The following is a 144,179-nucleotide window of genomic DNA, read 5'->3' as shown; positions in this document are numbered from 1 at the left end:
TAAAAAAACTCGTTCTAACCCATAACCAAAAGTCACAAGAATTTTCCCAAACTCATCTTTACCTTTTTGTAAAATTCTTTTGATCCATCGAGACTCATTTAAATTTTGTAACCCAAAACAATTCGTTTGGATTTGTTTTGCCACCTCTAGTTATAACGAAGGGTATTGAAATATCAACCAAATTGATAATGGATGAAAATGTGAAACCAAATGTGAAGTGAGATAGTTTATAAAGTTGGAAAAACAAAACAAGTCATCAACTATCTCTATACTCCAATAACTCTGTGTGCGAGTTCTCTAGAAATGAAGGAAAATGATTATTGATAAGGGGCCAGTTACTCAAATAACTGACATATATTCGTAAGGGTGGGAATGAGAAATAAGATTGAAGAAAAGAATTAAAACAATTGTTTTTATTAAAATTTTGATTTTATTAATGTGAAACAGGATCAAATATATTTTATTCTTAACATGCAAATAGTGAAAACTAATTTGCTGTTATTATTAGGTTTATTTTTATAAGTGTTTGCTGTTATTTTTTGTTCGTATTTGCTACTTTTCGATTATGAAACGTTTATATGTATTTGCTTATTTATATTTGTTGTTATTATTAGATTTTTTCTTTTGCTGATATAAGTATTTGCTGATATTATTTTGTTCTTGATTTTGATTCTTTTGTTGTAATTTTTAGGTTGGTTTCTTTTTTATTATAAATAATTGTTTATTTAGATTGATATTGTAGCTGGTGTTGTTTCTTACATTATCAATTTTTTATACATTGGTATTATTTCCTACGTTCTTATGTTAAAACTAAAATGCACATGAACCTTTCCCTTATTAATGTTTTAATTACGATCTTTTATTTCATTGAAGTGTCTAGTTAATATGTATGCTCCTTTGACCAAACTAATTGTTTCGTTTATATGAGTGTAATGTATTACAATTATATGTAATGCTTGATAAAAACTTATGATTCCTAAATAAATTCTCTCATGTGGTTTTTATCTAAGCCTTAGTTTTCCCTTCACCCGATTTTACACAAATCATCAAATGGAGGTCAACATATTACTGCTTTTATTTAATTAATTCAGATGTAACATAAGTATACAACAAATTAAGACGTATGGCAATTTGTCACTTATTAATTTATTATACAAGGCAGCAGCGATGTCTTCAATATCCATTAGATTCTCCGGCCTCGAACTCCAAATAAATCAGCCACAACCCGCCATCCCAACTGCCATTCAAACACTCTCAAATGCCCATCCGGCATTAGTTTCATATACTGGCTGGCCGATGATGCTAGGGGCACTCGAATCACACCGTCAGGACGACTTGGCTCGGCGGAATGAATGAACAAAGCCAAACTGCCATTAAACAACCTAACATAACTTCTTTCTTTACTTCTATCAGGACCATTAACCAAATACTTGTAATAAACTCGACTTGGTTTCGATTCAACGTAACCAAACAAACCCTTATTCGTAACCTCAACCGAATACAAACCTTTCCTCCAGTTCGTCGAAGAAACACTAGCAATCAGCTTCTGTCCTTCAAACAGTTTCTGCCTTGGTACTAAGCTGTCCGTCGGATGATCAAATGATTGCCAAACAATCGTGTTACTCGAATCAAAAAGCACTAGGTTTCCAGTGTCAGTTATACTCATGCCAGCAACATGTTTTCCAGCGGTGTTGGTAGACCAAACTCGGCTACCATCGGCATCGCGGAGAACTAAATCTCCAGCTTCATTAAGACTAACTTTTGCACCAAGTTTAACAGGATGGGCCGGGTTGGCTGACCAGACAACTTGAGGGAACCCGCTAGCGGGTTGTGTTATACCTCCCCCACTGTTGGTTTGGACTATGAAGACTGCGAAGAGGTACGAGTCGCACCGTCCGTTGCAATAGAACCCACAGGCGAACCTGGGTCCATATGATCTTGAATTAAGGAGGATGGCTCGGATGGTTGAGCCATCCGTGAAGGGTATTGAGTGGGGTGCGGACTCATTGTTGGTCCATGTGGTGGAGAGTTTTGCGGTTGGGTAGTCAAAGCGCTGGGCGATTGAGTAGCGAGAAAAGATGAGAAAGAAAGCAAGGAGAAAACTAGAAATTAATGGTGTTTTCATGGCACAAAAGTAATGAATAGAACAGATAGAATTGAAGATGAATGAATGCATATCCGCATCTGTGTATATATAGGACTTCATATCTATAAAAGTCGTTTTCTTTGTTTTTTATATGGCAAGTTGTTTACTTGTTTTCTTTCTAATTAGAAGTTCCTTGATCTTGAATGTGCAAAACCACGTCCAGATCATATGTTGACTATTGAATCGATGGATTATTGGTATATTGGTTCATAATTCACTTTCAACCGAATTTGACGAAACGATGGATTCCTGACCGGCTTTTATATGTATTAATTTCGAATGTTTATCTCTCTCGATTCGGCTCTTTCGATGAAACATCTGTCGTCAGAAGAAATTAAGGATGCTGCTTGGTGTTGCTGGTACAAAAAGTTTTCTTTCAAATTCTCTTTCAAGTTGACAAACACTATTGGGAAATTTTTCTCTTCATATTTGGAGTATTATGGGAGAATTCTATGTCACCTGGAATATTATAGCCAGGAGTTATTAAGGATACTCCACATTGATTGTGTATATGTATTTACTTTCAAATATAAAAGTATTTTTGGATGGAATTGTGGTTATTATTGGTTAGCATATACCCCCCTCCTTAACATTAGCCTTATTATTCTTCTTTCCATTTGTATGCACATTGTAAAAGGTTATTTATAACCTTGTAATTATTTCAATTGAATATAGTTTTATGCGTAAAATATTACATCTCCATATGGTATCTAGAGCCTCAAGCTCCTAGGAGTAACGATCCTCATATTTTTTTGCTTTTCCGGCCACCCTTTTTCTGCCTTTTCCGATCACCACCATGGCTCCTTCCAATATTATCCAACTCACAGCCGCCACTCACTTTAACGTCACCCTTACCAGCACCAACTTCCCAATATGGCGCAAACATGTCCATTCAACCCTAATAGGTCTCGATCTTACCCACTTTATCACCGGTTCCAAAACCCCTCCACCGGAATTTACGGACGCCGAGGCCACGACACCGAACCCGGAATACCATCCTTCGTACAGGCAGGATCAAATCATCCTGGCAGCTGTGACCCCACCGTGCAGCCCTTAATCACCTCCGCTGATACCTCCCGAGAAGCTTGGGAATGTCTCATAACCAGTTACGCAAACCCGTCTCGCTCCAGAGTTATTTCTCTAAAATCGAAACTTGCTTCAAACCCGAGAGGCAGCCGTACCGTCACTGAGTATCTCTGTGACATGAAATCCATCGCCGATGAACTCGCACTCATTCAAAATCTGGTGAAAGATGAAGGCCTCATGGTTCATGTTCTCTGCCAGTTAGGTGATGATTTCAAGCCTATTGCAATACCACTTCGTCATCTTAACACAAAGATTACCTTTCCGGAACTGTTCGAGAAACTTGTTGATTTTGAACGGGAATTTAACCTCACCACAACACCAACACCTACAATTATGGCCACATCCAATTACACTTAAAGACAAGGGCGATCTGGGTTTCGATCTCAATCTGACCGCCGCAACAATCAAAACAGCTTCAACAATAAAACAGCTCGCAATCAGTGGTCTACCAATTCTCGAGCTAATGGCGGCAGATGTGAAAATCGTAATGTTAGGTCCCTTTTTGGTTATATTAGTCTTTTGTATTGATGTTTATGTAATGGGCCATTTTGTTTACTTCAGGCCCAAAAGAAATAATTTTGTAAAGCCCATAGGGCCATTGATGTGACTTACTTCTCATGCATGCTTCCCTATAAATAGGAAGCATGCCATGAGAAGTAGAAGGAGTTGAAAGTACATGTAATAGTAATTGTTGATATTCAAAGAGAAAAACCTTTTGTTATAAATCTCTTCTCATACTCTCGGCTCTCTCTCTCCTTCTCTCAAACTAATTGAAACTAACATCTCAAGATCCGAGACCGCTTAGGTGGCTTAGTGTGATTTCCGCTAGCACTAAGCTCGGTTGATCCAAAACTATTGTTAGATCCACCCACGTTGGGACCTACAATTGGTATCAGAGCTTCGGCTCACTAGTTGAGGGTTTTTGGATCACAACCTTGGGTTTTGATCTTGAGAGAAAGAAAACAAGTGTTCTTGCAAGAAAAGTTCACAAACATCACAAGAACAAGAAAAATACAAAAAGAATCGGCAAAATCTTCATAAAAATGTCTTAGAAGGTGTTCTTGGTAAAGATAGCTCGTGTTTAAGTTCTAGATCCAAAAGTTTTTGTTATAAAAGCATTAAAGTTAGTGTTTATGGGTTTGAAAAGTGTTGAAATTGACAAGTGAAAATTTTCGCTTCTCATGGCATGAAAAATCGGTGTACCAACCTTTGACCTAGAACTGACAGTTAGGTGGAACAAATCCCAAGAAAGATTACTTCTAGAAAACTAAACGTTTTCACATCAAAGAGTTTTTCGCTTCGCTTGAAACAATTTCGCTTCGCATGGGAAATTTTTTTAGCTTTGCATAGATTTTTTTGCTTCGCTTCACTGTTCACATTTCGCTTCGCATAAAACTTTTTCGCTTCGCTTGGTTTTAATTTTTCGCTTCTCTTGAAAACGTGTTTCGCGCAAAAAACTTGTCTGTGTTGAATTTCAAGCTGTTTGAAGGTTGCTAAGTGTTTGAGACTTCTGAAATCATGAAAAGCACGGATTCTGAGCTGTTGAAGGGGTATTTGTTGTTGGAAAACCAAGTGGGAACACCTACAAAGCCACTAAAGTATATGACCTTGGATGATAACTTTGCGGATTTCAAATGAGATTTATGAATTATATCTCATTGACTGAGACTGATTTGATGAGATGTTTTGAACAAGGTCCTCATGTTCCCATGACTCGCACTGATGTTGGGGAACAACTTAAGGCTCCAGAAAACTATGATCAAGCAGACGGGGACCTGTTAGCACAAGATAAGAAAGCCTATCTCATTTTGACTGTTTGCCTTTCAAATGAGATCACTAAAACTCTTCGTAAATACACAAGTGCCAAGGGTCTGTGGGAAGCACTTGTTGAGAAAGTTGAGGGAAATGCCGAAAATAAGGAAAACAAGAAGGCCCTATTAAAGGAAGAATTCAATATGTTTAATCATCATCAAGGTGAAGTCGTTTTGGACTTGGTCAAGAGATTTGAAAAGTTGATGGTAAGAATTAGGGCTGCAAGTGTCAACATTGCAAATGCTGAGGTCAATCACAAGTTGATGAATTCACTACCATACAGCTGGAGCACCAATACAATTACAATCAAAAGAACTACAAATCTGAATGCCATGACCAATAGTGATTTGATTTCCACCATCAAGTCATTTGAGATGGATGAGCAAATGAGAATGAATAATCATCTAAGTTCCATAAATCAAGCTGGAGTGAGTTCTGCTTCCTCAATGCTAACTACTTTCTTAAGCAAGACTCAACAGAATGTGTATCCTGTGACCACTCCTAAGTACTCCCCCAGTGTACCTTCACAACCAACAGCATTCATCTCAACCAGTAATCAATCAGATTCTTCCAATACAAGTTCGTTTCAAAAGGCAGTCGACAGTGCGGTTGCCCAAGCCTTAAAGGTTCAAAGGATTTCCTTATCTTCAAAACCTCAACCAAGCAAACCTTCAAGTTTCTGTGAAGCACTACCCATGTTGAATGACTACAACATCGCAATAGTTCACGCTTTTTTGTCAACCTATGAAGAGTTGATGCAAAGAAATCTATTGCCACCATAGTTTGAAGCTGGAGATTTAAGAGATATCAATCAAAAGGATCTTGAAAAGATGGATATCAAGTACCAAATGGCAATGGCGGTGCAAAGAGCTACAAACTTCATGAAGACGTACGGGAAAGATAGCTTCAATGATTCTGACAGAAAAAGGATTGGGTTTGACAAGTCGAAGCTGCGCTGTTACAATTGTGGTGAGATGGGTCATTTCTCCCGGGAATGCACAAACCCATCAAAACCTGCCAATGATATTCGTGTGACTGAGGAGACAGAGGAAGACAATAGCAAGGCTGCAAGAAAAAGGCATGAGGTGCAGAAACCAAGCAGCTCATCACAAAGAATTGGAGGTCATCCACACAAGGGAAACTCAAGCTCAAACTCAAAGGCCCTTGTCTCCCAATCGGAGGTCCAAGTTGGTGTGGATTGGGATGATCAATTCCAAGAGTTTCAGAATCCTCTCAACATGGCTGACATGGCTTTCACAAACGATGAAGCTTCTTCGTCTGCTACTACAAGTTCTGATGCGTCTCCATCTGATGAGGTAAAAAGAAATCTGTGCACTCAAGCTTGTGTGAATAAGGTTACTTATTATAGATATCTTCATGATGAAGTTTTGAAAGAAAACACAAAACTTCGTCAACTAAATGCTGAGTATGTGAAGGCTGACAAGATATATGTTGAAAAGATTAAAACACATCACGATGATGTTGCAAATCTTAAACTTAAAATCTTTCAAGAAGAGCACAATGTCATCTATTACAAAGACATAATAAATAAATTAAAAGATGAGATTGAAAAGTCAAAACTTGACCTTTCTAATAAAAAAAAAGGAAAAACAAGTTGAAAGATTTGAAGCATCATCTGAGAAGTTAGATGATCCTATTGGAGCTCAGAGAAGTGCTAAAGTTAAAACTGGGCTAGGTTATGATTATTCAGTGGTGCCTCCACCAATGAATGATAATTACACTTGCCTACCCCATTTTAGCTATGGTATTGGTAAACTACCAAAATCAGTAAAATTTGTTTCTGCTACCTCTCCATCAAAAGCTCAAATTCCATCATCTGATAAATCTAATGTCAACGTGTCTTGTGTAGTAGGTGATTTAAATGGTGATTGTGGGAATGTTAACCAGGGTTGTAAACCAAAAGGAGAGTTAGAACCCCGTTTTGAATCCTGTGTGGGTCTAACAAAAACGATTAACAATCCTGTCTGTAACAAAGTGTGTGAATCAATGATAGGAAGTTTAATGTCTAGATCAAAAGATGTATTTTGTGAATCATTTAGTGATGACAGTTGTATAAATGTTTGCAATGAAAGTGAATGCTCTTCTTCTTATTCTGAATGTTAAACTACATTTGATGAAACCGTTGAAGTCAAGGTTAATGAACAGACAAGTCAAAGCTGCTCATCAACTGATAATAAGGTTGAGAACTTAGTAAAAGAGAAAGTTAGTTTTGTGAATGAAGAACCAAGCACTTCCAGTAAATAAATACCACCTAAGAAAACTTCTTTTTCTCAAAATACAAATTATAACAATAGTTCTCAATATTATGATCAATTTGATAGTGCCTATTACTATTCTCGACAAAAACTTAGGCAATCAAATCATTTTGCAACTAAATATTCAAATGCTTACAATTATCAGTCAGATAGAGGTCATCAACATGTTAACCCAACTACATCACCTTATCCCTCATATCTTAGTGAGCAAGATGCCTATAAATGCAACCAAAGAAAATGCTGCTTTGACTGTGGAAATTCGTCTCATCTTGCAAGACATTGCAAAAACTGGCACAAACAACAAAAGGATTTAAACAGTAAGTTTGGTCAGACATTTCCTAAGAGTCATCCTAAGAAAATGTCTAATCAAACTCACTCCACTGCCAGTAAGCTGGATTTCAAGTCCAAAAGAAATGAGAAACCAAAGAAACCATTTTGGCTAACCCAAAGAGAAAGAAAAAGGTTGGCAAAGGGTTTGGAAGCTGAAAAGCCAAAGAGCCCTTCAAATGTTTTCAACAAGAAATACACCGAGGACTTTGTTGTTAAGTCCAAACCTAAGCGAAGACAATCCAGAAAACCTTTCAAAAACCGAGGAAATCATAACTCAAGTTCCTTGAGGGGTTGTTCTTCAGATTCTGATTCACCAAAGGATTACATTTTCAGAAATCATAAAATTAAACTTGGTGACTTTGTGTTTAACTTTCCCGAGACAATTGTGTCTCGGGAAACCCTCCACTAACTGGTTCTTCGTGTATGTAGGGTCAGCCTGGATGGCCTGTCAACAGTAATTGGTACTTAGACAGTGGCTGCACCCGACACATGACAGGGGACGAATCGCTGTTGTTCGAAATCAAACCATTCAACGGTGGTCACGTTTCTTTTGCCGGTGACATTGGAGGAGAGATAACGAAACAAGGGAAGGTCTCGAATGGTACTTTGACATTAGATGAAGTCAATCTGGTGGAACAGCTGAACCACAACCTACTTAGCGTCTTTCAAATATGTGATAAGAAATTCTCAACCCTTATTACTGAAAATGAGTGTCCCATTCTTAAACCAGGTTTTAAAGTCCCTGAAGAGTGGATTATGATGCGTACTCGAGGCACAACGATGCCTACATTCTGGACATGAGAAGCAATTACTCCATGCGGTCTGCTTCTTGTTTAATGTCCAAGGCCTCGGAGAATGATTAATCTTTATGGCATCGACGTTTGGGTCACGTCAACTTTAAGAACTTAAATAAGTTGGTTAAAGGTAACCATGTGAGGGGTTTACCAGTAAAATCTTTTCACTGTGCGGAAAAATGTTTATCTTGCTCTAAATGCAAACAACACAAACTCCCACATACACCCAAAACTGTCAGTTCAGTAAATTCCACTCTTCAGTTGTTGCACATGGATCTTTTCGATCCAATTCAACCAATGGCAATAGGTCAAAAAGCCTATTGTCTGGTTATTACTGATGACTTTTCGCGTTTCAGTTGGACATTTCTGTTAGGGCACAAGGACGAGACGTCACAGTTTTTGCTGAGGTTTATTTTGTTGGTTGAAAATCAAACTGATAAGAAGTAAAGTGTATCAGAAGCGAAAACGGCACAGAGTTTTGCAACAAGGTGGTGAATGAATTCTGTCACAACAAGGGAATTATTCATCAACTCAGCGCACCTTACACTCCCGAACAAAATGGGGTGGCTGAAAGAAGAAACCGTACTTTGGTGGAGGCCGCTAGAACAATGCTCTCATATTCCAAACTACCATTGATTTTCTGGGGTGAAGCTATCAACGTTGCTTGCTTTACCCAGAATCGTGTGCTTCTGAACAAAAGATTGAGCAAGACTCCGTATGAAGTCTTTTATGGAACCAAGCCAAGGGTTAACTACTTTAGAATGTTTGGATGCCCCTACACCGTGCTTCAAACAAATGTTGCCACAACCTCCAAGTTTGCTGAAAAGGCGGATTAGTGCTACTTTGTTGGTTATTCTGCTGATAAAAGTGCTTATCATGTATACAACAAGAAATCAAGAGTGATCTTGGAGTCCTTCAACATTGATTGGAAGGAATTAATCCCTACTGATGCACACAATGGTCCGGACTAGATGTTTGATTATGAAGGATTGTTCAAGCAGTTTCGTGGAATGTACATGACACCAGTTGTACCAATGGTTTCCCCTGTTGTTTCTCCACCTGTTCAACCTGCTGATGATTAGTCTATCCTGATGCATGCTATTTTGAAAGATCTTGGACATGTTGACATAGCTGCGGCTGCACCTATACTTAATGTAAAACCCTTAGCAAATCAACATGCCCCGGTTAATGAGCAGCCCTCTGTCGACACCACTGAAATGCCAGTTGTTGAAGACACGACTGATTCAGATTCTGATTCGTACGTGTCAGCCGACAACAATCATAATATTCAAGTCAATCAGACTGAGCCACCCCCTGCCGAGCCAAGTATGGTGGAATCGGTCCCCACACCTCCCTCAGAAGAGGACAATCAAGGTCCTGCAATGGAGGTTGATGCGTCAAGTGTGCAGGTTGAACCAAGTCCGAATGAGACTTCTGCTAACTCCAACACTACTTCTGTTCTAGCTGTTCCTATCCCATTCTATGACAACCTATGGGAAGGTCCCATTACTCCAGAACATTTGGTTGAACTGCAAGAAGATGAAACCGATCCGCAACTAAGTGCTTTTGTCCCTGCGACCACTGTCTTCTATCCCATAGAGAGCCTGACAATTCAACTCGAGGCAACACCAGTCGAGCATGTCGAGCAAATTCCACAGCTATCAATTCATCATCAACATCCGACTGAGAACATCATCGGAGATCCGTCCACTGGCATCCAAACACGCAGCATTTCCGGTAACATTAACAGATGTCTTTTTGCTTGTTTTATTTCACAGGTGGAACCCAAGGACTACAAAGTCGCACTGAAAGACAACTCCTGGGTAGAGGCCATGCAAGAAGAGCTGTTACAGTTTAAGAAGCTAAATGTTTGGAGGCTGGTGAAGAGTCCAGAAAATAAAAGGCCGATTAGAACAAAATGGGTGTTCAGGAATAAAAAGGATGACAAGGGGGTGAAAATTAGAAATAAAGCCCGGTTTGTTGTACAATGTTTTTGGCAACGTGAAGGTCTTGATTACGATGAAGTCTATGCACCAGTAGCTAGACTAGAAGCAATTCGCATCTTTCTAGCATACGCCTCGTACATGAACTTCAAAGTATGTTAAATGGACGTGAAGACTGCGCTCTTGTACGGGAAGGTAAAATAAGAAATCTATGTCAGTCAACCACTAGGCTTTGAAGATCCATCTCATCCTGATCATGTTTACCGTTTTGACAAAGCACTTTATGGTCTTCACCAAGCACCTCGTGCATGGTATGCCACACTGGCTGATCATTTAGTGAAGAATGGTTACAAAAGAGGAATCGTCGATCAAACTCTCTTTGCCAAGAAGGTCAGCGGTGATTTGATTTTGGTGCAAGTTTATGTTGATGACATCATCTTCGGGTCCATGAATGAGGATCTGTGCAAGGAATTCTCTAAGGTCATGTAACAACGATTTGAGATGAGTTCCTTAGGGAAGATGACTTTCTTCCTGGGCTTACAAGTTGATCAAAAGAAGTACGGGACTTTGATTCACCAAGAAAAGTACGTTCAAGACATTGTTCAGAAATTTGGTTTCAAGGACTCATCATCTTTCATGATACCAATCACCACGCGACTCGTTCTAGCTCCTGATCCATTGGGAAAACCAGTCGATCAACACCTTTACCGGTCAATGATTGGTTCCCTGATGTATCTCACTGCAAGCAAACCAGACATCATGTTCCCTATTTATCAGTGTGCCAGATATCAGTCCAACCCAAGAGAATCCCACATGAAGGCTGTCAAGCGTATTTTCAGATACTTGAAGGGTAGACCACGTTTGGGTCTTTGGTATCCAAAGGAATCTTCCTTGGAAATTCATGCTTACACCGAAAGTGACTATGGGGGATGTGACTTGGACAAAAAATCAACATCGGGTGGTTGTCAATTCCTGGGAGATCGGTTGATCTCATGGCAGTGCAAGAAACAAGTCACTGTGTCCACCTCCACAGCAGAAGCCGAGTACATGGCCGCATCCAGCTGCTGCTCTCAAGTGATTTGGATCCAGCATTAGCTGCTGGATTACGGTTTGAATTTCTATAGATCCACGATCAAAGATGATAATGAGGCGGCTGTTGCCATTGTTAAAAATCCGGTCCAGCACTCAAAGACTAAGCACATTGACATCCGAATACATTTTATTCGTGATTGTTACGATCGTAAGCTTGTCGACATAAAAAGGGTCCATACTGACTATAACTTTGCAGATCTCTTTACCAAAGCTTTTAGTCGTGCCCGATTTTTGTTTCTTGTTGAATCATTGGGCATGATTTCTTTTGAGTAAATCTTATCTTTTATGTTTTTAAAATTGTAAATATTTTTCAAATATATCACAATTTTAGAGGGAGAAAATTGAGTTAAGTTTAACTCACTAAAAAGATTTTCAATTTGCTTTCAAGAAAAACTAAAACGAGTCATTTGACTTAAAAAAAAAAAGATTTTACTCCTATTAAAGAATAATTTCAAAAATAAAAAATTGAGTTAAGTTTAACTCACCAAAAAGATTTTCAGTTTGCTTTCAAGAAAAACTAAAACGAGTCATTTGACTTAAAAAAAAAAGATTTTACTCCTATTAAAGAAAAATTTCAAAAATTCAAAATGTATTATCCCGCTTAGAGAGAGCTCCTTCGTAGAGGGGGTCGGTTATTTTAAAATTTTCAATTAAGAATTTGATCCGACCATTTGAAAAGTGATAGTACGTTGGTATGTAATGATTCTAGCACGTTAAAAGAGTAGAACAAAAGGCTACAAGATCATTCATAGATATGTAGGTAGGCTTGACAAACAAGTAAGTGTTGGGTGATATAAACTTAAATTAATGCCGTTGCCAGTGGATACACGTTTAAGAAGAGGTTGCATGACTCTGTGAAGTCATATTCATGAAGGCAAAAATGTAATTATACATGTCATACCCAAGCCTCTCTTTACCTGATCACAGTAGTCTTATGAAAATCAGTGTCAATTTTAAATTGAGTTAAGAAAAGAGTCAAGTAAAAAGCCAAGAAAAAGAAAAACAAAAGAAAAAGAGTCAGAAAAGGAGTCAGTCCTAGGAATTTTAATTTCTGCTTTATTTTTTCATTTATTTTCGACTCAAGCCTTGGACTTTCTACGTTTATAGTCATACAAGATAAGATTGTTAAGGCCCTGAGTCTTCTGCTTTGTTTTATTTTCTTTCTTTTGTTCAAGCCTTGGACTTTCTCTGCGCGATAATATGGTATTATCCGACCTGATTGGTATGGCCTGAACTTCTACTTTATTTTAATCTTTCTAGATCGAGTCAAGTGTGCAAAGCACAAAGTGTTATGTGTACAGTGTACAATAAGTCAAGTATGTAAATAAGAATACTGTGATCAATTAAGAAAGGTTTAAGTCAAGTTGAGGTGATATGTTAACACAAAGTAAGCCTGAGATATGATGGAATCAGTAACATGTCTGATTAAGTGGGGACCACATAAGTATCGTACCTAATCGAACCTCAAATGTATCACTCTAGCATCAAAACACTTGTCAAGTTAAAAAGAATGACAATATCTATAGTCAATGATGAACTTGTGTCATAATAATTTCAAAATAGAAACGCGATCTAGGGCTTTGCAAATCAATATGATTCCATGTCGTGATCATTTTTTGTAAATTAGATAAAGAATAGATCTATGTAAACTAATTCAATATTATTTTTAACCTCGAAATGCTTCAAATTTTCTTTTGTTTTAAGTTTATTTTGTTTTGTTTTTTTTCTCTAAAATATTAAGTACCAGTACAGTTCAATATTTTAAGTTTTATTTTTTTTATTTATTTTATTTTTATTTTTTATTATTTATTTTATTTTTATTTTATTTTTCTTTCTTCTTTTATTGTGTTTTTATGTTTGGTCTAAAAGATCGTTTGTGCAAAGTTTAACAAGTAACAGATCGACAAAAGAAAGTTTTAAAAAGTAAACAAGTGCTCGGATTCAAGGGGTAAATGTCTTTCGGGTTTGAAAATGCAAATATTTTTAAAGACCGAGGACTGAGAGTGTATTTCTGGTGAATACTCGCGATGTTTTGACCTTATCGCGAGATAGGCTGACCCTATATAATGGAAAACCTAAAATCTCTTTCACTATTCACCAAAGACTATTACTTTTCACTCTCTCTCTCTCTCTCTCTCTCTCTCTCTTCTCTCTCATCTTCAAAAATTCAAAACCTAAAATCTCTTAAATTCTTCAACAATCCGGCCCTCATAGTTGCAATTATGCCGTTGAATCATGAATATCCTCCCTTGGTATAACATCAAAACACCATCAATCCTATCATCTTTATGTTTCTAGGTTCACCAAGATTGAGGCGGTGGTTCATATGAACCGTCGGCTTGATCAAGAACAGATCTTCAAATATGGTGTTGATATTTGGATTATGAACTGTTATTAGGACTAGATCTTGTTTATCATCATTGTTAATTAGTTTATTTGGTTTATTGTGCAAAATTTGTAGATCTAGGTTTTTGTTCAGATTGTTCAAGGGTCCGATTGACCTAGTAAAACAGAAGGGTTTTTCTTCAAAATCTCCAGAAACTTAATTCGCGTCTAGACGACCATGTGGAAAGAAAAAGGGGATCAAAAAGGGGCTAAGTACAAGTTTTCACATGGATGGATTTTTTGCTTCGCTTGGTGATGCGAAGCGAAACATATATTTGTTTCACTTCGCTTGACCTTATGCGAAGCGAAACATATTTCTGTTTCGCTTCGTTTGATCTCGTGCGAAGCGAATTAGAGTTATGTTTCGCTTCGCTTGACCTCATGCGAAGCGAAACACATTTCTGTTTCGCTTCGCTTGACCTTATGCAAAGCGAAACATATTTCTGTTTCGCTTCGCTTGATCTCATGCGAAGCGAATTAGAGTTCTGTTTCGCTTCGCTTGACCTCATGTGAAGCGAAACATATTTCTGTTTCGCTTCGCTTGGGCTCATGCGAAGCGAATGGATTGTTTGTTTCGCTTCGCATGACTCTATGCGAAGAAAAATAAGACCTCATGAGAAAAACCAACACTTAGCAAAATTTTCAGAATTATGAACCTAAGGCTACTGGACTGTTTTTGAACAAGTGAACTGTTTGGACTCTTGGACTATCTTGGACTTAATCTTTGTACATTATGGACTAATTGATTTGTGAATATACTAAAATTAACTTATCACCTTATTAAAACTAAAATGTACTTAATTTTTATTATCTAAAATTAAATATTTAAATTATATAATATGTAAATACTTAATGCTTATGTATATATCTTATTTGTTTTGTTTATTTCTGATGATTCTCATAATCTTATGGCTTAATTTCAGGGTCATAATAACTTCTGTGCTCTCGGGTTGCCAACGGCAAAAGGGGACAAAGTGTTCGCTTCTATGATCAAGGGGCTTCAGCAATCACCCCTTGTACATGCTATTACAGCCAACCCGGCTATTTATTACAAATGGGTCTTGGACTTCTGGGCTTTTGCTGAAGTGGCTGATGATGCTCTTTCTTTCTCCACCAAAGTTGCAGGGAAGAAGTTAACCATTACCAAATCAGATATCAGAAGAGCCTTAAAGATCAAAGACTAATCGACCTATGCTTATGAAAGAGGTGATAGGACTAAGTTGGAAGATTTTGTGAGAAGTATGGGGTATGACACGGAATGGAAAAGTCTGGAGAAGAAGCACCTACCACCTTACTGGAGATTTCTCTTCCATATTGTGACTCATTGTTTTGCTGATATACGTGGGGGTTTTGACATTATGAAAGTGGATTGGGTTCATATAATGTTTGCATTGACGAGACGGGAAGAGTTCAACTATTCAAGGAGGATATTTCTGTGCATGTTTGCTAATGCTAAGAACGACTCCATGTGGCTTATGTACCCGAGATTTGTACAGATGTTGATTGATGATTTGATCCCAGAAGTTCCAAGGCCGGGGTCAAAGAAAGCCAAGGACAAGAAATCCCTTCTAGAGACCTTTCACGTCAATGAGATCAAGACTTCTATTTTCAGTGTATTGTTGAGCACCAAGACCAAGGGACATCAATATGAGGGACCACGAACAGGTCCTAAATTTGGCGGAGCCTGCTGGGGATGAGGCGTCCGTTGAAAGTGAAGAGGTTGATGAGCCAGAGGCTGAGGCGGAATAAGATTCATCTGACTAGGCAACTGAGGGCCGAACCAAGACCAAACACGATCTAAAGAGGAAGAATGCTGAAAAAGGCAAGGTAATAGAGCTTGAGGAGGAAGAGGAAGACCAACCACCCCTGAAGTAGTTTGAGGAAACTTGGGGACTCCCAGAAGTCAACCAAGTTTCTTGTCAAGACTTTCTCACAAGACAAACCACCTGACCAACAAAAATATCACCAAAGAAGCCCTGGCCCAACAAGACACTAGACGTAACTAAGATACAAATCCCCGCCTACAAGACACCAAAAACCAGAAAGTAAACCAAAGCCAAGAAAACCAAAACCCTACTCCACGACTCACCAGAATCCTCACCCGAACCTTCACCAACATACCAAACCATATCAACATTCCTACCTCAAATACCATCCTTACCACCACAACAACAAACCCAACCCGAACCTTCTCAAATCTCAACACCACCTACCCAACCAACCTCATCCATATTCACCTCATCAGTTTTCAGCTCACCAATACAAACAACAAGCTTGTGGAGCAAAACCGTTATAACTTCCCCAACCCAAACCGTCACACCATCTATAACACAACCAACACCACTCACCACTACAACTTCACCAATCATTACACAAGCCATCACCTTACCTTTGCCAACAACCTCACCACCCATCATGTCCACCACCCCACCATCCACCATTATCTCACCAAAACCCATTTCCCGAGGGATGTCTTCGACACCTCCAGTATACGCCGATCCTATCCTCGATAGGATCGTCGCACTAGAGGAATCCAACGCTAAGAGGGCGGAACGAGATATTGTGCTCCTCAAGTTCATTAAGGAGATGAAACAAAAGGCGTTGGAGGATGAGGAAGAAAAAGCGACTCTAATGGAGAGGATTAGGGTGTTGGAAGAGCAAAAAGAAGCAAGCGATGCACTTGCTGAGAATCAGAGATTATTGACCAACACCTTCCACACCCGAATCCAGAATCTGCAAGCACTAATGAACCGTGAGGCCTCTGAAAACGCTAATATGAGAGCAGACCATTCAAGACTTGGTTTTAGGTTGACTACACTAGAAAGAGACTTACCAAGTACTAGTGCTCTCAGATCTAATGTAAACAAGAAGATCGAAGATGCGATGAGAAGGTGGGATGTTGAAAATGAAGCCACAAACTCCAGAGTTACAAATTGGAGAATCGGCTTGCTTCATTCGCTTCTCTCGATACACTCAGAGCAAAAATGGAGGCGATACAAGGAAAGATAAAGGAGCAAGATCGTCTAAATGAGCTACAACTCAAGACAAATGAAGACATGGTGAGTAAGTACCAGGCGGCCTCAGACCTTATGGGCATTCAAGAAGATGAATTTCACGGTCTGGAGGATAGGCTGGATGAAGTGTTTGGGACTTGGAGAAGTTCTGGTGAGACTTCTCAAGTCGGTGGCTCACAGCCTACCGCAGGTCCATCTGTGACCATGCGAGGAGTTCAGGCTGTAGTATCTGAAGGTGAGGCGACTGTTGGTCGGTTAGTACAACAGGGCGGCCAGTCTAGCGGTTTTGGTGGCAGAAATAATGGTGATGACGAAGATGAGAAAGAGGATGATGATGAGGAAGAAGATGATGACGATGATGAAGTTCATGATAGCTTTGATGAAGATGATGATAGTGATGTTGAGGGCGGAGAAGGTGGAGATGGAGGAGCCGGGGCAGCAGGAGGCGGGGGTAGAGATAACACTCAAACACCTCCTCCAGCTCAACATGACGTCCAAGACCCTGCTGCTCACGACTCGGCCGGCAAAGTCAGGGAGCATGATACACAGATCACTGACATGTATAAAGATTTGTTTCTTGATGACTTTGCAGGTGTCATGGATGACTTTATTGAAGCAGGAATAAACTTGGAGCATCTTATTTATCAGAATACAGAGGCGAGGGTTGAAGACGACTACATCAACTACTCACCAAATCCCGACACTCCGCCTGTTCAATTTCAGGGTTCAGAAGCTCCTGGTGCCAACCCAGTCTCCATTCTAACTGACAACTTGACACAGGAACCACCAAAGAGGAAGAGAAAGAATCATATTGTGTCAAGTCGTGCATGTGCCCGCGATCTCATCTATCCTTACCACGATGTCTCACTGATTGTGTATGCAAAGTATAATAAAGAGAACGCATGTTGGGCGATCAGACGATATAGTGGTGATCTGATTTATCTCAACCACCATGAGCTGAAGTCACTACTAGAGCTTGACCTAAATTATCTTCGAAAAGCTCAGGTCATGATGCGGTTGGGAGCACTTTGGATAGTTGGATTCCCGATTATCTTCATCATCAATCGAGGGTCGATTACAAAGATATTGAGCCGAATAAGGGTCGGAAGTACAAGAACCCAAGAGAAATAGACCCAGCCACCGGAGAGCCACTAACAATGTGGAGATACAGGGCACCAGATAATTGTCATATCATCTACCATGGAGAGCCCTTTATTCTCAACATCCTCCGAGACTTCACAGGCTGGGAATTTGACAACACGACAGGGGAGGCTGTCATACGCTGCAAAGATCTGCCTGAGATTCGCGTATTTGACGAGCACGAGCTAATGGGGCTGCATATAGAAGATATCAAGAAGCTCTACAATTCACCCCTGGGAACCGTCGAGGACATCGGTCGTCAAAACTCAGACCGGATAGTGGAAGCCTTCAACAAATTTGTTAGAAGAGTTGTTGAACTTCCACTACCTGAGGACGGCTGGCTTGATTACGACACCGACGGGTTCCAATACTAAAGACTAGAGGGAGATTGTTAGGTCCCTTTTTAGTTATATTAGTCTTATGTAATGGGCCATTTTGTTTACTTCAGGCCCAAGAGAAATAATTTTGTAAAGCCCATAGGGCCTTTGATGTGACTTACTTCTCATGCATGCTTCCCTATAAATAGGAAGCATGCCATGAGAAGTAGAAGGTGTTGAAAGTGCATGTAATAGTAATTGTTGATATTCAAAGAGAAAAACCTTTTGTTATAAATCTCTTCTCATTCTCTCGGCTCTCTCTCTCTCCTTCTCTCAAACTAATTGAAAATAACATCTCAAGATCCGAGACCAATTAGGTGGCTTAGTGTGATTTCCGCTAGCACTAAGCTCGGTTGATCCAAGACTATTGTTAGATCCACCCACGTTGGGACCTACTTGTAACACCGCCTATTGTCGATTTTGTAATTTTGTAGGTCATGAAGAAAAAGATTGTAGGAAGCTTGCTCGTTTTCTTCGTGAATATCAAGTAACTATTGGAAGTTCTATGGCCCAAAATCCGGCTGCACCAACTGCTAATGTCACAACCTCTCGACCCGTTTCCTCATCATCCTATATGTTTGCTAGTGGGGCTTCCCATCATGTCACTGCCGATTGAACGTCCCTTCACTCTCTATCCGAGTATGGCGGACCGGATGAAATCGTTCTTGGAAATGGTAAAACCATCTCCATCACTCACATTGGTCAAACGCATCTTCATACGCCTGACGGTTCTATTTTATTGAAAGATGTTTTATGCGTTCCACATTTTAAAAATAAACTAATTTCCGTTGCAAAATTATGTAAAGCTAATCATGTTTCTGTGGAATTTTTTCCCACCCATTTTTTTGTCAAGGATCTTCGCACGGGGGCACGTCTAATGCGGGGGGGGGGGGGGGGTAATTACCTTGATGTCTACTAGGCAAACTTACCATCATTGCCTCAAATAAACTCGGTTTCAACCACATCGTCCCTTGATTGGCATCACAAACTCGGGCACCCTTCCATTCGAATTTTAAAGAAAATAGCCAAATGTTTAGGTTTACATTTCTCTTATATTTTGGTATATGTTGATCATGTTGTCTTGACTGGCAACAATGATGCCTTTGTTCAAAATGTTGTTTGAGTGCTATCTGAAAAATTCTCCATTAAAGATCTTGGCATGCTACACCACTTCCTTGGTATAGAAGTTATATCCACAACAACTGGTTTGTTCTTATCCCAACATGCTCACATACAAAATTTGCTCACCAAGTTCAAAATGGAGGGGGCTAAATCCGTTTCCACACCCCTTAGCTCCACCGAGTCACTCTCTCTTGTTGATGGCTCACCTACCATTGACCCTACACCATATCACCAACTGGTAGGATCTCTACAATATCTTGCATTTACTCGACCTGATGTCTCCTTCGCGTTCAACAAACTTTCCCAATACATGCATGCGCCAACTCAACTTCATTGGCAATCCTTAAAACGGGTTCTTCGATATCTAAAAAGCACAATTCATCATGGCTTGTTTTTTAACCGCGGTTCTCCCATCGAACTTACCGCCTTTACCGACTCTGATTGGGGAGGAATTGCCGATGGTGGGTGTTCTACAACTGACTATATGATCTACCTTGGTTCCAACATACTCTCATGGCGCTCGGCACGTCAAAAATCGGTCTCTCGGTCCTCAACTGAGGCTAAGTACAAGGCATTAGCAAATGGAGCAGCTGAAATATCTTGGGTCCAGAACCTACTATTGGAACTTGGTCTATCGGTAACTAAAACTCCTACATTATTTTGTGATAATGTTGGTGCTACTTATTTATGTGCTAACCCGATCTATCATTCGCGGATGAAACACGTGGCACTCGATTATCATTTTGTTCGGGAAAAGGCAGCTGATGGTTCACTACGGGTTCTATACATTCATTCTGATGATCAACTTGCTGATGTGCTCACAAAACCTCTCGGTCGGGGTCCATTTCACCGACTTCGATCCAAGATTGGAGTCTCTGACGGATCCTCCATCTTGCGGGGGGCATATTAAGGATACTCCTCGTTGATTGTGTATATGTATTTACTTTCAAATATAATATAAAAGTATTTTTGGATGGAATTTTGGCTATTATTGGTTAGCATATGACCAGCCATAATGCCCTCCTTAACATTAGCCTTATTATTCTTCTTTCCATTTGTATGCACATCGTAAAAGGTTATTTATAACCTTGTAATTATTTCAATTGAATATAGCTTTATGCATAAAATATTACATCTCCATAGGAGTTGCTTCTTTTGTATTGATTCCAAAACCCAGGACCCAATCAAGTAGACGATTATCGACCAGTTAGTTTGATCGGGTGCACATATAAAATTATCTCGACATTTTTGGCAAGAAAATCAATGTTGAGTTCCGTGATAGGCAATGTCCAAAGTGCATATTTTAGGTAGGTCTATTCTAGGTGGTCAGCCATTCTTAACGAGCTTGTTTCCTAGCTAATTGAAGTTTGTCGACAAAAATTCTATGATTTTCAAAGTAAATTTCAAGAAGGCTTTTGGTACTTTAAATTGGATGTTTATAGATTCGATAATGATGCAAATGGGATTTCCGATTTATGGCGTAAATGGATTCCATGTTGTCTTGAACTGGTTTCTTATACAATGGGACGCCTTGAAAGGAGTTTAATGTTTAGAGGCGGTTTAGGCAAGGGGGTCCCCTAGTACCAATCCTGATTATTATCGGGCGTTAAATCTGGCACTTGAGTCGGCCCGAGAGGTTATTACATGGTATTAACTAAAGCCAAATTATGTTTAAGTAGTTAGACAGTTGATGTGTGGGTGAAACAATGTCTGTTAAGTGGTTTATATCGTGTCTTTTATGTATTTATATGTATCGAACATATATAAATTGTCAGGTGCACATATAAAATTATCTCGACTAGTTAGTTTGATCGGGTGCACATATAAAATTATATGTATTTATATCTGTCGGGTGCACATATAAAATTATATGTATTTATATCTGTCGGGTGCACATATTTATATGTCTTTGGACATAAAAGACATATAAATACATAAAAAAAGCCAATTTATAAAATTATCTCGACCAGTAGTTTGATCGGGTGCACATATAAAATTATCTGTATTTATATCTGTCCGGTGCACATATTTATATGTCTTTGGACATAAAAGACATATAAATACATAAAAACAAAAAGCCAATTTATAAAATTATCTCGACCAGTTAGTTTGATCGGGTGCACTAATAAAATTATCGGTATTTATATTTGTCATGTGCACATATTTATATGTCTTTGGACATAAAAGACATAAATACATAAAAAAGCCAATTTATATGTGTTCGATACATATAAATACATAAAAGACACGATATAAACCACTTAACAGACGTTTCACCCACACATCAACTGTCTAACTACTTAAACGTAATTTGGCTTTAGTTAATACCATGTAATAACCTCTCGGGCCGACTCAAGTGCTAGATTTAACGCCCGATAATAATCAGGATTGGTGCTTGGGGATCCCCTTTCCTAAACCGCCTCTAAACTTTAAACTCCTTTAAAGGTGTCCCATTGTATGAGAAACCAGTTCAAGACAACATGGAATCCATTTACGCCATAAATCGGAAATCCCATTTGCATCATTATCGAATCTATAACATCCAGTTTAAAGTATCAAAAGCCTTCTCAAAATCTACTTTGAAAATCATAGAATTTCTGTCGACCAACTTCAATTAGCTAGGAAACAAGCTCGTTAAGAATGGCTGACCGCCTAGAATAGGCCTACCTAAAATATACGCACTTTGGACATTGCCTATCACTGAACTCAACATTGATTTGCTTGCCAAAAATGTCGAGATAATTTTATATGTGCACCCGATCAAACTAACTGGTCGATAATCGTCTACTTGATTGGGTCCTGGGTTTTGGAATCAATACAAAAGAAGTAACTCCCTGGCTATAATATTCCAGGTGACATAGAATTCTCCCATAATACTCCAAATATGAAGAGAAAAATTTCCCAATAGTGTTTGTCAACTTGAAAGAGAATTTGAAAGAAAACTTTTTGTACCAGCAACACCAAGCAGCATCCTTAATTTCTTCTGACGACAGATGTTTCATCGAAAGAGCCGAATCGAGAGAGATAAACATTCGAAATTAATACATATAAAAGCCGGTCAGGAATCCATCGTTTCGTCAAATTCGGTTGAAAGTGAATTATGAACCAATATACCAATAATCCATCGATTCAATAGTCAACATATGATCTGGACGTGGTTTTGCACATTCAAGATCAAGGAACTTCTAATTAGAAAGAAAACAAGTAAACAACTTGCCATATAAAAAACAAAGAAAACGACTTTTATAGATATGAAGTCCTATATATACACAGATGCGGATATGCATTCATTCATCTTCAATTCTATCTGTTCTATTCATTACTTTTGTGCCATGAAAACACCATTAATTTCTAGTTTTCTCCTTGCTTTCTTTCTCATCTTTTCTCGCTACTCAATCGCCCAGCGCTTTGACTACCCAACCGCAAAACTCTCCACCACATGGACCAACAATGAGTCCGCACCCCACTCAATACCCTTCACGGATGGCTCAACCATCCGAGCCATCCTCCTTAATTCAAGATCATATGGACCCAGGTTCGCCTGTGGGTTCTATTGCAACGGACGGTGCGACTCGTACCTCTTCGCAGTCTTCATAGTCCAAACCAACAGTGGGGGAGGTATAACACAACCCGCTAGCGGGTTCCCTCAAGTTGTCTGGTCAGCCAACCCGGCCCATCCTGTTAAACTTGGTGCAAAAGTTAGTCTTAATGAAGCTGGAGATTTAGTTCTCCGCGATGCCGATGGTAGCCGAGTTTGGTCTACCAACACCGCTGGAAAACATGTTGCTGGCATGAGTATAACTGACACTGGAAACCTAGTGCTTTTTGATTCGAGTAACACGATTGTTTGGCAATCATTTGATCATCCGACGGACAGCTTAGTACCCAGGCAGAAACTGTTTGAAGGACAGAAGCTGATTGCTAGTGTTTCTTCGACGAACTGGAGGAAAGGTTTGTATTCGGTTGAGGTTACGAATAAGGGTTTGTTTGGTTACGTTGAATCGAAACCACGTCGAGTTTATTACAAGTATTTGGTTAATGGTCCTGATAGAAGTAAAGAAAGAAGTTATGTTAGGTTGTTTAATGGCAGTTTGGCTTTGTTCATTCATTCCGCCGAGCCAAGTCGTCCTGACGGTGTGATTCGAGTGCCCCTAGCATCATCGGCCAGCCAGTATATGAAACTAATGCCGGATGGGCATTTGAGAGTGTTTGAATGGCAGTTGGGATGGCGGGTTGTGGCTGATTTATTTGGAGTTCGAGGCCGGAGAATCTAATGGATATTGAAGACATCGCTGCTGCCTTGTATAATAAATTAATAAGTGACAAATTGCCATACGTCTTAATTTGTTGTATACTTATGTTACATCTGAATTAATTAAATAAAAGCAGTAATATGTTGACCTCCATTTGATGATTTGTGTAAAATCGGGTGAAGGGAAAACTAAGGCTTAGATAAAAACCACATGGGAGAATTTATTTAGGAATCATAAGTTTTTATCAAGCATTACATATAATTGTAATACATTACACTCATATAAACGAAACAATTAGTTTGGTCAAAGGAGCATACATATTAACTAGACATTTCAATGAAATAAAATATCGTAATTAAAACATTAATAAGGGGAAGGTTCATGTGTATTTTAGTTTTAACATGAGAACGTAGGAAATAATACCAATTTATAAAAAAATGAGAACGTAAGAAACAATAACAGCTACAATACCAATCTAAATAAACAATTATTTATAATAAAAAAGAAAAAAACCTAAAAATTACAACAAAAGAATCAAAATCAAAAACAAAATAATATCAGCAAATACCAGCAAATTGCGTCGGAATTCCATATGCATTTCCGACACAACATTTTAATTGTATATTTTATGTCTTATAATTACACGATAACAAGGCTTGTGTCGGAAATGTGTAGGAAAATCCAACGCATTTCCGACGCAAAAGTTTAGTTTTGTAAATTTATTTTTTTAATATGTTAAATTAAATCATAATACAATGAGCATCGGAAATGTGTCGGAATTTCCGACACATTTCCGACACGAATATTTAATTTTGAAATTTTATTTTTTTTAATACGGCAAGTAAGTAGAAAATACAAATTTTGTCAGAAATGTGTCTGAATTTCCCACGCAATTCCGACACAACATTTAATTTTGTTTTTTTATTGATCATTAATAAAAACGGTAATGTAAGTTCCGACGCGTTTCTGACACAACGTTTATTTTGTGGCAAATGCGTAGCAAATGTGTAGAAAGTTACTATAAATTTGCTACGCATTTTCGACTACTAGAACTTGTTTTTGGTCTCTTGAGGCTAGAACGTTTGTTTTCTCATCTACTTCTTTGTGCAACTTTGTTATAAGGGGTTATAATTTTTCCCTAGCTCACACATTCTATATAATTGCGTACATACACATGTAGCGTCACGTTTTTTCTTATTCAATTATAAATAGCTGTTACAAGCTCTAGGGATGGCAATGGGTCGGGTTTGGGTCGGGTTTAGGTATTCCCAAACCCATACCCGGTTATAAAAGTCCATCCCAAACCCGTCCCAAACCCGTCGGGTTTTAATCGGGTAATTAACCATCGGGTTTCGGGTTTTCTATCGGGTTTTGACAAAATACTCGTCGGGTATACCTAGATCAAAACCCGTTGGGTTTCTACCGGGGTTTTGACAAAATATAACTAATCGATTACAAAGATGGTTACCATAAAGGTATCTCAAATAATTGACATAAACAAGTTTTGATAAATAATATATTTGGAATATAGTATATGTATAATATAATAAGCTATATCGGATACATCGGGTAAATAGATTTATGTTATCGGGTAATCGGGTCGGGTAATTAGGTATATTAGAAATCCCAAACCCTAACGGGTCAGGTATTACCCGTCCCATTTTTTTCGGGTTTTCCCATCGGGTTCAGGTTTCATTGTCATCCCTAACAAGCTCTAATTATACACACATATTTATTTAAATGTGTGATATAATTAAGTTTGTGAAGTAAAAGTGTTTCATTTATATTGACTTTGTGCAAAGTATGAAATAAGAATAAAACGTTTGAACTTTGAAAAACGAAAAAACAAATTAGAAATTTGAAAATGTGTAGCAAATGTGTAGTAGAAACTTGCTACACATTTGCTATGCATTTCCTACTTCTTGAATTTACTTTTAACCTTTTAGTTAAAGAAAAACAAAGACGCTAGGATTCAGTTTCGAACTCGGGCGTCCCAAATAATGTCCACATGTCTTTACCATCACACCCATGAATTTATTGCTACTAGATCGTAGAACTATATATGTACACTAGTTTGGTTAGTATTTATATCTCATACTTAGCTTTTAAAACAAAAACAAACCCTAGGTTCAAACTAAAACATCGACTCTACCCTTTTCCCTCTCACCTTCAACCTTCAGCTTTTGGCGGTGTATGTTCTCCCCACCACAAAGCTGTAACTCCCTCTTAAGAGGAAAAAGTCTCCACCAAGTGACGCCGTTTAATGATTCCAATGCCATATGCTGATTAACGCGACATGCATCAGTTACGCGCCCAACTTTGGTTAAAGCATCAAGTGTGAATGTGTTGTTGATTACATGTCCGGCATAATAAACGCGTTTGGTTCCTGTTACACGTACGCGTCTAACGCTAGTAATGCTCAGATACCGGTTGACGCATTAGTATGCGTTTGGTAGGTTGTGGTTGTAGTGATAGATTCTAACTTTTTTTAATAAACTTCAATTCCTATGAAAATTCAAAATCTTTTCATAGATCCAATTTTTATAAATTCCATTTTTTTCCCATTAGATGTTTTAATACAAAATCTAATTGCTTGAAATTACAATTCCTTTGGTAAACTCAAAAGTCTTTTAAAAAACTGTTTGCGAACCAAACGCACTCTCAATGTGTCATTAATTAAATTACACCGACCTTGTTCACCATCCTATAAATATGAATCATATACATGATGTATATATGTACCATGTATATATATGTATAGAAAGTTGTCACACAAATAATACGGGTGGTGGATGATCACGGGATAGGATCAAATTAACAACTTGTATAATGAAGACAAAACGGCAGTGTGAAATGCCATAAATGAGTGAACATATTTGAACCCCTAGCAAACCACTTTCATAGTCTTTTCCTCCTCGTTTCCTTATGTCTTCGATGTACCTTATAAATAAAGACATCAATAAGCAGTCTCATTACTCTCATACCATCCTTCACTCATTAATAACTAATTAAAAAAATGGCCTCAATCTTAAAAGGAGGAGGACTTACATTGGCTCTCATTCTTCTCATCGTGATTAGTGCGTCGTTCCAAACCATATTTGTCGCCCATGCCCGGATCCCCGCCCGCCAACTAGGTTTGTTTTTCTCAACATTCAAATAAATTAATGTCACAATGATTTAATTTCTTCGGTTGCATATATAATTTTTCTAGTGTATATTTATATGTGTAGCCAAAGATTGCAATTCACCGATACAAAGAGAAATACCCGGGTGTGGAGGCGGTGGATCATCGAAACCTAAAAAACAAACAAAACCAAAAAAACCAGTAAGTGGTCCAGCACCAGGTTCTAGCCGTTGCAAGAAGGGTTGCTGTGGAACTAATAAAATGGGAGAGTGCGATACGTGTTGCTAGTATCCAACCGGCCAATCAAGTTTCTTCAAATAACCAAGCTCTCTTTATCTCTTTGTACTTTCTTGAATATTGTCCAATAACAGTCTCTTGTTATGATTGAAATATAAGATTGTATGTCATTTACCAAGGAGAAAACCAATAAAGTTTCAATATATTTCTTATGTTGTTCTGAATGTTATAAGAAAATACATCTTCAGTGCTTGTGGGATGCGATGTGGTAACAAATTAAAATCCCATGTCATGAGAGCAAATCATACACAAATAACACAAAATTATTAAAACTTTAGATAAGCTTGGGTGATTTTACAAATATGTTATAGATATTATTAATTATTAAAACTTGTGAAATAAAGTTGCTTTTTTTTTTCCTTGCTTTTTATTGGTGAATTTATGTCGTTTGAGACTTGAACCCAACACCACCCACCCTCTTCGTGTTTTAAAGGCTTCACCCTTAACAATAAACACTGATTGTATGAAAAGTAGGTTCCTTATTTGTTGAAAAATAATAAAATGCCAGTCAAATAACTGATGATGAAGTCACCGTTTTCGCACAACTAATGCCGATGTCAAAAGTCTGGAACAACTTAGTAGTTCCATCATGCACCCATCCCGCCTTAATGGTAATCGAAGAACCACTACTCAGTCTCAGTTGAGCTAAGCCCCAAGCAAGCAGCTCGCGACAATGCAAGTGCGCAAAGTGTGCCATCAAACCACCATATTTCTCTCTTGACCGACCCATGCGCGCGCGTGAGTTATGGTGCAACTTGTGTCACTCCTTCTGACGAAAACAATATACAAGGAGTGGGACAAGTGCATTAACTAGTCTTCACTAAAGTACAAGGTGGCTAATTCTGTGCGACTAGTCGACCCCAAATTATAGTAGGCCTCTTAGTGACACAACAATTTATTGAATCCACTAATTCATAACATAAATTTACAAGTTCTAGATGGTTTATGCAAAATATATCCTGCCAATGTAATTCAACAATGAAGAGCAATTAGGAATTTTACTGTAATTCAACAGTGAAGAGCAACTAAGAATTTTACATCGGAGTCTGTAAAACTTTTAATGTATATATATATTTGGCATTAAATTATCATGGCACCAAACAACTTGAGAGTGAAGACAAAGGGCCAAGAGAAATGCCGGAAAATGAGAGAGAACATTCATGCTAACCATTCTCACTCTCTTTTTCTACCCTTCTTCCGTTAGACTAGACAAAAATGCGGTCAATTAAATAGAAAGTTTAAGGGGTGAAGGGGCACTCATGGGTACTACCTATATACCCCCGAATCCTGTACTGCCACTTCATATTTATCTTCAAGTATCAGCCGATCAGAAAACCATTAGCAATGCTTACCCACAAGTACCCTAAAACTTTTTGTTTATTTTTGTAGTTCTTCAAGTATAATATATGCCAAAAATGAATAAATTTTATGTTACAAACTTTTGCCATGGAATAAAGTCATGTACCCTACCCACATGGGGTGATGGCGGTATTGCCATGTGGTTTAGAATCAATGCACCCTACCATATTGGTACCCCGCCCTCTACACATAACCACTATCCTTCATTCATTAATTGCCAAAAATGTCCTGAATGTTAAATGGAAGAGGAGTTGCTCTTCTGGTAATCAGAGATGCGATGGACATGAACAAAGAAACAAGAACAAAAATATTTGGCTAACACTCAAACTTTATTGATCAAGAAATCTGACTCAAAAACTTGATACCAATTGTCCTATTCCCTAAACACGGTATTTATAGCTAGCCTAACACGTTACACTATAATCGGGATTCTAATTAATCAATTCCATAATAATCATCTTCTTAACATGCATCAAATAGGAAACTAGATAATCATCCATAAATTGATTAATATTATTTAATCATTAACTTGCACGCCAAGTTAATATCCTAGCCGCCCCACGCACAAGCCACGGGCCGACTCGGGAATTCCCAACAATCACCCCCTTAATTTCTGAGTCGTATACGGAGATCTTCTGTAACACCCCGGCTAAAGCGGAAACGCCTGAGTGTGACGTGCTGTAACATCCTAAAATTTTTATATTGATAAATAAAAGAAAGTTATGTTTAGTAATTTCACGTTTTAGTTATTTAATGTCGAGTAAGGAACGGGTCTTGGGCTTAGTTATTTTATGAACTCGGCCTGTCTCGACCCGTAGGAAGCCAACCCGAGCCTAACCAAACCCGTAGTATATAAACGAAATTTCTTGACACATCCACCATTTTCACCATCTTCCTTCACTTACACCCACCCAAACACTCTCAATTCTAGAGAGAGAAACTAGAGAGAGAAAGTTCTCAAATCGCCGATCCGAGTTCACAATCTTGTTCCTAGTCGTTTTTGTTAGCCGAGCCCAGTTAAAGAAAGGAATTACGATCAGCGGCGAGCGTAACAGGATCCAGGTGAGTTTCTAGCCCCATTTATGTGTCATGTTTTCGGGGCTGTGTGCATACTCAATATGTTTGTTAATACGCTTATCCTAAGAGATAAGTGTATGCCTTATGTGAATGATGTGATATGTGTGAATGATTGCTTGATGGTACGTGAACGATCTTCGGATATTGCACGTACTGTCAGGTTGTAATGCTAAGTTAAGGTAAGTATGATATGTATGCTTATGTGTATGAATGTGATAAGGATAATAAAAGAAAGAAATGATAATGTATGGTTGTATGGTTATGAAAAGGGTACCGAGCCCTAATAATACTCGAGGAAGGAGGGTACCGAGCCCTAATAATACTCGAGGAAGGAGGGTACCGAGCCCTAATAATACTCGAGGAAGGAGGGTACCGAGCCCTAATAATACTCGAGGAAGGAGGGTACCGAGCCCTAACAATACTCGAGGAATGTAGGGCGTAGTGCTCTTTATAACGTAAGATAGGAAAGTAAGAAAGTAAGAAAGTATGAAAGTATGAATGAAAGTAAGAAAGTAAGGAAGTATGAAAATATGAAAGTATGAATATAACGTTATGTAAATGGTATGATTACGTGATTATCTAGAACTCACTCAGCGTAGCTGACTTTTAGTATGCACGCAGGTGAGTAGGATGAGGCAGCTCGCTTGAGGAGACACATGGCACTGAACAAGAATCTGGCATCTGAAGATTGTGATGTGTTAACTTTAATGCTTTAATGTGAAAGACAATGAATGTTTTGAGACAAGTTATGAATTATGTAATGTTTAATGAAAGTTTTATATTCCGCATAAATGTTTTAATTAACTCTGATATTTAGAACTGTGTTTATGAGTAAATCCAACACGAAAGTAGGGTTACCGGTATCGGGGCCTTACAAGTTGGTATCAGAGCAAAGTTCGAGAGATTTAAGCATCCTACATGCTTAGACTCGAACAGAGAATGGGATTTAAGTAAGAAAAGAAAGAAGATGCCAGTTCAAGAATGCCATGTGTTGCCCAAGCAAGATCAGTAAAGGTATGGTGTAGGATTAAAAGATATTTGTTAATGAGAAAGGAAAGATATGTGAACGGTAGGGACAGGAATAATTGATGGTTTAATTTGACAAACTGCTTAAGTAGAACCAGCACAAATGGACTCATAAAGGGAAGTGTATAGGACACGGAAAGTAACGTGATCAGCTAATCACAACTGGCCACTGTTATTACCTGTTAGCCTTACTATCCTTGTACTAAATAGTTCTTTGAGTGATGATGTTTGTGTTTTCCCTTGTAGAATACTAATGGCGGGAGCTGGAGAATTTGTTGGAACTGGGGGTCGCGCTGGACGTCGTGGCAGGCCTCGTCTTGTCCGGCAACCCTCGGTAGAAGAAGCTTCCCACACCGAAGATGAAGGAAGCGCAGCTGGAGGAGACCAAAACAACAACGAAGAAGTTCAACTTAGCCCTGCAGTTCAAGCAGCCATTGTTCAGGCTGTGGTTGCTGCTGTGAAGAACCTGAATCCCGAAGGATCTGCTGGAAGCCGTGAACGAACCGCTGAAGGGGCGGGTGGTGATGGTAGGAAGGATGGGGAAGGTGAAAGAGGGGCCTCGAGTGGGGATAAGTCTGTGAAAGTCGATGATAGGAGAAGAGGACAAGGTGGGTGCAGCTATAAGTCCTTCAAAGGATGCGACCCGCCAAAGCTGACCGGGTTGGGTGACGCAATCGCTACTCTCCAATGGATAACCGCTATGGACAAGGTTATCCGCATTAGCGAATGCCGCCCCGACCAAGCTGTGGGGTATGCTACTCAGTCATTCGTAGACGAGGCTATGTATTGGTGGGAGAGTGTGGAGCAGAGGAAGACCCGCGAAGAGATCAAAGAGATGAGGTGGGATGATCTGAAGGAGTTAGTGATGATGAAGTTCTGTGCAGACGCCGAGGTTGAAAGGGCGGAAATGAAATTCTTAAACTTGAAAGCTGGGGCAATGACACATCGTGAGTACACCACCGAGTTCAATCGAATGTCTAGGTTGGTGCCCGATATGGTCAACACTGAGGCAAAAAGGATCAAGTGTTATGTGAGGGGATTACCGCAGAGAGTTCGCATGTTAGTCAGAACAAGTAAACCTACTACTTTCGATTCTGCGGTCGAACTCGCAGAAATGGTTTATGCAGACTTGGTTGCGGATGATGTGGTGGTGGGAGATGAGAAGAAAGAGAAGAAATGGGTCGCTCCTGCTAAACGACCCGGTACCCAGATGTGGAACCCTAAGAACAAACAGCCGAGAGTTTGGGAGAACAGGTCGTGCAAGACTTGTGGCAAGGCGCACAGTGGTGAGTGTAGGTGGGGAAAGGGTTCGGATACATGTCATAAGTGTGGAAAGATACATGCCGGAGAATGTAAGTTTGGGTCGAATGTTTGCTACAAGTGTGGGAAGGCAGGTCATTATGCTCATGAGTGCAGTTCTAAGCCTGCATGCTACAAGTGTGGTAAGACGGGTCATTTTGCTAGGGAGTGTACCGAAAGCGAAGCGGGAAGTAGTAGAAAGAAGGATGCCGATCAAGCTAAGCCAAGAACTAGAGCCTACATGCTGACCCAAGAACAAGCCAAGCAGATTCCTGATGTTGTGACGGGTACGTTCCTAGTAAACGGCATTTCTGCTTTAGTATTATTTGATTCTGGTGCGAATAGAAGTTTTGTAGCTACGACATTTAGTAAACTCGCTAAAATGAAAGACTGCCGAGTGTCCGAAACTTTTGTAGTAGAGACCGCTAGTGACACTTCGGTTAAAATAACGAAGATGATTAAGAACTGTAAGATAGAATTGGAAGGACATGAGTTCCCGATCACCTTGTACGTTATGACCTTGGGAGGGTTCGATGTGGTTTTGGGTATGGATTGGTTGTCTGAGTTTGAGGCTCAGATAGTATGTAGGAGTAGGACTATAAGGTTAAAGTCATCGGATGGTAGCGCGGTAACGGTTTATGGTGATAAGGAAAGTTCTGGGCTTAATGTCATTTCGATGATAAAGGCTGAGGGTTTGCTAAGGCGAGGGTGTGGTGCTTACCTGGCGTATGTTGTCAACGCTACGGCCGAGACGAAAGAAATGAAGAATGTTCCTATTGTGCGCGACTACCCAGAAGTATTCCCTGAGGATCTTCCGGGGTTGCCACCTGAGCGAGAGATAGAATTTCAGATAGATCTAGTACCAGGAGCCCAGCCCGTCGCGAAAGCGCCTTACCGTCTAGCACCGTCCGAGATGAAGGAATTGATGTCCCAACTGCAAGAACTCCTCGACAAGGGTTTTATCAGACCGAGTGTTTCCCCGTGGGGCGCGCCAGTATTGTTCGTGAAAAAGAAGGATGGAAGTATGAGAATGTGCATAGACTATCGTGAGTTGAATAAGCTTACGGTAAAGAATAGATATCCTTTGCCAAGGATTGATGATCTGTTTGACCAACTGCAAGGTTCAAGTTGGTTCTCACGAATAGATCTTAGATCAGGCTACCATCAGCTAAAGGTGAAGGAGGCAGACATCCCTAAGACAGCGTTCCGAACGCGGTATGGACACTACGAGTTCCTCGTAATGTCATTCGGTCTAACCAATGCTCCTGCAGCATTTATGGACATGATGAATAGGGTGTGTCGGCCGATGTTGGATAAGTCGGTTATCGTATTCATTGACGATATACTGATTTATTCAAAGAATGAGTCTGACCATGCTGAGCATCTGAGAGAGGTATTGGAGACACTGAAGAAAGAGAGGTTGTACGCCAAGTTTTCGAAGTGCGCGTTCTGGTTAAGAGAAGTGCAATTTTTAGGTCATGTGGTTAATCCGGAGGGGATTACCGTGGACCCAGCTAAGATTGAAGCAATAACGAATTGGAAGACTCCGCAAAATCCGACCGATATACGAAGCTTCCTAGGGTTAGCTGGCTACTATAGGAGATTCATCGAAGGTTTCTCCAAGATAGCCGCACCGCTGACCGGTATGACCCGAAAGTCAATAGTATTCAGCTGGGGGAAATTTCAAGAAGAAGCCTTTGAAGAATTGAAGAAGAGACTCACGCAAGCTCCAATCCTTACTTTACCCGATGGTGATGAGGATTTTGTTGTTTGCGCTGATGCCTCGCATCAAGGGTTAGGTTGCGTGTTGATGCAACGAGGGAAGGTGATAGCTTACGCGTCTAGACAGTTGAAGGTCCATGAAAGTACTTATCCGACGCATGATCTGGAGTTAGCAGCTGTAGTGCATGCTCTTAAGATATGGAGGCATTATCTGTACGGTACTAAGTGTACTATCTATACCGATCATAAGAGTTTAAAGTACTTCTTCGAGCAGAAAGAATTGAACATGAGGCAGAGAAGATGGTTAGAATTGATAAAGGATTACGACTGTGAGATTAAGTATTACCCCGGTAAAGCTAACGTGGTCGCTGATGCGTTAAGCCGTAAGAATGAGGAAGTCCTTGCAACAGTGAAGTCATACAAGTTGATCATGAACTCAAGTCTTTTTGAAGAAATCATCAAAGTGCAGTCAGAAGTGTTAGTAGACGAAGGGTTAGTAAAGAAAGAAAGGATTTATGGTCAGCAAGATGAGTTGATGGAAAACACTCATGGAGTTAAGACAAGGTTCGACCGTATGTGGATCCCACGCCATGGTGATCTTAGAAGTCGAATCTTAGATGAAGCTCATAAGTCAAGGTACTCAATCCATCCAGGAACTACAAAGATGTACCAAGACCTGAAAAGAGATTACTGGTGGCCAGGAATGAAGAACGATGTAGTGGATTATGTTGGTAAGTGCTTAACTTGCTTACAAGTCAAAGCCGAACACCAAAAGCCTTATGGGAAGATGCAACCGCTAGAGATACCTGAGTGGAAATGGGAACACATCACCATGGATTTCGTAACTAAGCTACCTCGTACAGCTAAGCAACATGATACCATCTGGGTGATTGTGGACCGTTTGACCAAGAGTGCTCACTTTCTGCCCATACGAGAGGCCATCTCGTCAGAAACGTTAGCAAGCTTGTTCATTAAAGAAATTGTAACCAAGCATGGAGTACCGTTATCGATCGTGTCTGATAGGGATACACGGTTTACTTCGAGGTTCTGGAAGAAATTTCATGAAGCTATGGGGACGAGGTTGAACATCAGTACGGCGTATCATCCTCAAACCGATGGACAGTCTGAAAGGACGATCCAAACCCTTGAGGATATGCTACGTGCTTGCGTTTTAGACTTTGGTGGAAGTTGGGATGATCATCTGCATCTGGCAGAGTTCTCCTATAACAACAGTTACCATTCGAGTATTGGTATGCCACCGTTTGAGATGCTGTACGGTAGACGATGTAGAACCCCGGTGTGTTGGGGTGAGATTGGTCAGAAGGAAATGGGAAGTATAGAAGTGGTTCAGGAAACGTCTTCAAAGTTCGATCAGATCAAAGCAAGAATGAAAGCCGCTCAAGACAGACAAAAGTCTTATGCAGATAAGCGGCGACGACCAATTGAGTTTAACGTGGGCGACTATGTGATGCTTAGGGTCTCGCCTTGGAAGGGGATTATCCGTTTTAGGAAAAGAGGAAAGTTGAGTCCGAGGTACATCGGACCGTTCAAGATTGTAAAGCGTGTGGGTGAAGTAGCTTACAAACTGGATTTACCCGATGAGTTAGAAGGAATTCATTCAACCTTCCATGTTTCTCATCTGAGGAAGTGTCTAGCTGATGACACGTCTCACGTGCCCTTAATGGACATCGAGGTTGATGAGCAATTGAACTACATCGAGCAACCGATAAAGATCGTTGATCGCAAGGAGAAGCAGCTTCGTCACAAGATTATACCCTTGGTCAAAGTGATATGGAAACACCGCAAGGGATCGGATGCTACTTGGGAAGTCGAGGATGAGATGCGCAAGTTTTACCCTAGTTTGTTTATGTAATAGTTAGGTTTCGGGGACGAAACCTCTTTAAGGGAGGAAGACTTGTAACATCCTAAAATTTTTATATTGATAAATAAAAGAAAGTTATGTTTAGTAATTTCACGTTTTAGTTATTTAATGTCGAGTAAGGAACGGGTCTTGGGCTTAGTTATTTTATGAACTCGGCCTGTCTCGACCCGTAGGAAGCCAACCCGAGCCTAACCAAACCCGTAGTATATAAACGAAATTTCTTGACACATCCACCATTTTCACCATCTTCCTTCACTTACACCCACCCAAACACTCTCAATTCTAGAGAGAGAAACTAGAGAGAGAAAGTTCTCAAATCGCCGATCCGAGTTCACAATCTTGTTCCTAGTCGTTTTTGTTAGCCGAGCCCAGTTAAAGAAAGGAATTACGATCAGCGGCGAGCGTAACAGGATCCAGGTGAGTTTCTAGCCCCATTTATGTGTCATGTTTTCGGGGCTGTGTGCATACTCAATATGTTTGTTAATACGCTTATCCTAAGAGATAAGTGTATGCCTTATGTGAATGATGTGATATGTGTGAATGATTGCTTGATGGTACGTGAACGATCTTCGGATATTGCACGTACTGTCAGGTTGTAATGCTAAGTTAAGGTAAGTATGATATGTATGCTTATGTGTATGAATGTGATAAGGATAATAAAAGAAAGAAATGATAATGTATGGTTGTATGGTTATGAAAAGGGTACCGAGCCCTAATAATACTCGAGGAAGGAGGGTACCGAGCCCTAATAATACTCGAGGAAGGAGGGTACCGAGCCCTAATAATACTCGAGGAAGGAGGGTACCGAGCCCTAATAATACTCGAGGAAGGAGGGTACCGAGCCCTAACAATACTCGAGGAATGTAGGGCGTAGTGCTCTTTATAACGTAAGATAGGAAAGTAAGAAAGTAAGAAAGTATGAAAGTATGAATGAAAGTAAGAAAGTAAGGAAGTATGAAAATATGAAAGTATGAATATAACGTTATGTAAATGGTATGATTACGTGATTATCTAGAACTCACTCAGCGTAGCTGACTTTTAGTATGCACGCAGGTGAGTAGGATGAGGCAGCTCGCTTGAGGAGACACATGGCACTGAACAAGAATCTGGCATCTGAAGATTGTGATGTGTTAACTTTAATGCTTTAATGTGAAAGACAATGAATGTTTTGAGACAAGTTATGAATTATGTAATGTTTAATGAAAGTTTTATATTCCGCATAAATGTTTTAATTAACTCTGATATTTAGAACTGTGTTTATGAGTAAATCCAACACGAAAGTAGGGTTACCGGTATCGGGGCCTTACACGTGCAGATTGCTCAAACACACGTGACACTATTAGGTGACCATAATAACATTATTTCAATTAAATCTTCAGGTAACACAAGTTTATCAAATAATACAAGTTGTAACAGATAAACAAATGATAAATTGTTTTTTGAATATCCTATAGGCATGCTATGTGTCTTCTAACTTTCATCCTCGTATCTTTATACCTGTAATATATATATAAAATAAAGTCAGCTATGAACATAGCTGGTGAGATTCTCACAGTTTGATATAATACGTAAAAATCATACAATTCTATGAAACTTGTGAAATGAGCACATAAGGGTTCTTTACATTCGATACAATGGACCTGAGTGTAAAGAACAAACGAAGGTCCTTTCCAGTTGGGGCTACCAACGTACTTGGATATGAGGTCTCTTTTCCACTCGATACAAATAGACCTGAGTGCAAAGGGGGCGTATGATCATACTTGTTGAGGCAACCACAGAGCAAGTAATTCTGAGCAAGTAATCAAGTAACACGCAAGTCCATGTAATGAATTATAGTTTGTATATGACTCGATAAATCATTGAGTAATAGGATACATATGCTACCCCAACAGTAATAAAAGTGTTGAAAAAGAGGGTGTGAGAAACTCATCTCGAAATTGAAGACAAACTTGTAATATAAAAAGCGAAAGCGTGTTAACGAAATCAAAGCAGCCGAACTTCACGAACTATATTTGAAAATAAAACAAAATTCTAACTAACGGGATTGCATAGTTAATTAAATAACTTAGTTAAAAATGATATTGGTATATTTTTTGGATTTTATGGCATTATAATATTATATTTAAACTTTAACGGATTTTAACGATTTATATGGTTTTAATATTAATAATCTAATATTATATGGGAAAAACGAGGCACGGAGTTCATCAAAAATCTTATATTGAAAATCATCACTTTAATGTGTTATAAAGTAAACGTAAAGTTTAACGAAAAAGAATTATGATATTAACGTTTATATTTTTTTAAATACTATTTCAACTAGCATTTTGTTTTATAACTTGACACTAATAAGAGAAAAAAATGATATTCGCAAGGCACGGGTTAACGTTTCGAGTTAAAACTAATTTTAACGGTTTAACGAGTTAAAAGTTAAATAATTAAAGTTTAACGAACGAATTTAAATTAATGGGTTAACGAAACAAATTTCGGTTTTTAAAAAGGAAATGACAAAATATAATTTATATTTTTTTATAAAAATTTTATTTGGTTTAAACTAATTTTATTTGATTTTTTTATAATTTTTCTTTTTTTTTTTAATAATTTATTTGATTAAAATATATGAAAAATGATTTACAAAAATTAAATCAAAAACAAGTTTCTGACCCGGGTTCGAACCCGGATCTGGAGTGTGTTAACCAAGTGTCTTAACCATTGAACCAACATGTATTGTTTGGTTCTAAACAGAAACTAAATTATATATATAATAATAACCACTTCATCCTCTTCATTGAAACCCTAGGGTTTCAATTGGAAGAATCCGGTCCTTATACGAGAGATTAAGCATGGGGGTTTTGTTTGTGGCTGGACAACTGTTAATATACATTTATAAATTACCTGATAAAGACGCATATTGCCAGAAAAAGAACTCGCCGGAAAACCGCACTTTAAATCTTAAAATTATGATTAAGTATAGAGAATGAAAGCGAGAGAAGAGAATGAGCGAGTTGGGAAGAAGGTCTGGACCCTATTTATAGGTTTAATCGGAGTGCATAGGCTTAAATGATCGTTATTGAATTTTTGAAAATTTCGGCGAGATTTGCGGGATTGGCGGTACATGATTAGAATCTGTTATGTCGCAATTATCGTGTTGATTAAATACTATAATCATGGTTTAAGATTGCTACTCAATTAAAACGGGTCAACGGCGAGTTTAATGGAGAAATAATGTTGGCCGGAAAAGCGTGGCCGCCGCCGGCGGTTCCTGGCCGGAAAAACGAAGGGGAGGGACCAGGGGGGTGGGTTGATTATTTTATTATTATAATTTAAAATACATTTTACAATTTTGGCCCTCCTACTTTCAGTTTATATTAAATCAGAAAATTAATTATAATTTACAAATTAAACCTTAAACTTTATATTAACATAAAACTTGAAATATAATTTATAAAGCTTGGATAATTTTTGTATTTGACCCGGATAGTTTGCAAATCGATTACACCTTTAAACAAAAACTTTAAATCCTGAAATATCGTTGTTTGAACAAAATGAACAAGAAAACGAACGAGCGTTAAACGTAAATCTCCGTGAATTTTATGTTAACGATGAACGTCAACACGAGTACATTGAGACATAAACACGGGTCGGTTCAACAAATACGAATACAAACCCAAATAGAAATAGCGAATGACACGTAAAATAGATGAAGCGAGAGATATAATATATATTTATACATATATAATTTATTAAACAAAACCGAAAACTTAAAATGGGTCTGGTTTGAAAAGTAACGAATGTTACATCTTCCGAATTTAGAAAAGATTGCATCTCCTTGAATTTAATCCGCGCGAGAGCAACTAATATCTTTATCTTCTCGATTCGTGCTTCCGGGGCGAACACTTCATTATAGTCAATCCCGGGATGTTGCACGTATCCTTTCTCCACAAGCGTTGCCTTGTGTTTGTTTATCAGATTCCCTTTTACTTTGAATACACGTTTTGAACCGGTTGGCTTAACTCCTTTTGGTAACCCCGTTAAACTCTGCGTTTTCTTTTTCTTGATTGAACTGATCTCGGCCCGCATCGCTTTCATCCACTCGGGTTTCGATTTCGCTTCATCAAAACTACTCAATTCATCATTTAATAACACTTGTCGTTCTTCGAGTTCTTCATTGGAATTTAACTCGTAATCACCATATTATCGGGTAGGATCAAAGAGCAAATAGAACGCCTAACCGGGGTTTGCACAACTTCATTCAGTGTTGTACTACTGCTGTTAGCGACAGAGGTGCTGCTGTTTGCGACAGTTCCATCACTAATGCTGCTATTTGCGACAGTTTAAGCGTTGCTATAGCTGCAGCTTGTATCAGGCCCGTCGCTATTGCTGCTATTAGAACCAAAACCATCGTTATTGCTGCTGCTTGTATCAGGCCCGTCGCTATTGCTGCTATTCGTTTGGGCTGGGTTCGATTTCACTGGTCTAGACCCGAAATCGATTAGCTTGTAAACACCTAAGAACATACCAAGTAACTTTGTTTTCAAACAGGTTGGGCTCCCAACATTTAGCCGGATTTTATAAAGCATCTTTGCGTTCCTCATGACCTTCATTAGTAACCTTCCACTACTATCGTGCATCGTTAAGTAGTTACTCCTCATACGTATATCACAACCCGACGAAGTTACTTGACCCAAGCTAATCACATTACACTGAAGACCCGAAATATAGTAAATGTCGGTCATCAATTTATATTCTCCACTTTTACCTTTAAAAACAATCAAACCCTTCCCTTTGATCGGAACACACGAACCATCCCCGAACCTTACTCGTCCGACTATCTGTTCGTTTAATTCCGCAAAATATTCACAGTTTCCCGTCATATGGTTAGTTGCACCATTATCTAAGTGCCACATGTCAACCTCACCCGAATCGGTATCGTACTTCGTCGGAATTACTTGATCTTCGTTAAGGTATACGGTTTCCCGGACACCTTTCATCATGAAAAATGAAGCATCAAGATCTTTTGGTTCACGCTCGTCCGTTCAATTCAGATTTGCTTCTTCATCTTTCCGAAACCGGTCGGGGCACCTTGAGAAAGTGCCCGAATTCATCGCACATTTAACATTTAATGTGTGATAAATTTTGTTCCATACCTTTTCCTTTCTTATCAACATGTTTCTTGTTATCATCTCGACCGCGTCCCTGTCCTCTTGAAGCATAGGATCCTCGACCTCGACCCCTGCTAGACGAATTAGATTTAGTGAACATTAACTAACCTTGACTGCTCTTGGTTTGAAGATTGTCTTCTTTTATCCTCTCTTCATAGGCTTTTAATCGACCTACCACATCATCAAACCCAACCGTCTTTAAATCTAAAACTTGCTCAAGTGATGCCACAATATGAATAAAACGTCTCGAAAGACTTGTAAGGAACTTTTTTACCATTTTTCTTCCGGGAATATCTCTCCGAGCGTGGCGGCTTTTGATGAGTAGCTTGATAACGTGGCTGCATACTCATCAATCGTCCCTGTTTCATTCATCTTCAACCCGTCGAACTCTGACGTTAGGGTTTGGAGCTTCGCCTCCTTCACTCGCTCAGCACCTAGATGTCGGGTCTTTAACCCTTCCCACATCTCTTTCGCCATGCGCAGATTACCAACTTGTAAAATCTGTGCTTCGGGGATCGATTGAAAAATCAAGGCGATCGCAATATTGTTTTGTTTTACTTCACCGTTACCCGGATCAATCGTGTCCCAAACGCCATGCACATTCATCAACACACGCATGTGCATAGCCCAGACCGTGTAATTCGTTGTTGTTAGTTTCGGACATTGAAACGAGTTTGGGTTCGTGTTCGTTTCTTTGGCCGGTTGATCGCTCATCGTTGACCTTCGTCGGGTTCGTTTGTAGGTCACCGGTGTTGATTTCTCAATTTCCAGCACAGTAGTCACAGCTTCTTCGTTAGTCCCTAAAGCACAGACTTCAAATCGACTTCAACTCAAGAATTATTAATAATAATTCAAACCCTCTGTACGTAGCTTTCAAAATTGATTTTAATTCAAGAAGGATTCAAGAATCAATAATATGTGGTCTGCATTCTTCGTAAATTAAATTAAATCCACAAAAGACAAACCTGACTTGTTTGACTTATTCATGATTTAATTATTTGAAGCTCAATTAAATTGGAATCCCTTGGTCGTGGATGCCAATCTTCAGATCACGGGATCGTAGCTCGTTTCTTAATCAGACTCTGATACCAATTCTGGTAATCAGAGATGCGATGGACAAGCACAAAGAAACAAGAACAAAAATATTTTGCTAACACCCAAACTTTATTGATCAAAAAATCTGACTCAAAAACTTGATACCAATTGTCTCATACCCTAAACACGGTATTTATAGCTAACCTAACACGTTACACTATAATCGGGATTCTAATTAATCAATTCCATAATAATCATCTTCCTAACATGCATCAAATAGGAAACTAGATAATCATCCATAAATTGATTAATATTATTTAATCATTAACTTGCACGCCAAGTTAATATCCTAGCCGCCCCACGCACCGAGCCACGGGCCGACTCAGGAATTCCCAATAGCTCTTGCTCTGAGTATTCTAATCGTAGCCTGTGCAATTTTTTGCACCATATTGGTGTTCACAAGCCATGTATCCATAACCAACAACAAGTGTAGGGAAGTTTTAACTTGGAATTAGTTATTTGTGGATAGACCGGTTGATTTGTTTTGTTTGTTTGCTTTTGTTTTTTTAGGATGATAAGAACTAATGACACGCGAAAGAGCCCACCAAGGAACAACAGTAAGGCTAGCTTGTCTTCTGCCGCACCAGATCCTCCATTGCCTAAAAGAAGGCTAATTTCACACGACGAAGACGAAGAAAATGACCCTACCGGGGGGTGGGGGGACAATATGAAGATGATGGATTGGCACCCCCTCTTAATCCTATTTGGGTAGGCGGTCCTCTGTCGGGTATGGACCCACTGTAGCAACCAGAATTGTTTAATGATGAGATGGCCAAGTTGAAGAACTACAGTTTGGGATTTATCTGTGAGTGACAGGTGAAGAGTAGTGACATGAAACCGTTTTGAATAATAAATATGTTCAAGAACTTTGGTTGGGAGGCTGAGTAAAAGTGTTATGATCGTTAAAGTACGGTGCTATAGATGGAAACTATTCAAGAATGGGTGTCTACATTGAGAATTGCTAATTCACCAAGAACAATGAAATTGGTAGGGAGAGCCAACAATAAAGAGGTGGTGATGTCTATGGAAAGTCTTAGTCGTATAGCTCCGTTTGACTCAAAACCATCAGGGGAATACGTTTTTCCCTCAGAGTTTGATCTTTATTGACACCCACACAAGCATCCACAATACGAGAGTATGAAGATCGAACTATTCAAACCAGGAATGACTCATGAGTTGCTTCGGAATAATTTGAAGGGTTATGTGAGATTTTTGTTGAGCTTGGTAATTCATAATGTCATGCCAAGACGGGGTGATAAAACGAGTGTTCAAAAGTGGGAGATACCAATTTTGTATGCATTGATGAAAGGAGGGCCAAAGATTTTTTCTAGATATTTGGTGATGATAAACATTTAGGTAGCGAGGGAGGCCAAAATGAAATTAATTGTACCCCATTGCAGACTGATCACTGCCTTGTTGAAGTTGAAAGGGGCCATTGGGGATGATACACCGACAGTAGAAAAGATTCATTCCCCATTTTCGGTTGAACAGTTGGAGAAAGAGGGTTGGGCGTCTGGTGAAACTGAGCATTATGTGCTTTTGAATTATTGGGACACAAAAACACAGTTGATAGCATTAAAGAATGGTGATGGGGAGAATGTTATTGAAGAGCCATATAAGTCATTTGTTGGGGAAACGAGGGATGTTGCAGCATAAGCTGGTGGTGCTGGAAATATTCATGGGGGTAGTTCTTCTGGGCAGCCACAATTTGCCCCGGTTCAGCACCCGATGAGATAGTACATGATGATTCTGTGATGACTGAGTGGTTTTGGGCATCGAGACCACCAGCATATGGTGGTTGGTGCAGTGAGTTTCAGTATATGTTTAATCAACAAAACAATAATGTTCAGCTTCAAAGAAGAGAAATTCAGAGATTGTACGATAGAATGGAGATGTGGAATCAAACAAATGCCTATAATTTTAGCAAGAAATCAATGACAGGTACATGGATGATCTACATAAGAGGATGCATGAGGCATGGCATCAGGGTGAGCCTGTGGTGGAAATCCACCAATGATCAATTATAATAATATGGGTCAATTCGATGGGAGTGTTCATTATCCGTAACTGTAAATTCATCATTCATGGTGGGTAAATCCTCATGCGGATGCGGCACGGGACACAGGTGCGGGTAGTTCGTCAGATGCTTTTAACTTTTTTGGTGTTATGGAGACGATGAGATCCATCTTTGGTGACCCGCAACCACCTTATTATTGAGCACTCACTGATCGACTGATCAGGTCCATGTGTCTCTCTCTATCTTTTATATTTTGTTGAACGTTGTACTTGTTTCTTGGACGGTTGGGTGGTGGTCTAAAACTTTGGGGTTATGTGATTTGATTATTTGTCTGAACTTTGTTTGGTGTGTGGTGGTGTCGAACTTTTATGTGTATGGGAATGGTGGCTATTATTCGGTTTGTGGCATTCTTAAGTTAATCCTTAATTTTTTACTGGTTAACGTGGCATGAAATACCCATATACCATACTCGATTTTTTTTATTTTTATGAAAATATACTTTGGAGACAATGTAATGTTTAAGTGTGGGGATGTGGAAAAGAGTCTTTGTCAAAAATGTTAAAAATGTCATGAATTAAAATTTTTTTTGCAAAACAATGGAAAATGATAGAAAAATTAACATTGTTTTTCAAAACTAGCATTATATATAAGATATTAAAAAAATAGAAATGCACCTAACTTGGGATGTGTCGGTAGCCCAGCCGATAATGAAAGGCTTCTGATAATTATTATAATAATATACCTATAATTAATTTCATTAAGTCTTGTGGGTTCTCATCTTAGGAAAGCAGAGAAAGTGAAATGGCTAACGTAATGAATGAGCACCACTTTATGTTAAAACCTTTTAAATTTTAGGATTTGGTCTCACTTAGTTGGCACACAACTGCGCTGCCCCATTAATTCATCAAAAATGTGCATTAAAAGTGAAATAACATCTATGGATGAGGATCGAAAATAATTTGTGATTAAGATTTAACAACCTATGTGTTTTCCCGCGAGTTAGCAGCTTGGCGGATAGGCCTCTGGGTGAGGATCAATGAACGTTCATGAATAAGAACCAACAGCTTATATGCTTGTTACTAGGCTAGAAACCACGGTGAGAACATGTAACATCCGTATTTTGAGATTAATAAATAACGGAAAGTTTTATTATCATCGGTGTGTCGTTAGTTTGGTTGTGTGCGTGTTTGTATTTGGATAAGATTGGAATGGAGGTGGATGGTGGGGCCCATGGCCTCCTACATAAGGCCATCCCCCATCCTTTCACCATTTCTTTACACAACACACCTACACTAGAAAACACACACTTTCTCTCTAGCATTTCGGATTCAGATCCAAGAAAAAGTAAGGAAGATTTTGGTGTTCAAATGCCTTCAAATAGCAAGAACACGTCCAGATCTACGATCCAAACCAAACCCGAAGCAAAAAGGTGGGTTTTGGTTTAAAATGTTAAGTTTTTTTATGGTTAGTCTTGACATGCAAACCGATAGAAAGATAGATCGGGGTGTAAGATGGAAGAAAAACATGAACTTGATAAGTTATAACCCCACGAGAGTGTTATATGGTAAAAATGTGATGTTCGGGCCTCATAAAACGCAAGTATACAAAGTTGATACAACCCAAAACCCTTGGAAAGGGTTAAATTGGGTCCTAAGGGAAAGTCGGTGGAGTGAAATGGCCTTAAAATGGTAAAAACGAAGAAAGGAAGGAATTTCACTTCGCTCATCCATGAGAAGCGAGACAGGTATTTCGCTTCGCTCCGCCGTGAGAAACGAAACAGGTATTTCGCTTCGCTCAGCCATGAGAAGCGAGACAAGTATTTCGCTTCGCTCAGCCATGAGAAGCGAAAAAGTTATGCGAAGCGAAATTCTATGCGAAATTCATCCCATGCGAAATTGTTTAAGTTGTTATTAAAATAGCTCAACCCCAGCCAGGGGCTCTGCCCCTTGGACCTTGCTAGGGGCTGCGCCCCTAGACCCCGTTACCAGGGGCGCTGCCCCCGGACCCCCGTTAGTCGAGGGTTTCATTCACATAGATGTAAGAAGTAGTTGAAATAGATAATTGATACTTGTGCCTTGTTACACAGTTAGCCGTGCACAGCTCTGGAAGAGGATCACAATTAACGGTGAGAGAAACCGACTTCAGGTGAGTTTCTAGCCCCATTTTTGTGTTATGTTTTGGGGATGTGTGCATACTCAATGTGATTAGTTAATACACTTACCTTAAGTGGTAAGTGTATGCCGTATGAATGTTTATAAATATACCTAATTAGTGTAGAAAGAGATAAACGTATGGGTGAAGAGGTATATGAGAACAGATATAACTAACAAAGGAATGTACGTATGATATGTGTAAGAGGTATATGAGAACCGATATAACTAATGAAAGAAAGGTATGTACGATATGTGTAGTGTATGAATGGTATGTATGATATGTAGAGTTGAAGAATAAAGGGTTACCTACCCTAATAATATAGGCAAAGAGTTAAGGGTTGCTTATAGGTGAAGAATGAAGGGTTGCATACCCTAATAATATATGCGAAGGTTATAGGGCGAAAGGCTCTTTAAAAATGTAGGAAGGTCATGTATGTATAAAATAATGAAGGTAAGTAAAAGTAGGAATGTATGGAAGTAAGAATGTAAAGAATGAGAATGAAATGTATGTTACCTGCTTAACTAGAACTCACTCAGCGTAGCTGACTTTTAGTATGTACGCAGGCAAATAGGTTGAGGCAGCTGGCTTGAGGAGGGACACATGGCATGAGCTAAAGAGACGGGTATCTATGAAGAAGCGTCATGACTGTTTTATGTTATGTCTATGAAAGGATAATTTGTATGTTAAGACAAGATTCGATGTTTTGTAATGTAATGCATGAAGTTTTTAATTATTCCGCGAAAGTTTTAATTAACTCTGATTTTAGAACTGTGTTTATGAGTAAATCCAACGCCAAGGTAGGGTTTCCGGGAATGGGGCCTTACAGAACATCCATGGGTTAGGTTTAAAATATATTTAAATGCAAATGCTCAAATCATTTGTTCATTTATTTGTCCATTTTTGAGGTTAAATCTTAACATTTACAAGTTTTTGGGTTACAGTGGTAGAAAAATCTTTATGGTTTTATCTTTGCTTGACATATATGAAACAAAAGTGTGGACTTGTGATTCTCGGTGTGAGACCCTTAGACTGAATGTTAACTTGAACTTAAAAGCTAAACATGATCGGATGTCTGAATTGTCGGTGGTTGAGTTTAAGTGGATAGCAATACCGGTATTCGCAGTCTTTGTGTTATCTGCAATTAATTAAGTAACCTAAGTGGTTTGTAAAAACAATTTCTGATTCTATTGTAAATCTTTTTCGGGAGAAAAAAGGATAAGTGTGGGGATGTGATGTGTGGGTGAAAGAGCATGTTCTAAGCGCTTAATATGGTTTGTTTTAATTGTTTATATGTATCGAACACAAGTACTTTGATTAGTTTTATTATTGTAGGTGATCAGAGCTTAAAGAAACTAATTTGGAGTATTTAGGATGAAGTGAAATGAATGTAATGATATATGATATAATATAGAATTGAAATACGAAGACGTGGCAGCAAACGGGGAGAAAAACGGAGTTGGAATGAATTTATAAAGAAAACGGTTTTCTGGTACTGTAGCAGTCGTAGCCTACGGTGGCCAGCCGTAGCCTACGGCTGGTCTGACGGGGATTTTGGGTTTTTTTATTATTTTACTCAATATTTAAGCCTAAGAAACCCTAAGAGTGATTATGCTTGATTCTTTATCATCTTGGGGAAATTTTGTGAGCCTATTCCACAATTCTAACACCTACCAATCACCATAATCATCCATGCTTTCATCATTCCACACCATAATCGAGCTACTGAGGATGAAGATGCAAGGCTAAAGATCTCGTAACCATCTCTGGGCGTAAGATTGAGTTGTATTTTGGATTTTTGCTAGTTTAAACCTTAACTTTGGATTTGGTTAATCATTCGGTTAGTCGAATCTTTGCTTTTGTTAGTATGCTTAAACAGTTTTTCGTAATTAAATTATTTGAAGATTTATTAGTTAATCGATTTGTGGTCACAAACATTTAGGATAGAGTTCTTATCGTTACTGGCCCGTTTATCATTAACCATAACATTTTTTCATTCATCAAAACCTAAAACTGATAATCAATTAGATCGTGTTTTAGTAATTAAATCATTCAAACCGTTTGACATCGTATGTCCGTTTATTTATTAATTAAAAAGTCATGAGTCAAACTTATACTTTCCACTTATTCACTATGGAGACGACCTTACTTTCCCGCACTAGTTATAGGTATTTAAGCTTAATAAATATTTGTATTTTATTAGAGCACGACATCTATATCAACGATGTCAAGCAGTTCAAAAAGATATTTGAAAGCAACATGATTAATTTTATGATATGTAAACAATTATGAGAAACGAGTGATTCACTTCAGGTTCAGGTAATGCGACAACAAACTAGTTATGGATTCTGTTAAGTTGATTGCGTAGTAATTACTTATAATACCAGAATTTTATAAGCTCTAGATTTAAAAGATATTTTTATTTGAATATTAATAAACTAGATTTTATCCCCCGTATTACGGAGGTTGTTTTACATTATTCGTTTTTAGTATATATATATATATATGTATGTATATATATACATATATTTGGATTTTAATTTTATTTATTGTAAGAAAGTTAATAATTAATATACTTGAGATTTGATGATAAAATAGTTTCACAAATAAATGATATGTTATAATTCGGTTTAAAAGCTATCTGGGTTTGGTGATACCCATTACCTGTTTATTTTTTTTATTATAAAATTGTTTCTTAATTATAAATAATATCTTTTTTTAAATAAAATAGGATATTAATTTTCAGTATATCCCTATTTTATAGGATTTTCATATCAAATATTTGATGAGATTAATTTTTAATATAATGAGATGTTATAGCCCGATCTGAGTTTGGTGAGACCTTTACCCGTGAATTCGGGTCAAATGCGTGAGAAGACTTCATTTACAAATAAAGCAATCTGATGGCTTGAGAGAATGGTTGTTTTACATTTTTTGTTTTTTAATATTTATTTTTTGAATTTTAATTTTCTTTATTGTAAGAAAGTTAATAATATACTTAGGGTTTGATGATGAAAGGGTTTCATAAATAAATGATATGTTATAACCCGTTTAAAAGTTATCTGGATTTGGTGACCCATGACCTGCTTATGTTTTTTACTATAAAATTGTTTCTTAATTATAAATAATATCTTTTTCTTTTAAATTGGATATTAAATTTAAGTATATCCCTATTTTATAGGATTTTCATATCAAATAATTGGTAAGATTAATTTTTAATTTAATGAGATGTTATAACCTGTTTAAGAGCTATCTGGTTTTGGTAAGACCCATACCCATGAATTTGGGTTAAATCAAAGAGAGGCTTCTATTTAAAAATCAAGCAATCTGGTGGCTTCCATAAAAGGGGGGAGCAACCACATCACGAAACGTATGATTTTAGGGGTTTCGTTTATATATATTATAGATATATAAATTTCATATCGTTAGAAACTCATATAAGTAAACAAATTGTAATATAATAAAATAAAATATGTATATTGTAGATAAGTCAGCACGTTGTATTTTCAAAATCCTCAACCCTCAACTATTTTACCAACCTTCCAGGATTTATTAGAAACTCCGTAGCATCCGTTCCCACTCCTCTGTTATATAATTCCTTAAGTCCATAAATGAACTCCACAAAACCATACCATCTCTCCGATCTCTCTTCGTGACATACTCTATTCCAACTACGACGGCCGCCGGTGACTCTACTGCTGACGAACCGTCATGAACCAACCACCGACCACCTAGCAATCCGAGTTGTTTCTGTTTAGCCATATTAGTTTTAAATTCCGACAACGTACGCCACCACCACCACGTATCGTGTACCACCAACAACCGCCGCAAGTCCGACGCCACCGGTGTCTTCGTTAGTTCACATCTAGTTTCTAGTAACATACGTCGTGCACCGCCACTCGTTTCGGTTTCCCGCAAGCACCGACCGTTTGAGTTTCGCCTTCGATTTGTTTTGTTTAGAGAACCGTCTCGTTTCGTGCATCACCGACTGTGTGTTCGACTACTTAGGTAATCGTCTGATTCCTTTCTTCTGTTCCGTATATGATTAAGTTATTCGAATACGGCGGCTAGTCGCTGATTAGTCCGGTGACGGGAAATGTTGTTTTTTTAGAAATAGTATTTAAAATATATAGTTATATGTACTATAAGTCATGCATGATTGCATGATATGAGAGAAGACTAAAAAAGCAATGGTTACTGTGTGTTTATGATTTATTATTTATTTATCTATTTTATTGGTGGGATATAATAATAATAATAATAATAATAATAATAATAATAATATTATTAATATTAATATTATTATTATTGAGTAAAGTTATCTAAATTACTCTATTCTTTTATAACTATGTAGAGGTTTTAATCTATAAATTATATAACTAGTTATATTTTATAAGCATAAACGTGTTTGAGTATTTACTAAGACGAGTATATCATAATACGTTATGTCCATTACGGGAAAATCAACGAATCCGCCAAAGTAGTTATGTTAATACATCTAATTCTAATTGTAATCAAACCATAGGTTATCGTACGACGTGCACACACTTAGATTTAATTGATTGTGCTTTGCTTGCTCAGTGACCATTAAGGTACGGTTTCTGTTTTTGTTTCCTCTTAGTATTATTTATATTCCGTTTCTTCGTAGTACGGTTTCTATTTGTGTTCCTCTTAGTATTAATTTATAGTTCGTTACTTCGTAGTACGGTTTCCGTTTACTTTTAGTGATAGTATATTAACTCTATTTCGTTACTTTGTGTACGGATTCTATTTTCTTTCACTCATAGTATTAATTATATTCTGTCACTTCGTAATACGGTTTCTGTTTTCGTTTACTCGTAGTATTAATTAAATTCCATTTTATATTCGGTGTCCGTCACTTTGCAGTGCGGGCTTTTCGTTAGCTTCTATTACAGTTTAAGTTTGGCTTATTTGTTAAGTTTTATATTTATTTCTATGACATGCAATAGATTATATATTTTGTACTCAATATTGCATGTCCCGTTAGTAGCATTTTTTGCATATTTATATGAAATTAGCTTTTGTACTCTGTCACCCTAGCATGTCTGAAATGTCGTATGGGCGTCAACGGCATGCACTTATCATGACAGTGCGTAATAAAAGTTCACGACGTCTCTAGCTTGGCTCCTAGAGGCGTATAGATCGATCTTAGCTCTGAGTTTGCGTTTGTTGTGTGGAGATGGAATAATGGGTGTACGCCACGCTCACCGTCTCATAGGTGCATGGACTAGCTAGCTGTGTACCAGTCTGTTCTGTTTAGGCTCATGGGTGTTTCCTTCTCACATGACTTTTGAGTTCTTGACATGTGTAGTCACGTGGTTTGTGACACCCGGTAATTTCCCAATCCCATAAACCAAGTAATCAACCTAATTATTAGGTGATTGTGAATATTATGCGCGCCATGTTAGGATCAGCGCGGTCATATGTTATATGCGCCATGCGCTGATGCGATGCGCGCCATGTTAGGATCAGCGCGGTCATATGTTATATGCGCCATGCGCTGATGCGATGCGCGCCATGTTATGATCAGCGCGGTCATATGTTATATGCGCCATGCGCGGATGCGATGCGCGCCATGTTAGGATCAGCGCGGGCATATGTTATATGCGCCACGCGCACAGGTTTTTGTTGTGTTTTCATAACTTAATTTTATGACGTTTCTGTCTAATGGGTTGCATACCTCTTCAATAATCAAATCATTTGTGCGCGTGCGCATGGCGGGAACATTGAGAGCTAGTTTGTTTGAAGCTCCAAGATGGAATTGACTTCAACATAACTGATCATTATGTTGAAATACCAAGACCTCATGAAGAATCTACAAATGAAACTCAACGTCCCTGACTACGAGAAGGTTACGCACCTACCCGCATCAAATAAAAAGGAGTTATATGCGACACCTGCGGGAAGAATCCTCGCGGGACACCTTAAAACTAAACCCTTACGCATGAACGTCTGCACAGAAACCAACCACCTTCTCGCTTAAATCCAAAAGTTCACCCTGTTAATAAACTCTGAGAGCGCTGGTTCCAGCAGAGCCAGATGGACTCGCAGGATTCCTTATAAGGACGCCTGCGCAGTGATACGCGCAGGATTCGTTACAAGGACGCTTGCGCGAAGACCAACTGGAGCCGCCGGACCCACAACGTTCAAAGGAATGGCCTTCACGCAGAAGGCTATACGCGCAAGGCTACACGCACAAAACCCTTAGTCTATTCTTCAGATGTAAGGGGATTACCCCCGCCCAGAAAGAACCAATTGCGTGTTTCAGAGATTTTTACCTTTTGACTGCACACTGACAACAGTACCAGGAAAAGTATACTGTAACACGAAATGTCAGCTGTCAGCCGCACCTACTCTCACCAACCACAGTCCTGCATGTACTGTCAAATCCATCAGAATCTTTATAACCACTCCCTAGGACCATCACCCCCATCCCTAAATAAATAATAATAATAAACCCCATACCTTGTCATCATTACACCCAATATGATAAGATTTCAATCCCCTAAATCAAGGGATTGTGTTCCCTTGAATTTGCCTATAAATAAGTATCAATTCTTGAATAAAAATATCACACAAACACACTTCAACCTCCTCTCTTAAACCTGTAATTCTGCACTAACCATCTCCCGAGCATCCGTTTCCAGTTCCGTTTCCATCGCTAGGTAAGCCGAAACTTTAGTCTTAAGATTTATTTTCCTGACCAACCCCTATATTATTCGATTTCTTGATCTTAATACACATGTTTCTTGTTATTTAAATATATTCTAGACTTCCAATTTCGAGGCTAACATCAGGAAACCCAAATCTCGTTTAATCTCTCTCTAAACCATCGCTTAACAAGAATCACAGGTGAGTCTCACAGCCCCTATTTTCACTGTTTTTAAACTGTTTTCGGGGCGAGGGACACGTGTTTAAATTATGTTTTATCATGGTATATTTACAAGCAATGCAAACGATTATCTGTTCATGGTGTTTATCTTGGTTTTCAATGTAAGTGCGCAAGTTTTAGACAGTGATCACTCGTCAGTGGAACTCTAAGGGTAGGGACTACTGTGTTTGATCAACCCACTCGTAGGGGTCGCACCTCTTTGCATAGACGAGTGCCTAGTATGGTCATGGGGTAGTACTACTGGTAAAGCCCGCTCGTAGGGGTCACACCTCTTTGCACGGACGAGCGCCTAGTTTTCCGAGCACAACGTCCGCGCGTAACCCGCGGGACGGTATTGTTTTAGCTCGTAGTGGCAGCGCCACTTTGCATGGACGAGCCCGGTTTTTCAGAAATGTCCGCGCGTAACCATTGGGACGGTTTTATCAAGCATATGTTTTAACGATGTTATCAGAAATATGTTTCAATATGGTTTTATCAAGGATATGATGCAATACGATTTATCAAGTCACCAAAACTTGTGAACTCACTCAGTTTATACTGATTCAAATGTTTTTACGTGTCTTTCAGGTGATAATTAGTAGCGCAAGGAGTCACACATAGAGCACTTCACGCAGAACATCTATAAAAATGGTTTTTGGAAGATTTTAGTTCTATCCCTTCCACACGCGTGGTTGCTCCCGCCGTGTAAGGGGATATGGCGCGGAAATCTTCAACGTTTTTCATATGTGGATGTTTTTATATGTAATTCTAAACAATGTAATGTATTTTGTACTAGACATTTCATGCGCAATGGAAAATTTATTTGAATGTTTGCAATGACCCGTGCTTGATTATCAATTCCCACTCGCGCGCGCCCGGCTGTTTCCGCCGTTTAGGGCCAGGTGTGACAGATTGGTATCAGAGCACTGGTTATAGCGAACTAGGAAAGAAGTTTTAACCTAGACTATAACCGTAGGGGAATCGCATGAAATATTTTTTTCAAAGAAAATATTTTCGAAAGAAAAATCACACACACTTAGGAACACGGGTCACACAATGTCTAGTGAACACTAAGGATAAGAACATTATGTGCTCAGGGTACATGCGCTAAGTTTGATATATTTTCGTTCTCTTTTAAGAAAAACGAGAATGCCTCCAACCAGAGCCAAGGGAATTACCATGACACCCGAGGAACTCGCAGAAATAATCGCACAGGCGATCGCAACGCATGAGGCCAGCAAGGCCGAATCAAGTCAGGGTCGTCAAGAGACCGAAACCCCAGAACCCGAATCAGGAGCTTTGGACAAAGGATGCTCCTATAAGACATTTATGGCCTGTAAGCCTTGGCCATTCAAGGGCACCGAAGGGGCCATTGGGCTCTACAACTGGATCGACAAAATGAAGACAGTTCTCTCCATTAGCGGGTGTAGTGAAAGTCAAAAGGTCCTTTACGCGACCTGCATGTTTCAAGAAGCGGCCTCGTCTTGGTGGAAGCTTCAAGTGAAAACATTGGGACGAGAAGTTGCTCTCCACAAGACCTGGGAGGAGCTGAAGGAAATGATGATGAAAAAGTTCTGCTCTCGCGCCGAAATTCAGAGTCTACAGCAGGAATTTTGGAACCACACCATGATAGGAACTGATATCGACGCCTACAACAACTGATTCAACGAACTTTGCCAGATGGTGCCGGATATGGCGAACACGGAGGAGAAAACGATAGAGAGGTATATCTTTGGGTTACCCCATGTTATCAGGGTTCCGCTCAATGCCGCAGCGCCTCCAACCTTTGATGAGGCAGTGGCGCGGGCCATCACTCTTACAAGAGATACGGTCCGTGCGGGCATGTTGACCTCGCGCGGGAACGAGCAGCGAACCTCTGACCCCAAGAGAAAATGGAACTCTCACCACCGAGGGTCCGACTCCAAGCAACCACCATTCAAGAAACAGGAGAGCGTAAGGGCTTACGCGATACAAGCCCTGGAGCCATCACGGAAAGGGTACAATGGGCCTCGCCCATGGTGCAGCAGATGCAAGTATCACCACGAGGGTGAATGCGCAAGCATCGTATGCGCCAAATGTAGCACAGACCAGGGCACAAGGCGATAAACTGCCAGAAGGAAGCTGGAGCAAGCGACAACTGCTACGCATGCGGGAAGCCAGGACATTTCAGTCGGGATTGCCCGCAAAAGAGAAACCAAGCTCGCGGGAGAGCCTTTGTGATCAGCGCGGGCGAAGCAAAAGAAGAACCGAATGTGGTAACCGGTACGTTTCTACTTAACGATCATTTTGCATCTGTCTTATTTGATACTGGCGCTGACCTAAGTTTCATATCCACTGAGTTTAAAAACTCCCTACGCCTAGCAACCAGTAGGCTAGACACGCCTTATATTATAGAACTAGCCAATGGTAGGCAGATACGCGCGAACGAGAGGACTGAGCAATGTGTATTGGTCATGGGAGGTCACGGATTCAATATTAACTTATTGCCAATAGACTTGGGAAGTTTTGACATTGTGGTAGGCATGGATTGGTTAGTCGAAAACCACGCGGAAGTTATTTGCCATAAGAAGCAGGTTCGGATCCCACTGTTGAGCGGAGAAACCTTAGTAATTCAAGGGGAAAGAAGTGGAGTTGCGACAAAACTCATTTCGTGTCTAAAGGCGCGCAAGTGCCTGAGGAAAGGATGCTACGCCTTCCTGGCGCACGTAGTAGAGAAGAAAGGAGATGAGCGAAAGATTGAGGACTTACCAGTGGTGCGCGAATTTCCAGAAGTTTTCCCTGAAGATCTGCCCGGATTACCGCCACCGCGACAAGTCGAGTTTCGAATCGACTTGGTTCCAGGAGCTGCACCGGTAGCTCGAGCACCCTATCGACTAGCTCCATCCGAGATGCAAGAGCTATCCAATCAGTTGCAGGAACTATTGGATAAGGGCTTCATACGCCCAAGCTTTTCACCCTGGGGAGCTCCAGTACTTTTTGTAAAGAAGAAGGATGGTTCATTTAGAATGTGTATTGACTACATGGAATTGAACAAGCTGACAGTCAAGAATCGGTACCCCTTACCGAGGATTGACGACTTATTTGATCAGTTGCAGGGATCCAGTTATTACTCGAAGATAGATCTACGGTCAGGTTACCACCAACTTAGGGTCCATGAGGAAGACGTGCCGAAGACAGCCTTCCGAACTAGATACGGCCATTATGAGTTCTTAGTGATGCCTTTCGGGCTAACTAATGCGCCGGCTGTATTCATGGATCTGATTAACCGTGTGTGCAAACCCTACTTGGATAAGTTTGTGATTGTATTTATAGATGATATTCTGGTTTACTCCCGAACCAGAGCTGAGCATGAACAACATCTGAGATTAATTTTGGAAATGCTGAAGAAAGAAAAGTTGTATGCAAAGTTTTCTAAATGTGAGTTTTGGCTTAGAGAGGTTCACTTTCTCGGTCACGTTGTAAACGAGAAAGGAATACACGTCGATCCTTCCAAGGTCAAAGCCATCGAGAATTGGGAAGCGCCAAAAACGCCAACTGAGGTGAGGCAATTCCTAGGACTAGCTGGCTACTATCGACGTTTCATTGAGAACTTCTCCAAGATAGCTTTACCTCTGACTGCGCTAACTCAGAAAGATAAGAAGTTTGATTGGGGCGAAAACCAGGAAGCAGCGTTTCAAATGTTAAAGCGCTGTATTGGTGGCCCAATCTTAAGGGCGACATCGCGACGTATGTCAGTAAGTGCCTGACGTGTTCGAAGGTAAAGGCTGAATACCAGAAACCGTCAGGGTTGCTTCAACAGCCAGAAATTCCCATGTGGAAGTGGGAACAAATCTCCATGGACTTCATTACCAAACTGCCAAGGACACCTGGGGGTTACAACACGATTTGGGTTATTGTAGACCGGCTAACTAAGTCAGCACACTTCCTGCCGATCAAGGAAACCGATAAGATGGAAAAGTTAGCCCGATTGTATATTCGAGAAGTAGTTTCAAAACACGGAGTTCCGGTATCCATCATTTCTGATAGAGATAGTCGTTTCACCTCAAGATTTTGGAAATCGTTACAAGGGGCTTTAGGTACTCGTCTTGACATGAGTACGGCTTATCATCCCCAAACAGATGGACAAAGCGAGCGAACCATTCAAACATTAGGAGATATGTTGCGCGCGTGCGCAATCGATTTCGGGGGTAGCTGGGATACTCATCTCCCATTGGTTGAATTTTCATACAATAACAGTTATCACACAAGCCTCAAGGCTGCGCCATTTGAAGCCTTGTATGGGCGCAAGTGTAGGTCCCCACTGTGTTGGGCTGAAGTGGGTGACAAGCAAATGACTGGTCCAGAATTGATCCAAGAAACGACGGACAAAATTTTCCAGATACGGGATCGCCTTAAGGCAGCGCGCGACAGACAGAAAAGCTATGCAGATGTGAGAAGAAAACCGTTGGAATTTCAAGTAGGGGATAGAGTACTTTTGAAAGTCTCTCCATGGAAGGGAGTTCCCCGTTTCGGCAAGCGAGGAAAGTTAAATCCGCGATACATCGGACCATTTGAGATCCTGGAAAGGATCGGTCCAGTTGCTTATAAACTCCGTTTACCCGCCGAACTTAGTGGAGTTCACGACACGTTTCATGTATCCAACCTCAAGAAGTGCTTATCTGATGAAACGTTAATTTTACCATTGGACGAGGTTCATATCGACAAACGGCTACACTTCGTGGAAGAGCCTATAGCAGTAACCGATTGGAAAGAACAAAAGTTGCGAAGAAGCCGAATCAAGTTAGTAAAGGTTCAATGGAACTCAAAGCGTGGACCTGAATTCACTTGGGAAAGAAAAGACCAAATGCGCAAAAAGTACCCATACCTCTTCCAAAGAATAGTTCCTACCAGCGACACCTCTTAAATTTCGGGACGAAATTCTTCTAACGGGGGGAGAATGTGACACCCGGTAATTTCCCAATCCCATAAACCAAGTAATCAACCTAATTAATAGGTGATTGTGAATATTATGCGCGCCATGTTAGGATCAGCGCGGTCATATGTTATATGCGCCATGCGCTGATGCGATGCGCGCCATGTTAGGATCAGCGCGGTCATATGTTATATGCGCCATGCGCTGATGCGATGCGCGCCATGTTATGATCAGCGCGGTCATATGTTATATGCGCCATGCGCGGATGCGATGCGCGCCATGTTAGGATCAGCGCGGGCATATGTTATATGCGCCACGCGCACAGGTTTTTGTTGTGTTTTCATAACTTAATTTTATGACGTTTCTGTCTAATGGGTTGCATACCTCTTCAATAATCAAATCATTTGTGCGCGTGCGCATGGCGGGAACATTGAGAGCTAGTTTGTTTGAAGCTCCAAGATGGAATTGACTTCAACATAACTGATCACTATGTTGAAATACCAAGACCTCATGGAGAATCTACAAATGAAACTCAACGTCCCTGACTACGAGAAGGTTACGCACCTACCCGCATCAAATAAAAAGGAGTTATATGCGACACCTGCGGGAAGAATCCTCGCGGGACACCTTAAAACTAAACCCTTACGCATGAACGTCTGCACAGAAACCAACCACCTTCTCGCTTAAATCCAAAAGTTCACCCTGTTAATAAACTCTGAGAGCGCTGGTTCCAGCAGAGCCAGATGGACTCGCAGGATTCCTTATAAGGACGCCTGCGCAGTGATACGCGCAGGATTCGTTACAAGGACGCTTGCGCGAAGACCAACTGGAGCCGCCGGACCCACAACGTTCAAAGGAATGGCCTTCACGCAGAAGGCTATACGCGCAAGGCTACACGCACAAATCCCTTAGTCTATTCTTCAGATGTAAGGGGATTACCCCCGCCCAGAAAGAACCAATTGCGTGTTTCAGAGATTTTTACCTTTTGACTGGACACTGACAACAGTACCAGGAAAAGTATACTGTAACACGAAATGTCAGCTGTCAGCCGCACCTACTCTCACCAACCACAGTCCTGCATGTACTGTTAAATCCATCAGAATCTTTATAACCACTCCCTAGGACCATCACCCCCATCCCTAAATAAATAATAATAATAAACCCCATACCTTGTCATCATTACACCCAATATGATAAGATTTCAATCCCCTAAATCAAGGGATTGTGTTCCCTTGAATTTGCCTATAAATAAGTATCAATTCTTGAATAAAAATATCACACAAACACACTTCAACCTCCTCTCTTAAACCTGTAATTCTGCACTAACCATCTCCCGAGCATCCGTTTCCAGTTCCGTTTCCATCGCTAGGTAAGCCGAAACTTTAGTCTTAAGATTTACTTTCCTGACCAACCCCTATATTCTTCGATTTCTTGATCTTAATACACATGTTTCTTGTTATTTAAACATATTCTAGACTTCCAATTTCGAGGCTAACATCAGAAAACCCGAATCTCGTTTAATCTCTCTCTAAACCATCGCTTAACAAGAATCACAGGTGAGTCTCACAGCCCCTATTTTCACTGTTTTTAAACTGTTTTTGGGGCGAGGGACACGTGTTTAAATTATGTTTTATCATGGTATATTTACAAGCAATGCAAACGATTATCTGTTCATGGTGTTTATCTTGGTTTTCAATGTAAGTGCGCAAGTTTTAGACAGTGATCACTCGTCAGTGGAACTCTAAGGGTAGGGACTACTGTGTTTGATCAACCCACTCGTAGGGGTCGCACCTCTTTGCATAGACGAGTGCCTAGTATGGTCATGGGGTAGTACTACTGGTAAAGCCCGCTCGTAGGGGTCGCACCTCTTTGCACGGACGAGCGCCTAGTTTTCCGAGCACAACGTCCGCGCGTAACCCGCGGGACGGTATTGTTTTAGCTCGTAGTGGCAGCGCCACTTTGCATGGACGAGCCCGGTTTTTCAGAAATGTCCGCGCGTAACCCGCGGGACGGTTTTATCAAGCATATGTTTTAACGATGTTATCAGAAATATGTTTCAATATGGTTTTATCAAGGATATGATGCAATACGATTTATCAAGTCACCAAAACTTGTGAACTCACTCAGTTTATACTGATTCAAATGTTTTTACGTGTCTTTCAGGTGATAATTAGTAGCGCAAGGAGTCACACATAGAGCACTTCACGCAGAACATCTATAAAAATGGTTTTTGGAAGATTTTAGTTCTATCCCTTCCACACGCGTGGTTGCTCCCGCCGTGTAAGGGGATATGGCGCGGAAATGTTCAACGTTTTTCATATGTGGATGTTTTTATATGTAATTCTAAACAATGTAATGTATTTTGTACTAGACATTTCATGCGCAATGGAAAATTTATTTGAATGTTTGCAATGACCCGTGCTTGATTATCAATTCCCACTCGCGCGCGCCCGGCTGTTTCCGCCGTTTAGGGCCGGGTGTGACAGATTGGTATCAGAGCACTGGTTATAGCGAACTAGGAAAGAAGTTTTAACCTAGACTATAACCGTAGGGGAATTGCATGAAATATTTTTTTCAAAGAAAATATTTTCGAAAGAAAAGTCACACACACTTAGGAACACGGGTCACACAATGTCTAGTGAACACTAAGGATAAGAACATTATGTGCTCAGGGTACATGCGCTAAGTTTGATATATTTTCGTTCTCTTTTAAGAAAAACGAGAATGCCTCCAACCAGAGCCAAGGGAATTACCATGACACCCGAGGAACTCGCAGAAATAATCGCACAGGCGATCGCAACGCATGAGGCCAGCAAGGCCGAATCAAGTCAGGGTCGTCAAGAGACCGAAACCCCAGAACCCGAATCAGGAGCTTTGGACAAAGGATGCTCCTATAAGACATTTATGGCCTGTAAGCCTTGGCCATTCAAGGGCACCGAAGGGGCCATTGGGCTCTACAACTGGATCGACAAAATGGAGACAGTTCTCTCCATTAGCGGGTGTAGTGAAAGTCAAAAGGTCCTTTACGCGACCTGCATGTTTCAAGAAGCGGCCTCGTCTTGGTGGAAGCTTCAAGTGAAAACATTGGGACGAGAAGTTGCTCTCCACAAGACCTGGGAGGAGCTGAAGGAAATGATGATGAAAAAGTTCTGCTCTCGCGCCGAAATTCAGAGTCTACAGCAGGAATTTTGGAACCACACCATGATAGGAACTGATATCGACGCCTACAACAACCGATTCAACGAACTTTGCCAGATGGTGCCGGATATGGCGAACACGGAGGAGAAAAAGATAGAGAGGTATATCTTTGGGTTACCCCATGTTATCAGGGTTCCGCTCAATGCCGCAGCGCCTCCAACCTTTGATGAGGCAGTGGCGCGGGCCATCACTCTTACAAGAGATACGGTCCGTGCGGGCATGTTGACCTCGCGCGGGAACGAGCAGCGAACCTCTGACCCCAAGAGAAAATGGAACTCTCACCACCGAGGGTCCGACTCCAAGCAACCACCATTCAAGAAACAGGAGAGCGTAAGGGCTTACGCGATACAAGCCCTGGAGCCATCACGGAAAGGGTACAATGGGCCTCGCCCATGGTGCAGCAGATGCAAGTATCACCACGAGGGTGAATGCGCAAGCATCGTATGCGCCAAATGTAGCACAGACCAGGGCACAAGGCGATAAACTGCCAGAAGGAAGCTGGAGCAAGCGACAACTGCTACGCATGCGGGAAGCCAGGACATTTCAGTCGGGATTGCCCGCAAAAGAGAAACCAAGCTCGCGGGAGAGCCTTTGTGATCAGCGCGGGCGAAGCAAAAGAAGAACCGAATGTGGTAACCGGTACGTTTCTACTTAACGACCATTTTGCATCTGTCTTATTTGATACTGGCGCTGACCTAAGTTTCATATCCACTGAGTTTAAAAACTCCCTACGCCTAGCAACCAGTAGGCTAGACACGCCTTATATTATAGAACTAGCCAATGGTAGGCAGATACGCGCGAACGAGAGGACTGAGCAATGTGTATTGGTCATGGGAGGTCACGGATTCAATATTAACTTATTGCCAATAGACTTGGGAAGTTTTGACATTGTGGTAGGCATGGATTGGTTAGTCGAAAACCACGCGGAAGTTATTTGCCATAAGAAGCAGGTTCGGATCCCACTGTTGAGCGGAGAAACCTTAGTAATTCAAGGGGAAAGAAGTGGAGTTGCGACAAAACTCATTTCGTGTCTAAAGGCGCGCAAGTGCCTGAGGAAAGGATGCTACGCCTTCCTGGCGCACGTAGTAGAGAAGAAAGGAGATGAGCGAAAGATTGAGGACTTACCAGTGGTGCGCGAATTTCCAGAAGTTTTCCCTGAAGATCTGCCCGGATTACCGCCACCGCGACAAGTCGAGTTTCGAATCGACTTGGTTCCAGGAGCTGCACCGGTAGCTCGAGCACCCTATCGACTAGCTCCATCCGAGATGCAAGAGCTATCCAATCAGTTGCAGGAACTATTGGATAAGGGCTTCATACGCCCAAGCTTTTCACCCTGGGGAGCTCCAGTACTTTTTGTAAAGAAGAAGGATGGTTCATTTAGAATGTGTATTGACTACAGGGAACTGAACAAGCTGACAGTCAAGAATCGGTACCCCTTACCGAGGATTGACGACTTATTTGATCAGTTGCAGGGATCCAGTTATTACTCGAAGATAGATCTACGGTCAGGTTACCACCAACTTAGGGTCCATGAGGAAGACGTGCCGAAGACAGCCTTCCGAACTAGATACAGCCATTATGAGTTCTTAGTGATGCCTTTCGGGCTAACTAATGCGCCGGCTGTATTCATGGATCTGATGAACCGTGTGTGCAAACCCTACTTGGATAAGTTTGTGATTGTATTTATAGATGATATTCTGGTTTACTCCCGAACCAGAGCTGAGCATGAACAACATCTGAGATTAATTTTGGAAATGCTGAAGAAAGAAAAGTTGTATGCAAAGTTTTCTAAATGTGAGTTTTGGCTTAGAGAGGTTCACTTTCTCGGTCACGTTGTAAACGAGAAAGGAATACACGTCGATCCTTCCAAGGTCAAAGCCATCGAGAATTGGGAAGCGCCAAAAACGCCAACTGAGGTGAGGCAATTCCTAGGACTAGCTGGCTACTATCGACGTTTCATTGAGAACTTCTCCAAGATAGCTTTACCTCTGACTGCGCTAACTCAGAAAGATAAGAAGTTTGATTGGGGCGAAAACCAGGAAGCAGCGTTTCAAATGTTAAAGCGCTGTATTGGTGGCCCAATCTTAAGGGCGACATCGCGACGTATGTCAGTAAGTGCCTGACGTGTTCGAAGGTAAAGGCTGAATACCAGAAACCGTCGGGGTTGCTTCAACAGCCAGAAATTCCCATGTGGAAGTGGGAACAAATCTCCATGGACTTCATTACCAAACTGCCAAGGACACCTGGGGGTTACAACACGATTTGGGTTATTGTAGACCGGCTAACTAAGTCAGCACACTTCCTGCCGATCAAGGAAACCGATAAGATGGAAAAGTTAGCCCGATTGTATATTCGAGAAGTAGTTTCAAAACACGGAGTTCCGGTATCCATCATTTCTGATAGAGATAGTCGTTTCACCTCAAGATTTTGGAAATCGTTACAAGGGGCTTTAGGTACTCGTCTTGACATGAGTACGGCTTATCATCCCCAAACAGATGGACAAAGCGAGCGAACCATTCAAACATTAGAAGATATGTTGCGCGCGTGCGCAATCGATTTCGGGGGTAGCTGGGATACTCATCTCCCATTGGTTGAATTTTCATACAATAACAGTTATCACACAAGCCTCAAGGCTGCGCCATTTGAAGCCTTGTATGGGCGCAAGTGTAGGTCCCCACTGTGTTGGGCTGAAGTGGGTGACAAGCAAATGACTAGTCCAGAATTGATCCAAGAAACGACGGACAAAATTTTCCAGATACGGGATCGCCTTAAGGCAGCGCGTGACAGACAGAAAAGCTATGCAGATGTGAGAAGAAAACCGTTGGAATTTCAAGTAGGGGATAGAGTACTTTTGAAAGTCTCTCCATGGAAGGGAGTTCCCCGTTTCGGCAAGCGAGGAAAGTTAAATCCGCGATACATCGGACCATTTGAGATCCTGGAAAGGATCGGTCCAGTTGCTTATAAACTCCGTTTACCCGCCGAACTTAGTGGAGTTCACGACACGTTTCATGTATCCAACCTCAAGAAGTGCTTATCTGATGAAACGTTAATTTTACCATTGGACGAGGTTCATATCGACAAACGGCTACACTTCGTGGAAGAGCCTATAGCAGTAACCGATTGGAAAGAACAAAAGTTGCGAAGAAGCCGAATCAAGTTAGTAAAGGTTCAATGGAACTCAAAGCGTGGACCTGAATTCACTTGGGAAAGAGAAGACCAAATGCGCAAAAAGTACCCATACCTCTTCCAAAGAATAGTTCCTACCAGCGACACCTCTTAAATTTCGGGACGAAATTCTTCTAACGGGGGGAGAATGTGACACCCGGTAATTTCCCAATCCCATAAACCAAGTAATCAACCTAATTAATAGGTGATTGTGAATATTATGCGCGCCATGTTAGGATCAGCGCGGTCATATGTTATATGCGCCATGCGCTGATGCGATGCGCGCCATGTTAGGATCAGCGCGGTCATATATTATATGCGCCATGCGCTGATGCGATGCGCGCCATGTTATGATCAGCGCGGTCATATGTTATATGCGCCATGCGCGGATGCGATGCGCGCCATGTTAGGATCAGCGCGGGCATATGTTATATGCGCCACGCGCACAGGTTTTTGTTGTGTTTTCATAACTTAATTTTATGACGTTTCTGTCTAATGGGTTGCATACCTCTTCAATAATCAAATCATTTGTGCGCGTGCGCATGGCGGGAACATTGAGAGCTAGTTTGTTTGAAGCTCCAAGATGGAATTGACTTCAACATAACTGATCACTATGTTGAAATACCAAGACCTCATGGAGAATCTACAAATGAAACTCAACGTCCCTGACTACGAGAAGGTTACGCACCTACCCGCATCAAATAAAAAGGAGTTATATGCGACACCTGCGGGAAGAATCCTCGCGGGACACCTTAAAACTAAACCCTTACGCATGAACGTCTGCACAGAAACCAACCACCTTCTCGCTTAAATCCAAAAGTTCACCCTGTTAATAAACTCTGAGAGCGCTGGTTCCAGCAGAGCCAGATGGACTCGCAGGATTCCTTATAAGGACGCCTGCGCAGTGATACGCGCAGGATTCGTTACAAGGACGCTTGCGCGAAGACCAACTGGAGCCGCCGGACCCACAACGTTCAAAGGAATGGCCTTCACGCAGAAGGCTATACGCGCAAGGCTACACGCACAAAACCCTTAGTCTATTCTTCAGATGTAAGGGGATTACCCCCGCCCAGAAAGAACCAATTGCGTGTTTCAGAGATTTTTACCTTTTGACTGCACACTGACAACAGTACCAGGAAAAGTATACTGTAACACGAAATGTCAGCTGTCAGCCGCACCTACTCTCACCAACCACAGTCCTGCATGTACTGCCAAATCCATCAGAATCTTTATAACCACTCCCTAGGACCATCACCCCCATCCCTAAATAAATAATAATAATAAACCCCATACCTTGTCATCATTACACCCAATATGATAAGATTTCAATCCCCTAAATCAAGGGATTGTGTTCCCTTGAATTTGCCTATAAATAAGTATCAATTCTTGAATAAAAATATCACACAAACACACTTCAACCTCCTCTCTTAAACCTGTAATTCTGCACTAACCATCTCCCGAGCATCCGTTTCCAGTTCCGTTTCCATCGCTAGGTAAGCCGAAACTTTAGTCTTAAGATTTACTTTCCTGACCAACCCCTATATTCTTCGATTTCTTGATCTTAATACACATGTTTCTTGTTATTTAAACATATTCTAGACTTCCAATTTCGAGGCTAACATCAGGAAACCCGAATCTCGTTTAATCTCTCTCTAAACCATCGCTTAACAAGAATCACAGGTGAGTCTCACAGCCCCTATTTTCACTGTTTTTAAACTGTTTTCGGGGCGAGGGACACGTGTTTAAATTTTGTTTTATCATGGTATATTTACAAGCAATGCAAACGATTATCTGTTCATGGTGTTTATCTTGGTTTTCAATGTAAGTGCGCAAGTTTTAGACAGTGATCACTCGTCAGTGGAACTCTAAGGGTAGGGACTATTGTGTTTGATCAACCCACTCGTAGGGGTCGCACCTCTTTGCATAGACGAGTGCCTAGTATGGTCATGGGGTAGTACTACTGGTAAAGCCCGCTCGTAGGGGTCGCACCTCTTTGCACGGACGAGCGCCTAGTTTTCCGAGCACAACGTCCGCGCGTAACCCGCGGGACGGTATTGTTTTAGCTCGTAGTGGCAGCGCCACTTTGCATGGACGAGCCCGGTTTTTCAGAAATGTCCGCGCGTAACCCGCGGGACGGTTTTATCAAGCATATGTTTTAACGATGTTATCAGAAATATGTTTCAATATGGTTTTATCAAGGATATGATGCAATACGATTTATCAAGTCACCAAAACTTGTGAACTCACTCAGTTTATACTGATTCAAATGTTTTTACGTGTCTTTCAGGTGATAATTAGTAGCGCAAGGAGTCACACATAGAGCACTTCACGCAGAACATCTATAAAAATGGTTTTTGGAAGATTTTAGTTCTATCCATTCCACACGCGTGGTTGCTCCCGCCGTGTAAGGGGATATGGCGCGGAAATCTTCAACGTTTTTCATATGTGGATGTTTTTATATGTAATTCTAAACAATGTAATGTATTTTGTACTAGACATTTCATGCGCAATGGAAAATTTATTTGAATGTTTGCAATGACCCGTGCTTGATTATCAATTCCCACTCGCGCGCGCCCGGCTGTTTCCGCCGTTTAGGGCCGGGTGTGACATGGTTTGATGTGTGTATATGTTCTGATATGTTTTTATATGCGTTTGATTTTGTTCCGACCAAGTATCGGGTTATGCATCAGTTTATGTTTAGTATTTTTGTTAGTAAAAAGTTGGTTTTGAGTTTGAAGCAAAGTTTTAGACTTACTTTTCCTTCGTCTGTCCTTACCTATACTATTTTTCTTCCGTTACTGGGCAATTTTTGGCTCAGTCGTATTTTCTTTGTTGTGTTGTTCCTATTTGTTTACAGGTAATTCGGGACTCGGGGGAGTTAGTGATGAGAGAGACTAATGAAGTTCAAGATTTTAAAAGTTAATTCATTTTGGTTTAATAATATGACTTAGGTTGCTTTAATTTATTATAACTTGGATTGTGGCTTTGATTTGATATCTGTAATAGTGACACGTCAGCCTGTTCCGGGTTTGGGTGTTACATTACTAGACCTAATAGTTTGGTTGTGATGATAAATGAAACCCTATCCAAATTGTTGACACAACTGAATGCAATCTACCCAATTACCAGTTTTATATTATGAAAACCAATTGTAATGCAATGACTAACGGCTATCAATGGCAATAAGAACCTAGTCCTAAATACTAATGAACACAACCGAATAGTTGATGTAAGATTTGATAAACAAAACACAAACTATTTAAATAATCAGTCAATAAAGCAAAGCAAGATAAAATAATATATCCAATCAAGCTCTTAATCAGTGAAGCACATAGAATCCGATCATAATCGCTAATCAGTTTACACAAAACCCTAGCCTAAAGTGATTACAATGGTATTTAGCCTAACACGGCATAACGATTAACTCGCTTATCTGAGGAAAGGATGAAGCGTGGACCGATTGGGCGAACTGAAAGATCCAGGATGATGAAAAATCACCTTAGGTTTCTTCTATAGCTGCTGTAATGAAAGATATCTCGAATAAGGGCTGAAAACTGATTTTATGCAATCAGGTTAATTTTCCTGTTTTTTAACCCTTCCGCATAGCGCGAAAGTCCTAAAGCATGGTCCCATACGTAGCCCGAAGGACAAAATAGTTGGGTTGGGTTTCTGGCTTCTTAGCGTAGCGCGAAGAAGCAACTCCTCATCCCTTCGCGTAGCGCGAAGGGCTTCCTTGACAAGGAAACTTTGCCATTTTCTTGGTTTATGCATTGGGATGCATGCCACTCAAATCCGCTTTTCTAAATCATCATTCCAAGCTTGTAAGCATCATCAATAACCATCCATAACGTCTAAAGACCTGCAATAATAAACATGCTTGAAGTACCAAAGTTCACACGATATTTAAACTAAACGAACTAATTAATATGATATAATACATGAAATACACCTGACCATCACATATCATTAACATATAATAGCAAGTAAATTATATCTATTTTCAACATACTCCTTATGATAAACACAACTATCATAAGGACTTCTCTTGAACCCAATACTCAACATATAATCATCAAACCTCCTATACCACTGCCTAGGAGACTGCTTCAAACCATATAAGGATTTTTTCAATAAACATACCTTATCTTTTTGCCCCTTAGCTTCATACTCTAGGCTGCTTCATGTAAATCTTTCTTCTAATTTACTATGAAGAAATGCAGTCTTCACATCCAATTGTTCTAACTCTAGATCAAGAGTAGCTACCAATGACAGTATTACTCTTATGGAGGTATGCTTTACCGTAAGAGAAAATATCTCATTGTAGTCAATTCCAGCCTTTTATGTAAAGCCTTTGGCAACTAGTCTTACTTTAAACCTTGGACCTTCTCCTTCTTTCATTCCTTCTTTTAACTTTAAAATCCATTTACAAGAGACTTGCTTTTGATCTATAGGTTTGTTTACATGAAGAGACTTCATCTCTTCATCCATAACTTGACACTAGTTATTTCTTTCAACAGAAATAACTTCTTCTTCATATGTCGGTGGTTCACATATGCTTTCTTCTTCTGTAGCCATGAAAGCCACTATAGGGATATCATCATTATCTCTAAAATTCAAAGGAAGTAACATATGCCTTCTTGTCATGTTTCTTGCAATGCTAGGACTAGGAGTAATTTGTGTATTTCCCAAATCACCCGTGGTTTGTCCAGAGCTAGAATCACTTTCTTCTTACTCCACCTCAATGTGAACACCTTCTTTGTCAATTTTTTCTCCTAATGAGTCTTTTTCTTTACTCATTAAATCTTTTTTGAAGAACATTCTCATTGAATTTCACATCCCTACTAATAACCACTTTTTGACCCTTATTTTCCAAACTCCACAACCTATATCCCATTACTCCTTCATGATATCCTAGAAAACACATTTAATGGCCCTAGGTTCTAATTTTCCTTGACTTACATGGGCATAAACCAAGGACCCAAACACTCTTAGAACACTATAATCTGACTTATACCCAGAGCAAACTTCCATTGGTGTCTTCATTTCTATGGCTGAAGATAGAGCTCTATTAATCAAAAGCAGATGTAACAACTTTTTTGCAACCCAGAACCTGTAAGCATGCATCTCATTCTTTCTGCAATTGTTCTATTCATCCTCTTAGCTAGCCCATTCTGTTGGGATGTACCAAGAACTATTAAGTGTCTAGCCACACCACATTTCTTACACAACATATCAAACTCTCTATTACAGAACTCCAACCCATTATCAGCTCTTAATTTCTTGAGTTTTCTTTCTGTTTGTGTTTCAACCAGTACTTTCCACTCTTTGAACTTACTTAAGGCATCTCTTATTCTTAATAACATAAAGCCAAACCCTTCTTGAATAATCATCATCTATGATAGATAAAAAGATATCTAGCATCCCCGAGTGAATCTACTTTGGCTGGCCCCACAAATCAGAATGTGCATAATCCAATATACTTTTAGTAGGATGTATTCCCCTGTCAAAATTAACTTTCTTATGTTTTCCCAATACACAACTTTCACAAAAGCTTATATCACAATTTTTTAGATTCACAAAAGCATATAACTATTTTGACAACTTTACAACTTTAGCCCTCCAACATTGTTTGACTAACAATTGACTTATCAATTTTGACTTTTTTAACTTTCACAAAAGCTTAGATCACAATTTTTTAGATTCACAAAAGCTTAACACCATCAGTTCCTAAACTTCTCTACTCTTGTCGCTTTAATCCAAAAGCTACATCTCATACTGTTACTAGCATATAACTATTTTGACAACTTTACAACTTTAGCCCTCCAACATTGTTTGACTAACAATTGACTTATCAATTTTGACTTTTTTAACTAACAACGTACAATTTTGTTATAGAGTTTTAATTTTAACTTTCATTTTTTGTTTTATTTTTGCTTTAAAGACTCTCCAAAAAATTTAAAAGCTCGTAACTTCTAAAACATCCCGTCAGTAATCAGTCAGTGCTTGTACCGCATGAGAGTTCTTGTTGACGACCGGGGAAGACATGCTAGTCCCTTGAGAAATTCCTTCAGTAATATGTCGGTAATTAAAATACCTAGCCCCTGTATTGCAGACAGACTTTCATCGACGAATACTTGTCGATAATGGCTTTTAGCGACAAAGGCCCAGCAGAACTGCTCGCCGATGATATCTCATTGTTTAGTAGCAAATAGTGTATCGTATTTTTAGAAGCTCCCTGTAATAACAATGCTATTGAGCCTTAGCTTGCCCTTACACAAACCATCCAATGGATCTCAACAGTTTTCTGCTTTTATTTAATTAATTCATAAGTAACATAAAAGTATACAACAAACTAATACGTATAATAATTTATCACTTATTCATTTATTATACAAAATGCAACAATGATGTCTTCATGTCATAGCCCAAATCAATGCATATGTAACATCCATTAGAGTCTCCGGCCACGAACTCCGAATAAATCAGCCACCACCCGCCACCCGGACTGCCATTCCAACACTCTCAAAAAAACCTAGGTTGCAACCGGTTGTGGACAAAAAAGAATTTCTAATTTTTAATTAAAATGTTTTTTTTTCTTTTTTTTCCTTTTACGTCACCTTGCAATCGGTTGTGATAAATGATCACCATAGTGGATAAGCTACTCCACTACGTCTGGTGTCTGGTGTTAGTCCAGCTAGCCACTAAAGTGTATAAGAAATAAAAATTGTTTTCAATTTGGCAAGTATGATTCATACTTGCCAAATTGAAAACAATTTTTATTTCTTATACACTTTAGTGGCTAGCTGGACTAACACCAGACACCAGACGTAGTGGAGTAGCTTATCCACTATGGTGATCATTTATCACAACCGATTGCAAGGTGACGTAAAAGGAAAAAAAAGAAAAAAAAAACATTTTAATTAAAAATTAGAAATTCTTTTTTGTCCACAACCGGTTGCAACCTAGGTTTTTCCAGCAACCTAAGTTTGCAACCAAACTTTTATATAGCTTGGTTTTTTTCATGAAAAGTACAACTTTTAACCTTTTTTTAAAAAATGCAACGACACGGTTTTATTAATAAAAAAATATTGAACATTTTGATATAAATTTTATAAAAAATTAAGCATTTTTATTTAATAAAATATTGGTTTAGGTTGGGTAGTAATGGTGAGTAAAATATTAGATTGGGTTGGGTTGTATAGGTGAAAGAGAAAGAAATTAGTTTTTTAATACATGGTCGGGTTGGGTTGGGTTGGGTCGGGTCGGGTTTTGTTAGTGGATAGTTACTATTGTCAATTTACTAATTCATTGTTCATGTATTTGAAGGAGTATTCATTAACTAAACAATCAAGCACCGCACAAATAATTTAAGTAAAACACAATAATATAAAAAATGAAAAAAATGTAATTAGTTGGATTTGTAGTGGCCCAACACACTTGATCGTGCCCCTTGTCTTGTTAATGGCGCCAAAGTGGACTCATTCCATTTTGGTGTCTATATGTGTGGAGTAGACTTTAGTGACGGATCCAACGATTTCTTTAAACCTAAGGGTATCTTAATATTTGCTTCAGGATATCGGAATACATAAAACGAGATTTTCGGTCTTTCTAGCGTTCTATTGTTGTCATAATTTTATATTAGAAAATATATCAAGTCAAAACTTACAATTTTCTTGAATAAAAGAGTTATTTTCTCTTAATCAAGATGATTGATACGTTATATATAATATTAACAAATAATCATAATCCATAATCCGTATATCTTAAGTCTTACCAACTAGGCAACTATGACGACATGACGTTTAGATTTAATATCGTTCAAAAAGAAAAATGTTTGGATTTAACGTGGTCAAACTTTCCAGCCACCGTTTGTTTGTTGGATAAATAGATAATGTTTTGCAAGCTGTAATCGTATGTGGTTTGCATATTTTAGTCCGAAGACTAATCCTTTATCATAAGTCAGCATAAAAAACTAAATTACTTTTAACAACTTTTTTCTTATTAAACTTCTGGAATTTCTTATTAAACTACATATACCTTTTAAACAAGTGGGTAATTAATAACAAAACGCAATAAGAAGAGTATTGGCGGATTTAGATATCAATCTCATATGTAATGTTCAAAAATATTTGATAATGTATTTCATATAATGTAAACGAAACAAAAATAGAAACACGATATCAAATAATTTTAAACACATGAAGTGCAGATTTCTCCTCTTTGGTTCCTAAAACTTGAAATCGAGTCATTACATCATCTTCTTTTACTTTATCAATCGTTTCTTTTTCGACCGCGCAAATTAAATCATTGTTCTAAGACACATGGGTGCAGATTATTCAATATTCGGTTTGTCTCACCTATCAACTTAGACGTTTCTAACAAGTCTTAACTCTTTTCTTTTAAGATGTTTTGGTAAAGTATTTGTGAAGTATAAAATATCATCCAACAATTATATATAAAACACAAATCCAAGACTCTTATAAAATATAATAGAATACCTTTCGCATTAGATCGTTGTTGCACGCTCTCTCCATCTATTTTAATAAAATCAAATACCTCAACAACTTTCAGGAATAATTTTAACAAACTTATGATTGTTTTATGATGAGAATCCCATCATGTGTCTCCCGATCGTGCAAGGGAAACATGTTGGTTTTATCATTTTCCTCTTGATTTGGGTTTTAAGCTTTGGTTGAGTTATAAACAAATAGGGTAACATTATATCTTGTGAGGGCAGTGAAATACGAAAACAGACCCCAAATATTTTTTTACACCCGGAAATGAGCCATGTCTGCCCTTGAAAGGAGGTCGTGTTCACAGTTCATATTTAATTATTATATAGGGGTTTTTTGTATTCGAATAAGGTTTAGGAATCTCGAGATTTGAATCGAATTTGAATTGCAAAGTTTGAATCCGGTTTTAAAAAACTTGAATTTGACCTTTAATTTCAGTAACTGAATTTTAGATCAATACGAATTTATGATTTTCGACTGGAAATTTGATTTCAAATAATACATTATATTTTTGTCATTTTAAGAACAGCCCACCATCATAATCCAAACACTCAAAGCATGCTCACACGCCAAAACCAAAAATTGCCGTGCTCAACAAAACCCATCCACCTTCTCCTTATTGTACTCGGCCCATAAAGGTCCACTGAACTGGGCTATAACTGATCACGATTTTATAAGCCCACATGCAATAAATTTGTTGGCCTTTAGAGTTTAGACTACTCGTCCACCTTTGGCCATTGTTGACTTTTTTTGTCAACGTTGACCATATTTAGAATGCTTTTGTGGGTACTTATGTTTTGTGGATTGATATTCACAAGTTATAGTTTGTTTAAATGTTCTTTGTATGTGGATTGATCTATGTCTTACAACTTACAAGTTGGAACAAACAAAAGAACCCTTCCTTCTAATATTACATGCACAAATACGTATACATATCAAAAAAGTTGGGCCAACTTATGATTTGTGAAAATATCCCAAACCATTGTGTAATCAAACCGGCCAAATTGCTCCCGTTTGTTAAGTTTATTCGGTTTTAACCAAATTGCTTGGTTAGACAATGCTATAAATCGAAACAACTAAATTATTTGGTTTGGAGATAGAAAACTCCTTTTGAAATAATTGTTAGACCGAATAACGAGTTTTAATGAAATAGATTGAAAATCCAATTTTATATATTAAATATTTCGTAAATGAACCAAACCATTAAATGTTGTTTACATAAAATATTGATCTCACTTAGGTCTGTAAACGAACCGAACGTTTGGTGAACAATCGTGAACCGTTCGGCAGGAAATTCGTTTATGTTCGTTTATTTAATAAACGAACGAACATGAACAAAAAATTTGTGTCCGTTTAATTAAACGAACGAACATGAACGCATGTTCCGTTCGTTCATTTATGTTCATGAACGTTCGTTTATGTTCGTTTATGTCTGTTTATTTATGTTCATTTATGTATTAATATTAATAGAAAATAATTAAATATTGTCTGGATAGGTAATCTGCTTAAAGGTTTTATATTTGTTAATTTGTGTTCATTTAAGTGTTTTCATTTAAGTTCTTTTATATTTTAGTTCATTTACGTTTGTTTATACATGTTCGCTTATCTTTGTTTAGTTATGTTAGTTTAGATTTTAAACAAACAAACACAAATGTCCATTTTTAAATAAACGAACATGAACATAAATATTTGTTCGATTAAGTGTCTGTGTTCTTTTAAAGTTAAATGAACGAACACGAACATGCCCTTGATTGTGTTCATTCGATTAGTTTACAGGCTTTCATTATTCACATTGATGAGTACATCGGTCTCAATCTCTAGGCTCAGCCGATTTTATTTGGGTTCAATTGTGTTCGTGAACTGTTTGTAAGCACATTAATTTCCTTAATGAACGAACACGAACATAAAATCTTGTTCGGTAAGTGTTCGTGAACCGTTCGTGAACACATTATTTACTTAACAAACGAGCATGAACAATGCCTTGTTCGTGTTCGTTCGGTTCGTTTACATCCCTAATTTCACTCACAACTAATCATAAAATATATTTGGATATAACATAAATGTTTGATTGGATAACTAGGTTATTGACCCGTGCACGACACGGGTGGACGTATAGAAATCGTCTAACAAACATATATAATTTTATTTTATATTGTAATTTGTAATATGTTTTCTAGGACGACGATATGATCTTTAGTTGTAAATAATACTGGTACGAAAGGAAATTATTGTCAGACATAAAGATAAACCAAAATAAGATACGAAGTACAATGTTTAGAAACACAATTACAAGTTAAAAATTTAAAATTCATAAACTAATAATTAGTGTGTAGTTAGCGTAAAGCAAGGCATGTGTCTACCATGAGTTCATATTCATATTCAACCAGGAAATCAAAGAGACGTTCGATAAGAAAAATTGACTAAGGCTCAATGGACAACATATTTAACCAACATGAATTACAAATTTGTTATAAACATCACACGTTATAGTTGATAAATAATCCATTTTCGTTACTCATGGTTTTTGTGAGTATAAAAAACTTTTTTGTTGATTATTAACAAATAGTAGATAACATGTTGAGTACAAATTATCGAGGTGATCACTATATTGACTTCAATAAAATGTTTAATATTATTAATGATTTGGAAAATCATATACCATGGGTAATCTAATTTTTAACACACAAAAAAGACAACAAAATGCAAATGTTATAAAAGTACGTTTTGAAAAGTAAGATAATTAAAAAAATTAAGTGTAACAAATTAAAAAACATTTACTTTTCCAAACACTAGGTATGTTAAAGACTTAGATTTTGACATATTACCTTAGAATATAAAATAACTAAATTATAAAGCAAACCATAAATTCAGACAATATATAAAAATCCAACACAAATCAAACCAAACAGTGCTACATGAAGAAATTGTCTTAGAAAACAAAACACACTAAAACTGAAAAGCAAAAAAAAAAAGGTCTTTAAGTGTTGTATTTATTTTGAGCCTCCAACGTCCATCACATATCAACCTTTAAGGTGCCAAACATCACTCCTTCATCAACATTCACTGGGTTTGTTATTGGCCTTTAGACCCAATAACTTCAATATACGGACCTTGAGAAAACAATCATTCTTAAGCATATCCAACTTATTAAACATGATTGTCTTTTTTTTTTTGGCTCCATTGTGTTGTTTGTAATAAAATAATAAGAACGCAAACAAAGTATTAAATTGATAATAATTAAAATATATGAACGATATTAATAATATGAATGAATGAAATAATTTGAGTAATACAAATGAACCTTACAAAGAAATGCGAAATTACAGAATTTGATAGATGCAAAGATGTGGTGTGAAATTTATTGTGTATAACTGAAAATATATAGAGAGGAGTAATAACATAAATATTTTTTGTTAGTTAATTTAAAAATGAAAGTTATTCTCAATTTCATTCAAGGTAATCAGTTGGCACATAAATTTGAAATTTGAAACATGCAACAAAAATAGGAAAGTTGAAACCTATAGTTAATCTAGTTAATATTGTTATTAATAGTCAAACGGTTTTTAATGTAAAAATGATTTCATAAAGACGCAACAAAAATAGGAGAGTTGAAACCTATAATTTATGTAATTATTATTGTTATTAATAGTCGAACATTTTTTTAAATTTAAAAGGTAGATTCGATTAACTTGAATCGATGATCCGGGTTATTAAAAAGATATGCAGGTCGTCCAGAAAATATAATTATTTAGTTTTAAATTATTTAATTATTAAGATATTATAATATGGCTTAGTATATATGAAAACCCTAACAATATAGCAAAAGGAACGTGCCAAGTGTCTAAAAAATATGTTATTTAATAGTATTAGGTAGATTCCTTCATTTACTTTCTCTTACTAAATCGAAACAACTACTAATAAGTAATATTTTAGATAATAAAAAAAATGCAAACATAAAAGAACTAACTACAATTAGTAATGTCAATATAAACATGTTTATGCTTGATTATAAAGGGTGTTGACATTTTGATTGTAATATATGCTACTTGTTGTCTCCTGAAAGAACACGAAGCATATACATAATGAATATTATAATAATTTTATAAATTATTAGGGTGTTGACAATGCTACTTTTATTTTTGGCTAGATCAAACAGTGCTATAGAAGTGATACCATTATAAAGTGGCCCGTTTTGAGCCGAACCAAACAAATAATTTTTTAAAATGGCTCGTTTTGACCCGAACCAAACTGATATTTTTTTTACACAAATGACCTGTTTTGAGCCATTTATTTGACATAATTAAAATGATTAGCCACACACACACACACACACACACACACACACATATATATATAAGCTAAGTATAAAATGAAAACCCACTTGAGTTGTGAAAACTCTAGAAACTCATTCTCAACCACATGTTTTTAATTAATGTTTAAATCTTGTGGTCCACAATTAAAGTGAATAAAAAATGTAAATATAAATATAACTTTTTCTCTCTTCTAAAAACATGTATAAAAATTAGTAAACAAATGTTAAAAAATAGCAAAACATTTTTTTTTGATGTTTCCATGTTTTGTATTAAATGTTACAATATATATTACATGTAACAAAAAAAAACGATGTTACATAGGGTTTTCGCGGGTTTTTACAACTCAAGTGGGTTTTCATTTTAATCTTACCATATATATATATGTGTGTATATATATATATATCCTTCTTATTTGACATGATTCTTGTCAATCAATTTTCACAACGTGCAAAACTGCATGACTAAAATACCCTAATGATTAACTAAGTATATATATATATCCTTCTTATTTGACATGATTCATGTCAATCAATTTTCACAACGTGCAAAACTGCATGACAAAAATACCCTAATGATTAACTAAAAAAGGTGAAGTAATTATAGAATTTAAACCTCTGATTTTATGTAAATATGCTTTGTGATAAAACAAAATTTCTCAACACTTGGTAGAATGGTTTTTCATATTTCCTTCAAACAACAAAATTAGTAAATTTGTCAATATAGTTAATTGAAGGGAAAAAGTTGTTCAAAGATACTAAGCAATAAGCATACATATGATGAAGTTTTTGTAACTTCTTTTATTTGTTCTTCGAATCTACATCAACATCACAAAAAGAAAATGTTCCTGATTTTACTCCATTCACCCTTCAATCTCTGTTTTTTTAACAGACAGTATTATGAGAATAAAATCACAAAAAAATAAATAAAACCCAATTCATATAAAATCAAATAATGAAGCCCTAGAAACAAGATACCGACGATGACATAAACATCAACAGAGGCTGCAAGAGATTAAACCAGAGATGAATAACCCATGAATGAAAATAAAATAATAATAATAATAATAATAATAATAATAATAATAATAATAAGGAGAACATACCGAAATCGATCATGAATAGTTGATGAAAAGAGATTGACTGTTAATTGGGTTACAATCAATTATCAATAGATTGTATGAAATCTTAGATGATCATTTGATGTTTGTAGAAAGGGTGGATTTTGTGTTTGTAACGACGAGAGAATTGAACAAAAATGAAGGTGCTGAAGAATGAAACGGACAAATTGATATCATGGTAATTGAATGCAATTTAATTTATTTTAAAACCAAGAAATTATAAGATAACTTAGTATTTTAGGAAATTATGGTAATGGACCAATAAGAATGAAGGAAAATGATTTTTTTAATATATATATATAGATTATTAATTTGCGTATGAAAGCAAACGAGCCAAGCTGCTCGAGCTTTAAACTGCTTGAAATGAGCCAAGCTTTTTTGAGCTCGAGCCTCAAATAAAGCTCGTTTATTTATTGAGTCCAAGCTTGAGCCTTATATTAAAAACTTATTCAGGCTCATTGAGCCTTGCGTATTTTTATGTTTTACGTCTTTTGTACTTTTATGTGTTAGTTTTAGAATGCACAATTGAGCTCGAGCCAAACTTAGGCTCGTCTAAAAGGTTTCTCAAACTATATATAAAATAATTATCACTATATATAAACAAGAACTTCCGCAAGTGGCCTAATGGGTAACTTTGCGGCACCGTATTGGTCAGTGAATTTTTTTTACAATTAAGTTACCATATAAACGTAACAGAAATTGACCAAACGAACCTAAAAGAAACCGACCGAGTTCGCGTAAACTCGCGGCCTTATTTAAAGCCCATGAACAACAACGCTCGGGTATTATCAATGCGCAAGTTTACCGACCGGACCCCCCCCCCTCCCAAAAAAATAAAAATAAAAATTGGTCGTTGGTCTACCTTCATTTATATATATATATATATACATATATATATATATATATATATATATATATATATATATATTGTTTTTTTAGTTCCAGTAATGTAACGTACGTAATCAAAACCGACCGAATTCGTGCCAAGTTACCGCCTCAATGCTCGAGACAAACAACGCTTGGGCTTGACCACCGTCCGGGTTTGCCAACCAAATAACATCGTCTTAAATATTTTGTTTTCTTATATGTTAATGTTTTTATATGTTAATTTTACGAATTAATTTTTTGGGGTTTAACGCTCAAATTTTACCAATAGTATCTATATTGTAAAGAAGCAGCCGATACTGACCGAATTCGTGTTGACTAATCGCCGTAACGCTCAAGTTTTGGGTAGATAAACTAGTTAAAAATATATACAAATTAATTAATAAACGAGCCGAGATCAAGTTTGAATGAATAACTCATGAACCGAACCAAGCTCGAAAAGAATCATAAGCCAAAATTAACCGAGCTCGAGCCTCATGGCTTAAAAAAGCTAGGCCAAACACCCCTGATTCTTCAAATCTCATTTTCACAAACTCTACGCTGGTGATAAGGAAGATGATTCTTTATCCTTTTACATCTTTCGCTGTAAGCCTCTGACTCAATAAACACTCGCCTCTAAGCCGCTGCTGACCGTCCTATTCAAGATATCCTGGTAAATTTGTAACTATTTCTTCTTCATTTACAATTTTACACTTGTGTTTATATGCATTTTCTTTTTTCTTGATTCGGAAGAAATTGGTGGAAATTTGTACCGAAAAGTTTGCATTTTTGCCATGATTTCTTGAATTGAATAAAGTTTAAATTTTTTAAAGTGGGTTGAGTATGTGCACGCCACTTGTTCGATGAAATGCCTGATAAAGCGTGAGTTTGTATTTTCAATAGATTTTTATATTAGAATGAAACTAAGTGAGGATGAACATTAGGGCAGTTAAAGTAACTAACTTTATCTCTGAAATCATGGTCCTAATGAATTACTTTGATTTATTACAGTTGAACATATGGTTTGTTTTATATGTTCTTGATTTGTCGTTCGTTCGGAAGCCGTACTTGACATGTCCTCTGTGCATCGGAATTTCTATGTCGGACTAACGCTTAGTTTGAGAGATATTTGACCATTAAAATGCCATATATAATGAGAAACAGATAATCTTGATGTGGTGTGAGCAGTTTTGGTTGTATTCCCTGAAACAAAATCGAGCATTATTGTTTAAAGTTATTCGTGCATTTTTAGCTTTATGGTTTTAACTATGTTCAAGTGTATTATAAGTATGCTTAAGTGTTTTTTAAGTATGTTTGCAAATGAGCCAAGCCGCTCCTGAGCTAATCGAGATCGGCTCGTTAAAAGCTCGAATCAAGCAAACCTTAAACGAGTCCGAGCCTAAAAATAAACTTGTTAAATAAACGAGTCTGAGCTCTTGCTTGAAAATCTACTCAAGCTCGGCTCCTTTGCACCCCTCTACGTTTGTACACAAAGGTTTATGAATACCATTAATTCTTTCTCCTCCGACCCGCTTGTTGCAGAAAAATGTTATCTTCAGTCCAAAACCCTCGCTTCCTCCTCCACCACTGCCGGCGATCTAACCCTCTTCATCACCACCACCACCACCACCGTTACCCGAAATCCACTCACACCACTGCACTACCCCATCCCATTTCCGCGTCACTACCTACCTCTCAAATCCAAACCATCCAAAAATCCATCCTTTCCCGTGAGAAAACAACCCGCCAGTTTGCTGAGGAATTTCTCACCCGTCTACGCCTCACCGAACCACATGTCAAGAGCTTCCTCCACATCTCTGAGACCGTCTTAAACGAAGCAGATGAGATTGACCGGAAGATTGACCGAAACGAGGACGTTGGCCCCCTCGCCGGAGTTTTGGTTGCCGTTAAAGACAACATTTGCACTGCGGACATGCCTTCCACTGCCGGATCCAAATTATTAGAAAATTACCGACCACCGTTCGATGCGACCGCCGTTAAAAAGTTAAAGGAGAGCGGCGCTATTATTGTTGGCAAAACTAATTTAGATGAATTCGGTATGGGCAGTACCACCGAAGGATCGGCTTATCAGGTTAGGGTTTCACTATTTTCTTAATTTCCCCCAATTTTATACTTGTAAGATGTAAATTGTATTTTCCTACTAATTAGGTAACCGCAAATCCATGGAACCTTGAAAGTGTACCGGGAGGGTCATCTGGTGGCTCGGCGGCGGCGGTTGCCGCTAGGCAGTGTGTGGTGTCACTAGGAAGTGATACTGGCGGAAGTGTCCGGCAACCCGCGTCGTTTTGCGGTGTTGTGGGGCTAAAACCGACATATGGTCGGGTGTCACGATACGGTCTAGTGGCGTATGCATCATCACTGGATGTTATAGGCTGTTTTGGCTCATCGGTTGCTGATGCTGGAATTTTACTTCAATCAATTTGTGGTCATGATAAACTTGATGCCACTAGTAGCACACGAGTATGCTTGTTCCACCTTGATCTTGCCATTTACAGTTTCTTGATATGTTTGATGTGATTGGAAATTATTGATCTTGTTTTCAGGAGGTTAATGATTACACATCACAGTTTGTTTCCAAAGATTATTTTGAATCACAGCCGTTAAAAGGGCTAAGGGTTGGTGTGATTTCTGAAACTCTTGGTGATGGAGTTGACCAAGAAGTTGTTTCATCGGTTCGTGGTGCTATATCTCATTTGGAAGAATTAGGGTGTACTGTAACAGAGGTATTAATATAACTAAATCTTTGAGGTTGTTTAACTAGTATAAGTAATTGGTTACATTTTTTTTTTCATTTTTATTTTGGATTGCAGGTTTCATTGCCTTCTTTCTCTTTAGGATTGCCTGCATATTATGTTCTTGCTTCATCTGAATCTTCATCAAATTTATCGCGCTATGATGGTGTTAGGTGATATATATTTTTCCCACTTAAAGTTGGCATTTTTAGGAATTTTTATATTTTAATTTGAATAATCAAGTTTTTGATCTAAGGTATGGGAATCAAACGGTTTCTGATGAACTGAGTTCTCTTTATGGAGATTCTCGTGCTAATGGATTTGGTCCAGAGGTGTGAAAAATTATCACATTGATAAACTTTGCTTATAAGTCTATAACGGTTTGATATGATTATAACAAAAAAATGAACATTTTGTTAATTTGTGGCAGGTAAAAAGGAGGATTTTGATGGGCACGTATGCTCTTTCTGCTGGTTATTATGATGCTTATTACAAGCGAGCTCAACAGGTATTTTTTAAAATTTAATTCTTAATGATATATATTAATAATTTGATATGATAATCATGTTGATTTGTTGACTTAGGTGAGGACTGTGGTACAAAAAAGCTTCAAGGAAGCATTAGGTTTACATGATATTCTAATATCACCAGCAGCACCATCTGCAGCATATAAAATTGGTAATTACCAATTTACCCTTATTGATCACCTTATTTACCTTACTCTTGTATTTGGTAACCACTGGTTTGTTCTTTTATTTATAGGTGAAAAGAAAAACGATCCACTGGCAATGTATGCTGGGGATATTATGACCGTATGTTCTTAAAAACTTCTCGTTTAACTTCTAAATTTTATGTATTTTATAAATATATTAACCTAGATACTTTTATTTGGTTTCAAATGCAGGTGAATGTGAATTTGGCTGGATTGCCTGCATTGGTTTTGCCATGTGGCTTTGCTAAAGACAGCCTTCCTGTTGGCTTTCAAATGATTGGTGCTACATTTGATGAGGTGGAACTAATTTTTTAATATCATATTTTCTATATCCACACGGGTTCGTTATCAAGAAATTAAAATTATGATATTATATTGATTTAACATAATTTATTTTATAAAATGCAGGAGAAATTGCTTAGAGTGGGGCATATCTTTGAGCAAACTCTTCAAGGTTACAACTTTATCCCACCATTGATAGCAGATAAAATTTAAAAGCTAGCAACAGTGGTTTTAAGTTTTAACTATGCAGTCATTTATTAACCTTACATGTACATTTTTTCCTGAATAAAACTATGTATTCATTTATTAATGAAGTTAGGAAATTTTTGTTATGGTAAATCTATTCGGTCCAGTTCTTTGAAAACGAAAAAGAGAGTAGAATTCTCATTATGTTGAAGAATGGAGATCACTAGGTAGGGTGTTCAAAAACAGTTTGAAACTTGTTCTAAACAAGTCGGCCAGTATGGTTCATGGTCCACTTTTGCGGTTTGGTGGTTTAACGTTCTGGTTGAAACTTAAGCCGGTCATGTAAACTGAAAATCTGAGAGACCTTAACTTGCTCTTTTTTCCACACTTCGAAATTTTCATGAAACAGTTTCTATTCACAATGTTCCTTGGATGCATTGCATGATCATCTTTGGTTCGGGAATACCCTCTTCTGATCATTGAGTAGTTTTGACTGAATTTCTTGCAATCTCCTTAGCTGCCATGATTTCCTTCTCAAAGAACTGCCTTTAAAGAAACTATCCACAACTCGTTCATAGTTTTTATTGATCGATTACAACTAATCATAGATCTGTTATTTATAAAAGTTGTAAAATGTTTAGAAAGCTGTATTTCAACTGTACATAAATCAGTGGTGCACAACTGGTTTTGCAAGAACCGGGTTGGAACCGACCAGGTTTCAACCCGAACTTGCTTGAAACACGAGCATGTCTGGGTTGATATGTTTAACCTATTTAAATGACAGAGCGTGTCCGGGTTGACCTGTTTAATTTTCTGAGCTGATTCCCAGTGAAGCAGAATGCAGGACACTAACATAGTATAATAATTTGAATTTATTGCAACGACTGTTAATCTGTACTCGCAACAAATATTATGCATTAAAATAAAATCAATCCGTCTGCAACGAAACACAGAAGCCTTGAATGATCTACTCACCGTGGCCCGGAGAGAAGAGAAGGCAACAATGGTGTTGAGCCTTTCTCCGTACTATTGTTTTCCTGTAGTTTTGGATTTGTGAAGTTATAATCCAAGTTTGACTCAATATTCATTCCTCCTTCTAATACCTTAACTACTGATGACATTGAAGGCCTTCTCGTGTAATCGGTCTGTAAACACCATGAAGCCATCTTCATCATCTCCACAACCTCTGTACCATTTATTTGCATATCTTCACTGTTGACGTCAACCATGTCTAACAACGTTTGTTGCTCCCAACATTTTTGAAAAACATGGAGTAAGTGCCACCTTTCTTCGGGCAGAGATCGGTCCAAATTCTTTCTTCCACACAAGATCTCCAACAGAACGATTCCAAAGCTGTATACATCCACCTTTTCAGTGATAACTGAGCTCAACCATTCCGGAGCCAGATACCCTGGGGTTCATCTCATTGTAGTCATCACTTCGGTTTGAGTTTTGTCAATGAGCTTTGATAACCCAAAGTCCGATACTTTGGCATTGAAATCGTTGTCTAGAAGTATGTTTTGAGGCTTAATATCAAGATGCACAATTTTTTGCCTACATTCTTCATGGAGATATGCTAAACCTTTGGCTATATCAAGAATAATGCTCTTTCTACATTCCCATTCGAGTATGTGCTCCCTAACTCCATGGTAGATCCACCGATCTAATGACCCGTTACTCATGAAGTCATACACAAGAAGTCGCTGAGATTTCCAAGCACAAAATCCTCGAAGTCTTACCAGATTCACATGGTGAATGCTGCCAATGGATTGAACCTCGGCTAAGAATGATTTCTTAATGTGTGAAAGGCCTTCGAGTCGTTTCACTGCAATCTTGGTCCCATCTCCGAGAGTCCCTTCTAACACTGATCCAAATCCTCCATGGCCAAGCTTTTTACTAAAATCCTCTGTGGCGATTGTTAACTCTTCATAGGAAAACCGAGTAGGCATACCTGGTAATTGATCTAAATACTCTTCTTCCAGTTCACTGTTTCTTTTCTTCTTGTGGGCTCTGAACATTATAAAACCAATAATCACAATAAGAATAAGAATACAAATTCCAATCGTCGCACCTACACCCGTTGCAACTTGGTTTTCTTTCTTTGCTAATGGGCTAGGGTTTTGGGATGTCGACGAAGGAAGCGCATACTGAACTTTTATGAATGCTGAAGCATTCCAAGTTATATGATCTGGATCAACGGTAATCATCGTAAAGAGTTCAGTAGGTAAATAGCATTCTCCACTTGCAACATCGAAATAATACTTAAAAAAAGCTGCTTTGCACGAGCAATTGCTTAGACAAGCTTGTTTGCAAGTCTCCATATTGACCCTCTCCATGTCAGCAGTCGAGGTGAAGACCGTGAAGTAGCTGAGGTTCTCGAATGTAATAAAAAGTTGTTCTTGGGTATAATCACATGTGAGAGGAATAAATTCTGAGCAACCCTGGTTCGGTTGGCGATCGTCCACTGCTTTAAAATAGTTCACAGGAAGACTTGTATTTGGACAACTGCATTGTTGATTAACAGAGCAAATGGCATTTCTTCCACAAACCGTAGGATAATCACACGCTCCTGCGATATAATTTGGAAGAAGGTCGGCTACCGCTACCCAATCTTTTCTTTGCTTTTCAAACACTTTTAAATGACCACCTGGCATTAACTTCATATACTGAGATCGGGATATATTAATATGATCGTTGAGATCACTTAGCTCGGAAGAATGAAACAAACTCTTATTCAAGAACCTAACATAACTTTTTCCTTCAACTCTAGTTCGGTTAACAATATAACGACTATAATAGAGTTGAGGTGGGCTTGATTCAACGTATGCGAACAAACCATCATCCATGACTTGAAGATAATATACACCCTCGGAAAATTGGTTAAGGAAACACTAGATATAAGTTTTTGGCCTTGAAACAGCTTTTGTCCAGGTAGCAAACAGTCTGTTGGGTGATCAAAAGATTGCCAAATCACCGAGTGATTGATATCATACAACACCAGGTTTCCAGTATCAGTTAGGTTCACACTAGCAACAGATTTCCCCGCAATCCAAACTGTGCTTCCGTCTGATTCCCGGAGGACCAATTCTCCAGCTGCTGTAAAGTTTAGTGTTGCATTTTGCGTGACCGGATAGTCTCGGTTGGCCGTCCAAACGACCTCTGGAAGGCCGCCTAAAATAAAGATGGCGAAGAGGTGAGAGGTACAATTTCTTACGCAGTAGAAGCCACAAGCGAACGAAATTTCATTGGACTCTGCAAGGAGTAAGATGCGACCAACTGTGCCATCTGAGAAAATTGCATAGCCTGCGAGCGGTCCATTGTTGGTAGTAAGATTCGCACCAGGAAATTTAGGCAAGTCTGGAAAACTAGACCACTGAGCAGTGGTTGAGTAGCATGATAGCATGTAAAAAGAAGCAAAGAAAAAACTAGAAATTGATGATGTTGTCATGACTAATGAGCACTGAAGAACATATGAATATATTTAGATGATATAAGATCCAATTTTGAAGGAGTAAGTCAACGCTACAGTTGACTCAAGCTAGAGCAAAGGATATATGTAGTCTTGGATGAGGTTGAGTGGAGCAGCTATGTGATTGGCTAGCTTTTGTATTAATTTTTGTGGTGGATGTCTTGTGTTTGTGTGATTGGTGTTTATTTCTTGTTGCTGTCGTTGTTTCGCTTCTAGTCGCTTGCTAGTTCGTGTTGTTGCTTAATGAAATACCACCTTTCTTTTAAAAGAAAGAGCGGTCCACAATCATTTTGTTTATTGTACTGGCGTCAAGTCTTTTATTAGATAATATATCAAGTCAAAACTTGCAATTTTTTTGAATAAAAGAGTTCCTTTTCTCTTAATCAAGATGATTGATACGCTTATATATACATGTTAATAATATTTTTAAGTTGCTAAAACTTAAAAACTAGAGGGTTAACTCAACCTCCAATAAATTCATAATCCATAATCCGTTTTAGTTTTAATTTAATATCGTGGGAAGGATCAAATAAAAAAAATGTTTCCCTAAGTAGGCTATTAACATGTAACAATTATGCAATAGTTATATGATGGGATTTTACAACTAGATCAGTTTTTGATTCAGTGCACATATATTCAGAATATGAATGAAGTCATGTACGTGGGTAGAATATATATGTTTTACCAAATGAGTAGGATTATAAGATTTTGTTTATGCATCTTATTTTGTTCTTGCTTTCACACTTTTAGGCAGATTTTCAAACCAATTTCGACGTAACTCATTGAAATACCTTAAATAACAATAATAACAAACGTTGGTAACAAAAATTGTACTAAATTAATTAATAATCCACCTCACGGTGGAATAAAAGAAAACATGCAAATAATATAAATTAACTAAATTAAAGAAATCAAAATCAATTTAAAACAAGAAACAAAAATCCATAAATATATATAAAAAAAAAAAGACAAAATGATAATAATAGATAAGTTCAGGTGTTGATTTGATTGGACATGGAGATTTTTTTTCAAACTACCGCAGCTTCTTTTGGCATAAATAAAAATAAGATAAAAGGGAATTGAAAAAAATATTTAATTGGTCATCAGTTTTTAACAAAATCAACTATAACAAAAATCTCTGTACAATGATAATAATTATTACACCATTTTCTAACACACAAACACGAACAATGATAAGATGAGGTCATGGTTATACAAATCTCTTTTACTATTGAAGATATTTTTGAGCTCCACTAACATTGGTTATAAAATCTGAATGCACCTCCACTCACATCAAAAACTCTCTTAACCTTTGCCATCCCGGTTACCTAATGTATTTTTGGTTACCTCTTTAATCATCTCCAACCAACCCATATTCATACTCAAAAATCAAAACCGAAGACACAACTCATCATCTCCATTAGTACCACAATGCACCGCCACCCCCCTTTACTTCCATGCAACATTTTTTGATAACACTTTCGTTACCAAAATAGCCGAATGAGAATCCAAACCTTCTCCACTATCTTTGGTTACCCTAACATGACCCTCATAATCCCCAAAACTCGCTTCCCGCGTTTTTCCGACGACCAGAAACCCATGGAACGTCACCAAAGACGATAAGATATCACCGCCATTAACAAAACTCAGTACTATACAACTCATTTTCGACAATTGGTAGTTCGAATTCGCGGCACCACCGCCTCTGTTTGTGTTCCGTGTGGCGCCGACAACAATAAATATGCCGCCACCACTGTTGTTACCAGCAACTATAAAGGTCACCACCGCCGCCTTAGCCACATCCGAACACCATCTCCGCTCCACCGTTGATCACTGATCACGCAGGTAACCCTCGTCAATTGGATCAGGATGTCACGTGTGAGTATATATTGGAAATAATGAAATACACAATTGGTTTTAAAACATAACTTCATTTGAGAATGAAACTACATACTATAGCTAACAAATGAGTTTATATAATAAATAAAACACAGCTCAGGTGGTTAAGACTTACTGTTCTTGAGGCAAAGGTCTAGGGTCGTTTCGAAAATTACTAGCAGCTTTGTTTTAACTAACTAAACAACTATTATAAACAAATACTTAATCGGTTCTCTGGTTAACTACTCGGTGTATTTAATTAGTCCTCTGATTAATGACTCGGTGTTTTAAACGGATGATTACATGTTCGATCCTCACTTCATGCTTTTTATAAAAATAAACTATGGTTTTAACTAAAATAAAATGAATCTGAATCAAACTATTTCATAAATGCTCTTTAGGCTTGGTTGGCACCTACACTTTTAATATTTTGTTTTCCCTATAATTATTTTAACACTCAATATTAGGTTCGTTAAAATATAAAGAATAGATATCAACATTGACAATTAATACTTATTATTATAGTAAACTTCGTAAACACCTAAACAAAAACAAGACTCTTACTATGGATACGAATGAGATAAAATCAAGCTTTAAATCTTTAGATTAAAAGATACATACGGATACATAACCTTATGAGCTACATCAATACGATGTAGGTTGATTAAAAGAGTATAATGTATATCATTTGTCTATGTATAACAACTAACCAGCAAACCAGGTACGGATCCTTAACCATTCATTTGTTATCTGTTTCGATTGTGATAAACCCTGTTGACTAACACCTGGAACTCTTTGCATCTTTGGCTTTCCGTTTGTTTCATGTTTATTTCGATTATTTTGGTTCACTACAAGAACTTTGAAACATGTACGTTCCAGGAAAGTAATATGAATTTCGAACATCATGGAAAAATGGAACTTTGATAACGTATCTGGGTGTGGTGGATACGCTGCGGTACATCCTATATATAAACACTCGGCTATATCATCAAGGTGTCGGTAACCGAGATGCACGGGCTTCATGTTACGCTTAGTATTATGATATGTTATACTTTATTCAATAATATGTTAATATTCTGTTACGTTTTAACAAAAACAAGCATGCCGTATATTTAAATTTATTTTGCTCATTACCGCATGTTCCGATACCAAATTTTTAAATGCTTCAAAAATATATATTTATGCTCTGTTACCCTGAGTGCTACGCTTCTCGTGGAGTGTCCCACGATCATGTTGTTGTGGCACCGACAACATGTGCTCCTTCCGTGACGGAGAGATTAGTTCACGGCGTCCCTAGGTACATGTGTGGTACAAGCTACTAGGAGGCGTATGGATCGATCCTAGCTCTGTTTCAGTTTATGTTTCTGTTTCCGAGAATGGATGTAGGTGTGCCAACCTGCCCCATTCTATGTGATAGGTATACAGGAATGCCCCCCTGTATATCGTCACCTCTGTGTAGTGTTATGGTTCGGCTCATGGGTACATCCATATGATATGAACTATTTGTTACTGTTATGAATTAAATATTTATTATTGTTTTGAATCATCTGTTACGGTTCTGAATTATCTGTTATTAGTTCTGACTTACACGTTATTGCTTTGACTTATCCGAAAGTGTTTTGACTTATGATTCACGCAGACTGTTTTATTAACTGTGTAGCGTTATCAAAAATGTTTTACAGTTTCCAAAATTTATTGTTATTATCATCGTAATAATCTTTTTAAACTTGTCGTTTTTATATAAAATGTTTTAATGCTCAAGCCTATTATTCTGTACTAGGCATTCAGCTCATTCCGTAAAATTTTTCCCCTCTTAGGTTCAAAGATTATTTTGGGTGGGATGGAGAGAATGAAATAAAATTTTAGGATGCTTATGAAGATTGCTAATTAGTGGAATTATGTCTTCTGCCTCTGCATACCTCCGTGTATCGTGACATGTCGGCCCATATTTGGGTTGGGGTGTTACACTCATAATCCAACCTCGTTTAAAAAAACGCAACTCATCCAGATGAGATGCCACTGGGGTTTGTTGAGTTGGTCATTCACTTCCACTATTATCGAAGTCTTTCCGCATGTTCCCTTTTACATTTTGGATGCACGCAAACTTATGTATGTCCGTGTTTCAAAACAATGGTCGGTGTGTTTACCCACGTATGTATATGCATTCATCAATGATTCAAAATATATACTACGTACGCACGCACGCACTAAAATCGGAGGGTATGGACCAAAAGGCTCTCCAAACTCCTCAAATGCCAACTACTATTTACTTCATAATACTTAATAATATTCAATAAACTAGTTTTTATTATAAATATGATAAATTAATTTTAAAACATAGAAAATAAATTAAAAAAAAACATTTCATTAGTATAAAATTTTAAATTATAATAATATTTAAAGTAGAAACCGGTCTAAATGCATAACATGCGTCCAAGTGATATGCTTCACAATATCCGATCAAAGGTTGTCGTGAGGTTTTTGGGATCGTAGTTCCAGAATTATGTCCTAGCTCATTCACTTAGAATATATGTTGGAAGTTCTATTTTGTATTCAGGAGATATTGCCGCACCTTTGTTTTTCAAATTGTAAGGATTCGTGCACAAGCATGACGGATTGCAACTATGTCTTGCGTCACGAGCTCTAAACGAAAAGTCAAGTATAACAGTATTGAAGTGAAAACAATGAAACTAGTTGTCAGTCTTAAAAAAGATGCTTAAAAAGTAAAAACAGTACAATTGATGTCAAATTTTCCATATTATAAACACGAAAGCTTATTAAAGAGCTATATTAATTAGTAAAAACAATGTATTTAAATATATACAGAAAATGCTTTTCGTTTTGTTTAATACAGGAAAAGTGAGTTGAGCCCACCAGTTATCGAATTCGTTTTCACCATGGGCCAGCCAGTCTGTTGGACACACCTTTATACTGCTTATGGTGTCATGTCATGTAAAAACTTTTTCAATGAGATGGAATATATAAATATATATATATATATATATATATATATATATGAGTTAAAATAAGAAGTATAACTTTTGTAGGAAGGATAAGAAGAATTGTAGTCCATTGATTTTGGATTTGAATGGTTGAGATTAGTTTAGAGGAAAAATCAAATGTAAAATAAGTGGAAGGGTATAAAAGGAATAACCAAATTTGTTGACTTTCTCTTTCCATGTAAAATGCACATGTCAAATTCCTCCATTATTTTTAAACGTTCATAATTTTTTTATACAACAATTTTTTTAATTCAAAAAATGATCATAATAACGAGCGCTTTTTTATCTTTAATACGAGTACCATATTGTTATATAAAAAATAAAAAAAATTTAGTGGGTTTTTATACATTGTGTTATATGTCCTGTTTATTTTGTTTTACCAAAATTGTGTTTTTCCCTTTGTTAAACATAATGTATTTTTTATTGTGTTTTATTGCAATATGTTTATTGTGTTTTAGCATAGTGTTTTTCTCATTGTGTTTTATAATTATCTTTTTTCATTGTGTTTTGGAGAGCTTGATTTAAAGTTATTTGTTGTGTTTTTATACAAATTAAAAAAACACAATACATTTACTAGTAAAAAAAATCATATGAAAAACACAATGCAATTTTGAGAACCAAGTCTATGCTGTGTACTAAAATTAAAATGATTATTACAACAATTTCTTAAAAAACTTCGAAACTATTGTACTGAACCGAGTCTAGGCTGCCGACATGCCTAGTTGCCTACACATGGCTGTATTGTGTTATACAAATTTCTTAAACTTAGAAAAAACACAATTGTGTTTTAGGTGGTGTTCCGACGTTAAACGTAACGGACGACTTCTTTGATCCACCATCACCGGCAGCCTCTGTAGACTTCATCAGCAGCACCTCACCCACCTCCGCCGTCTGGTAACGGCGTCTAGGCATCGGGATCACCGCCTGAGCTAATAACCACTGCCCACAACGACAAACAAAGTAACCGCCGGAGGCCATAGCTACTGCCGTTGTGCCTCTGCGAACCGCTAATCGTGGCTGGAAACTATGATTGGAGACGGTGGGGAGAGAGAGAGAGTTCTCGACGGCAGAAGATGGAGTAATTGATCAAAAATGAAACGATGGTGAAGATGGAGAGAACAGGGCTGGGTTTTTCTAATATGTTGTGGACCAAAATACCCCTTCTATAGTTTTTCAAATTTTGACACTTGTCATTCTATTATTCCTTCTTAGTTTTCTTACCGAAACATAACTTCTTATTTGAACTCAACCCTATACACACACACACAAGTTGTATTTCATGATTTTGAACGTTTGTTGGAAACAATGATAACTAAGAGCATTCCCAACCCATCCCTTAAAATTATGTGAGGATGGTTTGTAAATTATAGGGTGGAGTTGTGAGTGGTTGTGAGTGTAAATTATAGGGTGGAGAGAGAAAAGGTAGTGATTTTTTGTAAAGTTGGGAAAAAGGTAGTGATTTTTTTGTAAATTATAGGGTGGAGAGAGAAAATTGTAATGAAAAAGGTATAAAAAAATATTATTTAATTGAACAGGAGAGAGAAATGTAGTGTTTTTTAGTGTAATTATATGATATATATGAATATAGGGATAGGGAACTGGATGAGAATGCTCTAATGTATGTAAAAATGGATATCAGAACTCTAATCTTTATTCCAACTTCACCAGATTACAACCGCAGCGGAAGATTTGAACAACTCTTTACAAGATCACCAACACAGTGATCTGAAATCTCTCTTCATCTCAATCTATCAGACAACAGATTCAATCAATATGATGAATTAAACCCTAGATTACAAGACTACAGAGATACAACTGAGAAGAAAATGTGTGTTGCAGAGAATGACGCTCAACAACCCTTTTTATATCGACACTAACAAACTCCCCAACTCAATTACGCGTGAGACTTGGAGTTTGTTAAATTGTCATCTTCAGAAAACGGCCCAATTTGGCCCAACAGCAACATTCTTCAAGTCCAATAGCCCAATAGCTCCATAAACTGTCACAGGTCCAGAAAGTATCCAGCCAACACAAATAACAAATAAACATAAAAATTAGAAAATATTACTACAAATTTTAGCATATTGAATTGAAACAAATAAGAAATTACCAAGGTTGTTTTTCTTTCTGTCATTTCAACATCCCCCCTCAATTCAATAGCCAAACATGTCATACATTTGTAGCAACTTACATATCTCATTATGTTGATTTATCAACAACCCTTTAGTGAACACATCAGCCACTTGATATTTAGACTGTATGTTCACAATTTTAATATATCCTCTTACAATCATTTCTCTTAAAAAGAAAAGATCCAACTCAAAATGTTTAGTTCTGTCATGAAAGACAGGATTAGCTGCAATAGAGATTGTAGCTGTGCCAGTGGCGGATCTAGACATCCATTTTAGGGGTAACGTTCATTTTTTTTACCATATTTCACACAATGTAAACTAGGGCCTTCGCCGAGAATCGTGAAAAACTTTTTAGGCCGAAGGCGAAAAAAAACCGGCCCTTAAATTAGTTGTGTAATTGGGTTTAAACATTAAAAATACATATTTTTTTAAAAATATATAATTAAAAAATAAAAATTCAGGCCTATCGGGGTGTCGGGTCGGGATTGGTCGACCACCCGGCCATGCCTCATAGCCGCCCTTGATGTATAGAAACACGATAATAAATAAATTTAAACACATATGGTGCAAATTTCTTCTATTCGGTTTTTGAAAGCTTGAATCAAGACATTACATCCTCTTCTTTACTTTATCAAGCGTTTCTCTTTCGATCGCACAAATTAAAGCATTGTTCAAATACTCATCACCCAATCGGTTGCACAAATCCATCTTGATAAGCTTCATTTAGAAAAAAATCTTTCAGTGGTTGCGGTTGCAACCGGTAAAACCAACGCTAGCTTCAATATTCGATAAACCAAAGGAAAAGTGGTGTGTTTTCCCGTTTCCACCATTACACGAGCAAGGTCACACATTATACTCATTTTTGCAAATTTATCATCTTTTAAAGTGTGATAAAAGGTCGTAAGATCATCACTCGAAATACACCATCTTTCTTCATTACTAAAATCATTCAGACGCATCTCATAAAATGACACTATCTTAGATATATAAAACTTAGAAAATAAATTGCAAGGATTTAAACCAGACATATTTTCTAACAAACTAGTTGAGACCTCACCGAATCTATTTTCATGTTCTTGAATTTGCATATCCAAAATCATATTAAAAACTTCAACCTCAAAATGGTGTCGAGTGGTGGTGTCGGGTGCAACGCCGTTTGATGTCTGGCTAGTTTCCAATTTCCGAACAATGAGTATTATTTTTGAAAAATGGTTAATGGGTTTTAATTGGTTTGGGCTTTAAACTTTGGTTGGGCTTTTATTTGGTTGAACTTTTAAATTGGTTGAGGTGTAAACAAATAGGGGCAACGCCATATTTTTTCAGGGGTAACGAAATACGAAAACCTGCCCAAAAAATAATTTTTTACACTATCGGCGAAAAATTCAGGGGTAGCGGAGGTTACCCCTGCTAAAGAGCTAGGTCCGCCCCTAAGCTGTGCTATCACAATACAAACTTATAGGTAAACATACTTTAACTTGCAATTCACTTAACAAGTTGATAACCCAAATGACTTCACAAGTTGCAGAACACATTACCCTATATTCTGCCTCAGCAGAAGATTTGGACACAGTAGATTGTTTCTTACTTTTCCAAGAAACTAACGAATTTCCTAGAAACACACAAAAACCAGTTATTAATTTTCTAGTTTCTAAACATTTTGCCCAATCTGAATCAGAATAGACCCTTAATTTAAATTCATTACATTTACTAAACAAGATTCCTTTCCAGGAGACCCTTTCAAGTATCTGAGTAACCTTAAAGCAATTTGTAAATGTGAATTATAAGGACTATGCATATATTGACTTAGATAATGCACAGAATAAGCAACATCAGACCTAGTATGAGATAAGTAAATCAGTTTACCAACAAGTTTTTGATAACTAGCAATGTTACTTAAAACAAAATCATTATTTTTACGTTTGTTTGTAACAATAAAATGTTGCTCAATCGGATTGCTTACAGGTTTGCATCCAGTCATGCCATACTCAGCAAGCAAATCCAAACAATATTTTCTTTGTGACAAACATATGCCAACATCAGACCTAATTACTTCAATACCTAAAAAAATATTTAAGTTCTCCAAGATCTTTAATCATAAACTTAGTCTTAAGAAACTCTTTTAACTTTTATTATTTCAGTTTCAGAATTTCCAGTTAATACAATATCATCAACATATACAAGTAAAACAAGAAACACATCTTTGGTAGACAAAACAAACATAGAATAATCACACATACTTTGAACAAATCCTAGTTCAATTAACACATTGACAAGTTTCTCATTCCACATTCTAGGAGCTTGTTTAAGCCCATACAAAGACTTTTTTAGCTTACAAACTCTAGTCTCATCTTTAGAGTAATACCCTTCAGGTAAATCCATATAAACATCTTCATTCAAGTTACCATATAAAAATGCATTATTAATATCTAATTGATATAGAACCCAGCTATTTTGAATAGCCAAAGTTAAAACACATCTTACAGTTATCATTTTCACCACAGGTGAAAAAGTTTCAAAGAAATCAACACATTCTTTTTTACTAAAACCTTTAGCCACTAACCTAGCTTTGTATCTCTCAACTTCTCTAGTTGATTTATATTTGATTTTAAAAATCCACTTACAGCCTATAGTTTTCCTATTTAAAGGCAATTCAACTAGATCCCATGTATCATTTCTATGAAGAGCTTCAATTTCTTCATTCATAGCACTGACCCAGTTGGGGTTCACTGGCAGCCTCAAAGAAATACCTAGGTTCACTACTCTTAGTTAACATAGACACAAAATTCATATTGTTAACAGATAGGTTAGAGTAATTCACAACTTTCTCAAGACCATATCTAACTTTTCCTTCTACTACATAATCTTTTAATGTTCTAGGAAAACTTATATTTCTTGTAGACTTTCTAAGCACAGTAGGGATATCTTGTTCAACATTATTTCCCTCGGAATTATCAAATTGATCACTACTTCCTATCTCATCCTGAACCCCGCCAGATTCAAGACTTGTACCACTGGTTTGCTGAAGTTCAGCCCTACCAAACATGGTACCTGACCTTGATTCAGGCTGCTCAGACCCATGAGAAGAAGTTTCATTAGTATGAATATCATCATTGGGAGTTGAAACATCCACAGATAGTTTGGGCTCAGATGAATCGTACAAGTCAAAAAAATTTAAATGATTTATACCAGAAATATTCTCATCAATGCGTTGTAAATTTACATTTTCTTTAAAAGGAAAAATTGTTTCATAGAACTTAACATCTATTGAAAACAAAACTTGTTTTCTTTGTAAACTCCACAGCTTATATCCTTTCTTTTTGTTAGAATAACCAATAAAAACACATTTTTCAGCATTACTAGCAAATTTTTCACTTTTGTTTAAAACAGTACTAAAACATAAGCACCCAAACATCCTAAAATGATCTAGTACATGTTTAAATTCATACACAAATTCATTAGGAGATTTACCATCTAACACAGACGGGGGTGTCCTATTAATCAAATAAGCAGCAGTCAATATACACTCCCTAGCAACATTCAACAAATGTCTATGCTTGCTTTCAACAATTCCATTTTGTTGAGGAGTATGGACACATGTTGTTTAATGAATAATACCACTATCAATACAGAATTTATCCATTTGACTATTGATAAATTCTGTTCCATTATCAGTTCTAATAAGTTTTACCATTTTATTAAATTGAGTTTTAACCATAGTTACAAAACTTTTAACATGATAAAAAACTTCATTTTTATGTTTCATTAAAAACACCCACACAGCCCTTGAATAATCATCAACTATAGTGAGAAAAAACCTAAATCCTTCTCTGCTTGGGATCTTATAAGGACCCCAAACATCTAGATGAACTAATTCTCTCAAACATTTAGTCTTATGATCACTCAAGGGAAATGGCTCTCTATGTTGCTTAGCCTTATGATATACTTCACAAACAGTATTGTTGTCAACTTTAATGAATCTTTTAATACGTTTAAAACTATATCTGAAGGATGCCCTAATCTAGCATGCCATAAATCAATATTACTGCTACTACTAAAACACACCTTATCAGATAAAAAAGAATCACCACAAATGTATAATCCATCAAGTTGACTATCAGTCACCAGGACTTTCTTGGTTACACAGTCCTGAATATAACAATTGTTTTCATTAAACGACACAGTTAGTTTACTATCCTTTGCTAGTTTGTGAACAGACATTAAATTCACACAGTAGTCAGGAACAACAAACACATCATACAATGTTACATAACTATTTAGTTTTATGTCACCAATCTTTGAGACAACAGCACTAGTGCCATTGGGGTGTCTTACTCTTATATTGAGATCAGACACATCAAGTCAGTTCATCAAATTCTTATCAGACATAACCATGTGTTGGTTTGCCCCTGAGTCAACAACCCAACCGAGTTTTGACTCATAATCTTTTTTACTAGCAAAACAAAACACAGGTTTTCTAGAATTAAGAGAATAAAACAAAGGACTAAAAATACCTGACACATTATAGCTTTGAGTACTGACAGAAGCTTTTTCATTCAAAAGACTCAACAACTTAGTGACTTGATCAGGAGTAAGACCACTAGCAGGAGAGCTATTTGATGTTCCTAAATTATTACTTACAATGTTGTTACTAGAAACAACCTTTTTCCCAGTGTTATTTCTAGATTTCATCCAAACAGGATAACCAACAATTTCAAAACACTTATCCACACTATGACCCATTTTATTACAATGTGAACACTTAACAGCTTGATTAGGAAATCTAACAGTGTTCCTTTTGTTGTCAAATACTTGATTTGACTTGGAAACAAACCCAACTCCTTGAATTTGTCCATTCAAAGAACCACTGTTAGAATTCCTATGAGATTCTTCTCTAGACACAATAGCAAAAGCCTCTTTGATAGTAGGAAGTTGTTCTTTTAATAGTAGACTTGTTCTAATAGCCTCATAACTACTGTCAAGGCCTATTAAAAATTGCATCAATTTTATTAGATGATTAAAATCATTAAACTGTTTCGAAGCCTCACACGTACAAAGAGGCAATTGTAAAATTTGATCCAACTGTTTCCACATTAAGTTTAACTTGTGATAATATTCAGACACTGATTGGTTAGTTTGAGTAAACATATTAATTTTTTGATACAAGTTAAAGACCACATATCCATCCACTTTATCATATATTTCTTTTAAGTCATTCCACATTTCGGTTGCTAATTTAGAATAGACCTGCCCTAAACACAACTCTTCAGACACAGAATTTAATAACCAAGTAGGAACAACTGAATTACATCTATCCCACTGATTTGAAAGAACTTCATCAGTGGTAGACCTAACACAAGTACCATCAGTAAATCCAATTTTCTTTTTAACCTGTAATGCCAGGTTCATAGCATAAGACCAAAATTTATAATTTTCAGTCCCTTTCAGTTTTATGCTAACAACGGTAAGACTACTGGAATCACTAGCATGCAAATAAAGCGGATCACTGGCTTCAAGTTTACTAACCAGCGTATTATTGTTATTATTATTTTCATCACCCATGATAACAATCAATAAGAATGAAAAACAAAATCACATAAGCACACTCAAGAAACTGATACACATAAACCTAGAATGCCTAATGCAACACAAAGACCAGGCTTTATATCCTCTGGTATCAACCTAATTATGCCTACACAAGTATATAAAATGCGACTAAAAAAAAGAATTAGAAAGATCTCACCCGAGAGCGCCCAAGTTAGGGTATTCCTTCCAAGAGTCAAGAATGCAACCTTCACATAGGGTGACAATTCTTGACAGAATCAGCACACAGATCTTTGATCACAAATTGAGTTGCACGGAAGAAATACTCCCCAAGAACATCCTACACGGATGTACGTAACCTTCAAGATCGATGAAACCAATAATCCCCAAATATTAGGGTTTCAATTTCGGAAACCCTAGCTTTGCAATTAACACCAAACACCGATGAAATCCCAAGATACCGAGCAATCACGGCTCTGATACTATGTAAAAATGGATATCAGAACTCCAATCTTTATTCCAACTTCACCAGATTACAACCACAGCGGAAGATTTGAACAACTCTTTACAAGATCACCAACACAGTGATCTGAAATCTCTATTTATCTCAATCTATCAGACAACAGATTCAATCAATATGATGAATCAAATCCTAGATTACAAGACTACAGAGATACAACTGAGAAGAAAATGTGTGTTGCAGAGAATGACGCTCAACAACCCTTTTTATATCGACACTAACAAACTCCCCAGCCCAATTACCGTGAGACTTGGAGTTTGTTAAATTGTCATCTTCAGAAGACGGCCCAATTTGGCCCAACAGCAACATTCTTCAAGTCCAATATCCCAATAGCTCCATAAACAATCACAGGTCCAGAAAGTATCCAGCCAACACATTTAGCAAATAAACATAAAAATTAGAAAATATTACATCTACAAATTTTAGTATATTGAATTGAAACAAATAAGAAATTACCAAAATGGTTTTTCTTTCTGTCATTTCAACAATGTATCGCATGCTCGGCCCTCAGGACACGGTTGTCTCTATTAAGTTAGAAGGAAACTTCGTTTCAAATGAGTCAACTATATTGGCTTATCTACAGTAGATCTCATGAAGCGTATATATTATTATATATATCTTCATTCTAGGCTCTTGTGTGTTCGTTAATTAATTATCATGGCACAAAATAGGATCTGTTACTGTATTGCCTTGTTTCTCATCTTAAATCGCCACTCAACCACTGCCCAGACGCCCACGTACAACTCTGCCGCAAATCTTTCGACCACATGGGACAACACTGATCTGGTTGTTTACGACAATGGAGAAATAAGGATTCGACCCATCCTCCTTAGAAGAACATCAGAGCTCAGTTTCGCCTGTGGTTTCGATTGCAATGGAAACTGCACGTCTTACCTCTTTGCTGTCTACATTGTTGAAACTAACAGCAGTGGTGGTATTGTTAAAAATGGTATGGGGTACCCTTAAGTCGTTTGGTCGGCAAACAGAGACTATCCAGTTAGTTTTGGTGCAACAGTGAAGTTCACTGCAAATGGAAATCTGGTCCTTCAGGATGTCAATGGAAGCACAGTTTGGACAACCTACACATCCGAAAAAGATGTTGTTGGTATGAACTTAACTGATACCGGAAACCTAGTGTTGTTTGCTGTCAATAGCTCTGTTTGGAAATCTTTTGATCACCCAACTGATTGTTTGCTTCCGATGCAAAGATTGTTTCAAGGACAGCAACTGATACCTAGTGTTTCGTCAACCAATTGGGCTGCTCAAAAAGGTTTGTATTCCTTTCAAGTAACTGATAAAGGTTTGACTGCTTATGTTGCATCAAGCCCACCTCAAGTCTATTACCAAACAAAAACGATTGAGGGCAATACAGAAAATAAAGAAATAAAGTATGTCAAGTTCATGAATGGGAGCTTGTACCTTTTCTTTTCTCCTGCTGAGCCAGAAGATCCGAACGGTTTTTTTTTTACACCTTATGCATCATCGACTCAATTTATGAAATTCACTCCTGATGGGCATTTGAAAGTGACTGGATGGAAAGAAGGGTGGTCTGAGGAGGCTGATCTATTAACCGATAAAGAGTTTGGAGAGTGTACTTATCCGTATGCTTGCGGGAGAAATGCCATTTGCAAGAATAATAATCAACAGTGTAGTTGTCCAGTATCAAGCTCTCATGGAATAAACTATTTCAGAGCGGTGAACGATGAGCAACCGAACATGGGTTGCTCTGAAATTACTCCTCTCACATGTGATGCCATCCAAGATCATGTTTTTGTTTCACTTAACAATCTCTCCATTTTCAGTTATTCGTTGGCCGACATGAAGAATGTGAGCACGGATACTTGCAAACAATCATGTCTCAGCAATTGTTTGTGCAAAGCGGCTATATTTGAGCCAAATTTAGGTTCTTCTTATGGGGGATGTAATTTACCTTCTGACCTCCTTACAATGATCACTGTTGAACAAGATGTGCGTAGTATGAATCCTACAACTTTCATAAAAGTCCAGAATGTAAAATCAACTACGGCCTATATGCCCCAATTACAAAAGAAAAAAAGTCGACCTGTTGCAGCAGTTCTAACTTCTATTATTGGGGGTTTCTTTGCTCTGCTTGTAGTTGTAGGTTTTATTACATCCTTAATTCGCAAGCTAAGATATGGCACTCAAATGGAGGAAGAGTATATAGATGCGGTACCAGGAATGCCGACTCGGTTTACCCATGAAGAACTAAAAACCGCCACTGAAAATTTTAGTAAAAAGATTGGGCAAGGAGGCTTTGGATCAGTTTTTGAAGGGACTCTTGAAGATGACTCTAAGATTGCAGTAAAATGTCTTGATGGCCTCGGGCATGTTAACAAATCATTCCTAGCCGAGGTTGAATCCATTGGAAGCATTCACCATGTAAATCTGGATAAACTTAGGGGGTTTTGTGCGTGGAAATCACAAAGATTTCTAGTATATGATTTCATGAGCAACGGGTCATTAGATAAGTGGATCTACCATGGAGTTCGGGAGCATATACTAGAATGGGAACGCAGAAAGAAAATCATTCTTGATATAGCCAAAGGTTTAGCATATCTTCATGAAGAATGCACACAAAAGATCATCCGCTTAGATATTAAACCTCAAAACATACTCCTTGACAAATATTTTAATGCCAAAGTATCTGATTTTGGGTTGTCTAAACTCATCGACAGAGATCAAAGCCAAGTGATGACTACAATGAGAGGAACCCCATGATACATGGCTCCCGAATGGTTAAGTTCAATTATTACTGAAAAAGTGGACATATACAGCTTCGGAGTCGTTCTTTTAGAGATCTTGTGTGGAAGAAAGAATTTTGATAGATCTCAGCCTAAAGAAAGCTGGCATTTACTCGGTGTCTTTCAAAAATGTTGGGAACAAGGGGTGTTGCTAGATATTGTTGACAAGTACAGTGAAGATATGCAGCTACACAGTTCAGAAGTTGTGGAAATGATGAAATTGGCTTCATGGTGCTTGCAAACTAATTTTACAAGAAGGCCTTCAATGTCCTCGGTGGTTAAGGTGCTAGAAGGAGGAATGAATGTTGAAGCGAACTTGGATTACAATTTTACCAATCCTAGACTGCAAAACATAACAGTCGAACATGAAAAAGAAATCACGCGATTGTTGGCTTCTGCTCTATCTGGTCCTAGGTGAATAACCATGAATCTTGTGGATGACTTTGTGCACCTTCTTAATGTTGCATTCTTATCCTTTATGTGTTTTCTTTGTTGATCATTTTGGTACGAATAATTGCTAGTTGGCCTTTCAAGCGATAGGATTACATATTTGTGTTGTATGTGATTCAAATTTAAAAGAACTAAGATTTTAAAGTTTCTTTATGTGTTGATTGAACGAGAGAGAGAATAACATTCGTATGTTGATTTACATAATGCATGCATATACATAGTGAAGGAGTATCAATTAACCATAATTGCCCTTGGAGCAAATGGGTAGATGATAACCGACAATAACTGTGACAGACATTTGTCAATTTTTGAACCCAAAACTCGACCCGTTTTAAAATTTCGTTTTGTAATTTGAATCCCCATCGACTAATAAAGCATTGATTATTCATTGGCATCTTATAATTGTATTCTTGCTTTCACACTTTAGACAGATTGTCAAACCAATTTCGGCATAACTCATAATTCAGCCCCGTTAAAAAGAACGTGTAACTCATCCAGCTGCCAGTGGGGTAATTTATTGAGTGGGTCATTCATTTCAGCTATTGCTGCCTTTCAGCATATATGTTCCCATTCAATTATGTATATATGTCCGTGTTTCAAAGCAAATGGACCGTGTATTTTCACACGTATGCATCACTTTTAAAAGTATGTGCACCAATGATTCAAAATCTACAGTACGCACAAAAAAAAAAAAACAAAAGTGATGGAATGCTCATTCACATGACCCATTTGGAATGGGTCAAATTACAGAACATTGGGCTTGTGAAAAAGAATCCAAGATTTTTACTCATGCATCAAACGTAAAATATAATAAAGAGCTAATTACTCAGATGCCCCATATCACGTTTTTCTAATAAAGAATCCAAGATTTTTACTCCACGTTTTTCTAAAATTACAAGAGTGATCCTAATAGTTTGTAGCAGGCGTTGGCGGTGCTCCTTTGCGTAGATGGCGTTAAGATTCCAGTTAAATGTGTGTGAAAAACTAAAATACATTTACTATTAAAGAGGGCAAAACTAAAATACATTTACTATTATAGAGAGCAAAACTAATGTTAGCCTTAAGAATTGATGACCCAAACAGGCCTCTCGGAAACAACCCTCCGTAGATAGAAATACAACTTTGTATGCAACAATATTGTAATATTGATATACCTTTTATTAATTGGTAGATGACAAGGAGCATACGATTAGTTATATGCTCCTTGTCATGTCCCATACATGATGATACTATATGTTTGCTAGTACGACTTTACAATACTCGCACCCGCACCTGTTGGTGGCAGAGGTGGCAATTGGTACTATGGGTAACATCATGCCGCCATTGGCGGTCGAGTTAGTGTCCCCGCTTAGGGTTGTAGGTCTCGAAACCGGATCCGACAAACGAACGGATTTGTTCTTGATAAACGATCGAGACGATGATGACCGTCGTTCGAGTCCTAATTAACCTAAGTAGCTAAGGTAAGTTAGGTATCGTATCCACGAGGAGTATGTGGTCAATGTAACATGTAATCAATTTCTAAAATTATGAAGTAGCTATTAAGAGTGCTGATCACACTAGTAATAATTTAGTTTTTAATATCAAACAAGCAATTATTTTAAAGTTCAAACAATTCACAAAAGCAAATCACACCCAGGGTTCAGGCATGTAACAAACAGCAATCTCATGTTATTTAACTGATTAATTATCAATAAACGAATCTTGGTTATCAAATGGTCCCTGCCAGTGTGACTCAACTAAGGGTAATTATATGCTTTATCACATTCAAACTAATTAATACAACCCTATGAACACGTATCACAGCAACCGGTAAACTAATCGTTCTGATCGAAATAAACCTAAACCAACTGAGTGCACAATAGTACCAAACATTAATATTCATAGATCGACAATCAATAATTACAAATATTTTAGTTATTAAAACATGAGAAAAACTGAACAAGTACAATACTTTATATCCCGGGTATGACTCAAGGAGACTAGCCGCTCATGATAATGATTTAATCTTCACTTACTATTTGGTAGGCCGTGAACATGGATGAAAAGGTTTCCTTTTTTCTTTTCTTTTTTCGTAACCCCTGCTGCCGTCAGTTTTTCTTTTTTTTTTAACCCTATTCTTCATTCTCAATTATTGGGGAGTGGGCCAACTTACCCACTCGAACACTCAAGACCAAAAACAATTAATTCTAAGCCTTTTGACTAGGGATGGCAATGGGTCGTGTTTGGATTGGGTTTAGGTATTCTCAAATTTTCCAAACCCATACCCGGTTATAAAAGTCCATCCCAAACCTGCCGGGTTTTAATCGGGTAATTACTCGTCGGGATTCGGGTTTTCCCATCAGGTTTCAGGTTTCATATCGGGTTTTGACAAAGTACTCATCGGGTATACCCGCTCAAAACCCATCAGGTTTCTACCGATGTTTTGACAAAATATAACTAATCGATTACAAAGAGGTTACCATAAAGGTAAATTATCTCAAATAATTGACATAAACAAGTTTCGACAAATAATATATTTGGAATATAGTATATGTATAATATAATAAGCTATATAGGGTACATCGGGTATATAATCGGGTAAATGGGTTATGTTATCGGGTATATTAGAAATCTCAAACTCGTCCCAAACCCGCGAAAAATTTCAAAACTATTCCCAAACCCTAACGGGTCGGGTATTACCAGTCCCATTTATGTTGGGTTTCAGGTTTTTCTATCGGGTTCGGATTTCATTGTCATCCCTACTTTTGACACAAGCCACTTTTAATGCTCTCACCTTGCCTCACAAAATTCCCACGTGAAGGAACTGCGTGCACCGTATTTCTTTAATTCATATAACATGGACTTCATATTTGATATATCTAAACTTTTAATATGGATATAATATTAATTTGTCCCAGACTCAAATTCAACCCATGTTGAGTCATTTCCATCTTGTTATTCTTCATATCTTGATTTGATAATTATTACCAAAAGTGTATCTTTTGAGCTCGTATTCGCTTAACACTTCAGTTCTTCCAAGTCTCCAAAGCATGATCATAAATACCTCCAATTAATATCTTTAGCATCCAATGACCTAAAACATAAAAATATATATGAAAAAATATATATGAAGTGCCATAATTCGTACAATAAATTTAATAAAAACTATTCAATTACTATAATAATATACAAACTTTATACCCGACCATCAGATAGGTGTGGTGAAATCATACGATCGAATGAATAATATAAATAACAAACAATCCCGTAATCGGTAAAAAGTTTAATATATTAAACAAATCGGCCCCACCCAATGTGAACTTCCCTTGGGTGGGTGAAAACACTATACAAAAGACACACATAAAAAGACAATGCATGTCCTATTTATAGCTAAACATAGATAATCTAGAAGCCTTTTACCCATTAAAGCTAAACGCGTCCACTGAAGCTCTCGTCTTGGATCCGGAATTCACACCCACTTTAATTATTTGCTTGATCATAATATATTTAACGGGTTTCGTTATTTTGTATCGTAAGTCACATTTTTTTGCCTTACATGCAAGAGATAGTTTCTGAAATATTTAGTATGTCTCTTAAACTTAACCATTATTAACATCATATTAATAGAATCATTAAAAGGCTGCCAAGCAACCCCTAAAAATGTTATAAAATGAAACCACCGGACAAAAAAATGAAAAACCTTTTGAACAAAAAATGAGAACCTGAGCAAACATCAGGGACTAAAACCGTAGTTAACTCATAAGGTTCTTTAAGAAGACAGAAGGGGGATAGATGAGAGAGAAACACATTAAGATGGAAGGCTCTAATCCTAATCCTAGATGCCCATATCCATACCCATCTCATGTTTGTGCCCCAAACATTGTCACAATGAAGCTGAGTGGTCGGGATACTTATGGTGTGTGGAAAACACAGCTGTTATGTCTCTTGGAGAGTCATGATATGCTTGACTTTATCACACATGAGGACAAAGCTAGTGACCACAACCACAAGTTGTGGCGAAGATCAGATGCACTTGTTAAAGGTTGGATTCTTGGTTCTCTATCTCAACAACCACTCAAGTTCGTCGTCAAGACAAACACAAATGTTACTTCAAAAGATGTATGGGATAAATTGCAGACTATCTATGATCCTCCTGCTCCTCTTCAAGATGCAACAGTAGCAGCAGGTGCTTGCATTCTCTTCCTAACCTTAATAGTTGTAGCAAATAGGTTATGATTTATAATCATTTTAAGGTATACGGCTTTTTTAAACCGAATATTTATGACTAGATTAATTAGCATTTGAATTTAGAAACGAGTTACAGTCTTGGTGTTTTAAACTGGTTATGCTACAAGGATCCACTCAAAGGAGATCTAGATCCTTGTAGCAACATTAACTGAGAAACATGCCAAAATCCAGATCTATGCTCATTTGAGCGCTATTTACGTATTTTGGTTTGTGCTACATTGAGCTCCATACACGTTTTTTTAAATAAAATTTTCACATCTTTAGATCTAGTTGAAAATGTCTGAAGAAATCCCAAAGGGAAGTTAATAAATATTTTTTAGAACGGCGACTTTTCTGTGTCTTAGGCCACCGCACTCCCAAAAATATTATCAATTTCATATTTCAAAAAAAAATTGTTGCCATAAAAAAAACTACTGGAATAAAGTTTTACATGAACTAGGGTTAATGACAATGAAAATTTTCATATATATTTTTGGGTAATTAATCTATTCGGCTGCCAGTCTGCCACCTAATCCTATACCGTCGAAAAATTTAAAACTAGTCTCTGCTGGTTATCAAGAAGCCTTAGAACATAGGTTTAATTGAGAGTGAGAATGAACAGATGCTTGATGATGAATAATATGATTGAATAGTGATTAGCAATAAACAAAAATATGCAGATTGCATATGAACATACATAAGGTTTTCAATACAACGAACTGATTTATTCCAGACTTGTTCAATTACATTTATACACAACAATCCTAACCGTCTTGACACCTGAGTCAACCGGTTAAATAACTGTAACCCTAATTTGACATCGTTACAGAAATGCAAATTAACATAATTGACCCTTGTTCTTTTGACTTAACTAATAATACAACAAATACATAATTACATAACAGACCCTTTTATAATTAATTTCAACAGTCTCATACCCACGATAATTTTTAAAGCCAATACATACTCGGTAAGTATCTTAATACTCGTCTAGAGTATTTCGAGTTTTACATTTAAGCATTATATAATTAAATAAAAGTTAAAGAAAATAAAGAAATAAATAAGGGAAGAAATATTTTCTTAACTGGCTTCTTTTAGATTATGCCACACGTGACGCAGAAGAGAGGATCGGAACAGCAGAAACCATAGAACAAGACACCGGCGAAGAAAAAAAGTCGAGCGAAACGAGGAAGGAAGAAAAGGCAAAACAAAGAGCAGCACGAGCATTGTATGAAGCTACTCTAAATCAAGACATTTGGTCCATTGAGGCAATTTTATGTGGAAAACAATGTGTTAAGTTGACAGACAAAATAACCATTAATGGCAACACCGCATTACACGTAGCAGTGAGCACTACCAAGAAGAGGCAATTTTTAGAAAAGATGTTGAACTTGGCCACAAAAGATAACCAAGAGCCATTGAATATGCAAAATTCAGAAGGAAGCACCCTACTTCATGTTGCAGCTATTGTTGGTAACACTGAAGCTGCTGAGATCTTGGTTCGGAAAAACTCAAAATTGTTGTATGCCAACGACAACGAGGGTCAAACGCCACTAGGTAGGGCTCTTTCTAATATGCATACGGATACATATCTCTATTTGTCAAAACGCACTGACATTCAACATCTAAACACAGAGGCGGGTACCAATACTCGTTATGAGCTTCTTGTTAATATTATTTCTTCTAAAAATTACAGTAAGACTACTTCACTTGATTAATCTCAATAATTATGGATTCTCAACACTCTTTTATGGTTTGCTCTTGATTATATTTGCAGGTGCAGCACTGGAGTTTTTTGATTCTGACAAGAAGAAGCTCCTGACTGATATTGACAAGTTGCTGATGGCTATAGCTCAAAACTTCCCAAGTAAACTCAACTTTTGGGAAAGAACGCTTGTTGGGCTTACATGCTCCTTCACGTTTTCAGGATATCGTTTCAAGTTAAAGTCTGTTGAAGCCATAAATAGAAAAGAAATGGATTATCTTGGTGCTATAAGTCTATTAAGAAAATTATGCTACTGTATAGCGAGTGAAACAGACACCAAATCTAGCAATTATTACAACAATGCGATTCTTGAAGCCACAAGACAAAATGCATACGAGGTTGTGGTAATGATCGTGTCTTATTTACCAGATGCAATTTGGAGTGCCAATGAAGACGGTCACAACATTATTCAATATGCTGTGATAAATCGTTCAGAAAAGATTTACAACCTACTATATCAAATGAGCGAACACAAAAATATTTATAAGACAACTAAAGACCCTTTTGGGAACAACCTCTTGCATTTGGCAGCAAGGTTGGCGCCTCCTGACAAACTGAAGCATATATCAGGTGCAGCAATGCAAATACAACATAAACTACAATGGTTTAAGGTAGAATTCCACTTTCAAATTAAATTTATATGTTACGTATGCAACTTATTTAAGAAAGATATTGTAATCTTGTAGGAGGTCGAAGGATTTGTGTGCCCTCTAAACATCATTCAAAAAAATTGGTTTGAAGAAACACCTCAAATGGTATTTACAAGAGAACATAAAGAGTTGGTGATAGATGGAGAAAAATGGATGAAGGAGACTGCACAGTCATACACAATTACAGCTGCATTAATCACCACCATTGTGTTTGCAGCAGCAATTACAGTGCCAGGGGGAAACAAACAGGACAATGGGAACAAACACGAGAATGGAATACCAGTGTTTACCAACAACCCTGCCTTCACAATATTTGCAATATCAGATGCCATATCATTGTTCACATCTGTTACATCCTTGTTAATGTTTTTATCAATCCTCACGGCACGCTTTTCTGAGCAAGACTTTCTACTCAAGTTGCCTACAAAGTTGATAATTGGTCTCGCCACATTGTTCATCTCAGCAACAGCCATGCTCGTAGCTTTTGGTGCAACTTTATTCCTTGTTTTTGGCCAGAACAACCCGCAGATTCTTGTTCCCGTAGTTGCATTGACTTGCCTTCCCATTATTTGTTTTGCGACTTTACAGTTTCCACTGATCAAAGACCTAATTAGTAGCACATATGGTTGTAGTATTTTTGGTAAGAAAAGTGATCGCCCCTTCTATTAATTGTTGTTCTTTTATTCATATGTAACTTTGCACTAGCTAGTGTTGTACTTGACTGGCAATAAGTCACCCAACAGTAATGAAGTTCCGCAAGTGGTAACGTTGGTGGTTCCCATTGATTAGTTCCGTTAGTAAAATAAAAAATGGTTGCCAAAAGTAGGCAGTAAAAATTGCTACCAGTGATGCATGTGTGTTTTCGTTGTTCACATGAACGAGCTTTGTTTGTATTATATCCTACCCGATACAAGTAAACGTGGGTTAACAAAGTTTTTGCAATCAGTATAGGTGATATAACTACCAATAAGCTTATGACAACAATAATAAGCATGATCTAAGATGCTATTAGCCTTAAATCTGAAAAGTAGTCTGTTTCTCTAGAGTTAATTAGCATAACTATAATCAACCAGCAAGCGTTTACACAGTTTTTGTAAGGTGGATATGTGAATTCTAGTCATTACAAAACAGGCGGGTAGAACGCGTTCAGGTCGAACAGGTGGGTATAAAATGTCGAATAATGATCTAAACTAATGCAAAACGTGGGATTCTCTATTATTATGCAAGATTATTGTTTTATTTCTCAGGATGTTTATTTCTTTTATTTTTGAATAAAGACCATTGGCCTAAGTTGTTAGTTGTACTGAGTCTTAAGGTTGGAGCCATTGCTTTAAGTTCATCTATTAATGAGGCTTATTGCTCTCAATCTATACGTTCTTCTGAAATTAATTGTAGGTCCTATATACGGGATCAAACAACAATAATCTCCTTATAAGCTAGCGGAAATCACTTACAAATAATCAAGATCTCGGATCTTGTTAAGGTTCAGTTTATTTCTGAAAAAGGAAACCATCACTACCAAAGATGCAACCGACCCAATTATTATAAAACCGATATGCAACATACATACAATATAGTATGGAGTTCATTTAATTCAGACTTCCTCAAGGTTATATATATATATATATATATATATATATATATATATAGGCTAAGTATAAAATGAAAACCCACTTGAGGTATGAAAACTCTAGAAACCCATTCTCAACCACATGTTTTAATTAATGTTTAAATCTTGTGGTTCACAATTAAAGTAAATAAAAAATGTAAATATAAATATAACTTTTTCTCTCTCCTGAAAACATATATAAAAATTAGTAAAAAAATGTTAAAAAATAGCAAAACATTTTTTTTTGATGTTTCAATGTTTTGTATTAAATGTTACAACATATATTACATGTAACAAAAAAAACGATGTTACATAGGGTTTTCGCGGGTTTTCACAACTCAAGTGGGTTTTCATTTTAACCTTACCTATATATATATATATATGAGATGGATCAAATACAAATAAAAAAACCATACTAATCGTACGAATCAAAGAATTAGACGGTGGCAATTTTGTAATTAAAGGAATCTTTCATCCTTCATCTGCAACTCATCGTTCCCACGTTTCTTCTACAAAATTTGTACTAATAGACCTTTCCTTCTCTAATTTCTCCATCGCTTTCACATGTCTTCTTTGTATCATTCACTGGAAACCCGTTGATTGATGAAATCAATTGAATTATATGATTCAATTAAAATATAATTTGATATTAAAAAACAAAGCATGAATTTTTAAAGGGTTTATGTGAAATCAACTAAATCAATCAATTGAAATAACATATGTTGATCAATTTAAATAACAAAGCTCGATTTCAACTGAAATAACCTGTTTGTTTTTGTTTGATTCATATTCATCGATTCTTCCATCGTAGAGTATAATTGATTTGCCTGAATAGATAAAAAGCTACAACAAGTAGAGTAATTATATTCATAACTAGATTAATTATGTAACTGGATATTATGACTAAACATATAACTAGCGTAATTATTTTTATAAGTAGAGTAATTGTGTAGTAAATGGTGAGACTAAATATATAACTAGAGTAATTATTTTTATAAGTATAGTGATTATGTAAATACGTACTCAAAACTTCATCACATTCAAAATATGTGATTTAACAATTACTCTAGTTAAATAAATAATTACTCTAGTTATGATTAAACAATTACTCTAGAGTAGTTAGGTTATTATGACTAAATATATAACTAGAGTAATTATTTTCATAACTGGAGTAATTATTTTTATGAGTAATTATGTACTAAATATTGAGACTAAATATATAACTAGAGTAATTGTTTTTATAAGTATAATGATTATGTAAATACATACTCAAAATTTCATCAGATTCAAAATATGTGATTTCATAATTACTCTAGTTAAGTAAATAATTACTCTAGTTATGATTGAACAATTATTACTCTAAAGTAGTTATTTAACTATTATAGAGTAATTATCCGATCTTCTAATTCTATGTGACTATTTTAGTAGCTTCAATTGATTGATTAGTGTGATTCGCAGGTTCAATTAAGCAATCAATGGTTCACCAAAACTTTGACTTCATTAGCAAGTTATCTTTGATTGATCACAACATGACGCAACACTCACATGAACGATAACTGAATCACTTTTTTGTTTTTTTAGATTTGATATAAATTATAAAATTGCCACTGCCATTTTTTCATATTTTCTTCAGTTTGCATGTTAAGTACAATAATTCTATTTGTATGATAACTCTCCCCTATATATATATATATACTAGATTGTATCCCCTGTATTACGGGGGTTGTTTTACATTATTCATTTTTTAATATTTGTATATGTATATTTGGATTTTAATTTTATTTATTGTAATAAAGTTAATAATTAAATATACTTGAGGTTTGATGATAAAATTGTTTCACAAATAAATGATATGTTATAATCTGGTTTAAAAGCTATCTGGGTTTGCTGATACTCATTACCCGTTTATTTTCTTTATTTTAATTGTTTCTTAATTATAAATAATATCTTTTTTAAAATAAAATAGGCTATTAATTTTTAGTACATTCCTATTTTATAGGATTTTCATATCAAATATTTGATGAGATTATTTTTTAATACAATGAGATGCTATACCCGTTTAAGAGCTATCTGGGTTTGCTGAGACCTTTACCCGTGAATTCAGGTCAAATGTGTGAGAAGCCTTCATTTACAAATAAAGTAATCTGATAGCTTGAGAGAATTGTTGCTTTACATTTTTTGTTTTTTAATATTTATTTTTTGGATTTTAATTTCTTTATTGTAAGAAAGTTAATAATATAGTTAGAGTTTGATGATGAAAGGGTTTAATAAATAAATGATATGTTATAAACCGTTTAAAAGTTATCTGGATTTGGTGTATGTTTTTTACTATAAAATTGTTTATTAATTATAAATAATATATTTTTATTTTTAAATTGGATATTAAATTTTAGTACATCCCTATTTTATAGTATTTTCGTATCAAAATTGTTTCTTAATTATAAATAATGAGAGAATGGTTGTTTTACATTTTTCGTTTGTTTAATATTTACTTTTTGGATTTTAACTTTCTTTATTATAAGAAAGTTAATAATATACTTAGGGTTTGATAATGAAAGGGTTTCATAAAAAAATGATATGTTATAACCCGTTTAAAAGCTATCTGGATTTGGTGACCTATGACCCGCTTATGTTTTTTACTGTAAAATTTTTTATTATTTATAAATAATATCTTTTTCTTTTTAAATTGGATATTAAATTTTTAGTATATCCCTATTTTATAGAATTTTTCTATCAAATAATTGGTAAGATTTATTTTTAATTTAATGAGATGTTATAACCCGTTTAAGAGCTATCTGGTTTTGGTAAGACCCATACCCATGAATTTGGGTTAAATCAATGAGAGGCTTCCATTTAAAAATCAAGCAATCTGGTGTCTCCATAAAAGGAGGGAGCGACCATATCGCGACACGTAGAATTTTAGGGTTCTCATTTATATATATTATAGATATATATATATATATAGAAAATAGTTGAAATAAAAATACATAGTTTTGTAGAAAGAGTAGGAAGGACATGAAATTAAAGTTAGGAAACCATGTTAGCCTATTAAGGGAACAATGTAGCCTAAATCCTAGATCATAGGAAACTATTTGTTATTTTGGAAACTACTAATCTCAACCACTAGATCCTAGATCTAAGGGCTTAGATCTATTATTTCACTTCCTAGAAAACTATCTATTTTTGTTATAACCCACCCCTCTATATATATATATCTACCTATTCTAATAAAGTAAAATAAATGTGGACACTTGTCATGTTTTGGTTAATTCTCATAATTTTTTTCCCACCAAAACTCATATACACTAATATATGTAATAAATCAATAATTATTCACTTTCCTTTTACACTATATTTATATAATATCTATATATTTTTGTAAATATAAATATTAACATATTATTTTACTATATATTTTAAAGTACTTGGTGAATTCCAAAAATCAACAACAAATCATGTTTTTCAAATGAAAATTGTTTCGGGTTTTTTTTGGAACTTAAATTTGATTTTATGGGTCAAAAGTTGGTAAATAGATTGTTTAGTACAAGTTAACTACATTTAGGTCAAAATTTGTTACGGGTTAAAAATGAAATTTCTAAGTATTTTTAAAAGTTTGAGAATGCAAAATAGATTTACTGTATAATTTGTTATGGATTCAAATTGTTGACTTTAAAATGTCAAAAGCATGAAAGTTAGAATTTTAAACATGATTCAGGTTTCAAATTTATTTTTAAGGTTATTTTTTGAAATAATCAAAAGGTTCGGGATTTGAAAAACCGGTTATTTTTCCATCAACTATTAAAATTTAAGAAAAGATTGCGAACACTTTCGTAATGCCATCCCCATGTATCAATGCGTCTAACTTTTATCAAATATAAAATATTTATGTCAACATTAATTTTTCCTTCAATTGTGATCAAAACGTTGTATGGGAAGCATGTCATGCAAACCTATGCTCAAATGAAATAAAATATTCACAAAATTGAACGGGTTAACATGCTATTTTTTTATTTTGTCATTATGATAAAGTTCTTAAAGAACAACCATTGTTACAATTTAATGTTCTACTTTCCTTTGATATGCGGTAAATTGATAAATATATCAATAAATGTAACACTCCTTTTGTATTTAGGCCGAGTGGTTAGAACTACTATCGTATAAGAATTATTATTTTCGAAATTGGTTCATAACCAAAATTCTTTCAATTATACATATATGACACCGAGAATGAATTTTTCAATAGAAAGAAGCATTCTCGGGTACGTTTTTGCACGGACATTTTAATTATTAAGTTCATTTAAAAAATCATTTTGTGATATAAATAAAATCAATTTATGTACACATTGTATAGATATAAACATAGATGTAATACATTTTTTTTCATATATGCTCTGTAATTATTTGTTTTACTTATAATTTTATAATTGAATTATCCCATGTGTAACACGGGTTCTAAAACTAGTGTGTGTATATATATATATATATATATATATATATATATATGAACAACAATATATTAAAATTCATATATGCACCCTCACCGTGACTGATATACCAAGACAACAGTTCAACATGAACTTGATCATACATATTATCACTAGCATTACACAATAATCAAACAGATGAATTGTTATAGCATGATTATACTCCCCCTTTTTCATAGTTGCTTATAAGTCAACATACAAAGAAGCCCGGTCAAACCCTAGAGCCAGATAGCCGCCGCTTTGTGGCATTGGAGACCGATACCTGTCCTAGTTTATCGACCACAGCTTCGGTTGATGTCATACGCTCGTGGGCAGGAATGTAATGCCTCATCCATACACCCGTGTATACCTGATCATATCCCACCAAAATATTATACCATGTTGGGAGAGAAGTTATTAAAACTACTGGTGCAAACGAGCAGAGCCAGCTCATGAGCAACTCAAGATCGCTTCGTTAAAAGATCGAATCAAGCCCATCTTAGGCAAGCTTGAGCCTTAAAATAAGCTTGTTTAATAAGCAAGCCCGAGCTTCAATTATCGAACTCGAGCTGGCTCGCGAGCCTATCACTTATGTAAGTTTTATTCAGTGTATTAAATATATTTTTTTATATAATGATTTTTATTATATATAAAATTACAATAACAAATAACTGATATATATTATGTTATATACAAAAAATATAAATAAAAATATGTAAAGATAATTAACAATGTAATTATGCATATAATTAAATTAATAAATAATAAAGAAGCCAAAACCGAGCTGAGCTCAAGCTTAAAAGCCGACTCACGAGCCGAGCTCGAGCTTGAGTTCTCAAAAGTCAAAACGTACCAAGCTCAACCTAGTCGAGCTCGGGCTTAGCTTGGCTCGTTTGCACCCCTAATCAAAACTGAAATATTATTATGCATGTGCCAAAATTAATGGGACAGAAATTTCAGTAACGGGTCAAAACGGGTTCATATTGTAATAAGCTTTTCTTTTGTACTGTTTTTGTCCATTTTAGGGAGTATTATACTTAGCTAATGTCTTTAATTTGACCCGTTTGAGAGCGCAACCAAAATCGACGCTTTTCAAAGGTTAATGGGTCAAATTGCCACCTCGAAGTTTAAGGAAGCATACCTGTGCGGGCCTCATGATCTTTGTGTCGGGATCATCAAGCGACTCTCGCCAGTGTGACAAATAGCCAGCCATTCGAGGTATGGCAAACAAAACAGGAAAGAATTCAGTTGGAAAACCCATTGCCCTGTTTTAAAACCGTTAGACATCAGCATATAATTATAATTACATATTTCTCTGCAAGCAAAAATAGATGATTTATGAAAAAAGAAATAAAATACCTGTAAATAAGTCAGGAGTAGAAATCAACATTTGGGTACAACCTTCGCTTAACAAAGTACTCATCTGATAATGCAGCTTGCTCCAAAGCAACAGCCACCTGTCACCACGATGTCAGTCGATTAATTATTTTAACATAAAAACTAGACTATAAATTTTGTAGTAAGTTACTCAAATTGTCCTTTAAGTATACATAAAATTGCACGTTCTGTTCTTAAACTAGAGTAATTACAAAAAAGGTACTTTATTTGCAAAGTTGCCATGAGTTCAGTCCTTTCCACTAACCGGTGTTAATTTTTCTGTTAATTTATTAAAAAATGGCAATTTTGTCCTTACAGTTAAACGAGAAAATGTGTCATTTAAAAACAAATCTTTTTCTATTTTTTTCCTTTTACTTTTAAAAATAAATAAAACCATCAAACATATTTTCAAGTTAAAGTTTATATTTTTTTTTAAATCAATAAGTTGATTAGTAAATAATTTATTAAATAAATTATAAATAAAAGTGAGAAGAAGAATTAAAAAAGAAAAAGAAATTAAAAGTGAAAATTACACTTTTTTTTGTTAAAAAAATAGTGAAAATTACACATTTTTTCTTATAACTGGAAGGGCAAAATAGTCAATTTTAATAAACTAACAGAAAACACTAATATCAGTAGTCGAAAGGACTGAAAGCGTGACAACTTTCAAATAAAGGACCTTCTTTGTAATAACCTTGGTTTAAGGATCGAGCCTGCAATTTTAAGTATCCTTAAAGGACAATTCGTATAATTTACTGTAAATTTTATAAACTTTGAAATACCTCAATGAGCGGGTCCCTGCCAACAATCGAGAAAACCTCTTCTGCTAACTTCTTAATAACCTTTGCTCTTGGATCATAATTTTTGTACACACGGTGCCCAAAACCAGACATCTTCCGTTTCCTGAAACAAACCGTACACGATCAGGAATCATTAAATTCGCACACATCAGCAACTAAATCAGACAAAAAGAACTGACCTGTTTTTCACACCTTGAATGAACTCTGGGATATTATCAACACTTCCGATCTCATTCAACATCTTCAAGACCGCCTATAACACAGAGAGATGAGCATTAAAAAAAATTGACCATTTTAGTCCACTTTGCCAGCTGTACTCAATATTAGCATACCTCATTGGCCCCACCATGGAGCGGCCCGTATAGTGCTCCAACTGCTCCAGCAAGAGCAGTGTATACATCAACACCACTGCACACACATCACTGACCATAAGCTGTTATAAAATATATGGCAATAATTAAATTAAGAATATAAGTGGCTACCTTGATGCAAGATGTCTTGCTGCTGCGGTTGAGCAGTTCATCTCATGTTCTGCATGCAAAATAAATAGAATATCAAGTACTCGAGCAAGTCTTGGATTTGGTTTATAAGACTTATCACCTCTGCAAGTATAGTAAATGAAACCCTTAGGCCCTAACGGCGTATATAAATAAATTGATCATTAATAACATGAAAAGGCGACATACAGTGAATCTAGCATGTATAAAAAATTCTCCGAGTAAGAAAGCTTGTTGGAAGGAAGAACAGGTGGTCTTCCTGCCATCCTTAGATAAGCTGCTGCTGCGATAGTTGGTGCCTGACGATTAAAAAATAATAGTCAATATTCATAAGCAGAATATATGACAAAAATGTTCAATATTCAAACCTTGCCAAGTATGCGCACTATTTGCTTGTCTCGTATTGGCTTAGACTTGTAGAGATCCTGGCCCTGTATCAACAAGCATTTCTCAGCAAATAATGGTACATGTACCATTCCCTCCATTTTGCAAGTCAATTAAACAATAATGCAGATGATGCGGAAATATGAGCATGTTTAAAACAGGGAATGCTTACTCTAAGAGCAGGGTTTGCATCAGGATGAAATACAGAAAGCGCACTCATTGCACTAACCAGAACACCCATCGGATGCGCATCGTGAGGCATAGCGTGTACAATATCCTGCCAAACAAGTTTAATGCTTTTTAGATACAAAGTTAATCAGCTTCTTAACATTAATCATAAGCTTATAAACCGAACATATTATGTTAGTAAAAAAAAGGATGCTACCAGAATTCCCTGTGGAACAGCAGAATGTTGTGATACAGCAAACTCCCAGTCTGCTAATTGGCTCTGAGAAGGCAAATTCCCGTACACTCGAAAGAAAAAAAAAAGAAAAAAAAAACATTATTCCATAATATTCTTGAATATATGCAGCGAATGATTATTATTATTTAACTTTAGGACTTACTTAGAAGGTAGGCTACATCTAAGAATGAACTACTTTCTGCCAGCTCTTCAATCGGGTAGCCTCGGTATCTAAGAATCCCTTCATCACCGTCAATGTAACAGATTGATGAACGAACAGGAGCTGTGTTGAGGTAGCCTGGATCATACACCTTCAAACCCTTATCATTGTTTCCTGTTGTTATCTGTAACAAAGAAGTTCAACTCTTATTAACCATCAAATCCATATCCCAAATTGATACAGTTAGTGTGTTACTGTGGTTGCATGTAAATTCCATTCCAATACCAATCATAAAACTCCAATTGCATCAAAATTCCGTCACCAATTTTATCAGACGCGTCACACTGGATAAAGTGGGTGTGCATGAAAAAAACTGAACTTACGGTTCGGTTTTGGTTTTGCATGTAATAAAAACCTAAAAACCGACTGAATTTATAGATTCACTTTTTAATTTTGATGTTAGTTAATTTATAAGAATTAAGTAATCAAATATTTTAGCCCAAAAAATTATAGGGGTGTAAACGAGCCGATCCCGAGCTCGACTAGGCTTGATTTCGGCCCATTTGACTTACGAAAGCTCGAGCTTGAGCTTGAGCTCGGCTCGAGCTCTTTTTTTAAAGCTTGAGCCAGGTCCTTGAGTTGATTTTTCAAGCTCGGGCTGGGCTCGTTTATTATTTATTAATTAATTTATATACGTTTTTAATTATTTTTTTACATTTGGAGAAAAACCTTAAACGAGCCTAAGCTCAGCTCGAGCTCGTGTAGTACCTTAAACGAGCCAAGCTAGAAATTAGCACTAGAAGTTCAAAAAAAAGTAAAACTTAAAAATACACAAGGCCTTCCCACAGAAAGCTCAAGCTCGGGCTCGATAACTAAACGAACTTTATTAGAGACTCGGGCTCGGCTCAAGCTCAAACAAGTTCAACTTGTTTCGAGCCTTATATTGATCCGAGCTCAAGTAGCTCACGAACAGCTCGGCTCATTTGCACTCCTAACCCAAATTTACGATAATCAATTGGTTACCAAATAAAAACGATTTAAGTCCAAATTCATTATTGTTCCACTAAAAAATTTCAAGCTCAAATGACAAAACTGAAAAAACCAAACCGAAACCAAACCGTGCACACCCTTAAAATAAACCCCAATTAAGCAAAACTAACAAGACAAAACTCCGATTACCTTCTTAAACTCTGTAGCTCTGACGGTACCTTCATCAGAAACCGGAACGTTATACTTCTTCCCGGTTCTTTCATCGGCGATCGTCAACGAACCCTTCAAATTGGTTGGCGGTGGTGATACCAAAACCTGAGCAGAAACCGGTGATGATTCAAGAACCGGAGTAGTAAAAGAATTGGGTTCGATACACGCAGAAAGATGAGCTGATACAACAGCTAATCTTGCACGAGCAATAATATTATTATTATTATTATCTGATCTTTCAATTCCCATTTTCTTGAAAATTGGATCTTGGTTCGTGAACCTCAATTTGATCGACGACTGGAGTTAGGTGCTAAAGTTCGTTATTATTATTATTATTATTATTATGTTGAGAGCTCGTCTTCTATTTCCCTTTTGACTTCTTTCCTTTTCTATTTTATACACGTTTTTCACGGTGGATTTTTTTCATTATTTTTTTTCCTTTTTTTAAAAGAACTACCCAATTACCCGGCTTAAAACTCAAACCCGGGTTGGATTGAAACCGATTCGGTTTGGTCAACAAAAGTCAAAACTGGTTTGTTATTGATTTGAGTTTGGTTGAAACCGGTTTCTTGACTAGGTTATGATCGGTTTCAGTATGGGTTTGACCGGTTTTGGACGGTTGCGGTTCGATTAACCAGCTTGGAACTGGTTTTGGTGAAGAAAGTTACAAACCGGTTCCAAATCTATGGTTTCAGTCGGTTACAACACGGTTTCTACGTAATCAGTATCAAACTAGTGCAGTTTCGGTTAGATTTTCGGGTCGGTTTGGTTAATTGGTTTATTTGCCCACCTCTATACCCAACACCTGAATAAGTCTTCCTAATCCGAGATGTTAACTGTCGATATTGATTTTGACAATCCATATATGGCTTAAGATCTCAAGCCGGCCTTCACCAACTACAACACCATTCACTAGTGGATATACAACGAAAAATAATAAGTTTCGTATAGTGTGTTTTAGCACTGTGGGAATGATTGTGCAACGTGGGTAAAATAGACACTGGTAATCGCATAAGATGTTAATTTTTAAAAAATATTTAAAGTACTATAATAATATCATACTCAGATTTAAAGTTAACAATATAATGCTTGTTTTTATGGAGTTTTTTTTCTTTTTTTAAATATTAACGTATGAAAAGGCTATCCTATTTTAAATCGTAAAGGAAAGTTGATTTTAAACTCAACAATACGTTGAAAAGATTGTACCATATGTTTTTAAAGTTATAATGGCCTAAACTCTAAAAATTATGTAAATTTACTTTTGAAAGTTGTAATTCATGAAACATTAAGATGTGTTTTTTTAACTGAAGTAAACATACTGTCTCTGACTGATTCAGATGTAATCTTACTACTATATTAAAGCAAATCCATGTGGGCATATAACATCTTTCTAAAGTGTCCACATAGGATGACACATTAGCTACTTTCAAAATTAAACCCTATTAAATCTATTAAATTAATATGCTACATTAATTATTATTTTTAAAGTTCCTAAATTAAATTTTCATTAACTCTCATTTAATTGTGATTTCTAGAAATAAAAAAAACTTTATAAATGTTTATTACGTCTTTTAAACTAATTTTTTAAATACTCTATTTCAAAATGTTATTATTATAAAGATCCATTTGATTTGATTTGCGTAAAATAACTAACATATGCCTAAACTACTAAAAGTCTTTTTTTCGAGCGTGTGTACATCTAAATACTCAGAATTTGTCTTATGTGAAATTTAGTTAAACTTGACTTGACTTGACTTTGATTTATTTTACCACTAGGATATAGCCCGTGTAATACACGGTTGGTTAACAAAAAAGTTAAATTTAATAAGATACGTAATAACATACCTTGCCGTCTCAAAAGCATATTAAAATATATGTATATGTCTAAAAATATGTTTAATATAACATATTTTTATCTTATGGATTCATAAGAACATACTTTATGAAAGAATGATTTTGTTTTAATAATACAAATAAATGGATTAAAATTAAATAGCTTATTAGGTGTAAATTGTAATTTTGGAAATTGTTGAGGTGGAATCTTATGCGGATAGCTTAATTAAAGGTCATGTGGAAACCATGTTTTTTTAATATAATAGTTAGATTTTAAAATCTTAAAGTTATCCTTTCGTACAATTGAATTATTAATATGGGAAAACCACATATGTTGTGTACAATGAGATATTTGAAGGTTTATGAAGAATTTTTGTATTTAATCTTTTTTCAAATTTATATTTAATTTCATATATGAGAAATTGCTATACATTCCTAAATTATACCACCTATAAAAATATATTTTTTATTGATGATATATTCTTTATTCAGCCCGTGTATTACACGGGTTACTAACCTAGTTTCTTAATGACATCATTCAGGGGTGTTCGGATTCCTTATTTTTGTCTCCTTATAACTTATCAATAAGTTAAAAAAGCGTTTAGGATTTCTTAATATATGGGTGAAAAAGTTCCATAAGTTATAAGGATCTGACTTATGACTTATGGATAAGTCATAAGGAGGTTAAAGTAAGGAATCCCAAACACCCCTGAGACTCTACAAAATAACGCATAAATGTGTTACTATTATGGAAAATTTGATTTAAATAATCCCAAGTATTGGCTATTGGCAAATAGCAGTTTCAATTAATGAGTTGACTGCTGACGATCTCATATTTTATAATATTTGCTCTCAACAATCCGCGACTAACAGAATCTTAAAGCCGTTATTCACTGGTCTCCCAAAAATTTAACATTTTCGTCTCAAACCTCTTTGTAACATTAGATCGAACTTTTAGAATCATTTAGGTTGAAAACGAGAAAATTTACACCAAGTGTAAAATTTTTCTGATGAAAACCACCATCTTAGATATAATTGATGTGTGATCACAAAAAAGAAGTTGAATATATGGTAATTATGATTTTACCGCTTTGACTACTCGATCAAATGCTTCGGGTCCACGTGTCAATGTAACAACACTCCACTGATCTTCGTGCATCTTGGCTCATCATTTGTAGGAGTTTCCAGTATTTTGAATTCAAATGGCTCCCTGCTACAACATATTTTCTTACTATATTTGCATATACGTATGATGTCCCATTGATTCCGGGTAGCATCAACCACAAGCAAAACAAAGACTTCAAGTAGGGCCAAGATGGAAACCTATTTTTTTCAAAACAATCAAATTTCATATGTGAAAAAAATGAATATTTGTTATCTTTCGTAGTAACTTGTAAGTTTGATCTTACGAGTTGCTTGAAAATAACTTATTTACGAAGGTGAAATTAATTGAATTACCATTGAAGGGCTTTCCAAAAGAAAAGTTCAAAGAGGGTAATGAACGAGTATAAAACCCAATAGGTGAGCCATTTTTTATCGTCTTCTTCTGATGCAGAGCCCTTGATTGCAAGTATTGACGTGTACCTTTTTTTTAAAGTTTGTACAATTATAGTAGTTAGTCCATTTTACAAGAAAATAATAGTAATAGTAAAATTGTCCAAATAACAACCTAATGGGTCTGGCCGTTTGGGTAATAATAAAATAACTAAATAAACGGCCAAAATGGAGAAAAATAATTTTATATAACGGCCCATTTTTAGTTATTGTCATGGACGCCCGAAATCTCGGAGACGGACCTAGTGAGACCTAGAGTTCAGAAAAGAGAAAAGCAGCATGATAATAGTAATAAAAACCGTTAACTACAATGATGTCATACATGTTTGAAAGATTATGATAGCAATTATAACTTCAGATACGTTTTTATAATTTATGAACTGAATTGTGCAAAAATATAAAAGAGTTGAAGTATATAGGTAAAAAGAACAATAAAAGGTGGATTATTTGGTAAAGAAAATGGAACAAATACGCTTTTCATTTTTATTCTATTCTCAAACCACGTATTATCAGTAAACTTTTCTTTCTTTCTTTCTTTTTTTCCAAACCACGGTATTCAAACCTATAAGGACATCGTAATAGTTACACAAAACATCTCATTACATTAACTAAAATATTTTTGTGAGTAGCGGGTTCTCTCCATCACATTAACTAAAATAATTTTCAAGTTAATTAAAAACGTAAATGGAACAATGTGTAAGTAGTTGATTGGATACTCTAATTAAATGCAAATTGTAATAGTGAAACATAAATGCATTGTCGTGCCTAGCTTGACGCCCCCAACTTATTTTCTTCAGTAACGCCCCCACCTGTAGTGGTGTTTGGACGTTTTAGCGTTGCCACACAGGTAGACAAACACCCCATTACAGATGCTCTAAGCACTCTATAATCTATATAAATTATTTTTTGTTGTTAATATTGTCTTTTCTCATAATCATAAACAATATTACCGACTCGTCAGCCAAATCCAACCAACTAGCTAAGGATTGGATCCGTCAAGACCCTTTCTCCCATGTTTGATTTAGGGTTTTTCCCCAGTTTTTCTTATATTTGGTTCGTGTCCATTTTTTCGTACGGTATTAGACATCTAACAAAAACTAAGACAACCAAACTTGGACAATTTTTTACTTTAATGAGAGAAAGTGTAACTTACAAGGGGAAAAGAAGCGTTATACCGGGCCTATGACAAAATTAACCAAGTTAAGCTAGTTACATGAAACAAACTTTCAAATTCTCCAATACAAGTATAAACGTTAAATGCGTACCCGATTAGTGTGTTTAAATATCCACCAATTGTTGCAAGAAGCCCCATTGTTTTCGTGTTTTCAATGTTGTTCGTTCGTTTTCTATTCGAATGAAAAATTTATGCATGCTTGCATGATGCATTATCCAAGTTATATAAGTAGTATGACTGTTTAAGATGAAGCAAAGCATATCTTTTGAGCATAGTCTTCTTTTATTTATTTACAAGCAGTAGTTTATTGCTAAAAAGTCGTCATTGGAATCATTCTATATTTGACTGACATAAAGCTCAAAGAATGAATACGGGGCATGCTCCTTTCTAATGTGGTGTAGTGGTAGGAAGCTTGGGTTTTTTAATGGAGACACAAGTTCAATTCTTACTTACAACACTTCGGGGGGACATGGGTGGCTCAATGAAGGAAGGCTGGGATCTTTGTGATCTCCAGTTCGATCATGAGGGCATCTGGGTTTTACCACCAGTGGGCCTTCGGGTAGGTGGGTTTTCCCCGAAACTGGAGATAACTTGGAGGCGCTTAAGGGCTCCGTACGGTTGGGTTGGGCCAGCTGGCGGTGGCCTTTAGCCATTGGTCACCCCGTACGGAGTACCTAGGCATTCTATGTTTGTTGGCCGTTCAAAAAAAAAATAATAATAACAAAATTTACTATTCAAATCTATCTAATCTAACTATACTATTAAAGCAGCATAAATTGTCCACATGGCATTTGACTAGGCACTCCACATATGATGCCAAGTAGATGCCATGTCACTATTTTCTATTATATTGTGACCCATGACTCGTTTTCCTGTTATAACCCATGACCCGTAAGGGTTTATAAAATTTTGAAAAATAAATTATTGTGTTATACGGGTTTCGAACCCAAAACCTCATGTTCAAACCAAATGTGCTTACCAACTCTACTAAATCTAACTATACTATTAAATCAACATAAGATGTCCACATTATGTTTAACTAGACACTCCACATAGAATGCCAAGTAGATGTCAAGTCACTATTTCTTATTATATTGTGACCCATGACCCGCTTTCCTATTATAACCAATGACCCGTAAAGGTTTATAAAATTTTGAAAAATAAATTATTGTGTGATACGGGTTTCGAACCCAAGACCTCATGTTTCAAATTAGATGTGCTTACCAACTCCACTAAAATGGTAATTGTGTTTGATTTATTGACTTAACATATATAAATGTGATTTCTATTCAAGTATAAAACCAAAATTATATTTAATTGTTAGCATTTTCATAATTCACAATATGACATTGTCTTCTTATATCTTTTTAACACAATCATTTAAGATTGTTCATCGTTACTCTCTTTATTTTAAAACTAGATTTTATCCCCCGTATTACGGGGGTTGTTTTACATTATTCATTTTTACTATTTTTATATGTATATCTGGATTTTAATTTTATTTATTGTAAGAAAGTTAATAATTAATATACTTGAGGTTTGATGATGAAATGATTTCACAAACAAATGATATGCTATAATCTGGTTTAAAAGCTATCTGGGTTTGGTGATACCCATTACCCGTTTATTTTCTTTATTATAAAATTGTTTCTTAATTATAAATAATATCTTTTTTTAAAATAAAATAGGATATTAATTTTTAGTATATTCCTAGTTTATAAGATTTTCATATCAAATATTTAATGAGATTATTTTTTAATATAATGAGATGTTATAACTCGTTTAAGAGATATCTGGGTTTGGTGAGACCTTTACCCGTGAATTCGGGTCAAATGTGTGAGAAGCCTTCATTCAAATAAAGTAATCTGATAGCTTGAGAGAATGGTTTTTTTTTACATTTTTTGTTTTTTTAATATTTATTTTTTGGATTTTTATTTTCTTTATTGTAAGAAAGTTAATAATATACTTAGGGTTTGATGATGAAAGAGTTTCATAAATAAATGATATGTTATAACCCGTTTAAAAGCTATATGGATTTGGTGACCCATGATCCGCTTATGTTTTTTACTATAAAATTGTTTATTAATTATAAATAATATCTTTTTCTTTTTAAATTGGATATTAAATTTTAGTATATTCCTATTTTGTAGGATTTTCATATCAGATAATTGGTAAGATTAATTTTTAATTTAATGAGATGTTATAACCCGTTTAAGAGCTATCTGGTTCTGGTAAGACCCATACCCATGAATTTGAGTTAAATCAATGAGAGGCCTCCATTTAAAAATCAAGAGATCTGGTGGTTTCCATAAAAGGGGGGAGCGACCACATCGCGACACATAGTATTTTTGGGTTTTTGTTTATATATATTATTGATACAATATATTTTTATCTATTTTCTTTTTACAACAAAACCATAGTCTTTGTAAATATTATTTTTTATACACGCAATATTTAATATAACAATATCGGTATAAATGTTTTATTTGCAATAAATCAAACATCAAGATTTGATTTTCAACTTAAAATTAGAGTGCATATTATATCAAGAACTTAATAAAAAAGTCATAAATAAGAAATTATTATACGAAACAATTGAATTTACGTATTACATATAATAATTTTTTATTTTTATTATATTTTTTACCCGTGTGGAACACGAACTCTAACCTAGTGGTTCCAAGAAAGTGGCAGGTAACGGGCAACAAACTGCGCCGTAAACTCCTTTTGAATTGTTTGCGTAATTGATGTACCACCGTCACCACCACCAACACTATCGTCACCACCACTCTCGTCGCTACCATCACCACTGCTTCCATCGTCAAAGCCGCCATTATCATTCTTATTATTTTGGTAAATTTTCTACATTTAGAATCAGGAGTATTTATATCATTTGTATTTTATTCCTTCATATATTTCTACTTACCAAACAACAAATAGTAATGATTCATTTCATTCTATTGTTAGATCCACATTTTCTCGTCCATTCAATTTCTTTGTCCATTTTATTACCTCATACCTAATATACCCTAAAATTAAATTCAAAATTTAAGAAAACTTAAATCGCGACCAATAGGAGATTACTAAAGGTCTAAAGGTGTATAGACAAAGAAGAAAAATAAAAGAAAGCGTTCTAATTAAAATACAATTGTCACGATTCTTATTATCGAATGGTTTATATGAACTTAAATTGTATATTTATTACCTGCATAAGTTGACTAGTAATATTTTGATATTGGATACAGCGTAAGGGTATACGTACTAGGACGTTTACCTCATGTCACATCAGTCTAAAACGCCCTCTAACACCACTGCGGTCTACGGGTGTTTAGGAAGTAGAGTGTTGCCCCTCTAAGTGCACCCCATAGGCCCACACCAACTAATTGGTTGGGTCAACCCCCCCCCCCCCCCCCCCCCCCCCCCTCAACACACATTTGTTGGCCAATCATAACATTTTTTATGTATCCTATAAGAAGCATGAGTTTCTCAATAAAGACCCAAATTCAACGCCCACTCATAATATTTTGGAGGGATATGGGTGGCTCAATGAAGGAAGACTCGGATCCTTGTGATATCCGGTTCGATATGAGAGGGTCCGGGTTTTACCAGCTGGTTTTCTCTAGAACTGGAGATAACTTGGAGGCGCTTATGCGCTTCGTACGGTTAGGTTGGACCAGCTGGCAGTGATCTTTTGCCATTGGGTCACCCGGGTACGGAGTACCTAGGCATTTTATGCTTGTTGGTCGTTAAAAAAAACATTTTTATGTAGATATTTGATTTAATTTAAACATTATTTTAATCAATTTGTGATAAGTGAAACCATTACATTTTTTTTTTCATTTTACAACTTACATACAAGAAAGTAACGTTACATGAAGGGTGTTTCTTTTTGAAAACACTACGGATCAAGAATTACCATAACGTATGTTATAATGCATTTGATGTTATTATAATTATGTGTTAGAGCATTGCCATTCCTTCTCCTATCTTTAAATCTAAAATTATATTAAAAATCATTACATTGTCTCTCTCATTTTCAATTAAATAATATTTTTTTATACATTTATTATTATCATTTACCTTTCCTTTACTAACATCAATTTTCAAAATATATTAAAAAATTATAAGACTTGAAAAATAACTTTTCAAATATATAGAAAAATAACTTCATTTCTCTCACCTTTACTCACAAAATCCTAAATCACTCTCTACGTTATAAAAACTTTTAAGTTCATTTTTTACTCTTGCATGCTTTATTCATTTTATGTCCCACATTGTAATTTCATCCCACACATCCACAACTAGGGGCCACAATCTTATAAAGTAAACCTCAACCACAAACCAAAACACACACACAAGATTCTCCAAACATCAAGCGTTTAGATTCCACAAATGACATCTCATCATGCTATTATAATAGTAACAATAATATCCTCGTAAAATGTTGTATACCCTGTCTCCACCACATCACACTCACCCAATCAACCGTACCTCCAACACCAGAATCCGTTCATGCATTAAATCTCATAGCAGCAATGTCACAAACATGCGTTGGGCAGACTTAAAGGCAGCAGTTGGCCAGAGGATTAACGTCCAAGGGATTCTGTTTTCGGTTTCAGTGGTTACTAGAAATAAGCATTGGATGATACCTCATGTTTCTGTACCTGATGTAACTTATATTGATTGGGTTGCATTGAAGACAAAGGGGTTTGAAGGTGTGGTGTTTGATAAGGATAACACTCTTACTGTTCCTTACTCTTTGGATTTGTGGGGCCCGCTTACCGCGTCTGTGGAGTCATGCAAATCGGTTTTTGGGAATAACATTGCTGTTTTCAGTAACTCTGCTGGTAATTTAGTTTCAACCCGACCGATTAGTTTGCGTTTATTTGAGTGGTTTGTGAATTGTGATGTGTTTACTGCTTTCAATTGGGATTAGGACTTGAGGAGTATGATCCCGATGACCGGAAAGCAAAGGCGATTGAGTTTGCCATTGGGATTCAAGTAATTAGACATAGTAAGTATCTTAATGAATTACTTATATCCTCCATTTGAATTGAACTTGCATGTTTTCAAGTAGGGGTGTTACATGGGTTTTGTTTGCGGGTTGGCGGGTCCAACCCCGACACAAACCTTAAAGTTTGTCAAGAATCCGAAAATTTGACAAGAACCTGAACCTGGAAATCGTGTAAGGCAGGTGAAGTTGAACACAACCCGTTTTACCCGAAAGTTTTTTATTTTTTATTGTTTTCGCATATTAATAGTTTAAATTTACATTTTTACATCCAAAATAAATTGCAAATTTATACAAAGCACTTAAATTTTTAATTATGAAATATTATGCTAATTTCCATTTTAGTTTTACTTTTAAGTGTTGCATAAGATACCCAACCAACTTAATTTACTATATAAAACATATTTAGACAAAAACAACAAAAATAAATAGGTATCCGGATTGACCCAAACCAGGCCCTGAACTGACCCGAATCATTTTATACCAAACACAAACCTGCAAACGTTGTGTTAGATTCATGTCGGGTTTTTGTGTCATGTCACTAGTGAGAAATGTGTGCTTGTGGATACTTGATTTCTCTAAAGTGATGATGGATTCATGAGTTTTGTTTCCTTAAATGTTCATACTAGAGATGAAGAAACCAGCTGGTTCAGCTGAAGAAGTTGAAAGGCATTTTGGATGTGATTCATCTAAGCTCATCATGGTACCAACTACCAAGTATTATCTAAAAAAATGAATATGTTGTTTGTTTAAAGTTAAATAAACTTTTCATACAAAAATGTTTTTTTTACAGGTGGGTGATCGGACCTTCACAGATATTGTCTATGGGAACAGAAACGGGTTTCTTACTATATTAACTGCCCCACTGAGTGTTGCAGAAGAGACATTCATTGTTAAGCAGGTTTTATTCCATATATAATCTTTATTAAGTACTACTTAACCCCTATAGTCCCACAACTAAATCTAAATGCATACTAGAATGTAAAAATTCGCATGACATAACTCAGATTGTTGTGAACGAGGGCAATTTGATCCAAAATTTGGGCAAACTGCTTTTGGTTCATTATATGCAAACATAGATAGTGACAATATGCAAGTGAAAAATTGTGCATATTTATGATTGTATACTTATATATTTTCAGGTAAGGAAGATCGAACAAGCTCTTCTAAAGTGGTGGTTGAGAAAGGGGTTAAAGCCAGAGAATGCGAGGCTTCTTCCGGACGCTTTAGATTGCGTGAAAGAACCGCCAACTATTTAAGGAATGCCGCATAAACTAGGAAAATGAGGAATTGAAGTCATTTTATGTGGCACAAGCCCTACGTATGATTCTTTTTGTTACCTCATTCTTATATTTACTCAATGAACTGTATATTGTGTGCAACGCAGCAAATTTTAGTTGTTGGTTAAGTTAAAAGGAGTTTATTTCTTGAACTTGCTTGACGTGAAGTAACATTTACATCTATATATATAAGATGCTTTGCTAGTTTGGATTACATACATGGTAGCTTGTTTGTTTTAAAATTCGTGAAACTTGAAACTTGAATAACGGTTTTGTTTAAGAAAAGGCTGTAGAGTCGGTTGAACCAACTCTACTATGTAAAGAATATCAAAATGGGTTCACCAGTTAACTTTTCTTAGGTAGAGGCTAGCTACGAGGGTGGCGGATACAGTAGTGGCAGCCAAGGTGGTTGTTGTGGGAGGGGCGATGGTGACACGTAGTGGCGGCGGGTGGTGGTTGTGGGGCAGGCGGTGGTGACACGTAGTGGTGGTGGGTGTTATCCGCTTATTTGGACCTTTTTTTTTAAGTTATCAAGTTTTATGATAGGGGGCGATTTTGACCCATTGTGTCGAATTTAGTAGACACGACTTGGCCCGTTATATAATTTTAGTAGACCCAATTACCCAAATCAAACCATTCCCTGAAGGAAGAGTCGTTACTGCCGGGTATATAATGAGGCAGCCACCGCTCAAGAGGGCTAATAACAAGACCTCCAAACAGATGGATTTGGTTGGTTGCAATGAGATTCAATATGCACCAGAAGACCTGAGGTTGAATGGTAATAAACACACCATTGGATTGAACAATTATAACACATAAAACAAGCAGTCAATAGTTGGAATATATTGCAACAATTATAATATGAACTCAATAATATTGTACACGCATAAAGTCATATAGTTTTGTATGGAAACAAAATACAGATCGAAAGCATAGAAATGATCCACAAGAACCTTTAAAGCTACTTACCTTGGCCCAGAGAGAACAGAAGCCAACAATGGTGTTAAATCTTTCTTCTGACTGTTGTTTTTATGCAGTCTTGGATCTGTAAAGTTATAATCCAAGTTTGATTCAACGCTCATTCCTCCTTCTAACACCTTAACCACGTAAGACATTGAAGGCCTGCATGTATAATCAGTCTGTAAACACCATGAAGCCATCTTCATCATCTCTACAACCTCTGTCCCATTTAGTTGCATATTTTCACTGTTTTCGTCAACCATATCTAACAACGTTCCTTGCAACCAGCAATTCTGAAAGACAGAGAGCAAGTGCCAGCTTTCTTCTGGCAGAGATCTATCGAAATTTTTCCTGCCACATAAGATCTCCAAGAGAACGATCCCAAAGCTGTACACATCCACCTTTTCAGTGATAATTGAGCTCCACCATTCTGGAGCAATATAGCCCGGGGTTCCTTTTATGGTTGTCGTCACTTCGGTTTGAGTTTTGTCAATCAGCTTAGATAACCCAAAATCAGATACTTTGGCATTGAAATCGTTGTCTAGAAGTATGTTTTGTGGTTTGATATCAAGATGTACAATCTTTTGCCTACAATCTTCATGGAGATATGCTAAACCTTTGGCTATATTAAGAATAATTTCCTTTCTACATTTCCATCCCAGTACATGGTCCCGAACTCCATGGTAGATCCACTTATCTAATGACCTGTTACTCATGAAATCATACACTAGAAATCATTGTGATTTCCATGTACAGAATCCATGAAGTCTAACCAGGTTTACATGGTGAATGCTTCCAATGGATTGAACCTCAGCTAGGAATGATTTCTTAATGTGTGAAAGGCCTACAAGGCATTTTACTGCAATCTTGGTTCCATCTACTAGGGTGCCTTCGAAAACTGATCCAAATCCCCCTTCACCAAGCTTTTTGCTAAATTTATCTGTGGCGATCCTTAACTATTCATAAGAAAACCGTGTCGGCATTCCTGGAACTTGATCTAAATAGTCTTCCTCCATTTCAGTATTCCCTTTTTGCTTGTGGACTACGTATGTAATACACCCTAGGACCACAACAAGCAAAAGGACAAAACTTCCAATCGTAGAGCCTATAACTCTCGCAACATGAGGAGAAGAATGATCCCTAGAGCCTGCAAATGTTGCAACTTGAGGAGACAAAGGAGGCGATGTAACATTCTGGACTTTTATGAAAGCTGAAACATTATTATATGTTATAACAGTGTTCATTGTAAATAGCTCTGAAGGTAAAAAACATGCTCCATTTGGAGAATGTGATTGATGATGGAAAAAAACTGCTTTGCATGAGCAATCGTGTAGACACGCTTGTTTGCAAGTCTCCATATTCACGTCCCACATGTTGAGAATAGAGTTGAAGTACTTGACGCTTTCGAGTTTGATAAAATGTTGATCTTGTGTAGAATTAATTACATGAGAGGGGAGTAATTTCAGAGCAACCCAATTGAGGCTGTTGATCGTCGATTGGTCTAAAATATTCTTTTATGGGACAAACACATCGTTGACTAGTCAAGCAAATGGAATTTCTTCCACAAACCAAAGGATACCCATCTACACATCTCTCTGTAATAATATCGGATATCACTATCCATTCAAGAGAATTAGATTGCCATTGGAACACTTGCAAATGCCCATCTGGCATCAGTTTCATATACTGAGCTGATGAGGCTTCATGTATGAAGTAAAACACATCATCAGGTTCACTTGTCTGGGAAGAATTAATGAATAGTGACAAATTCCCATTCGAGAACCTAGTGTAACTTCTTCCTCTATATTTATCGTGGTTATAGGTCAATATATTGCAATATGCTTGAGGTGGGTTTGACTCAAAATAAGCAGTAAATCCTTCATTCGTGAGTTGAAGAGAATACATACCTTCCGACGAATTGGTTAAAGAAACACTGGATTCCAGTTTTTGACCTTGAAATAGCTTTTGGCCAGGTAACAAACAGTCAGTTGGGTGATCATAAGATTGCCAAACTACTGAGTTTCGGTCATCAAATAACACCAGATTCCCGGTATCAGTTAGGTTCATGCCAACAATAGATTTTCCTGCAGTGTTGGTGGTCCAAACTATGATTCCATCTAAATCGCTTAGGACCAATTCTCCTGCTATAGTAAAATTCAGTATCGCGTTATTACTAGCAGGATGGTGACGGTTGGCTAACCAAACGACCTCGGTATCGACCTTGGTATCCGAGTGTTTGATTCCAGAAATGAATATGGCAAAGAAGTAAGCGGTACATTTTTCTTTACAGAAGAAGCCACATGTGAATTGAGCGACATCGGTTTCTGCAAGGAGCATTGGTGAATGATCCGAGTAATAATTAGCGATCCATGTAGTGGAGAGTTTTGCATGTGCTGTAGGCCGATATGAAAAATCTACATCTATAGGCCGAAATGATTCAGCAATGGGCGAGTAACAAGATAACATGAGAATCAAAAAAGAGGAGAAGAAGAAACTACAAATCCTCATGACTTATGAACACTGAAGAACCTACGAAAGAATGGATGATTCACTGATGATTCAGAATACCCAATATATTATAAGACTTCAACAAGTCAAGTCAATGCTATAGTTGACTCATTTGAGGCCAAGTATCCTCCTCAAATCATGGATAAAGTCATTAAACCGTGCGTGAACATGCCGGCGTTCTCCATTCAGTACGTTTTCCTCAAACATCCTTCTTTTTAACTAAAACTTGCGCGATGCAAGGCCCCGACAACTTACAACACGATACTTATTTATTGTTAGTTTATAAATCCTCTTGTGATATTTCATAGAGTACGGTAGCTGACGTTTATTTCTTCTGGGCTTTTGTACGTTTATTTCCTCCGCTTATTGATGTCACTCCTGTAATCTTTGTACGACAGGTTATGCGTAGTGATTCTCTAACTTTGCCATTTCTCACATTGGTTTCATCTTAATCGTCGTAAATAAAATTATAAAGATTCATTTGATATGATAAAATAAATAAAAAATACAAAAATTTTTATTTGATCAGTTTAAGATAAGCCTACCAAATATAATCCATTAAGGTTATTAATTATGCATTTAGGTAAAATGTTTAAGCCTGCTAAATATAACTTATTAGGGTTATTATGCGTTTAAGTATGATGTTTATAGGCCAAAATTTAAAATAAAGAAAAGAAAACGTTGGAATGAGTTGAGATAATTCCAAGATAAAATATGGATGAAAATGTTCAACAGAGCATCGCCATGCGCGTAACACGTAATTGGACTAAACAAAAAAATCGGTTTCATTTTGGTTGGTTTCTCGGTTTTGTTTCGATTTCAAATAACACGTTTTGACCTGAATTTTGTACCGACCCGACTCCATTCTAACCTGAAACATGTTCTAATCTAACCTTTTTAACCTGAACCCGCACTTACCCAACCCACCTTTTTTGTATCGACATATTCAGACACTAATCCAGTCTGACCAATGACCTGAGCCCGCCTGCCTCGTTGCCCGTGCTAACTGGTATTAGGGCTAGCAATTTAAACCCGATACACGACACATACCTACACGACTTTAGCAGGTACCAGGTAAGGGCTTAACATGTTTTGTGCACTAACAGGTAGACACGAATCTACCTGTTAATTTTAATTTTCGTATCTAAACAGGTAAAATACGTGTTTACCTGTTAAGTACATGTTAAGTACCTGATTAGATTTTTATAATTAAATATATATATTAATAAGTTATCCTAAATCCTAAATTCCTAAAACATTCTCACTTTCCAACAGCCGTCACATTCTCACGGCATCCCCAATTATGTTAATACGAATAATTTGAATGTCACAGGATCGATTTCAGCTCTTATCGTGTATTATCGTGTATACAAGGTATTAACAGGTTCGTACTCGTGTTTGGGATACAAGTACACGATAAGTTTTCGTGTCGTGTACAGATATACACATTTCATGTTCGTGTCTTATCGTGTACGGGTATACACGATATGCCAGCCCTAACTGGTATAATCACGCAACATGCTAATTTATTAAAAATTTATAAAGTATAACAATACCATACTCAAATTAAAGAGATTAAAATTCTTATTTTTATGATATATTTTTCTAAAAAAATAATGACGTGAGAAAGTTATTTCCATTAAAAAGTCGTTGGGGCAAACATTTCTGAATTTTTATGTAACTATTTTTTATATTACAAAAAGGTGTGTGAAGTTGAAAGTCCAATATTGTATTTATTTTTTTTTAAATGAAAGTTTATGTAAACATTTCTGGGTAAAAAATTATTTTACTCCTATCTTTTTAAAAATTATATGCATTATAGTTTATATATGAAGCAACAAATCTTGTGCCTCTTAAAATTTAAGAGTTCTTAAGTCTCCACTCCTATAGGCTATATTGCACATATATACATACATATATATATATATATATATATATATTACAAAAATATCATTTATATCTTAAAGCATTCTCATTCAAACCCTTATTTTATGTTAGGGGTGCTTTTATAATTTAGAGAGTGATTTAGGGTGTTGTGAGTGAAGAGTTTTTATATTTTAGAAAGCGCAGTGATTTTTCTGTATATTTGAAAAGTTACTGCTCACAATCTATAATTTTTTAATATTTTATGAAAATAATTGTGAGTAAAGAAAAGAGAAAAGATAATGATAAAGGTATAAAAATTTATTATTTAATTGAAATGAAGAGAGAAATTGTAATGAGTTTTAGTGTAAATTTTAGTTTAGAGATAGGAGGCGGGATGAGATTAACGCTCTTACCGTTATCTTCACGGTATTCAAGCAGCTCACGTTCAGTCCTCCAGCTTCTGAAAACTACCAAATCAGCCTTTATCTTTGTATAATAGTCATTCTACCCTCTTTTAAGAAGGTTGGAGCTTTGTGATTAATTTCATGTGGATCGTTTATGATCATCGTAAAGAAATATATAAGAATGTAAATAACAATTCCCACTAATAAAACTCAAGCCATAATTTTATAGAATTGGCATAGTTGTTTTAACATTTGATAATCAGTTTATAATAAATATATGTAATTACTTTTATATAATTTGAAAATCGTAAATAATTTTTTTTGGGACTCTGAATCAAAATTTCATTTGGTTATCAAATTTTCTTAGAATGCTCTGGATTAAATCATACATCTATACTATATATAATACACCACATAATACATACACCTAATAAAACATTGACATGGAGCCATAGTTCTCCAGTCCACTATAAAATATATGTTTCACTTAAATCTCAATTTGTTAAAAAATAGTTACAATATTACCCCTTAACTTTACTAACCTTTTGTAAATTTAAGAAATAGCTACAATTTGACCCTTTAACTTTTGAATTTCATTTTAAACCCAACTTCCACTTAAGATTTTTAAAAGGTATAAATTTTCATGTGTTTTCATTTAAAAAACAAATTGCACCATAAATTTATTCCATTTAATTTGAGTATGGTACTTATATAGTTTGTTTTTAATTAAAAAGATTAACATTTTACGTAGCGGTGTTTGTGATTCAGTTTTGATGGTTTTTAAATTAAACCATAAGCCAAACCGTTAGTAACGGTTTTTTGTAATCGAAAACCGAAGTCGAACCGTTAAAAATTGAACAGAACCATTACTAATGGTCTGTGTTTCCCGCTGCATTGTGCGGACACCCGTATAGTATACTAAAACAAATCATGGAGTGCACAATTGCTTATAAAACCATGTCTTAGAGCACCCACAATAGGGTTCAATGCCCTACGTTTGGATGAGCTGGCATGAGAGGCAGACAAGGGTGGGCTAAATTCATTGTTATGGGAGCAAAGTTTGTCTGGTTGAGTTTGTTTTTGCAGACTTGGAGCAAACAAGAGGTGGTGGGTATATGTTCCCACCCCACCCCACCCTCTCTCTCTCACTCTCTCATATATATATATATATATATAAATAGGGTATATATAAATATATATATATATATATATATGTAGTTTTAATAATATTTAAATAGGATTTGTAAGTTTGTTGTTATGGAAGAAACTTGTGCTTTTTGAGAAAAGTTTGAAATCTGACGTGATGTTTATGTGTCGGTTTCTGAATATTTGTTGTTATGGATGCTCTTATGTCTGGTCTTATATTTGTTATTTCTTGTGAGATGTCGATATACTAATTAGTTGGTTAAAAATAACATGTTGGTAGTTTCTAAGTAAACTTTTTATATTTATAGTTACTTTGAAATATATATCCAAAGTCATTTCCCAACATGCAACCACCAAGATCATCAACGAAAACCAACATTTCTTCACCTCTGTAGGTCTCGTTATGGATCTAACAACTAATCCCGGATCAATCCGTAAGCCTGGTGAGCAAAAATCACCAAGTTTATCCTGATATCGGATCAAGAAAAACACTAATACAAGATGAGAGAAAAAGAGAAAGATGTAGAAGATGATATACTATTTCCAAATGTGTTACCTAGTGTATGAAGTATAACATGGTATTTATACTCCATACCTAGGTTAATTATATCATGGGCCCAAAATGCACTTGCCCATGGGCTTGTTACAACAAAAAGTGACTTGTATCCATACAATGATTAAACAAAAGCAAAATAAACGACAAATAACATTTAAACACTATCTAATACATAAGCCTCCTATATTTAGCCGTGCAATCTCTCTCTAGGCTTTTGTATAGATAGGCTCTTTTGTCTCTAACCATGCTTGGTCTTTCATTCTTAACATCTACCTTCTCAACTCTAAAAGTGTTTCAAAGTTCAATGGATCTAAACTTTTATTGGACTCAGATGATAATTAGTTCCATACTTGGAGACTTGAGTCTCAATCTTATTTCCTTTCTTGTTTTCTAGGAAGGGTCGGCAACAATAGATTTAAGAACATCAGATGCGGGAGGCTCGACATCCAATTCCCTTTTTTTTGTTGACTTTCTTGATCCGACTGGTTTCGTTTCTTTGCGTCTTGATGGATCTTCAGACACGATCAGATCATCTTCAAGTTCAACCACCAACTTCTCACGTTCTCATGTTCTTTTGCACGCTTTGCCGTCTGCAACTTCAATATCTTCAAACGGATGCTTGTTCTTGATCTGACTGAATGCACAACACTTAAACAATAAGATGCATTTGCACACCCTATCTTAGGGTCAAAGAAATTTTTAAGTTTTCAAAACGCACCCTTGGCTTTGAAGCTTTTCAAAAATAGCCCATGTTTTATAGAAAATTGTTTATGTCTCTAAACTTTGTAAAATTAACTTGCTGACCTTTAAGCTCATAAAGTCTTTAAAATCCTGAAAGTTTTAATGTTTAAAAGAAAAAATAAAAATAAAAATAAAAATAAAAATAAAAATAAATAAGAATTTAAAATATTTATTTATTAAAATAAAACTAAAAAATAGAACTTTTTTGACATTTTTCAAACTTTTATATAGAAAGAAACTATTTACATACAATATTTCTGAAATTTTCTTTAATGAAGAGTTATGCAAATAAACGAGCTACAAAAGCTGATGTGCAACTTGCATATGAAAATGCATGACACAACTTGCAAAAGCTAATGCAAGTTACAACTTGTAAAACCCAATGCAAATTATATTATGCAAGATTAAATAAAAATTAAAACACACTAAAAAACAAAAAAAAAACAGATATTTTTTATACAGAAGAAATGAAAATATTTACTTATTTATAAGAGAACCTTACAAATTTGAAGAGAGATGCAAATAAGCAAGCTACATAATTATGAGTTATCTGATGTAGAATATATTGATTTTGACGAGCAGTACATGCCAATTTTCATATATATACTTATAGTATAGTAAATACAAGTATGAGTAGCCTACGACAATCATTGATATTGTTGTCCGCTTAAGCTTAAGCATCCAAGTCTGCTTACCGGCCGTTAGATATGTTAAGATATAAGTTTAATTAGACTATTAAGCTAGTGTTCCCCACATACATGACATATCCCCGTAATCCAGATATGCGCAAGCTTTCATTAAACAAGGTGAATATGCAGGTTTGTTATTGACGGGCGACCCGGAGGAAAGCAACTAAGTGATTTAAAAGATATAAATATGCTTAAGGGATTAAGTTAATTCTGTGGAATTAGTTGACTATGGTTGCTCGTGTGTTTGCAGGTTTGAGGAGCTAGAGAGCGACGTTACGAGAACACGGACGAAAACGGTGAAGAAAACGGAGCTGGAATGAGAAAGATATGAAGAAAACAAGAATCGGAAGCAAGCTCCACCGTGGCCCACGGTCCAACAGGTACAAAGGTTCCAGAGTCCACCGTACTGTGGAGGAGAAAGGGCACCGTGGCCCACGGTCGGGCTGGACTGAGTTTTGACTTTGGTCAACTGTGGACCACGGTTCACACCGTGGCCCACGGGCCGGGGCGGAGACCCACATGCATGTCTTTTAATAGGCCGATTTGGAGTGACTTTTGGACTACTTTTTCACTTAGGCCGGCTTGGAGGTGATTTTTGAAGAAAAGAACACTATTTTGGGTGATTGTATTCATATGTTTATGTTTGGGATTGCTAGTAACAAGGTACTTGACACAACAATGATCTCTCGAGCCATGAGTGGCTAGTTTTATGGTATTCCTCTCGGGATGTAAGGTTCTTTGCAAAACACTTTTGTTTGTTGTTCTTGAACTTGGATTGATTATCTAAATGTCAATGTTAGTATAATCTTGTGTTTGTGTGATTGTTTGTAACTTGTCCATATTGTTTCTATCTAGCTTTTAGCCATACGTTCTTGGTGTCGTTGGCAATCGAGATTTGTAAGACCCCGAACCCCGGGAACCCCACAGTTGGTAATCATACAAAACACTTATAAAATATTTAAACTAAAAAGATCAATCGTTCCATTAAGCAACCAATTTCAGAGTAAAATTCAGCGGAAAACGTAAATAATAAAATAAGTTCCCAAAACCCGGGAATTTTGCCCAAAACAACTTAATTATCTTTAATAAAAATTTTTAAAAGGAAATTTTTAATAATAAAGTCGTCAAATCCCATATGCCCTTCACCGTCCAAGTAGCTTCGTGCACGTCCAAGTGATAAGGCATCCTCTTCCTAACCTGAAACTCACACTAACATGCACACAAAGTCAGCTTAAGCTGAGTGAGTTCAAGTTTTAAATAAATAACAAAAGTCTTAATAATCATTCCAACGGTTTTAAAACTGTAAATGGAAATACATCAATTAGGTCATCACATTTAATAAATAATCATCCTTACGCATGAACATCTCTATACGTGCATTTCTATATATATATATATATATATGTATATATATATATAACATTCAATAATAACATTCAGGGCCGAGAAAACGTACAACCCCAACACGTAACATTCCATTCAACGCAAGCAAACACGAAGTAGGCATACGTAACATTCCGTAGTCGATAACGACTACAACATTCGCCAAATATTGGCCATACAATAATATATATACATACACACATTCTATAACATTCCAAGGCCTACCAATACTAGCAAGCCTATACAAAATAGTTTAAAACATTTCATCAAGCAAAATTGCTTAGGTGTGCATGCTAGCCCAAAACTTAAAAAGAGTGAAAAGGGGCATCATAAACTCACCTGAAATCAACCGAACACCTGCAACGAGCTAGGAAATCCCTAAGTGCACACTCACAAGTAAGGGCCTGTAAATTGTACACAACGCGTCACTAAACTAGACCGTAAGAACACACTTGCCTAATGGGCCTTTCAAGCCCAACACTTTGGCCCGAGGCCCAACCCATACCCAATTACTTTACCTCAGCCCCTAAAACCCTTCAATTAACCAAATCCACCTTACGATCATGGTCGGGGCTAACTATGATGCACAACTCACCCGTCAGTATGCAAATCGAGTCGAATTTGCGCGCACAAAATCTTAAAACCAATTTTCAAACAAATCAGCCCCAAATGGACCAAATTCCCATCTTAACCTTTTCATACATCATAATTATGTCCACCGAGTTGATAGGGTCGACCGGTTCCTTTTTACAACGCTCACTTTAATGTTTAAACGACAATTTGCACACAACCGACTCGATTAACTAATCACCAACCTAAACAGCCCCGAGTTCCAAAAAAATAATTTTCCCACAGCCCTTAAACCTCCCCAGGGCCATGCAAATTGATTCGGTTGGTCATTCAATCGATTAACGCATCAAACTCAACAATTGACAATTCTACACCCGATAAACCCTAGTTTTCGAACTAAAATCGATTGACCGACCTAAACACCTCCAATGGCCACGAAATTTTAATATGATGTACTACACATACCTAGGAGGATTTTGATGCAAAAACCTCACTCAAAACAGTCCCGGAAAAGCTCAATTGGACAGCCACCCGGTTAGCCTACAACAAGTCGTTTTTTGATCAATACGCGTAATTCAAAGGTCAATTAACATGTAAGAGACATGGGGAATCATAAAACCGACCTGGAATTGAAGTTTTTATGGATCAAAGCTGGCTGGACAGAAGAATTTTGAGCAGGGGGGTCTCTCTTCTGATCGGCGCTGCATGGGTATAAAGGTTAGGTTTTTTTTTTTTTTTTTTTTTTTTTTATATATTATGATATAAAATAAATTACACTCTAGTCCCTCAAGTATGAAGTGTGTAGCAACTTGGGTGGAAAGCTAAGTGATTTAACGTACTGAGATGATGCAAAGGCTTCTGAGAAAAGTCGGATAAATCCCGTGGATTATACATACTCTACAAGCTTTAACTCTTGGAACCGGAAATTAACGGGCGTTACAAGATTTAGTGGGAAGAACTAGGAAGAATAGTATTGATTGATTGTTAAGTAACAACCTCGTATTCTAGGAATTCGAGTACTTAGTTCTTGATTAATCACAAACAAGTGCATGTACACAAAACCGAGATATTACGGTTTATCCATCGAATATTAACAAGAGTGTTGGGCAATAACCCGAACCCCGAGATGAATGCTTGTTTAATTAATCATTTACAACTTTCGTTTAGTTTAATTTAGTTATAAAATTAAATCAAAGCCAACTTGGAAATTAATTTTTCGTCATTTACATTTATATTAGTTAATCGTTGAGCTACTTATTAACACATTTTCCACAAACTCCTTGTGTTCGATACCCACTTACCGCTATCTATTTAGTAGTATTTGGTGTAAGTTTGAGTGACTCTTCGACCTCACGTCAGTTATCTGTAGGGTTTACATATGTTGTTTCACAGTTTGGATCCGATGATCCTTTGTAGAGGACAACATATGACTGACAGCAGGAGTGATCGACTCAAATTTTAAGAATACCGTGAGATTTCTTATTGATATTTATGAATACATCACTATTTTGAATAGTGAGTTTTGGCAATATTAATTGCGGGTTTAGCATGAAGCTTTAATAAAATATCCGTTATGCCCATGTAGAATCCAACGACCGCTAGAATGGATGCACGTGATACCCAGATAAACAAAAAGCATACAGACTTGGAATTTCAGAATTTGACAACTCTCTCAATACAACATTTAAGACCATGAAATCATACGCTGATGAAGCATTAAGCAACTTATATTTGTAGCTAAATCAATTAATTTTATATCACAAACCGGCAAGCATACTTAAACTTTAAACCTATCAATGTATCATATAATAGATCTACACATATTTTCCCATTAAGAGCATAAAAATTAAAGTATGGCAAGGTTAACCATCTAGTCAATTTAACTATCTTTTTCTACTTGGGTCAGACAAACTAATTTTATCACAGCTTAACTTAGACTACTCCCTCTAAAGCCAAGAATCATTTTTTTGAAACATTTTCTAATTTTCTTAAAAAAAAGATAAAATCTTTTGGCGAGATAAACCTCAATTTTGTTTTTCTTAAGAGCAAAATCTTTTTGGTGAGTTTGACAACTCATTTTCCCCCACTAAATTTGTGACATATATGAAAATATTTACAAATTTATATGCAAAAAGATGTTTTTGTTGGGATTTCAAAACACTAATCATGTCAAGCTAATCAAAAAGATAGTCAAATTGGGCATGATCAAAAGATTTAGTGAAGAGGCCAGCAAAGTTGTTATCAATCTTGACTTTTTTAAACGTTCATTATTACAGTGTATAATAGTGTTGAAGAAATTAAAACCAAAACCCAGCAAATGGTGATGAATTAATCACTTGAGAGCAACC

The 144,179-nt window shown here is 36.7% G+C and overlaps 5 protein-coding genes and 4 pseudogenes across 7 annotated transcripts; 4 read left to right on the top strand and 5 right to left on the bottom strand.

Annotated features, from left to right (window-relative positions):
• Nucleotides 1-1,183: 1,183 nt before the first annotated feature.
• On the bottom strand, nucleotides 1,184-2,180 carry LOC143626543 (EP1-like glycoprotein 4). The gene has a single exon (XM_077096606.1). It carries the CDS (start codon nucleotides 2,174-2,176, stop codon nucleotides 1,184-1,186), a length of 993 nt encoding a protein of 330 aa, XP_076952721.1. The 5' UTR covers nucleotides 2,177-2,180.
• Nucleotides 2,181-22,794: 20,614 nt separating this feature from the next.
• Nucleotides 22,795-102,610, top strand: LOC143626507 (G-type lectin S-receptor-like serine/threonine-protein kinase SD2-5; annotated as a pseudogene).
• LOC143626508 (glutamyl-tRNA(Gln) amidotransferase subunit A, chloroplastic/mitochondrial-like) lies at nucleotides 79,567-83,032 on the top strand. 2 transcript variants are annotated; one of them, XM_077096580.1, is made up of 11 exons: nucleotides 79,567-79,636; nucleotides 80,498-81,047; nucleotides 81,125-81,436; nucleotides 81,520-81,699; nucleotides 81,787-81,881; nucleotides 81,965-82,040; nucleotides 82,139-82,216; nucleotides 82,293-82,386; nucleotides 82,471-82,520; nucleotides 82,613-82,717; nucleotides 82,829-83,032. In XM_077096580.1, the coding sequence occupies exons 2-11, from the start codon at nucleotides 80,502-80,504 to the stop codon at nucleotides 82,913-82,915; spliced, it is 1,623 nt and encodes a 540-aa protein (XP_076952695.1). In that variant the 5' UTR covers nucleotides 79,567-79,636; nucleotides 80,498-80,501; the 3' UTR covers nucleotides 82,916-83,032. The 2 variants fall into 2 exon arrangements, with proteins under 2 accessions (XP_076952695.1, XP_076952696.1); XM_077096581.1 differs by lacking the exon at nucleotides 79,567-79,636 and having other exon boundaries at nucleotides 80,487-81,047.
• On the bottom strand, nucleotides 83,860-86,336 carry LOC143626497 (G-type lectin S-receptor-like serine/threonine-protein kinase SD2-5; annotated as a pseudogene).
• A 3,899-nt stretch (nucleotides 102,611-106,509) lies between the features above and the next one.
• LOC143626542 (uncharacterized) lies at nucleotides 106,510-110,050 on the top strand. The gene is made up of 4 exons (XM_077096605.1): nucleotides 106,510-106,807; nucleotides 107,947-108,543; nucleotides 108,626-109,224; nucleotides 109,300-110,050. Exons 1-4 carry the CDS (start codon nucleotides 106,510-106,512, stop codon nucleotides 109,930-109,932), a joined length of 2,127 nt encoding a protein of 708 aa, XP_076952720.1. The 3' UTR covers nucleotides 109,933-110,050.
• Nucleotides 110,051-115,555: 5,505 nt separating this feature from the next.
• On the bottom strand, nucleotides 115,556-120,405 carry LOC143626492 (citrate synthase, glyoxysomal-like; annotated as a pseudogene). Its single transcript, XR_013152425.1, has 13 exons — nucleotides 120,136-120,405; nucleotides 118,960-119,140; nucleotides 118,779-118,864; nucleotides 118,566-118,670; nucleotides 118,378-118,440; nucleotides 118,199-118,308; nucleotides 117,995-118,114; nucleotides 117,845-117,920; nucleotides 117,692-117,765; nucleotides 117,495-117,615; nucleotides 116,695-116,792; nucleotides 116,477-116,600; nucleotides 115,556-115,705 (listed from the first exon to the last, which is right to left on the bottom strand). The product of XR_013152425.1 is annotated as a citrate synthase, glyoxysomal-like (transcript).
• Nucleotides 120,406-123,092: 2,687 nt separating this feature from the next.
• Nucleotides 123,093-124,942, bottom strand: LOC143626491 (HVA22-like protein f). The gene is made up of 4 exons (XM_077096571.1): nucleotides 124,809-124,942; nucleotides 124,697-124,723; nucleotides 123,448-123,573; nucleotides 123,093-123,312 (listed from the first exon to the last, which is right to left on the bottom strand). Exons 1-4 carry the CDS (start codon nucleotides 124,853-124,855, stop codon nucleotides 123,093-123,095), a joined length of 420 nt encoding a protein of 139 aa, XP_076952686.1. The 5' UTR covers nucleotides 124,856-124,942.
• Nucleotides 124,943-129,158: 4,216 nt separating this feature from the next.
• On the top strand, nucleotides 129,159-131,010 carry LOC143626541 (phosphatidylglycerophosphate phosphatase 1, chloroplastic/mitochondrial-like). Its single transcript, XM_077096604.1, has 5 exons — nucleotides 129,159-129,564; nucleotides 129,654-129,731; nucleotides 130,358-130,431; nucleotides 130,522-130,629; nucleotides 130,871-131,010. The coding sequence occupies exons 1-5, from the start codon at nucleotides 129,159-129,161 to the stop codon at nucleotides 130,985-130,987; spliced, it is 783 nt and encodes a 260-aa protein (XP_076952719.1). The 3' UTR covers nucleotides 130,988-131,010.
• A 954-nt stretch (nucleotides 131,011-131,964) lies between these two features.
• LOC143626490 (G-type lectin S-receptor-like serine/threonine-protein kinase SD2-5) lies at nucleotides 131,965-134,476 on the bottom strand (annotated as a pseudogene).
• Nucleotides 134,477-144,179: the final 9,703 nt, after the last annotated feature.

Source organism: Bidens hawaiensis, unplaced genomic scaffold (genome assembly GCF_021521415.1).
Source record: "Bidens hawaiensis isolate Kalapana, Puna unplaced genomic scaffold, B.hawaiensis_p1.1 tig00004412_1, whole genome shotgun sequence".
Taxonomy (NCBI): domain Eukaryota; kingdom Viridiplantae; phylum Streptophyta; class Magnoliopsida; order Asterales; family Asteraceae; genus Bidens; species Bidens hawaiensis.
The sequence above is the reverse complement of the archived record's forward strand: the minus strand, read 5'-3'. Positions and strand labels throughout refer to the sequence as shown.

Excerpts from the sequence above, each read along its gene's own strand:
- LOC143626543 (XM_077096606.1), bottom strand. The coding sequence starts at position 2,176 with ATGCATTCATTCATCTTCAATTCTATCTGTTCTATTCATTACTTTTGT.
- LOC143626508 (XM_077096580.1), top strand. The coding sequence starts at position 80,502 with ATGTTATCTTCAGTCCAAAACCCTCGCTTCCTCCTCCACCACTGCCGG. Across the intron at positions 81,437-81,519 it reads ATGCCACTAGTAGCACACGA|GAGGTTAATGATTACACATC; the intron begins GTATGCTTGTTC and ends TCTTGTTTTCAG. Across the intron at positions 82,217-82,292 it reads ATTACAAGCGAGCTCAACAG|GTGAGGACTGTGGTACAAAA; the intron begins GTATTTTTTAAA and ends TTGTTGACTTAG.
- LOC143626542 (XM_077096605.1), top strand. The coding sequence starts at position 106,510 with ATGAAGCTGAGTGGTCGGGATACTTATGGTGTGTGGAAAACACAGCTG. Across the intron at positions 108,544-108,625 it reads TATTTCTTCTAAAAATTACA|GTGCAGCACTGGAGTTTTTT; the intron begins GTAAGACTACTT and ends TTATATTTGCAG. Across the intron at positions 109,225-109,299 it reads ATAAACTACAATGGTTTAAG|GAGGTCGAAGGATTTGTGTG; the intron begins GTAGAATTCCAC and ends GTAATCTTGTAG.
- LOC143626491 (XM_077096571.1), bottom strand. The coding sequence starts at position 124,855 with ATGGGGCTTCTTGCAACAATTGGTGGATATTTAAACACACTAATCGG. Across the intron at positions 123,574-124,696 it reads ATAACGCTTCTTTTCCCCTT|GTACACGTCAATACTTGCAA; the intron begins GTAAGTTACACT and ends TTTAAAAAAAAG. Across the intron at positions 123,313-123,447 it reads TTTTGGAAAGCCCTTCAATG|GTTTCCATCTTGGCCCTACT; the intron begins GTAATTCAATTA and ends TGAAAAAAATAG.
- LOC143626541 (XM_077096604.1), top strand. The coding sequence starts at position 129,159 with ATGTTGTATACCCTGTCTCCACCACATCACACTCACCCAATCAACCGT. Across the intron at positions 129,565-129,653 it reads TGTTTTCAGTAACTCTGCTG|GACTTGAGGAGTATGATCCC; the intron begins GTAATTTAGTTT and ends AATTGGGATTAG. Across the intron at positions 129,732-130,357 it reads GATTCAAGTAATTAGACATA|AGATGAAGAAACCAGCTGGT; the intron begins GTAAGTATCTTA and ends TGTTCATACTAG.